This window comes from Hydra vulgaris, chromosome 08, assembly GCF_038396675.1.
Source record: "Hydra vulgaris chromosome 08, alternate assembly HydraT2T_AEP".
Taxonomy (NCBI): domain Eukaryota; kingdom Metazoa; phylum Cnidaria; class Hydrozoa; order Anthoathecata; family Hydridae; genus Hydra; species Hydra vulgaris.
In genome coordinates, this window is record NC_088927.1 from 5,301,866 (window position 1) to 5,423,761 (window position 121,896).

General features: G+C 28.5%; 2 protein-coding genes across 3 annotated transcripts; both read right to left on the reverse strand.

Moving 5' to 3' along the window:
* Window positions 1-14,882: 14,882 nt before the first annotated feature.
* On the reverse strand, window positions 14,883-24,426 carry LOC100197540 (putative agmatine deiminase). Its single transcript, XM_065802507.1, has 3 exons — window positions 24,294-24,426; window positions 20,072-20,215; window positions 14,883-16,093 (listed from the first exon to the last, which is right to left on the reverse strand). Exons 2-3 carry the CDS (start codon window positions 20,181-20,183, stop codon window positions 15,042-15,044), a joined length of 1,164 nt encoding a protein of 387 aa, XP_065658579.1. The 5' UTR covers window positions 20,184-20,215; window positions 24,294-24,426; the 3' UTR covers window positions 14,883-15,041.
* Window positions 24,427-45,859: 21,433 nt separating this feature from the next.
* LOC100211796 (L-threonine ammonia-lyase) lies at window positions 45,860-117,793 on the reverse strand. Of its 2 annotated transcripts, XM_065802537.1 has the most exons (12): window positions 117,658-117,793; window positions 102,481-102,670; window positions 86,857-86,930; window positions 74,928-74,973; window positions 74,603-74,844; window positions 74,266-74,428; window positions 61,814-61,910; window positions 61,660-61,735; window positions 56,969-57,094; window positions 56,637-56,804; window positions 55,845-55,902; window positions 45,860-46,059 (listed from the first exon to the last, which is right to left on the reverse strand). In XM_065802537.1, exons 2-12 carry the CDS (start codon window positions 102,664-102,666, stop codon window positions 45,937-45,939), a joined length of 1,359 nt encoding a protein of 452 aa, XP_065658609.1. In that variant the 5' UTR covers window positions 102,667-102,670; window positions 117,658-117,793; the 3' UTR covers window positions 45,860-45,936. The 2 variants fall into 2 exon arrangements, with proteins under 2 accessions (XP_065658609.1, XP_065658610.1); XM_065802538.1 differs by lacking the exons at window positions 45,860-46,059; window positions 55,845-55,902 and adding an exon at window positions 56,060-56,214 and having other exon boundaries at window positions 117,658-117,762.
* Between the last annotated feature and the right edge of the window lie 4,103 nt (window positions 117,794-121,896).

The window sequence follows — 121,896 nt, forward strand, 5'->3', positions numbered from 1 at the left end:
AGGACGTATGGTAGCCTATGTCAAAAAAATTAATATTTCTCTGAGAGGAAGTTCTAATTTAATCTAATCTAAATTCTAAGATAAAGTTTAGTATATTTATTATTTTATCGAGTCGAAATTTATAATTATCAATCTATTATTAAATCAATCAAAAAGATATCAAAATAGTTTAATTGTGAACGATATTATACAAAGTAATCCTAAAGTAGCAAACAAAAATACGAGCCATAATTCAAATTATCCAACAAACAAGAAGAAAAGAAGCAAGAAGAAAAGTGTAACAAATAAAAAATGAGAAGAAAAACCGAAAAAAAATAGCACGAATCTATTGGAAAGCAAAAGATTTAAAGATACTTAAACTTCCTAATTTTTTTCTTTTTAATGATTATTGGTTAGCCGCATTTGTTTATTATTTTTCTGGACAATTTATCAATATTTGTAGGTTATTTATTCTCATTACTTTATAGAATTATGATTGTGTCTATATAGCTAATATATCTATAATAACATATAATTTCTTCATATATGTAAATATATTACTATATACCTATATAACTATCTATATATATATCTTTAGCTTATATTAGTGATCATATAAATAATATATAATTTAATCTTTCAATTTTATTGTTTCAACCGTATATCTAAAAATCTATATATATCTTTAGCTTATATTAGTGATAATATAAATAATATATAATTTAACCTTTCAATTTTATTGTTTCAACCGTATATCTAAAAACATGCCATTTGGTCTGCTTACTGATAATGAGCTCTTAACAACATTTTCATGCAAAAATCCACAAAATGTATCATCAAATTTTATTGTATCTCCAATTCATTCAAGAAACGTACTTAAAGAACTTAATACAATCTCTGGTTCTGCTATGAATTGTAAATTCTATGATGTTATTGACTTTAATAAAGCAATCAAATCTAATTCAGATCTATATCTTCACCTCAACATTGCATCACTTTCCTATCACATTGATGACCTGTGCAATCTTATCAGCACATTAAATATTATACCTATGACAATAGGGATAACTGAATCCAACTTCAACATTAATGATACCAATATTACAGACATAACTATTAATGGATTCAATATTGAGCAAAACCCAACTGAGGCCAAAAAAGGTGGTGCTCTTTTATATCTGCAGTCTAATTTAAATTATGTAGTTCGTCATGACTTAAAGATTTACTTACCAAATTTACTTGAGTCTGTTTTTGTTGAAATCATTAAGCCCCACAAAACAAATGTCCTGATTGGTTGTATATATCGTCATCCATCAATGAATCAAAATAATTTAAATACAACATTTTTAACTCCACTTCTTGAAAAGTTAAGCAAAGAACAAAAGTTGATCTTTTTAATGGGTGATTTTAATGCAGATCTACTGAGCTACAGTAAATCTAATCCTATTTCCAACTACCTTGATACCTTATGTTCTTACTCGTTTAATCCTTCCATAATCCTACCTACTCGTATAACACCTAAATCTCAAACACTCATTATTAACATCTTTATGAGCTTCTACTCTTCTGATAATTTCTCAGGTTACCTAACTATTTCTATCTTGGATCACATAGCACAATTTGTCTGTGTTCCTGGCATATCCAACCAACTAAATAAAGTTAAATTTTCTAAACGATGTCTAAAAAAATTTGACTCTAACAAACTTATTCTAGAAATTTCTAAAATCAATTGGGAGCTTATGAGTAAAAAAGATGGCAATATTAATTAATCCATCAATCAATTTTTAATATCGTTTAATAGAGTTTTAGACCAACATCCCCCATATAAAACTTTGACTAAAAATCAAATCAAACTTAAATCTAAACCATGGATCTCTAAAGGCTTACTTAAATCTATTTCTGTAAAAAACAAACTCTATAAAAAATTTGCAAGATGTAAAAGCATTAATACTAAAAATGAACTTATCACAAAATTTAAATTCTATAGAAATAAAATTAGCAACTTATTAAAAAGTAGTAAAAGATCATACGACAAAACTTATTTTTATAACAACATAAACAACATAAAAAATACATAGAAAGACATAAAAGATATCATAAATATTAAAGCATCATTACATAAAACACCTACTCAGCTAAATCTGAATGAAAATATCATCAAAGACCATGCCACTGTTTCAAATATATTTAATAACTACTTTGTCTCTATTCGTGAAATACTACTCAATGAATTCGTGAAAAACTACTCAATGAAGTCATGCCATCAAAACGTACATATAGTAACTTTCTTAATTTGCCTAATGCTAATTCTTTCTTTATTGACCCTGTGAGTGAAGCTAAGGTATCTAGTCTTATTAATAATGCTCTTAAAAGTGATAAAACTTATGAACCTAACAGCATACCTACATATTTTCTTAAACTTACTTCTCACATAACCTTTAAACCTCTTAGCACTATGATAAATTATTCTTTTAAAATTGGCAATTTCCCTTAAGTTTTTAAATTAGCTAAAGTCATTCCAATTTATAAAAAAGGCTCCTTACTAGATTTTCTAACTATCGACCCATTTCCCTTCTTTTCAACTTAGACAAACTTTTTGAGTAGGCCATGTATAACAGACTATACAAGTTTCTAGGAAAACTTAAATGCTTGAACCAACATCAATATGGATTTCGAAGTAAACATTCCACAATCCTCGCACTTATTGAAATTACTGAGAAGATTAGAAGAGCTCTAGATAATAAGCACTTTGCGTGTGGGGTGTTTATAGATTTGCAAGAAGCTTTTGATACAGTGGATCACTCCATCCTTCTCACCGAATTGGAATACTATTGAATCAGAGACATCCAACTAAAATAGTTTACTTCATATCTCCAAAACAGAACACAGTTTGTTTCCATTAATGGCACTAAATCTGATTTACAGAATTGCTCAAATGGCGTCCCACAAGGTTCAGTTTAGGGACCACTTCTTCTTTTTATTAATGACTTAAATACTTCTTTTAAATTTGCAACTGCTTACCATTTTGCTGATGATACTAACATGCTACTGGCTGACAAATCACTTAAAAGAATCAACGAATATATTAATCATGATCTTGGAAATCTTTTTCAGTGGCTTCGTTCTAATAAACTTTCTCTAAATTCTAACAAAACAGAGCTGATCATCTTTAAATCCAATTTGGCACCAATTAATTAGTACATAAATTTCAGACTAAGTGGACAAAAAATTTATCCTTTAGACTCTATTAAATACCTTGGGATTAAAATTGATTCTAATCTTTCTTTTTAAGGCTAAAATCTACAAAAACCTTAATAAAGCAAAATCATTTTGCATAAGCTTACCCGAACTTGTTTGAAAAACTTATTTGAATGAAAAAAAAAAGCGTACTTCATAAGTCGAGAACCAAAAAAACTATACGCACATTTTTTGTTGTTGAATAAATGCAACTTTTTTACTTTTTCTGATAACTTATCTAAACTTTTTTAAATTTTATTTATTAAAATATTTTAGTATATTTTGAGGCAAAAAATTCATAAATGAGTTCAGCGGTTGTTGTTAATCTGCTTGACGCATTCTTTTCTGTTTGGATCTTCGGAGCTAGAAAAAAAAAGATACAATATAAAAAGGACATATATAATAATTGTGTAAAAACATATATAATAAATAATATAAAAAATAAAATATTAAGCAAAAATAAAACAGTATAAAAAATAAAACAATAAAAACATAAATAACTTTAAAAACCAAGGATAAATTATAAAAACTAAAATACATTTTTATTTAAAAATTAATTATTTCTTTAAAATAAAAAAATTTGATTGTTGGCTCTAAAACATAAACTAAGCCAAACTTGTGGCAATAAAAGTTAGTTACTATTACAGATTATACGGTAATCATAATAATTAAATACTAAAAAAATATATTAAAACAATAATACAAATACTAGACTAAAGTTAAAAAAAAAAAAAAGATCAGACGAAAATGACAAGCCAGTTGAAATTGAAAAATCCAATTATTAATTTTTTTTTTCAATAAAATAAAATTAAGACATAATAGTCTTAAAAAAATTATGCTAATCAGAGCATTAAAATATAATACCTGCTTTAAAACAAGCTCTGTGCTCGTCATTAATTTTTCACAGAGCACAACACTGACATTATTTTTTGAAAAGTTTGGAAGCTTTCATATTGTAAGTTCTGTAAAAATTGCAGATTAGCAGACTCTCGAATTGAATTGATACTGGAATTCCAGAGAATAAATGTTTAAGTTTAATATTTTTCTTACCTGTTATTAAATGCAACACAGCCGGACCAAGGCCAACTTTTTTTGGAACAGAAAACTTTGAAGAGCCTTTTTTTCCTGATAGCAAAGCATTCATAAACTTATTCTTTCATAAAAATGGCCTAATAACTGTTTGACCAGCTTTTTTCCTGTGGGTGCTGTTAAGATCCTTTAGGAATCATGTTTCCAGTGACTTCTTTGTCATTGCATATATAACCTGTTGGCTGTGTTGTATGGGAAACGAAGGAATGTGCTGGTACTAGTTCTGATAGTTGTAATTGCATTGATAGTGGAAGGTGTGAACTTGTTAGCGATGTCGGTTGTGAATGCAACAATGGTGGTGGCGTTTGTGGAACAGAATATTGCTGTGCTAGTAGTGAAGAAGATGAAGAAGGCATTTGAAATGAATTTGAAGTTGATTGAATGTTTTCTGATTGAAGTCAATCGAATTGAACAGATTTTCTTGAAACAATTTTTAATTGTTATAAAAAAGGAGAGGAATCAGGATGATCACAAATGGAGTCATTAGTTGAAAAAGACTGGAATTCTTTGGACTGGGATTGGGTTGAGAAAGAGGAAGTTTCTCGTAATATTTGTAATAAAAGAGGTAGTGTTTGTGAATTTGTTGGTTGTAAACAGGGCCGGTGCAAGGGTTTTGCGAATTATGCGGTCGCATAGGGCGCCGGCTTTTCTGGGGCGCCGCGATGGTGTAGCTAACGTTTTTTTTTTCGTTTTTTTTTTTAAGTTTTAATTTGGATTTAAAAAAGTAAAAGTTAAAAATAATATTTGGCGTCTTTAATGTGTACAAGTAGTGAGTTGTTTACATATTAGGGGCGCCAAAGTTGATATGCTAGACTATTGATTTTGTAAATATTTGCGCAGCACTTCAATGAAAAAGATAATTAAATCAAAAAGTAGTAGTTAGGTGATTGTTTGAAAGAATAAGTTTGTTAGTTTATTGTTTATTTAAATCGTGTTTTTGTGTGTTAAATGTTTATTGTAACTGTATATTTACATATTAGGATCGCCAAAGTTTATATTTTAAACTATTCATTTTGTAAGTATTTGCTCAGCACTTCAATGAAAAAACAATTATACCTAAAAGTGATCGTTAGTTAAATATTTGAAAAAATAAGTGGGTGAGTTATTAGGGCGGAAAAAAAGAAATCTTTGGGTTTCTTTTATAGAAAACGCAAATAAGATATTGAAAGAGAAGACAAAAAACAAGCAAAGGCATTGAGTAAATTTTTATTAGAAAAAAAAGATGCAAACAATATTAAGCATCAATTTCAGGTAAGAAATAATACAAGAGTACATTTATTATTATCAAGTTAGTTAGTAAATACAATAATAATAATTTAGAGTGATAATAGACCTTTATTTAAGCCTTAATAAGCATTGTGTGCTTTTTTCACAACACTTTTTTTATTGATATTTGGTGTTAGGTGTACTTTCAACCATATTTATAAGTCATAACAAAAAAAATAGCAAAATAACTTCACTCTAGGAGCAGAAGATGTCAGAAGAAAATCCACAGTCTCAAGTTTTAAAAGACATTCTTGTAGAAGCAGTTGAATTTTTTTCTCTAAGAGAACGCTTACATTACCAACCAAGTACGAGTACGTCAAGTTCACCATCTTCATTTAAGGTTTGTGCTTGATTTTGAATTTGTTAGTTTATATGCATTTTGTTGAAAAAAAAATTATATACAGATACAGTCAAAGGCCTATTAATGTACCAAGTCTTGTTTTAAAATAAAAACAAAAATTTAGTTAAAAAAATCTGCCGCAAATTTAAAATTTTTTTTAAAATATAAGTAAATAATGCCAAGGTATCTTTTCTTTTCTTCCATTTATTTATATTTATCGCTTAAACAAGCGTAAATTGTATAAGATTACAAAGAACTTAAGCGGACTCTTCCACCACGTTAGTCTTTATTTATTTAAAAACTTTATTTTTAGTTGAATTTTTACAATAGTTTTATAAAATATATAAACTAAATAAAATCATCAAATTAAACTCTTCACACAAACAAGTGAGTTAAAAAAAACTAAATCAAAATACAGTTGTATATTTGTATGCATATAAATATATATTACAATTCTGGAAATTAGTAAACAAAATAAAATAAATGATAATAATAAATGATAAATACGGCAAATTAATTTTTTTTGGTTTAAAAATAAAAAACAAACAAAAATACAAAAATAAAAAATAAATATAAAAAAATACATTTAACAAATTTTACAAACAAAAGATTTCTATGCCATTTTAAAAAAGTGAAAAAAGTAGGGTTACGTAAGTTGGAATAAATCAACTAAAAGCCTTTGTAATAATCAGCCTTCATCCACTATTAAAAATGAAATTTAAAAATAATGTTGTTTTTGTATAAAACCTCATTTAGTAAAATAATCATCGTTATTGTTTCAGAACTCTGGTGCCGAGGAAAATGCGGTCACTTCGTCACTATCATGAGACTCGCTTGAAGACTGCGGAATATGGCCAGCCAGAATCACAGATGACATTCGTTAAGTGCTTGTTTTAAAAGGACCAGTGCAGGTTAAAAATATAAGCTTTCTTATTGACAGTAGTTCAGGCAGACGGTTCACAGTTGTCAGTTACAAAACTATGTCGCCAAATGGAGAAGACATTGACGTATGATTCAAGTTAAAACTGACCATTGGTATGCAGTTTTAAAACAACTTGTTTGTATTGTGCAATTCAAGGATTAGCTTTTCGTGGAACAAGTGAAACAGTTTTCAAAGAAAACAATGGAAACTTTTTAAAACTTGTTGAACACATTTCAAAATTTGACACTGTCCTTTCTGAACATCTCCGTCGGATAACTGCCAAAGAAACCCACGTGCATTATTTAAACAAACAAATTCAAAATGAGTTTATGGTTCTTCTTTCCTGTAAAGTTACAGAGCATATCGTGTGTGAACTTAAAAAAGCTTTATATTATTCTATAATTCTTGATTACACTCCTGGCGTAAGTCGTAAAGAACAAATGACTCTTGTAGTTCGGTTTGTCTATGCATTTCCATGAGAAGAAGTAAACGTAAGGAAACATTTTCTTGGATTTGTTTAGGTCTCAGATACATCTGGGCAAGGGTTGACAGCTTGCTTGTTAGACGAGCTTTCAAAAAAAGGAATATCTTTACAAAATATGCGTGGCCAAGGTTATGATAATGGATCAAATATAAAGGAAAGAATGTAGGAGTACAAAAAAGGATCGTTGACCTTAACCCACAAGCTTTTTTTGTTCCTTGTGGAAGTCATTCATTAAACCTTGTTGTCAATGATGCAGCACTTTCCTGCACTTTAGCTGTTAACTTTTTCAACAATATACAGGAACTTTATAACTTTTTTTCTGGATCAAACCATTGATGGAATATATTAACAAACAATGTAACTAACTTGACTGTAAAACCTTTAAGTGAAACCCGTTGTGAGAGCAGGATAGACGCCCTCGAACCTTTGCGATACCACATTGATGAGATTTATGACGCTGTCTATGAATCAACGTTAGATTCTAAGATTGATGCTTTTGGAAAATGTACCGCTATGGGAATTGCCAAAAAAATTACTGATTTCAAATTTCTATGATGTTTGGTCACTTGGTATAATGTTTTGTTCAAAATTAATTTAGTAGGCAAAACACTTCAGATGAAAACTGTTGATTTGCAAAGCGCTTTGAAACTAATTGAAAGCGTTAAGTATTTTTGGAGAACTTGAGATCAGAAAATGGAATGATAACGTTATTACAGATACAAAAATAACTAGCCGAAAAACTAGACATCGATCCAAATTTCTCTGATGAAGTAGTGGTTAGGCCAAGAAAGATCAAAAGACAATTTTCCTATGAAAGCAAAGATGAACCTGTTAAATTGGCAAAAGAGTCTTTCAAAGTAAATTTCTTTTTTGTAGTTTTAGACACTGCAATTAATTCATTGTCAGAAAGATTTGAACTGATGGAAAATCACAGCAAACATTTCAAATTCCTCAAAAAAAATAGACAAATGTGAAACATATGCAATTAAAGAAAAGTGCAAAAACCTGCAATCCATTTTGACAGCTGATGGCAAGAGTGATATCAATGGGAATGAAATGTTTTTTGAAATTGTAATTTTAGCTCCAATGTTGCCAAACGATAGCTACCCCAAAACAACATTGTCTTATATTACAAAAAAACGCTTGATTGACATCTTTCCCAATGTGTATGTAGCACTGTGAATTTTGCTTACCCTCCCCGTATTAGTGGAGAAAGAAGTTTTTCTAAATTGAAAATTATCAAAAATTACCTTCGATTGACTCTTTCTCAGGACTGCCTTAGTGGGATGGCCAAATTAGCAATTGAACACCAGGTTCTGAGTACAATTGAAACCGATTCATTTCTAAAAGACTTTGCTAAAGTTAAGGCAGGAAAAGTTTGTTTCTAAAAGTTTCTAAAAGCATTGTGTTTGTTAAAGGCTTTACAACTTTTTAAAATTATTATTCAATACAATGTTAGATTTGCTATTTACATTTTCTATAAAAGTTATTTTACGATGTTTATTATTTTATGTCACTTTGTATTATTAGTCTGCATAAAAAAATATACTGTTAGGATTATTTATTTGTTCACAAAAAGTATGATATTTACTATTCCATCGGATAGTTTTATTGACAACATGTTTATATATATATATATTTTTTAATATATCTTTTTGTTAATTTCTTTGTTTAAAAATAAATTTTACGGCGCTTTCAATTATGCATTCAGTTTTTAAGTAATGTACGGTAAACATTTAATAGGATATTATGTTTGTAATGTATTCTAGGGGTTTTAATAAGTATGTGCATTTTGCCGAAAACACATTTTATGATAAGTTAATGATACGCATACCATTGTATTTTGATTTTTTTATTACAAGTGTCGTGAAAAATTATTGATTTATTTATATACCTACTCTACTAAAATATATTTGATTATTCATTTAATTTTTAAGAAACAATAACATACAAATATACTCATCTTATTATTTAAAAACTTAAAAAAATATTAAACCCTAAAAATACTTTTTAGAGTTTTAAATGACTACACTTTTTTTTATAATAAGGGGAGCCAAACTTTGATCTCACATAAACAAAACAAAATCCTTAAACCGGCTCTGGTTGTAAATATAATGAAATTGGTTTTGAATGTGTTGTAAGTGGTTGGGAAATCAACAATTTTTTGCCTTTTTAATTGGAAACTCTTCGCTTAAGTCACTTTCTTTTACTTTGCTAACAAGCCCTGAAAGTAAAATAAAATCCATACAAATGGCATTATAAAACTGAAGGTATTTTAAACAGAGGGTATTATAAAACAGAAGATATTATAAAAATTAGGGCAAAATAAAAGTGTTAAAATAGAATATATATTTAAAAGTTGGGCATTTAAATCTACTGAATAGTCAAACACAAGCAGGGAATGTCTAAAAGAAAAATGAAGTACATAAAGTCATAAAACAGCTGATGAAGTAAATCGCAAATGTTTAGCTATTATAATTCCATTTAAAATTTTTAAAACATTTTAAAATAAAGTTTTTATTATTGTAAAAAAAACTAGAATTGCCGAAATTGATCTCAACTATGTCATTATTTTATTTGGAATACAAATGACTGTTTACTTACTTTCTATTTTTTTGTACAACATTAGCTTCTTAGCAAAATCTTCTTTTAATGCTATAGTATAAGTATTCTAGATATTGTAATAATATATGACACGAAATTATATGTTATGAATAAATAGGATAGGTTAATCAATTTTTGTTTATGCTAAATGTCTACTTTTCCAAAATTGTATGATTTTAATGAGTTTCCATTATTGAAGAGTTAAAGCCATTTTTATAAATGGAACTATTAGTAAAATAAACTTACCAACAATAACTCCATATGCTGAACTGTTATATATTCAACTCTAACATTATCCTAAAAAGTAAACAAAGTTTTATCCAGAGTTTGAACAGATCTTGTTCAATTTTATAATAAATAAACCTCAATTTCATTTGTTATGTTTAGCAACTTCTTATCTTTTTTTTCTAGAGAAGTGAGCCTTTTTTCCATAATGCTTCTTCCAAACGGTCAAAATATAATTACTATTTTGTAAATATTAAATATATCTTTAAAAACAGATGTTTGTAATACGACAAACATAAAAGACTACTAACAATGTCATTATATAAAATTCTGGAAACATGCGCAATTGAAATAACAACTTTTAATATAAAATATCAAAAAAAACTTAAAAAATTTTCAAATTTGAAGCTTACCAACCACATATATAACTTTACCCTTCTCAATGGGGCCTTCATCTCGATTAGTCTTATATCACCATCTTTGTTATTTACAAGAAAAGTCCTTTTAAGTACAGATGTATCCCATTCAACAGAGACGGTTCTGTTGCGAGAACATTGTACAACAGCAAACTTAAACATTATGAATACTAAGACTTACATAAATTTAAAGATTACAAATGAATACATAATTTTGAAAAAATTTTGAAAAAAATTATAAGTTGCTATTAAATTTTATACCTCATTAGCAACGTATAGTTATAGATGTGTATTACATAAATTTATAGATGTATATTAATAAGACTTTAAGTATTAAAAAACTGTCACAACATATAAGCAGTTAAGTATATTGTAACGGAAATTGCAACGGTCTTGGGATAAAGTAAATAAAATGAAAACTATCCGATTCCAACCTGTACCATGCTTCTGAATTAACATCACTCTAATTGTTACTATGTAGAAAATTGAATAAAATGAACTAGATAAATTAAAAAAAAAATAGTAACCCAGTAGTTATAGAAAATGTAAATATCAATTTAATAAAATAAAAAAACAATTCTAAAGAAAAACAATATTTTTAAACCAAAAGTTTTTACAAAATTGACGAGCTGACATAAACTGTTGAAGGTTACATATAATTCTTTATCACAAATATATTATGTAACAGTTCACCTAAAAAAAAAAATAATTCACCGAAAAAAATTGCAGTTCACCAAAAAGGATTTGGTAAACAGCTCACAAAAAAAAGAAAAAAAAAAAATTACAATGTTATAAACAAATCATCATGCAAAGATAAAAAGCAATAATAATATAAATAATATAATTATTCAAAGAATAATTATAGAAGAGTTAAAAAGGCATAAATCAGGAATAACTAACAACACAATCTTTAACCAAAAGAGCTTTTTGTATAATTTGCTCTGCAAAAATTATAGATATACATTTTGCATAAGTATACATAAAATATTCTTAGCTGCTTTTGAACTTGTTTTTAAAAATTTAACACAATCAAAAACATTCATCTCAAACATAAAGTAATATTCAATACTACAAAATGATTTAACAAGTACAAAAAGTTTAACAAGTGAGTCACAATGACGAACATTCTTATGACAAATATGGTACAAGTTTTTGGCAATAGAAACTTTGTAATATTTTTGAATTTCAAAAATATGCTTACCTAAATAAAGCACAAAAAACAGTTTTTCACAATAAGGAATATTATAATTACAACCTTTACCTAAAACTTTAATAGAGTCAATAATAACTCCTTAAAAATTAAAATTATGAGAACATAACATGTCATTCAAAAAGTCAATGCAATCTTTGTCTATGATATTAGAATTAGAAGCTTAAATATCACGTGTAGTTAAATATGAAAATTGATCTATTACTTGAGTAGATATATCTTGTGTACCATTTTGTGCACATAATTAGACATATTCTCTCTACCATACAAAACAGGAAATTTGTAAACATATCTTTGGTATATTTGGTTTTTTAAAACCCGATAAACAAAATATTAGCAACTTGCAATGAATATTGAAAATTAAAAATGGATGCTAACGAAGGTCACAAGTGCCATTTTGATTATTTAAAAATGGGAACTCCATCAGTATTAACAACAAGTCTAATTGTTATTTGCCCATTTTCTTCAAGATCTGCTAAATGTACCCAATTGTTATCACAAGTGTTTATGTTTAAAATAAAAGCTGTTTGTTTATGTTTAAAATATGAAAATAATTGCATTTCTTATAAAGATAGAATGATGTAAAAAATTTCAAACATTTTGTACACTGCCTATTAGGACTTAAAGCAACTTCACAAACATCACAAAAAAATTTTTTTCATATTACTCTTTTTCCTTCTTAAAAAACTTCAAAAACAAATATTCAGATGTTGGCAAAACACTGTGTGGCAATAAAATAGTTAAGAGTGTTAACAACGCCTCTATGGCTTTGTAGGACAAATTAAAACGCAAAACAAAAGTTATTATGCATAAACACGCATTAGGAACATTTATTTTTGAGCCAGAATATAGAGATGGACTCTCTGAACTTTCATTTTCTTCGAACTCATATATATATATATATATATATATATATATATATATATATATATATATATATATATATATATATATATATATATATATATATATATATATATACATATGCATTGAAAAATCAATCATTATCTATTATGTTCAATAATCTACAATAAAGGCATTTATAATAATAAATTTTTGTGAAATTATAAAGTTGATTATAAAGTATTTGCTTTAACAAAGTGAACATACTGAACAACATACCTGAGGTTTTGGAGCTTGAGTAGAGCTTAAAATAATAGAAACTGAAACTGTAGATACAAAAAAACAAATTTACTTTATTGCAAAAATTGGAAAAATAATTTCAAGAAATTATATCTTATATCTTAGAAATTTATAACTGTTAGCAATAGTTATAACAATATTTAGTTATAAAACCAGCGACGTTTTTAATTATTGGAAAAACAGCACTAAATTTCTATTAAAGTTTTAGATCACTAGAAATAAAATGACGTTTTTCGTTTAACTATAAGTGAACTTTTAGCAAAGTCGCAAAATTTGCGGAAAACCCAGTGAACTTCTAATGATCTTTTACATTTCTAATGATCTTACTGAATTTATAATAATCTTTTACGTTTCCAGTGAACTTTCATTGGAAGTTCGCTGGGTGTTTTTGTAAGGGATATTTCTGAATTGTTTTAAATGTTTGCTTGCAGTTTGCAATGATTTGGTTGCAGTCATAAGATCTAAACTTTTTGCTTGTAACAATTTTGATGGTAAATTTACTTTAATCAGAATCTTTGAATATATAACGCATAGAAATACAAATTCATTGTTTTCTGAAGCCTTGACAAGCCTAGCTTTTATCAATTTTTTCATTTTGCTTTTATTCAATATATATATATATATATATATATATATATATATATATATATATATATATATATATATATATATATATATATATACACAACATGGTTTCATATGATGCTAACTTTTTCCGTGTTCTTTTAATGTTTTTGTAAGTTATCATAGAGTTTTGAAAATGACGAACAAGGTTTGCAAAGTACACGTCTAGTTTAGGAGAACAACATAGCAACGTTCCGAAACCTCTATTTTATAAATCTTTTTTGCAAATTTTGGGCCCCCTACAGCTCAGACACCCCTACCTCGGATTGTCGAGTTTTTGTTGACAGGAGGGTGAATCAAGTTTTGAAATATTTGAAAAAGAAACGATGGTATATGTGAGTACCAACAAGTACCATGTTGACTAGAACCAAAAAAGACCACACAAACGCCAACATGACAAATTAGCATTTATGAGGCATCATACTTTACAGGGAAAGCAATTATGATTGTTGTGGTTAATGGCATTGTGAATCAACTTTTAGCTGACCTTTTTTAAATATTTAAAAAAAAAAACTTAGCAAATTTTAAAATACAAAGATATGATTATTTTTTTACTTTAAAGTAAAAAAAATAATCAGATCTTTGTATGTTTTAAATATTAAAAAAAAACTCAGCAAATTTTAAAATACAAAGATCTGATTATTTTTTTACTTTAAAGTAAAAAAATAATCAGATCTTTGAAGATTCAACTTTTTGTGTTTACGACATTATTTGCTGTTTGTGCTTTGTTCAATTTTAATGAACGCACAGCGTAATAGTTTTGTAATAAGTGTTTATTTGGTTAATTCAGTATTTTTTATAATTGAATAGCTAGCAATTAAGTATCAATCATTTTTAAATATACTAGGATTTAATTTTAATGTTAAATTTTCGAATTGTAGACTTTAATCATTTTTTTTAAATGATTAAAATCTAAAATCTGAGAAATTATTTTAAAAAATTTGTCGAACATTTTAGAAGTTTTGAGGATTTGAGTAGTTATAGAGCTTGTAACGACTTAACAGGCCAATTAATTTTTACGCATTTCAACTTCTGTATTTTGGAAAGAATGAACGACGTTAAAGACCATGTAAGACACTGCGACAAGTTTCTAAGGCGCGACAAATTTTACTTTCTTCATTTCAATGCCCGGCATCACATTGAAAAATTGACGCAGAAAAAATTATTGGAGCTTAACTGGGTTGCCTCATTTGACTAACTTATCGCCGATAGTGTTCTGATGACATCAATAGCTTGCACAATGAAAGATTTGACGATTAAGAGGCACTCCGGTAACACTTCAATTACTTCTTTGGTTTAAAACGTAAAACCAAAAATGAAAAAAAAAACAAAAAAAAAAATGATTATGCAAAATAAATTTGAATAAAATAAAATTAATAACAGCAACAATCGTAATAATATAAAAAGTTAAATAAAATTTAAATATATATATATATATATATATATATATATGAAAAAACAGTTATTTTCCGATGATGTTGTTTGTTAAGTTGAGTTAAATCTTACAATGGATATGCTGGTTGTTGCTGCGTTACACAATGAATCATTCCACCATTTTTATATAAATTTCTTATATCGATACCAATTACTTGTCTCTCAGGATACAGCCTTTGAATAATCTCATTTGCATCGTCGTCATTGGGATCTTCATAGTTAGGAACTAAGACTACTCCATTAGCAATATAGTAATTGATATAGCTGCCTTTGTACCCAAGACTCACTCCGTCAGTAGTATTCACATTATATTTTGATAACGGCAAGTAAACTTTATCATATACTTTGTTATCTGCATTTGAGGCAGAATATAAAGTGTTGATATCTTTATTGGAAACTCCCCATTCAAGTAAATTATTCATATTCATTGTTACTAATTTGTTTCCTGGTGCAAACTTGGCAATCCCATCAATGTGCATGTCGGTGATATCCCCTTGCGGAAATCCTCCATCTAACCAAATGAATTTTGAAGCACCGTAATAATGAGAAAAGTAAATCTCTGCTTGCGATTGGGTTATTCCGGGATTTCTAACTGAATTCACAGGTTTTTGGCTTATTATGGCACTTCGAGTTGCTAGTAAAACTCCTTTTCCATCAAGCTCAACAGCTCCTCCTTCGTTCGCCATTCCAACGTTAATAACTTTCATGTTAATGTCTTTTCCTATTAATGTAGGAATTACATCGTCTTCCTTATAATTTGTTTTTCCACCCCATCCATTAAATTTCCAATTTTGAATAACTAAATTTCCCAAACTATCTTTTGCAAATATTGGCCCGTTGTCTCTTACCCAAACATCATTTGTTTTATATGTTTTAAAGTCCACATTAGTCAATACTACTCTTTTAATATGAAGCAATTCTTTTATTCTTTCAACTTCCTCATTGTCATAAGCAATTATATGAACTTTTTCATTTACACAAAGTGCTTTTGTCATTTGCACCCATATATCATCCAAACTCTCTCTATACTCGATTCCATATTCGAATTCATGTGGCCATTGTAGCCACGTTCCTTCGTGTTCTTCACTCTCATCTGGAAACGTAAATGTACCAAAGTCACCTAAAATACACAAATGCACAGTAATTATTAACAAAAAACAGTATTGTATAACGGTACTAAACAAGGTTTATTGATAAGTTTTAACCAATATCTAGTTGAACGTTTTAATATAAATAAAAAGATAAAATATTTAATTTTAATATACCGTCACACAATTTTTTTCAGGAAGACATTTAGATTTAACTTTTTTGCAAACGTTTTATTATTTGGATATTTTTTTTTTTTTTTAAAGGACACGTTCGACGATATAAATAAAAAGTTCAATTATAAGACATCAAATTTCCACAAATATTATGTAGAGTATATTATGAAATCAGGGTTAAGGCAGCATAGGACAAATTTTTTTTAAACGTACTTTTTTTTATATTTTCTAAACTGCCCCATTACCCTACAAGAATGGGTAGTTTTGGACAATGACGAACTTCGTATATATATATATATATATATATATATATATATATATATATATATATATATATATATATATATATATATATATATATATATATATATATATATATAATATATATATATATATATATATATATATTTATATATATATATATATATATATATATATATATATATATATATATATATATATTATATATGTAGTGCTAATATTACCCAGAGTACTTGGTAATATGAGCACTTTAAATTAGCTCAAAAAAATAACATTAGTTAAGTAAAAAATACAGTGACCAAACACTTAGAGCTAATTTGTGGAATATAACAATTCGTTGTTAAAAAAACTTATCATTAAAAGATCAAATTTTAGGCCACTTTTTCATGAAACAATTCTTCATTGTTTTGGGCAAAAAAAAATACTTCGTTATTTTTTCAATTTTATTAACTCAAACAACTAAACAATTAAATTACAATTTTTTTGAGTTTAAGTTACATAAAGATATTTGGTATTGCTAAAATATTAAAATTATTTACTAAGTTTTTTTTTTATTCAAAAAGCAAATAAAACCACTTCAATTTTAAGACTTTAAACTAGATAATTTTAATGAAAAACATGGGTAATTTGAGCATGCTTTTATTACACAAAAATAGTATCTTTAAAAAACTCAAAAATAAATGTTTCTATGCATTTTTTTTCAAACAAAAATAAAATGGATTTCTAGCTAATATATTTTTCTTTATGAAAAATTTAATTTTTTTATTTCAGCATCAAAATTTTGCGCCTCAGATTAATTCATGCTTGATAATATTATTTTACCAACGCAAAAAATTTTGAATTGTTTTAATTAAACGAGAGCCACTAATTACTGCATATAAATTTACGCTAGTTATACTGAATTCCGTTTATCGCCACATAAAGTCGATTTAAAAAATACAAAACAACTTTAACTTCACAGCTTACATCTTAAAATTTTTTAGTATGCTCATATTAGCAAGGTGCATATATATATATATTCTAAATAATATTTTGGAATGCAAGATGCTGCTTGTTTGACTAAAATTAATTACTTTTACATAATTTAAAATAAGTGCAAAACTTAAATACATTTAAAACAAAACTTTGCATACATCTCTCCTTCTTTTTCTAAAACGGTGCAAATGTAGTGTTAAACATCAAATATTTTTCAGACTTCATCGGTTTTTGTCAAATTAAACTAGCTTTTTATATTTTTATAATATAGTTAAGCTTTTTTGTTATTGTTTCCTTGAACTATATTTGTAAGCTTCAATATTCAAAAATGTTTTTTTTTTTTGTAATTTAATTATATAAAAGTATAAAAAAATTTATACTTATACAAAATTAATTATCAGTTATACAATTAAATATCAATTATAGGTAAAAAATAAAAGCTGCTAGGGATGCTAGGGATTTTTCTTGTAACGTTTTCCTCCATCAAGTTTCAAATTATCGGTCATTGTTCCTTTAAATTCCATAGAAATTTTCCATGGTTGTTTACCTCATAGTTGGAGTGTTTCTTTTAAAATTACCGCAATATTGGTCTATAATACTTGCTTAGGTCGAGCAATTCCAATTTTGTTACCATCTATCATATATTGAACCACGTTTACACCAAATTGCTTACATATTTTCAATACCTCGCCCTCAAATTATCTTTGAATATTTATTAATTTGTTTCGAAAAAGAACGTTTAACACAGAATCTACTTCAAAAAAAGAACCAAGTCGATTTTTACTATGCATAGAGATAATAGAAAATGATTTTCAGACAGATCGTTCAACTATATCAATATTCCAAAGAAACTTATTGTTGCAATCACCAACTTCTAATCCGTAAAATAACATTGGAATTGCAACGTTGGAATAGCAACGTCGGAACAACAACGTTGGAATAGCAACGTTAGAATAGCAACGTTGGAATAGCAACGTTGGAATAGCAAGGTAATTAAATAAATGAATAATCGCACCAGGCTGGCGAAAGCAAATTCATTTTTTTATAAGAGTTTTTGCAACAGATAGAAATTGCGTTCATTTATACGTTCATTTATAATTGTTTTGCGGAGTGTTGTCATCATACTTTTGTTCTTATTATCCCAAATTGGAACTTCACGACCTAAGGAAATATTGGAGGCTAATGTTGTGGTAATTTTAAAACAATTATTCCAACTATTAGGTAAACAACCATGAAACATTTCAACTATGGAAACACTTCTCATTGCATCCTATTCATAATCAGTTGCACATGCTTGCACATTTAACTGTACTTTTGTTACAAAATTAAGAGACTTTGGCATAGGATTTTTTTTTTTGTAATTTTTAGTTTAACTTTATTTATTTACCGGCTGCTGACATCTATTATTTAATTTTATGCAAGAAAATTTTTGTTTTGGCTAAAAATTACGATTTACCGTCAGAAACCTTCAATTAGTAAAATGCTACAGCATTTTACATAAACCTGTTGTAAAATATCTTTATACCGTAAAATATATATTTATCGTGAAATATATGTTTATCATAACTTATGATTCATTAAATAAATTAAAAATTAAATGCTATAACATTTTACTATCTGATATTTTTCAAATGGCAAATAAATATTTTTATTAATGTGATCACTTTAGTTTCAACAAAACTAGAGTAAAATTGAAAAGTTTATTTTATTGGATATAACGTTTTTTTATTTGGGTATCGCGCTTTTGTTATTATTGGATATTACGTATTTTTTATTGTCACGTGATAGTAGTATGTTGCAATATTTTTAAGTAGCTGACCAGACCCGTAAAAAAATGGTTCTTTGTGAGTCTGTTTCACACTGGACCTTTCTATACTTCTGCTTTATATATAAATCCTAGCGGTCCAGACCCATAAAATACGGGTTTTTACTAAACCGACCACTTCTTTACTTATCTATTCCACACCGGTCATTTTTATACCTATGCTTTATTTACTTGAATATTTTTAAGTAAAGTAATTTATTCTAAAAAGTTGCTTTAAAAGCAAAATAAATCCGCCCCTTAATACAACTCCGTTTCAATTTTTTAATCTGGCTGTATATATTTACAGCAAAAAAATAAATTTGGTTGTATATATTTACAAAAAAGCCTTTTATTGTTAAAACTAAGTGCTTTTTATTGCCTCCCCAGTATCATCTACTGGAGTAGCAGAACGGGCTTTTAAGAATTTGAGAGCTTTTACACTGAAACATCATAGAAAATTTGGCAGACTTTAAAACGGCGCACCCAAAACTCGTTTATTGTTTATTTATCAGCCATTTTGCTTTTAGTTGTTGTTAAGAAATGAAACTTGAAAATGTGCTTAAGTCTTATTTAATTATTCTTCGCCAAAAATATTGACCTTTCAGCAGTAAAACTTTTCGTTATTTACCGAGTTACGCGTACGACGTTTTAATATCCGCAAAAAAAAATTATTATTTTTGTGAAAAATTATGGAATATCTGATCGGTGAAGAGATTTACTGGCTTGCTTAGCCCCAACCTAACCTAAACTAAAGCCCAACCATAAACTTAATAAAACATAAAATTACGTTTCTTACATTCTGATGATCTTTTTTTGTTTGTTATCTTTGAATTTTTTCGAAACGAATGCGTAGCTGTTAAAATAATCAGCGCAATGAACAGTTGCTGAATCTTCGAAACAGAAACCATTTTTTTTTTAATTTTCAACAGAAATCTTTTTTCTGAAAATATTGTCAGATCAAAATTTAATAACAATTAAGAATTATTAAAAACAAATTAATGTAAAGAAATTAATGTAAAATAGTTAGCAGAAGCCTAGAAGCAATCTTTAGAAGTAGAAGTCTCGAGGCTAAATTAAGAAATAGTATATATAGTATAATGTAGTATAATAGTATAAATAGTATAATAGTATAAATAGTATAAATATATATAATAGTATAAATAGTATAAATAGTATAAATAGTATAATAGTATAAATAGTGTAATATAGCTAAATTAAGAAATAGTCTAATAAAAAATAAGTCTGAAAGCTAAACCTTTATCTTCTTTTTTAAGATATGATCCATTGAAACATTTTCACAAATACAGAATATTCGCAAGAGTTATTAATTGATAGTTATTATAAATCAATATACAATACCAGCAATATAATAAAATAATTAATTAATATAACCAGATAATAAAATATTTTATAAAATGCATACGTACTTACTCTTGTATAAGTTGAAATTAAAAAGTTAAATTATTATTAGGTTAAATTAAAAAGTTTTTTCAGCAAAACTGCATTATTGATATAATAATATACGTAAGTAAATACAGTAAATAAAATATGTCTAATAAAAGAAACATCATATTATCATCTATTCTTTACAATAGTTATTCTTATTCAATTAAAAAAAAAATGTACTCAATTAAAAAACGCACTATTTTTTGGTCATGAAACAAAAAACATTTAAAATTATTTATTAAAAACAGTAGTATAGATATTGTTTAAACAAATAAATTATCTTAAGGAACAACAGATTTTTATAAACAAACTTAACTTACAATACTAAAGTATACTTAATAAAGTTTACTTTAAAATTGAAATAAAATATTAAACAATTTAAGTATCGCGGTAAATGTATATAGGCCTGTAAATCGAGCCGAACGAGCCAAGCTTGCCAGGGCTCGGCTTGGCTCGTTTACATATTACGAGTGTTCAGGCTCGGCTCGAGCTCGTTTCGAACATGAGATTCTTTGTTCGAGCTCGGCTCGTTAAGGATTAGTATTGTTTGGGCTCGGCTCGTTTTACATGTTGCTCGAGCTCGACTGGTTTAAAACTCGAGATTATTATTGTAACCTTTTAGTTTAAAGCTCGTTTAGTAAAAAAAAATTGTTCGTTAAAGGCTCGTCTGTAAATAATGCAAGTCCAAATCAACAAACAACATATTATAACATCTATTAAACATGCAAATAAACAACATAATGAAATAAGATCCCACAAATCTAATAGTTCAAAATAAAAGTTAAAACTAATAGTTCAATGTTCAAACTTAATGTTCAAAGTTCAAACATAATGTAAACTCTCACAAACATAATAATTCCTATTAAACACTGCACTCTAATAGTTCAAACTACATTTTCACAAATATAAGTCTTGCTCTCATTGCATTGGATAAATAAATAAATATATATATATATATATATATATATATATATATATATATATATATATATATATATATATATATATTCGAGCTTTAATCGAGCCTATATGAATGAGCCTATGATGTTCAAGCTCGGCTCGTTTAATAAACGAGCCTAATTTTCTGTTCAAGCCCGGCTCGTTTACCATTCGAGCCGAACATGAACGAGCTCTTGTCAAGCCGATCACCGAGCCGTTCACGAACACGAGCCAGGATTTACAGCCCTAAATGTATATTAATTATCGGGAATATATAGGTTTAATGTACGCACATATTTTGACAAAATTTGTTGCATTTAAGCACATGTTCAATAAGTGTAGAGTAAAACCGGGTAAAACCGCACACTAATCGATAAAAATTAAATAACTTTTTTATTTTTAATTCTATTTAACTTTTTTTATTATTATTAAATAGGTAATAAAAAACTACATAAGATGATATAAAAATATACTAAAAAAAAAATTATCGAAATCGTAAAACAAAAATTGTTCTTTTTTAAGCCATATTCTGATAAAACCGCACACTAAAAAAATCATTGAATTTTTTTAAATTTTAACTTTTTTGCATTATTAATTTCATTGCAACTTATATTTAAGAAACTATATTTAAGTTGTATATTTTTTGCAACAAAAAAATTCAGTATAAACTACATATTTATTTGGTAAACAAGTTTATTTTCACAAACATTCCCGACACATCGAGTTCTCACATAGCATCATTTCTGTGTGTAATAGTACTCACGAACACTTTTTACATTTTGCAATTTATAATCGTTTGGCTGCATGCAGCCAAACAATTAAAAATTGCAAAATGTAATTGCATGCAGATGCTTGTTGTTCATTATTGTTTTTCTGTGATTACTCAGCATTGTTTTGCTCAGACATTTCCTCATCTTTTGTTCAGACTTTTCTTCATCTTTTTGTTTGAGGAACTCGATCACATTATCTTTGGTAATACATTTTACGCCAATTTTATATGTTGCACTGCTTTGATTTTTCAACATGCAATTGATTTCTGGCTTGAAAAAATTTCAAACTTCGATACTGCTTTTGCAACGCTCAACACATGCTCGATACCTATCAAAGCTCGAAGCTGGCAAAGTTGATAAAGATGGTAATTGGTGTGTAGTTGAAGTAGGTACTGCAGCGGCTGTCGAAAATGATGACGCTGAGACTCAGAAAAATGGGTATAGGTGCTACGTAAGCTGCTAAAAATAATAATGGTGGTTTAATTGCTTGTGTGATTGCCACTAGTGATTGGAACGCATCATACTTTTTGTTTCATTTGAGAATACTGTTGTTGTACCTGTACCTGAGTTGCGGAAATTTTTGTTGTTGTTATTTTTGCAATCTTTGAGTATTGAGAGTAGAACGCCGTATTTAAATGCAGCTTTTCTCAGTAACCGATTGTTTTCTTTCATATCAGTTAATGCGGCTAGTATATCATCCTCCTTGTACACTTATTCGGTTAATAAAAGCTTTAACATGTATCATAACGCCTGTGCTTACTAATTACAACGCCATGTAAGCTTTGACGTGCTTTCATTGAAAAGCATACGAGTTATGTTGTTTATTTCATTTTACTTTTACTTCATACGAGTTATGTTGCTTATTTAATTTTATTATTATTCCATGCAAATTATGTTGCTTATTTCATTTTACAATTAGTGATCGTCCATAAATTACTCAAGGCAAAACTTATTTTAAAAAAATTATTAGGAGATCATTTTGCTCTTTTGCGCGGTGGTTTTCGCTAGACTTAACAGGTTGTTTATATACTTAGTTTAATTATGACTCTGCGATCGAAAACTTTTAATCCTTTGTCTTTTGTCTATAAGATTAATTTCGCGTTACGTAATTTATGGGCGTACTTTATGGACATAATTTACGTAATTTATTACGCAATTTATGGACGATCCCTAAGGGATCGTCTATAAATTGCGTAATAAATCCTTTACGTATTATTACGTTGCGTAAAAAATCCCTTACGTAATACATTACGCAATTTATAAATAATCCCTAAGGGATCGTCCATAAATTACGAAATACGAAATTAAACTTGTAGACAAAAGACAAAGGATTAAAAATTTTCCATCACAGAGCCTTTAATTAAACTAAGTATGTAAACTACCTGTTATGGTAAACAAAAATCACCTCGCAAAGAGCAAAATCATTCCAACTTATTTTTTTAAATAAGTTAGCTTGCGTAATTTATGGACGATCCCTTATATCAAGCGAGTTAAGTTGTTTATTTCATTTTCGACGCTTTTAATCTTCTTATTTGAACTTTTATTGTTTTTCAATTTTTTGTGTTTGGTTATTATTCTCTTTGGAAGAAAAAAGTTCAAAATAGGATATTATTGTCTAAAAGTTAGTATTCTCTAAAAGTTAAAATGAATCTGAAAATTTGTCTAAAAAATTATACTAACTAAATATACTATACTCCGTTTTGTTAATTTATGATTTGATACATTTTGATTAAATTTAGTTAAAAACTTTTTTTTTTAAATTAAAAAAAAAATTCCAAAAATAAAAAAAATTATTATATCTGTAATAAATTATCATATATCAGTAAGAATAATTTGATTTAAAAAAAAAAAAAACTGAATTACTTGACTTTTTTTTATGTACTACTACTTGATTTCTTTTTCTTTCTAGAATGAGTTTAAAATTGTTAGTCGTTTTTCCTTTTAAATACGCCGAGGTATGAGCTCTAAGTCTGATTGAGACTTTAATTGGATATATATTTAGCGTATTCAGTGGTTTGAATGGTAGTTTTACTTGAGTACATTTACCTTTATGAAATGGTATCTAATTTAATATTTGACGTAAGTAAAGAGTATCCGATTAAAATTTATTATTTTGTTTTGCTTCAAGTCATACTGCGCGGTATATCAGATTATTGAAGATCAATGGGTAATTCAAAGCAACAACAAAAATTCAAAACAACAACAAAAATTCAAAACAACAACAAAAATTCAAAAAAATAACCCACTATCTCTAAATGACTTAATTTTTGCAACAAAGATACTTAACTACGCTAAAAAGAATTCCCCAAAGTTGTTTTAAACTAATTGGAATATTTTAGAAGTTATGCTAGTTTGAAATTCAAAACTTAGTAACATTTTTAATTATTATGCTCTCTTAGCAACGTCCTTAGTAACAAGTAAATGTCGAAACATACGTTGTTACCTTGACTTTATTATTTCATAATTTGAAATTTTCCACATATTATTAGATACTAAACCATAAAATTTTACTAAGCAATAATATCTTTTTTATATTTATTAATAAATCAATAAGAGTAAATTGGCGTTTTTAACAAAATTTAAAAGTAAACATATTTATTTGGTAAACAAGTTTATTTTCACAAACATTCCCGACACATCGAGTTCTCACATAGCATCATTTCTGTGTGTAATAGTACTCACGAACACTTTTTACATTTTGCAATTTTTAATCGTTTGGCTGCATGCAGCCAAACAATTAAAAATTGCAAAATGTAATTGCATGCAGATGCTTGTTGTTCATTATTGTTTTTCTGTGATTACTCAGCATTGTTTTGCTCAGACATTTCCTCATCTTTTGTTCAGACTTTTCTTCATCTTTTTGTTTGAGGAACTCGATCACATTATCTTTGGTAATACATTTTACGCCAATTTTATATGTTGCACTGCTTTGATTTTTCAACATGCAATTGATTTCTGGCTTGAAAAAATTTCAAACTTCGATACTGCTTTTGCAACGCTCAACACATGCTCGATACCTATCAAAGCTCGAAGCTGGCAAAGTTGATAAAGATGGTAATTGGTGTGTAGTTGAAGTAGGTACTGCAGCGGCTGTCGAAAATGATGACGCTGAGACTCAGAAAAATGGGTATAGGTGCTACGTAAGCTGCTAAAAATAATAATGGTGGTTTAATTGCTTGTGTGATTGCCACTAGTGATTGGAACGCATCATACTTTTTGTTTCATTTGAGAATACTGTTGTTGTACCTGTACCTGAGTTGCGGAAATTTTTGTTGTTGTTATTTTTGCAATCTTTGAGTATTGAGAGTAGAACGCCGTATTTAAATGCAGCTTTTCTCAGTAACCGATTGTTTTCTTTCATATCAGTTAATGCGGCTAGTATATCATCCTCCTTGTACACTTATTCGGTTAATAAAAGCTTTAACATGTATCATAACGCCTGTGCTTACTAATTACAACGCCATGTAAGCTTTGACGTGCTTTCATTGAAAAGCATACGAGTTATGTTGTTTATTTCATTTTACTTTTACTTCATACGAGTTATGTTGCTTATTTAATTTTATTATTATTCCATGCAAATTATGTTGCTTATTTCATTTTACAATTAGTGATCGTCCATAAATTACTCAAGGCAAAACTTATTTTAAAAAAATTATTAGGAGATCATTTTGCTCTTTTGCGCGGTGGTTTTCGCTAGACTTAACAGGTTGTTTATATACTTAGTTTAATTATGACTCTGCGATCGAAAACTTTTAATCCTTTGTCTTTTGTCTATAAGATTAATTTCGCGTTACGTAATTTATGGGCGTACTTTATGGACATAATTTACGTAATTTATTACGCAATTTATGGACGATCCCTAAGGGATCGTCTATAAATTGCGTAATAAATCCTTTACGTATTATTACGTTGCGTAAAAAATCCCTTACGTAATACATTACGCAATTTATAAATAATCCCTAAGGGATCGTCCATAAATTACGAAATACGAAATTAAACTTGTAGACAAAAGACAAAGGATTAAAAATTTTCCATCACAGAGCCTTTAATTAAACTAAGTATGTAAACTACCTGTTATGGTAAACAAAAATCACCTCGCAAAGAGCAAAATCATTCCAACTTATTTTTTTAAATAAGTTAGCTTGCGTAATTTATGGACGATCCCTTATATCAAGCGAGTTAAGTTGTTTATTTCATTTTCGACGCTTTTAATCTTCTTATTTGAACTTTTATTGTTTTTCAATTTTTTGTGTTTGGTTATTATTCTCTTTGGAAGAAAAAAGTTCAAAATAGGATATTATTGTCTAAAAGTTAGTATTCTCTAAAAGTTAAAATGAATCTGAAAATTTGTCTAAAAAATTATACTAACTAAATATACTATACTCCGTTTTGTTAATTTATGATTTGATACATTTTGATTAAATTTAGTTAAAAACTTTTTTTTTTAAATTAAAAAAAAAATTCCAAAAATAAAAAAAATTATTATATCTGTAATAAATTATCATATATCAGTAAGAATAATTTGATTTAAAAAAAAAAAAAAACTGAATTACTTGACTTTTTTTTATGTACTACTACTTGATTTCTTTTTCTTTCTAGAATGAGTTTAAAATTGTTAGTCGTTTTTCCTTTTAAATACGCCGACGTATGAGCTCTAAGTCTGATTGAGACTTTAATTGGATATATATTTAGCGTATTCAGTGGTTTGAATGGTAGTTTTACTTGAGTACATTTACCTTTATGAAATGGTATCTAATTTAATATTTGACGTAAGTAAAGAGTATCCGATTAAAATTTATTATTTTGTTTTGCTTCAAGTCATACTGCGCGGTATATCAGATTATTGAAGATCAATGGGTAATTCAAAGCAACAACAAAAATTCAAAACAACAACAAAAATTCAAAACAACAACAAAAATTCAAAAAAATAACCCACTATCTCTAAATGACTTAATTTTTGCAACAAAGATACTTAACTACGCTAAAAAGAATTCCCCAAAGTTGTTTTAAACTAATTGGAATATTTTAGAAGTTATGCTAGTTTGAAATTCAAAACTTAGTAACATTTTTAATTATTATGCTCTCTTAGCAACGTCCTTAGTAACAAGTAAATGTCGAAACATACGTTGTTACCTTGACTTTATTATTTCATAATTTGAAATTTTCCACATATTATTAGATACTAAACCATAAAATTTTACTAAGCAATAATATCTTTTTTATATTTATTAATAAATCAATAAGAGTAAATTGGCGTTTTTAACAAAATTTAAAAGTAAACATGCTTACTATAAGAAGAATTACAGAAAAGGTTTTGATCTATATATTTACAAACTTCATTTTCTTAAGTATGTATAAACATCTAAAAAAAAAACTTTTTTTGACAAATCTAAAAAATTTGATTTTTATTTTTGATTGAAAATATATTGAGATTGAGACAGAAGACTAATAGGTACTTATGTTTAGGCCCAACCAGAAAGTAAGAGTTCTTACTTATGTGTAAAACTGCAATATGCCTATTTGATAAACTCAATTAAAAATATTCAAATATTAAAAACAGATATTTTCACTCAGGGCTAGTCAAAAAATAAGAGATATTTTCACTTAGGTGTAAAATTGCAGTATCCATGACATGCATGTCCATAAATAAACTCAACTTTAAATATCAAAACATGTTAATTCTTTGAACTCCATGTTTTTATGAATTGACAAATTTTTATACAAGTTAGTGAACTTCAAATATTCTTTTGTTTATCTTTGAACGGTGAAATATATCATAAATCATACGCAAACTGTCGATTCTACATAATATTTGATAAAAGGAAGCAAGCAAATGTCTTTTAAGATTCAAGGACCATGTTGGTGCATAAATTTAAATTCCACATCAACTTTGCACATCACCTTGCATCTCACAATTTTTAAACTTGTAAGTCAAACTAGGCATAGTGTCATCACTGCAGTATTTCATCTTAACTTCTGACATACAGTAATAAATTCATCAAAGTGTCTTGTTCCTGGTATTGTTTATATATTTTTAAATCGTTCAGATTTTAATAATCTTGTTTCTACCAAACTTTCACTTGAAATAAAAATATAGTTTATATCTTTGATTTTCTTAGTACAATATATAAACATATTACGTGAGTTTAATATTTTAGTTGTAGAAGTTCTCTGCAAACTAGTATTATCTATAAGCCGTTTAACTGTTCCTCCTATACCATCACAAGGTTGCTTTCCATGGCTGGTTGCAAAGAAAACCCATTTTGCATCAATTCCCAAGTCTGACTTATGCTGACATTGGTTAAAAATATTTTTTCAGTTTTTATATTGAGAAGAACAGCTATCAGAAAAGTAGATCACCTTTACAATGCTAGGTATCTTTTGCTTTAGATTGTTGATAATTAATTTTTGTACCTCGTAAACCATTGTAAACCATTGTAAACCTCGTAAACCATTGGCACATCATGATTGTTTTCATATGATATAGTGCAATATGAAGTGGAAGACAACACTTAATTTTTTTTATAGTACACAACTACTACATGAAGTGTGCACTAAAGATTTTTCCAATGAAAACCTTGTACTTCATCCTGCCCAACAAAACTATAGTTTTCTGCAAAATCTCCTAGAATTATTGCGCTATTTGATGGCAGTTCTACTTTAAGATTTTCTAATATTTATATTGGCATTTAGAAATATATGAATGCGCTGTTAGTTTGACTAGTTTTTCCATCACCATATTTACATAATTTGGTATGCTTATAAGCTTTATAACTAAGTCTGATCTATCAGTAGTAACCCATTGGTTAAATTCGATAGTATTTTCTTCCTCAAACTGCCCTATTAGTTCGAATAGCTTTTCTTCTAATTCTAATTTAGATGTATTTTTTTGACATTGTGTAGATCCATGTAACATGCATTCTTTGTTTTGCATATCACAAACAATAAATTTATTTAGTTCATGGTAATCAATTTTAATGGGTAGGAGAATTAACTTCATGTTTTGATGGTAGATACAAACGCAAACAGACGCATTCTGTTTGCGTTTGTATACTAATGAGTTTGGTAAAACACACCATTTAGGTCTTAAAACACAAAACTTGGAGAAACCTAACTTTACATGTGAATATAGAATTTTAAATGAGACAAATAACTCTTTTAAGCGTGATAAAAGTAGTCGCTTTTGCATTCGGACTTTCCAACTAGCATTTACAAAATCCTTTTGACCAGGCATCTGGCGAGAGTTTTCACCATCTTTATAAAAATTTTTCACTAAAGCATTTACTTGGTCGGCAGCATTTTACTTGGCTTTGTTTGTGAAAGCACTTTACCTGGTTGTGTTGTGGAACTGCAAGAACTCCTTCCTTCTTTACTAAAGATTTAGATTTTATTATTAGGTACTTTGAAACACCAAAATACTCACTAGCTGCTTCAATTGACCATTCTTGTGGGCACAAAGTCAATACTTGAATTTTGCCCACAAGAATGGCCAAATGAACAGCATTTTTCAAGTTTATCTTTTATCAAAACTAACATTTTTTCGAACTGAACAACTTTTTTTTAATCAAGAATATATTCATTATCGAAAACTTCAACTTTTGTCAATGGAATTTTTAAAGAACTTGAAAACTTTTCTTTGAAAACTGTTGTAATAGTTTTAGATTTTTTTCCCCAATACTCATACGATTTGCAAATGGCTTTCCGTGAAGCTTAACTGGCGGCAAGCTAATTATACTGAGACAATCAGAAAGTTCTTGTCTGTTTCTATTTATATCAGCTTCTTGTTAAACGTTAAATACGTTTTCTTTATTTACACTTTCATTTGTGTAATCATCACCAATACCAATGTTATCAGTATTAATTTCAGTGGAAGCTTTTAATTTGACTAAGCAATTTGTACAAATTTTTAGACCGGTACAATATTGAACCTGTCGTTTAAAGCTGTTGTTTTTAACGTGACTTCTCTGAGAGATACTAAATTAAAAAATATAACCTAATAAAATAAAATGTGCCTAGTATTAAAAAACATGAAGAACTTAAAATTATGACAAAGTAGCATTTATAAAAAACTTTACTACAAGCTTTACTAACCTATACACAGTCTTTTGTGAACTAATAGCGGATCACAGTATTTATTCTGAAACACAGGGAACTACTTAAGATAGAACTTCTGATGATGAAAACATAAGTCAATAATCAAAACAGGAGAAACACCAAACCTCAGCGCAACTAAATTTTGCTCATCTGGAGCTAAATCTTGAAAAAAGTTTATTCCAATATGGTTTGTAGACGTTAACTTGTGAAAATTTAATTTTAAGATCAATCCAACTGAGCATTGTGATGTTTCAGGCATTATAAAAATATTTAATTTCAATATTTTATTTTTTTAAAACCAACATTAAATAAGTAATAATTTCTCGCATGAGTATTATAATCAAAACTCGAATGTTATAACCAATTGCTCCAATTAATTAATCAAAGAAGAAACCAGAAATTCATTTTTATTAACTAAATAAATGTAATCATAGCTATAGCTATGATTACATTTATTTAGTTTGAAATAAAAATGTATTTCTGGTTTCTTGTTTAATTAATTAAATGGAGCAATTAGTTTTAACATTTGAGTATTAATAATAATGCTTATGTAAGAAATTATTTATTTTTTTGTGAGAAATTATTTTAGTTATAATCTCTATATGGAGATTATAACCAAAACGGTAAATAAAAATGCAAAAATAAAAATGCAAAAATAAAATTGCTAAAATAAAACAATAATAAAATAGATATGTGCATTAAAAATCAGTGAAATAATTTTTGCCTCTTACAGGTATTTATATTAAACTATTATTGTAAAGATATAAAATGAATAGATCGATACCTTTTCTGCAATTAATCTTAAACTAGACATGTTTACTGAAAAATTATTCTTAAAAACCCGGTTTGCATTTCAAAGTTTTTAATAAAATATATGAGATAATAACTTTAAGTAACAATTTTTGATTTCTTTCTTCAAAAGTTTCTATACCTATTAAATTTTGTAAACGCATGATTAATGTAACTGTGTATACTTAAATATTTTAGTGTTGCTATAGACGTTGCTAAGAGCGCGGAGAATAAAAAAATGTAAAAAATCTCAAACTTTATTGACCCATAACTCTTAAAATAATGAAATTGGCTCCAAATTATTATTGATTATTCCTAACGACACTATAAACTGCATTTTTGCCAAAAATCAAGTATTTCTAAAGTGGTGGGTTATCTCGACATGCTGTTTTGACATGGACATAACCCAATTTGATTGATAAATTTGAAGCTTTTATTTTTTACCGTTTATATTAAAGATTTTTACTCATTTGCTTTCGCGCCTTTTAGAAATAAGATATATTTCCACTAGAATACTGCGAATTGATCACGTCATTCTACCCAGTATTTCTAACTCGTGATTTAACACTTCTCCGCTACACAAAGCGTCGCACTCCGACTAAAATAGATAATAGGTTAATAATCTGAGAACCATTATATATTTTGATATAATTTTTACACAAGACATTATAAATTTATTTTTTGTGTATGTGAAAAAAAAAAAAAAAAATTAGAAAACCAGATTTTTTTTTTTTCTTCCAGAAAAATTTAATTTACCGGTATTAAAGAGTTGTAAACCGTCGGCACCCACCATCGCATTGGTTATAATATTTCCCTTAAATAAAAAATGAGAACCGGATGTTGAGATTGGAGGTAATTTTTTGACCTGACCTTCTAAAAAACATTTTAAACAAGTTTCATTTTTAAAGTATATATCAGTAGCTCTATTTATAGTTTCTTTAAGTGGAATATTAGTAAATAAGCTTTCAACATCATAGGAAACTATATATTTTTTAGTTATATCAACTTGTTTTAACTCCTCAACAAAAGAAAAAAAGTCACAGGCGGAATAAGATTTTGGTATATGAGGACACAATAAATCAGAAAGATGTTTGGCAAGTATATAATTATATGCCCCAATTGATGAAATTTTTGTCCCGTTGTTTGATTAATAGAACATGTAAAATCAACTTCGTATGGGTTGGATTTGATAAGGACATGAAAAATCTATCTTTTGTTTTAAAAAATAACCAATATTCACCAAAATATAATTGACACTGAAATTAAATGACTTGACATTAAGTGACATGACAAACCAAATATAGATGACAGTGAAATTAAATGACTTGTTGATAAAGAGTGAAATCCATGTGTTATAAGTAGTATTGATAATCCTAATATAAGATATTATATACTTCCATTTATTGAACTTTACTCAAATTTTATTAAATCTAAAATAAATAAAATCATTTAAAAATATTGTAAAGATGCCATAATTAATTTAGTTTTCACTAGCAACTAATTACAAAATAGCTGCTTAAATTCAATGTTATTTACAAATTTTCTTATGCTGGCTTTAAATCCAGTTATTTGGAGAAACCTGCAGACACTTAACAACGAGGATTTATGAGCACCTTACAAGTGACAAACAATCTGATGTTTACAAGCTTATAATATCATCCGTTAAATGTAAAAATCTAACTCACTAAAACTGTTTTAAAATTTGGATTCTGCTCCTAACATAAACAAATTAAAAATTAAAGAAGCATTACAAATTAAATTGAAAAATCCATCTTTAAATAAACAAACTGCTTATCATATTATAAACTTTTCAATCTAGTTTACTTATTTACTTAATATTTTCTGCTATTTACCGTATCATAATTTGCATTATAATTTTTATTGGTTTGTAACAATTCTTTTTGTCTGTGAACATTTCTCTGTAATGTCTTCAAATTTTTATTTTATATTCCTGAGTTTAAGTTGTAATTTTATTTTTCGAAAATGTAGTATATAAACTAAGAAACAAGTCAAGATTGAAAAACATCGTGTTTTCTTAAAATATATATACATATATATATATATATATATATATATATATATATATATATATATATATATATATATATATATATATATATATATATATATATATATAAATATATATATATATAAATATATATATATATATATATATATATATATATATATATATATATATATATATATATATATATATATATATATATATATATATATGTATATATATATATAAACAAAAATTAATAAAATATATATATATATATATATATATATATATAAACAAAAATTTTGTTTATATAATATATATATATATATATATATATATATATATATATATATATATATATATATATATATATATATACAGTATTGGACAAAACATTTGCAACCAACATCGAACAATGCTAAAAAGTGTCACTAATTTTACATGTCTTAAAAACGAAACGAACTATACTTCCACAGCAAACAGTTCAGGAGTCTGGAGTCATAGCACGCCATGACATGAGCAATCAGCTGACAGGTGACAGCACACAGGCAGAATTTCGTTGACAAGTGCCATTTGGCAGCGGACAAAACAAGTGCAACTTTTTTGGTTTGTTTCATTTTCTTAAGTCTGGTCCGTGTCAACGTCACGGAAGTTTTTTAATAATTAAAGGAAGTAACCAGAAGTTTCCAGAAGTTTCCAGAAGCATGCAGAAGCTTCCAGAAGTTTCCAGAAGAACCATCTGGAAGCATCCAGAAATATCCAGAAGCTTCCAGAAGCATCGAAAAGAAGCATCTAGAATCTTCCAGAACAGATTCACACAGGTTCATTTTACTATATAAGAGACATGTAAATCGACATGTAATTCAGTCAGTATATGGAAGTCAATCAGTCAGTATTATCAAGACAGTTTATCGAAGTGAGTTTTATCAAAGTGTTTTATCGAAGAACATCAATACAAGAAGTGAAATACAACAAGTGTTTCATTACATTAATACAGTCCACATCCAACCAAGACGTTGTGTTCCACAGAGCATTATTGTATCATTACAAGGAAAATGTAACACGGTAAGCCTTGAGAAGCGTGATTATTTATTTTTATTATTTTTATGACTTCAAGTGCAAAAATGGCTCCCGACAGTCTTGGATCGGAACTAAAAAAGAAAATTATTGGCGATTACGTAAGTGGAATGTCACAAAAAAGTATTTGTGATAAATATCGCGTGAAAAAATGGACCGTATCAAGACTATGTTCCAAATATCTACGGGGAAGTTGGCAGCAGATAACAAAGGTGGAAGACCGCGTTCCACCACTTCTAGAGAGAATTCTATGATCGTCAGATCCGTCAAGAAGGATCCCTGGATATTATCAGTCGAGATACAAAAGCAATTAGAGCTGTCTGTATCGGACCGAACAATCAGACGACGTGCTGTTGAAGCCGGATTGTTTTCTCGACGCCCTGCAAAGAAACCGCTGATTTCACTAAAAAACCAGAAGAAAAGACTCCTGTTTGCTACATCTCATATTGACTGGAATGTGCAGAAATAGCGAACTGTCCTGTTCAGTGACGAATCGAAGTTCAACATTATTGGGAGCGATGGCATTTGCCGTGTAAGTCGACCGGTCGGAAAACGTCTCGATTTACGTTACTGCCATAAGACCGCGAAGCATGGCGGAGGCCGTGTAATGGTCTGGGGTTGTTTTTCTGTTAACGGTCTAGGTCCAATACAACGATGGAATAATGCACCGTTTCATGTATAAAAATATCCTAAAAGATGTTATGTTACCTCATGCTAAATGGAATATGTCAATAAAATGGGTTTTTCAGCAAGACAACGATCCAAAACACACTGCAAAAGTAGTCAAGCAGTGGTTTCAAGACAACCACCTATCGGTGATAGATTGGCTGCCTCAATCTCCGAATCTCAACCCTATCGAGAACCTGTGGGAGATCGTCAACCGCAGAATTAATCGTGAAGGTGTTCGTAATAAGGATCAACTGTTTGAACAAATCTAAAAGGCCTGGGCAGCGATTCCACAAATTTTCATTGATCACCTGATCGAATCTATGCCTTGAAGATGCAAGGCTGTGATCGACAACAAAGGATTCGCCACGAAATATTGATAAACAACAACAACAACAAAAAAATAGATAGGCAAATTTATATTATAATGAACAGTTTGTTTATTTAAAGTTGGGTTTTCCCATTTAATATGACTTAATATGAAAAATGACTTTGAAACCAAATAGTATAAGTATTAGGGTGGTTCAAAAAACAATATTTTTAAAAATATTTGCAGAGTGCACCTTAATTTGGTCTATATGATAAAATAACGCTAGGTTTAAAATTTTTTTTTAATGAAAAATATTTTAACGGGTGTCTTTAATTACAAACATTTAATTACAAACATTTAATTACAAACAATTATAAACAAACTGTTCATTATAGTATAAATTTGTCTATCTCGTTTTTTTTTTTTTTTTTTTTTTTTAATTTACTTGTATTTTATTTTTATATTTTCGCTATTTAGGGTATTATAATTTGTTTTATAATTTTTATTGGTTTATAACAATTCTATTTGTCTGTTAATATTTCTCTGTAATGTCTTCAAATTTTGATTTTATATTTTTATCCAGAGTTTTAAATTTGTAATTTTATCTTTGAAAATGTAACATGTTAACTACGAAGCATGTCAAGATTAAAAAATATCGTGTTTTTCTTTAATATATATATATATATATATATATATATATATATATATATATATATATATATATATATATATATATATATATATATATATATATATATATATATATATATATATATATATATATATATATATATATATATATATATATATAAACTATATACAATTTAAACCCCCCGAAATTAGTGGGGTTTTAAATTTTACAAAAATATAATTTGTAAACGCTCAGATAATTATTTCATGAAATTTAAAGGTTATCGATGAATATAAATTTAGTTAAAGTAAATAAAAAAATGTTTTATTAACTTGTTGCTTTCACATTTAAGTATTGCAAAAATTTTATGGTTTTTTGTTCCCAGTTTTGATAAATATTACCTGTTATAAAAGTATTAATAAATTTTTCCTAATGTTATGCTTTTTTCTTTTCTTTTTTTTCATAAATTAAGGTGTAGATGCATATAGTAGTTGTCATGGTTTAAGGATAAGTTATTATATTGGTTCAAGATTAAATTATTCTATTGGTTCAAGATTAAATTATTCTATTGGTTCAAGATTAAATGATTCTATTGGTTTAAGATTAAGTTTAGGTCAGCTATTTAATCCACAACATATCTAAAAATAGGCTGTTTAACAAGCTATGCAAATTACAGCGTGTTAAGGTTTATGAAATAGAATTTACAAATTGAATGAAAATAGAACATGTATAATAAATTAGTAGGACATTTTTAATTATTGATTTACATTTTGTGCTAATAACATCTTAACAACAAAGCAACGGCAAATGACAATAATTTAAAAATGACAATAATTTAAAAAAACAAATGTTTTAATTGCAACATTATAATTTCATAAAAAAGAATATTTTATTATGACAATAAAATTAACAGTTTTCAAATATAGTCTAACGCAACGTCAATTGTGTAATGGAAACATATCATTTATATGTTTATCATTGAAACATATTATTTATATGTATTCATGATAAACATAAATTTATATGCATCATAAAAGTGTCAACTTATGTTCAAAAAAAATGGATTACATCTTTTTTTACAATAGTATTTAAGCACATTAAGCAAAACTATTCTGACATAAAACGTAGATTTATTTTTTGCTTTTTAAACTAATCACAAATTCCTTTTCCATTGGGTCAATAAGAGATTGCGAAATTATATTCAAGGATTATTAAACCTCGTGAAACAAAGTTTCAGCATTGATCCATCTGTTTATGTGGCTTTCTATTACTATTCTGTAAACTGGCCAGTATTTCTGTAATATATTTTACAAAAATTCTGTTGTAGGGTCATTTCACAATCCAATTTCTCTCAGGAGTGTCTGTGGCAATCTTATATCTTCTTATTTCACTTTTTCCTTTTTTTTTATTTTTTATATTTCCAAGTTTTAAAAATTTTTTTGAAATTATTCCTTTATATACTATCTGTCATAATATACTTTTTGTACCACTATGCCATATGACATAAAGTTTTTGTACCACCATACAATTCTGAGAAAAATAAATTTTAGTAAGATACCAAATTTATTAATGGAAGGTCATAAAACATTTTGAAACATTCAAAATATAATCAATTAGTTCTAACTTTTGTTTGTCTAAAATTTTTGTAAAGTAACCTTTATTTCCAAAAAACAACAAAGTTCGTTATGAGATGTTGGAGATCTGGAATTATTTTACTGATACTTTTTGCTTTTAAAATAGTTCTATAGACTTAGTTCTTAAGGACTTGAGGCTTTTTGACAAATTCGCGGTTCACTACCCTCGTTGTGCAACTGGATTAAAATATTAAATTTACAATTAGTACGCGGTTTATACATATCACTTTTTACTATATTTTTTTATTACTAACTTTTCAACCACTATCAAATCAATCAAAATATTCAACATGTTTTTTAATAAACTTTAAAAAATTACACTTTTATCACTTTTGAACTGAAAAAAGTAAAAAAATCATTGCTGAAGAGAACTTCAATAAAAAGCTTTTTGTTATTTTTTTAATAAAAATATTTTGCAACCATTTGTTGTAGTTTCTTGCCCAATTGTTACCTATTTACCCTACAAGTAATTTTTATTAAATTATTTTTATGTTTAAAATAATAAACAATTTTCGAGTTGTTTCTGATGTAACATTGTTGAGTTGTTTGATACTTTAAAATTGCAGTTGTTTCATGCCTTTAATAACATTAAAATTACCCAATCAATTAAAGAACTTGATGGATTTAAATCCGTTTATAAATAACTATAATAAAATAGTTAATTATGAAGGCATTGTAGTTTTGTTGGTGACGCAATAAAAAGAAATCTACGTGCGGACATTCGTATCCAAAAGGCAATAAAAAGCATTGAATTGCTCAAAGTTAAGTCACTTAAATTTATCGTATTGTATTTTAATAAAATAGGTTAAACGGCTTTAGCACGATATCTAATACTTTTTTTCCAAAAACTTTTAATATAAATTGTTGGTATTGACAGGGCCGTAGACGGGCAAGACGGGCCCCGGAGTAAAAATTTTCGCAGGCTCTTTTTTTTTTTTTTTTACTGTAATATTCATATCCATATTGAAAACGTTACTTGGATTTATCAAAGTTAGTGTCTGTAACATGATGTGTCTTTAATTAGTTAGGTTGGCCAACGATTTCTTACATTCTTTTTAACAAGTTTAAGTTATTAGAAATTAGTTTATTTAGCAAATATTTTGTTATAAAAGCCTTAAATAAATCTAAATATTTTGTTATAAGTAAGTAGCCTTTTCTTTAATATTGATATTAGTAGTAATTTACTTGAAATATAAAAATGAAAAGAATTTATTTTAAAATAGAAAGTAATAATAATACCTCCATCTTTAAAAAAGTTTTACGAACAAAAATGTTTTTAGAAAACAAAAATAATCTCTGGTTTTTTTTTAAAAAAATTTATTATTTTGAATTTTAAATGTTCAAAATAAATAGCTGTATTTAAATGTCTTACAATTAAATTAGCTTTGGGAGTTTTTTTGCTTGCAAAAAGTTTGATAACTATATCAAAGTTTAATTTCCTTGCAAGTGGTGTCTCAATTGCCAAAAAATCTCAAAATCAATCTCAAAATCCTAAATTAGAAAGTTGATCTTGACACAACATCTAAAATTCGGTGAAGAACCTCTTTCTAGTGCGATGCTTGATTCTTAATGCTCTGCAGCAGCATGATATTGACAGTAGAATCGGAGTCAATACTTTTTTTCCAATTGCCACAATTTAATATAATAATATTTATGTTTGCTGCTGTTTTGATGCTCTGGAATTTGAAAATGAACAATGATTGTTTCATTTTGCCCCAAATAAGCTAATCACGGGGAACTGCTTCTCCTTTTTTAATACTTGTTTGTAATAAACAAACAGGAAATGAATGTCCTTTCATATTATTTGGAAATTGAGATATGGTCTTTTCTGGACCCCTACAAATTGCTTCCTCAATTTCAGAAGCATTTGCTATTTCATTCTTTAGACTACAAGCATCAAAGCCAAGCAGTTTTATTATAATAATATCATCAGCAATATCTGATTTATACTTCTCGGAGATATTAATAGGAATGAAACGATCGCCGCGCTCCACGTCAGCATTATTTTCTATGTTATCAGGATCTGGAATGTCGCCAGTCACATTAATTAAATCTGCAGCTTTTTCAACAACGTTGTCCTAATTGCTGAAATAAGCTTGTACATTATGATATTGATTGTCTGAATCTTTCTCTTTTGAAGACACTGAAAATCCATAACTTTGAAGTAGAGTTTGTTTTTCTTTAACATTTTTCAACCTCGATAATCTTTCTTTTCTTTTTTGAGATTTGTGATGACAATTCATTTTTTATTTGACTACTAAATAAGATTTTATATAACTTTGCATTAATTATCATTCCAGTAAATAAAACATTCTGTATATGATATATCAATAGTATGTATTAAAAAGCAATATGTGCAACAAATTTTCTTAAGCATTAGCGTAGCGAGGGGATACCATGGTGGAAATGATTTTTTACATGTTTTCTAAAATATGCATTATAAAACATTATGAAATTTCCGGTAATGCACTTTTTAAACGGGGAGGGAGGGGAAGGGGGGTTATGTAAATTGCACTTTTTTGTTTTTTAGTAATGGCCTTTTTGCGTTTTTTGTATTTACGATGTGTATTTTTCTACCAACTCACTTTGCTTTTACTTTTTAAATGTATCTCGCTTTTGCTTTTTTTAATGTATGCTAATAAAACTAGCCCAGTGTTCAGATCAGCCCCCTAGTTCACCGCTTTTATTATATTATATGTTATAAAAAAGAAGCAATATACTGTTAATGAACACACTTGAAAGCAATGTATGCTGCTTATTTTGATACAAAATTAGACGACTACTTGAGCTCAACAATATCGAGCTTAACAATATATAACTTGGGCGCAACAATATCGAGCTTAACAATATATAACTTGGGCGCAACAATATTGTTAAACTAGCTATTCTCCACGACAGTTGGTTGCTATGCTACCCTATGCTACCCTATGTTTTTTGGTAATCCAATGATCTTGCTTGAGCACAATCATAGGATTAGCAAACAGCATTATTCAAAGATTATTATTTATTTTCTGCCTTTAACTTTCTTTTACTGCCATTAGAACTGGAAGTATACCATATCTAAATGTTAAATCCACTTCTCGTTGAATACCACACTCAGATTCAATTCCAGTACCCAAGAAGCCTGATTATTTGCTTGAAGAAATAAACACGGACGCTAAAGACACATATGATGACCAATGCTTTGTATATGATCGTGACATCAATTGATGACAGATCATTTATTAATGACAGATCTCAATTGATTTTGCAAAAATTTAAGGTCTGTCATTAATAAAACAAGTTAAAACTATGATAAAGACATCTAAATTGCAAAAAAAAAACCAACAGAAAACAAAAACAAAAAAACATCCTTTATATGTAAGAGATGCGCCTCTTAAAACATGATGTAAGTTTTTTTTGACGGGATAAATAAAAACCGATCCGGTAAAATGTTTGATAATTTTAAAAACGGTTTGCCTATTATAATTTGGTAATAATTTAGAGTAAAAATTTAACTATGTTGTTTGCATTTTTATACCAACTTTTTTTTTTGAAGCAGCAACAAAATATTTGAGCTACCAAAAGATTTTGTTTTCACATTTAGATCGTCAAATACGCCAAAGCATATTCGACAATGTAAATACGCCAAAGCATATTCGACAATGTAAATTTAAAATACAATAGTTATCAGTTTTAATCTGCATTTCTTAATATTTAAACTACTGTGCGTGATTGTTGAGATATTAAAAAATACAGTTTCCGTGTATTTAAATGTTTATATAATGTTACTGACAACATATAATTATATTCAGCCGAATAAAATTTTATTATCAAGACGATTTTTAATTATTTTATTAATTTATTTTATTTTTTATTTTATATATATATATATCTTTAATGAACGAATAAATTTCCAATATACTTGTAAAAAATATATTCTTTAAATTGTGAATTAAGTATGTAAAATTAGATTTTATATATTTTAGAGTTAGACATGCACACACATATTAGTAAATACATAAAAGAACGAGTTAAAAGTACAAAAAAATGTTTTTATTGGTTAGATTTAAGTATTGTTTTTTAGCATTAATACATTTTTATTAGTAATTGTATTTTAAGTATAGGTGGTTCTTATACAATGAAAAGTCAATTTTTTTAAAAAATGAATTTTTTGCGAAAGAGATATTCTTATTTAAAATTCAATTTTCATTCACGTGGTAGTATTATTTTTTTACAGTTTATGTATACTTTTTAGAGTATTGACGATTTTGTACAGGTAGATTTAACTTTTTTGCCAAGCAACGGCCTTAGCGACCAATTTCTTTTTTTCCATGCTTTATATAAGGTTACTTTCTATATATATATATATATATATATATATATATATATATATATATATATATATATATATATATATATATATATATATATATATATATATATATATATATATGTTATACTATATATATATACTATATATATATATATATATATATATATATATATATATATATATATATATATATATATATATATATATATATATATATATATATATATATATATATATATATATATATATATATATATATATATATATATATATATATATATATATATATGTTTGTGTGCCACAAAATTTGAAATCAATTTTTGAAAGCTTTTTTCTCAACCAATTTTGCTCAAATTTTGCACACTAAATCATTTTCGATGACAATACAAGGAAATGGAAAAATTTGACCAAAAAAAGTTAATTAAGTTAACAAAAATTTAATTTGTATTTCCCCATACATTTTATTTATTTGATATGAATTGCGTATTACGTCACAAAAATCATTGATTTGCAAATTATTTGCAGTTTCGAAGACATTAAAGCGCAGCGATTCAAAACCTATTGTTTTTAGTTATTAAGTAATAAGTCTTAAGTTATTAAGTTAAAAACCGATTGTTTTAAGTTATTAAGTTAATAAGTCTTAAGTTATTAAGTTAAAAAAGAAAAATTTAGTAAAAACAGTAATTTTTAAATTTAAAAAAAAAAAAAGCAGTAATTTTTCCTTCTACAAAAGATAACAAAAAAAGAATTTCAAGGCCCAATAGAATTCTGCTTGCATAAAGCATGGATTTGAAAAAAGAATTTTTTTTTGATTTACTAGTTTTATTAGTCTCAAAGACCTTTTGCTTTTTTAAAGTTGCCTTATATGTCCATAATTTTTGGAGTTTAACTTAAACATGCCGTAAGATGTGCATCACGTTGAGCAGCCCGATCTAAAGCCACTTTTTCTGCTCCTTCTCTAAAATACACTGATTTTTAGGAAGATGAACTTTAAGGCGGATAATAGTACGTGACATTTGACCAATTGGATACTTGAATACTCGCCATAATGCTTCAGGTGCACTAACATAACGGCAATCTAAAAAAGTCTTTACTTTGTCATGACTAATTTGTTCGTTTATTAAAATATTTGTGCAGTCACGCCCCATGAATAAGTATTTGTAGAAATAATTAACAACCTTTACAGACATGCAACCTTCAACATTAATATGGATTTGATATTTCATTGATAACCATGGATTGAAAGGTACAACCCAACGGTTATCTACATTGTTGCTCTTAATATTGATAACCAGGCCATTGTCACGACGCCTGTAACGTGGATAACCATTATAAACTGCTACTGTGGCATTAAATTTTTTAGGACATTTTTTGCTGCATATTCCATCTTTCATCCAGGGAGAATTTGGATTAAATATTTCGCATGGACCAAGAATCATGCAAGTTTTTATAATGCCATAAAGTTCACTTTAACATGATAGACCTTTAGGTTACTTGAGTAACCAAAAGGTCTATCATTTGCAGTCTGTCTTTAATTTTATTACCAGGAGTATTACTACTACAGTCACAAATGAATGCAAAAGAAACTTAGGAATTTAATTTTTTCTTTAAAGTTACTTTAAAGAAAAGATTAAATTCCTACTCTAAAGTGAACGTAAGGAATAATCAATTAACTTTTATAAATCATTGTTATTTAAAATAAAATTAAAAAAAAAAAAAAACTAAATCAAATAATTAATGACAAATTTAAATAAAATAAAAATAAATACAATTTAAAATTATAAAAACATATTTTAAGAACATAACTGTAAAGAGACAAAAAACAAAAAAACAAAACAAATGGTAATATTCAATCTAAATAAAATTTAAAATAACAAAAGCCTACAATTTTAATAACAAAGAAGTATTGGTAATTTTGAAAATAAAAGAAAAACGCTATATTTAAAAGTTCCCTCAAAGGCTTGACAGATGCTTTTGCTAATATTCCCATACTAAAGTGGAATTTTTTAATGGTTGCATCAATTTGTTCTTTGAATTGGAGATATTGATCTATAGTGACCGGTAACAGCTTAACACGAGTTACTGGTTGAATCTCAATACTTCCGATTTTAAAGTGTAAGTTATTTGGAAGTTTTTTTCTTAGTGGTTTGAACACTATCAGTTGCGTTTTACTGGAGTTAATAGTGAAACCATAATCAACTCAGAACTTATTTGTATCTCCAAACGCTTTGATTAGTTTCTCAGTAACAACTTGTTGTGAGCTGTCTGCAGCTGATAGGGTAACGTTGTCTGCAAATGAATGAGACTCAGTTGTTAATGATTGTGGAAGATCTCTTATGTAGATTTTAAATAGTTCAGGGCTAAGGTCACCACCTTGAGGTATGCCTCTTGTTATCGACTTCCAATGAGTAATCTTATTACCATTTTTTCACCCTCTGAACCCTTCCTTCAAGCTAATTTTGAAAAAGTTTACCAGCTTTTTGGCTTAGTCCTATTTTAACAAGCTCATTTAGTAGATTTTGATGTGGAACACTATTAAATTTTTTTATTTTGTCATTAAAAAAAAGAATACAATGCCGTATTATATAAATAAAATCTACATGACCAGGGCTAAAAGAAGATATTTGCCTTATCACTACGCCCCGCGTAATAATTTTGTCAAATCTATTAATAAGGTGCCAACAAGTTTTCCTTCATTTAACGAGCTGTACCAGGAGTTAGTTGCTGTTATTAATGCAGTTTCACAGTTGGAATTCTTTCTGATTCCAAATTGCTGGGTGGGCATTAATTAAATTGGAATAAAATGGATTGGTATCAATTATAAAAAAATATTCAAATTCATTTACTTTAAAATATATATTATATAAAAAACCTTTAAAATTTAACTCATTAGTTTAACAACTGGATTACCATTAAGGTCAAAAACTAATAAATAAAAGTTAAACCAGTTATTTGTTCCTAAGATGAATTAGAACAATTTACGTATAAATTTGACAAATGTAAGTACTTTAATTTTGTTCTACAATGATTGAAATAGAAATGACTTTTTGAAAAATTTCGAAAAAAAAAATTAAAATACATTTTGAATTGGGGTTGACCACCTTTAAGATTTATTTTTGAAATAGGGCAGCCTCACAAAGTTTCTACATAGAATTGTTCCCGTGTTACACATATCTTAGATGGTTTCTAGTTCTACTCCTCAAAATCGGTGTTTTGGATTACTCCCATGTTTTCCTGATTTTCTATCTCATCCCCATGTTTTTCTCGACTCAAACATTCAACAATTTTTTAATATTTCGGTTAATCTCTTTATTTCTCTGTAATTCTATTTTCTTTTCTTCTGTTAACTCCAAAACTTTTATTAAATATGGTTGCTTACAGCCTTAAAATTACTTAAAAAAATATTTTACTTATATTTATACAAATTAACAGCGTCTTTCTTATAAATATTTTATATATATTTAAATACATGCTTCGAAATTTGTTTTGATTTTTTCAAACGAGCAAAAAATCACTTAGCGATTTTTTGCTCGTTTGATAAAATGCTAAGAATCTTGCAGTTTTGTTAGTTACTTAATTTTAAAATTAAAAAAAAAATAAAAACTACGACAACCGATGCTTACAATAAAAATATAGCTTGTTCGCTAATACATACTTCAAAATATACCAAAAAGGTAGTCAAGTTCTAAAGTCCAAATAATTTTTTTTCCTGCTAAAAACGTAAGCACATTGCGGAATTGAAAAAAATTTTTCTTTTAAAATGTAACACAATTATCTAACATGTGTTTAAAATGTTTAACAATTTTTGTTTAAAATTTTTTTTACAAAAGTTTATTTTTAAAAATGTAACACATGATACAGGTTATTTTGTTAAAAGTTTTGAAATAAATCATATCAACAATTAAACCTATATAAATAAAAATGTTAGAATTTACAAAAAAACACGTAAAAATTTTCGATTTTAAAAATATCTCAGGAGTTATTAATTTTCGGATTCATCATGTATAGCGTAAGACAACCATTTAACATCATCGTATTTGTTTTCTAATTTCTTTCGCAATTCACAACCATGTTCGTAATCGCGAACTTCACAAACCACTTTAATCTAAAATTATATTTATCAAAAACTAATTTTATATCGTAGTTATGGCGCACATTATGATATATATATATATATATATATATATATATATATATATATATATATATATATATATATATATATATATATATATTTAATGTTATTTCTTTGTTTACTCTTAAAACTTTCTAAAGCTTTTGTGTGTACAAAACTTAGCCAAGTGGCATTGATTAGCTGCTTATTATTAAAATAATGATTTCAGAAGCAAATGATTTTAAACATTCTTTGCGTAAATAGCAAATAAATTTAACAATTTGAAAGTAATTTGATGATATAAAGTTTAATATGTCTTAGACATAAGCACCTTGTTTAGTTATTAAATTCTAAAGGTTATCTAAGACTGCATCCACTACATCCAAATTCGAAACTAAAATAAAAGTGAATTTACAAGACCACCTCTTGAAAGTGTTTATAGATATAGACATGAATATATTGTTTGTATCCATATTCGTATAAGTGTTTTTATTAGTGTTGTTACAACTATTAAATAATTCGATTGTCGACTAAATCGACTAATATGTTTTCTAAAGGCAACTCAAATCGACTAATACATTTTTGAAGTCGACTAATAGTCGATTTAGTCGAAGTTTAAAAAAAATTTTTTTTTTTAAATAAATAGTAATAAAAATAACAAAGTAATTTATATTTCCTTTCTATTTTTTAACATAATATTTAACCATGAGCGAGATAGGTTTTTTCAAACCGAGACGAGACCGAGACGAGAAGTTAGTACTTCTCGTGAGACCGAGAACGAGACGAGAAATTTAACAATTTTTGAAAACAAATTTATTAAAATCCAAGTAAAAAAAAAAATGTAAAGATGGCTTTGACAAATAGACACAAATGACATTTGTCAAACGTAAACAACTTTTTTAAATATTAATTTAGAATTTTTTTGCCAAACTTTTCCAACAAGACAATGTTTTCTCTGATTAAGATGATTTGTTCTACTTTTTCTGGGTGTAAGTTGTGTCTGGATGATTGGACGACATTTCGACCTGAGCTAAAAACTCTCTCTGATTTAGTTGAACTTGCTGGAATAGCTAAAATTTGTCTAGCTAATGAAGAGAGTTCTGGCAATGTATTTGAATGCAATTTCCACTAATCAAGAGTCGGAAAGTCTTTTTTGGCATCAGGGAGATATTCATACTGGCACATTTCGCTCAAAATAGGATTCAGTTCAGATGTTGGCTCTTGTGTTTCAAGTCTGACGTTTAACTTGCGCTTCAGTTTTGAATTAGGGGATAAATCTGCTGAAAGGACTCTGGCAACAGGTTGGCACTCAACATTATCCTTAACCTGTGAGGCTAACCATTCTTTTGTTGTTTGAAATTTTTTGAAGAGCTTCAAGTGAAGTCCCTTTAAAGCAGGATTTAAGTAGTTTGCTGCAGCACTCAATAAGTTTCCAGTGTGACAAAGAGGAAATCTTTTCTCAATGCAGCTTTTCAAGTTTTTTGCATACAAGACACCGTAGCCATTTTTTCCATCCGTCTCAATAAATTGATCAATTATGTCATGGATTAAATAAAGAGAATCGGCGACAGTGTTAATTGTTGGAATAGACTCAGCCGACCACGTTTCTGTAGCTTCTTTAAGTGGTGCCAAAAATTCTACTGCTCCCTCGATTGATTTCCACTGTGATGCACTGATGGTCTTTGAAGAAAAAATATCTTCATTTGCGCATAAGCTGATAATTGCACTCTTTAAATGTAGGACAGAAGTCATGCAATCCAGTTCACTTTTCCAACTTGTGTCAACAGATTGGCGTAACTGTCTAAAATTGATTCATTGAGCGTCTGATTCTGATTCAAGCAGCTCAGCTGCAGCTGTTGACTGATGAGTTAAAGAAGCCAAATCTTTGCATGTTTGCAACCTATCATCCATTCCAGCAGTCATTCCAAATGAGTCTCGAACTGCACATTGCAAAATATGATTGTTGCACAAGTATTGGTCAAGGCGCATTGACAATTTGACTGCAAGTTTCATGTTTCTCGCCTGGTCGTTCACGCAGTACATTGGCAAATCACCAGGCAAATTTAGTTCTTCTAAGAAAAAATCCAGCTTTCCTTCAATTTAGATACCTGTGTCTGCCTGGGAACTGTTGGACATGGGGTGTCCAGTGATGTAGTCTCCAATTTTCGTCAATAGCATGAAAAGTCCAAGAGATGTAGCTGTCCTGAGCTCTAGAAGTCCAAAGGTCAGAAGTAAATGCAGCACTTTTTAGATTTGGCGTAATCTCCGTTATTATGCTCTTCATTCCAGCTTGAACTTCTCTTGACCGAATTGAAAGCTTTCTTGAATATGCTGTTCTGTAATGAAGGCTCAGTTTAGGGTTTGCAATGTCAAACAATTTCTTGAAACCTCTTCCTTCGACCGCTAAAAAGGATGCCAGATCAGTGCAAAAGTAATCCAGCATTGCAGAGTCAAACTGTTTTTGAATGGAATTGTCTTTGTCATATTTGGACTTTGTTTCAAGCATTTCGACCATGGTTCGTTGTTTCTTCTTAGGAGGAGGAAGAAGAGAGTCGTCAATTTTTTCAGAATACTCAACGTAATCTTGGCTGTGTTTTTTTTCGAGGTGGCGATGAAGTCCGCTTGTGTTTCCATCTTTTGTTTACAAAGACTTTTTGCACGCCTTGCATTCAGCACCGTCACTTGTTTTTTGAAAATATCTCCAGAATTTGTTTTTTCTTGGTGACATTTTTGATCGTTGAAATGAGGCAAAAATATTTCTTTTCAATATGAACAATATGTGTCAAGTTGAATTCCACTGGTAAACTAATGAAATTAAGTCGAAAGTGCACCATTTTATACAAAACGTTTTTGTATTTAAAATCTAATTAAAAATATTTAAAATCTAATTAAAATTTTACAATTAGATTTTTTTTTTAAATCTAATTAAAAATCTAATTAAAAATTTAATTTGTTTTTGTCAAAAACAAATTAAATTTTTAATTAGATTTATTAAATTCACGGAGTCAAAATATTAATTAATTAAAAAAAACAAATTATTAAGCATTTTGTAAATCATAATAATTTTTAATTTGGAAAATAATATAATATTTAAGTCTCGTTCTACTTCTCGCAAGAATTTTCTATTTCTCGTTTCTCACGAGAAGTCCCATTTCTCACGAGAAACGCGAACGAGACGAGATCTCGCTCATGGTTAATAATACTATTTCAATAATAATGGAGGAAACAATATGAGAGAAAGGCTGCAGCAACAACGGGACAATCTATCTCCAGACCCTAATGATTTAGAGACCGTCTTAAATACTTACTATCAGTGTCACAAAATGACTTTAATTCGAACCATTTTTTCCCGAAAAAAACCTTCGGGGGTATGACAGTACAAGTATGTAGGAGTACATTAGAGTTGATTCAGAAATCTTTTATCATCGCCGTGAAAGAAAAATCGATTAGTAAATTTTGATTTTTTGGCCTGTTGAAAAGATTATTTATCAAATGAAATAAAACATTTTTTACATCAAAATTGTAAATTTTTATCACATAAGTTACTAACAAAGATAAGCAACTTGTTTAAGTAAGAGTTCCTAGGCCCTTTATTGATTTTAAAATTCCAGAAAAGACCTGCAAACAGTTTCATTGTGTCTTTTGAGCAAAATACAAGTGCAAAACTATTTAAAATGCCGAATCAAGCAAAAACTCATAATGACAACAGAAAAACTGTCTGTTTTCTCTGTTTGAAAAAAGCTAACAGGAAACTGAATGACTCTATGGTTAAACGCTGTCAAGAAGTTTTTGGAAAAGCTACCAACTTTGAAGATCAAAGAATCCCAATTGGTATCTGCGAGACTGTCGACAGAGCCCTGCGGAATAACATTTAAAAGTCTTAAAAATGGTTTATTAACTCAAAGACAAGAAAAAATATCCAGATTAATACTAAAGATAAGATTAAACACACACATCCCGAAAAGTATGATGGCTAGCCATTACTTGCGCATAAAGAAAAAAATATTTAAAGACTTATGCAAAAAAATTAGGCTGACGCAGTTTGTCAATTTTTACCCTAACCCTAAAATTGAGGACCAAAAAAATGACAATATGTCGAGTAATCTAAAGACAACCATGGTTCATTTGTCATAAAAATTAAAATCTGGTTACACTGTACGAGATAAAAATTAAAATCTGGTTACAATGTTACGAGAGGAAAAATTGAATTTGAAGTTAGATGGTCTCTACAACATTTTCAACATAAAAAATATGCCGGTTGAATAAAATGATGGGTAAATACCTATCAATGTTCCATTAAATGATATAAATATGATTATTCATAGATTTTATTTCTTCTTGTTAAAAAAGAACCATTTTTGGTTGTTTTTTTTTGGCACTGTCAGTTTCCAAATGATACAAATAGCATCACAACTTTCAAAACTGTATAAGGATACTAAGTATTTAAAGGGCTTACAGTAGAAACAGGAATGGAGTAATTTCATTTCATTTGGCTAATTTATAGGGCTTCAAAGTGAGGCTACTAGAGGAACCGTTGTTACTGTTTTTGAAGAAATTTTCCTTAATTCTTTCAGCCTTTGATAATTTTTGTACCTGTTATTAAACAAAGCAGAATTTTAGACTTGATAAACAATTTTAGATGAAGTTTGGCAAAATGGCAACTCACCATTACTTAAAATTATTTTGAATGACTTTTTGGCATAACTTTTGTAAAATTAATCAATTTTAAAAAATTCAAAAAACCCAATACATTGAAATTTTACTGCAATTCTAATTGTCTAATAGGGTAAATTGATAGAAACATTTGATCACCTTTTTGGTTTAAGTTTGGAAGCTTTTACTTAATCATTTTAAACTAGAAGTAAGTTCTGATGAATTCTTATTAGTAGACTAAATTAAATCTAAATCAAGCAACTAGAATATGTGTAAGCATTTGTAGAAGGTTTAAAACTTTTGTAAGTCATGCGTCATGCGTCATATCAAGTCATTTTGTAAGTCATGCATCATGCGCACCAAGCAGCAGACCACTAAGCTCTAACCAGACTGAAGAAAAGCTGTACTCTCTTTGCCTGACAACAATCTTAAAGGGGTTGCCTCACCACTGCACTAAAGGTTCAAAATTTGAAATTTTGAAAAAGATGGTGCAGACTGACTCTAAAGTGGAAGGAAAAACTGACAGCATCCCTCATTGAAAAAAAATTGCCTCCCCTAAAAAAAAATTGCCTGCCCCACAGGGCAGAAGACCAATGCTCCTCACTCCTGGACCTTTCTGCCAAAACTCAAAAAAACCCTATTCTCTCAACAACCGACATGGTAAAGGTTCAAATCAACACTGGTCTATCCAACAACAAACAGAAGACTTGCATTAACTCTCAAAAAGTCATTTGGAGCAAGGTTGGAGGAATCAAACTTCAAGGATGAGTTTGCTAGTGTTGAAAAGAAGTGGGAGTCCTTTAACACATCAACTATTTATGATGCTTTAACACATCTTTATTATGAAGTCCTTTAACACATCAACTATTTATGATGCTTCAAAAAAAGAGATCTCCACAACCAAGGTCGTGCATTGCATCAGTCTGTCTGAATTTGTTGCCTTAATGTCTGAGGAAAGAAGAATTTTAATCAAGCATCATCACCAAAATTGGGATTGATGATGGTGGAAATTTTTTGACGTCAAGTATCAATCCAGTTCACATCCCTACTGCTGGTGTGACATCACATCAGCCAATTTGCAGTCAAAAGGAAAACCAAGAACAATTGAATCAATAAGAACTCAATACCAGCTCTATAATTCACATTCAAGAAGAAGCAAATAAAAAAAAGCAAAAAAAAAGCAAAAAGCAGGCAAAGAAGTACTTAAATGTGATTTGAGCCTCAAATAGGAACAAAACAATTTGAACAAAAACCACAAAAATGGTTCTATTTTTTTTTTTTTTTTTTTTTTGTTATTCACCTCCACAAGGCTGAGAAGGCCACAACAGATGAGGAGGCTACTTAATAGTGGTTTTAACCTTCTTTCAACTCTTTTACTCCGAAACACGAACCTTTGACGAACAAGGCCGCTGTGCGGAGAAACAATTTGAGTGCAGTTCCATTCCCACCACAGGAACGTGGTGGGAATGGAACTTGGAACCTCTCGCTTATGAAGCAAGCACTTTACCACTATACCACTACCGCATTTTAACAAGAACATATGAAAAGAACATATAGACAAAATTTATGAAAAATCACATTTATATCATTAAATGGAACATATTTAGTTACCATTTTATTTAACTGACATATTTTTTATGTAGAAAATGTTGCAGAGACCATCTAACTTCAAACTCAATTTTCTCTCTTGGACAGTCTAACCATTTTTAACTTTTATGCCAAATGAACTGTGAGTGTCTCAAGATTAGTAGACATATTGTCATTTTTTTGGTCCTCAATTTGAGGGTTAGGGCCAAAATTTGCAAACTATGCTGAATTTGGCTTTCTTGCGGAATTTGTGACTTAAGGTTTCATAAAAGAGTATTTAGATAAAATTATAACTTGTTGAGTTTTTTCCAAACTATGTGACAATATTTTTTAAAAACCTCATTTTTATAAATTTATGTTTTTTGTATCAGACATAGCTACTTTCATTGATTCATTGCATTTTTAAATCTTATTTTACTAAGTTGTACTAGAATCACACTAACATGACTTTAGCCCACCATTTGACCCCTGCCCCTCCCATCCTCCCAAAAAAACTTAAAGTCATTTTAGTCATTTTCTATTGTAAAACATTATTATTATTAATTACTAAAAAATAACATTTATATTCCAAGTTATATAATAAATACCTGGATACTTGTAGAGTATTGAGAAGCCTGTCTTTATTTTGTGTTCTCTTAATGAAATCTTGAATTAACTTGATGTGGTCATTTATAGTGGCAATCATTATAAGTGTTCTTACACAATTTGATAAGTATGTAAAAGATTTGGAAACATTTTCATTTTCACAAGCTTTGATGTCGTTTACTTTCCAGAGCAGACATTCCTCCTTAGAGACCTCCCACAGTAAAAACAAAAGGTAAGACTGTTGATTGAAAAAGTCTTTTAATTTTGATATATGAACAATTTAAATCTGACTTTCAAGCTTCTGTTTATCCAGATCTCTTAACTATGGGATATCATAACAATGCAGTTTAACATGTTGGTCTTAACTTCAGTTTTAGTTCTTTATCAACTAAAATAAAAACTACATGTTGGGGGAACAGATACAAAGTATGATGCATGAGGCTTTGGTAAAGAAACCCTTCTTATGGCTGCAAATTCTTTTCTACTGTTTGTTGCTAAAAAACAATATTGAATGCTATTAGAACATTTGAGGAGCATTAAAGATTTTTAGAAAGAATCCATGAAAAAGTACATTGTATTTGGTTGCAGCTTTCAGATGACTTGATGTGTTTTTGCTGTCTCGGGATTAACACGGTAGTACCTTTGAGTTATCTGAATAACCAACAAGTAGATACAATCAGCCATAAATCTCATTTCATGATGAGCTCTAGGTTTTTTAAATGAGACATTCGATAACTCAACTTGTATAAAAACGATAGAAGCTGATAAATATACCTAAATCACCTCTCAGGAAAGTAAACTTATGATGAACTGTAATACAATATACTTTAGTATCTGAGGCAAGTTTGAACAGTAATGAGCTGGGCCTAAAAGTAACTTGAGACTTAAGCATACTTAAAAGAATTGTGAAGTTTGAGATTCAAACTTCACAATTCTCTTAAGTATGCTTACATCTTTGTAAAGCTGAGGTCATAGTTTATAGAAGTTACTGTTATATTATATACTTGCTTGAATATTGTTGTTGAATATATCTTTTACAATGATATTATCAATCAAAGAAGTTGTTTGCATTGATTGGAAATGATCCCCACCACATCTCTGGTACTACCAGAGATGTGGTGGGGATCGAACTAGGAACTTCTTGTTTATGAAGCAAGCGCTCTACCACTACACTACTACCGCATATTTTGATGAATTTTGCAGTATGGCATAAAGCACTATAATGCATTAAGTTTTTTTTTTCACTATTAGGAATCCATTCTTTTATCTGTGAAACCAATGTAGTCTACAGGACATACTTGTACTGGGTCAATCTGCAAGAGTGGCAGTCGTAACATTTGACACTCTTTAAGCTATTTAAAATGAAGTGAATATGGAAATGATTGAAACTTTCCAGAAATGTGAAATACTATCATATAAATTAGTATGAAAAAGTTAAAGCAATAAAGTCTTAAACTTTTTTTAAAATTCATCTCTACATAGCGTGACAGTCGCAATGCTTACTTTTTACCACTTCTGAACAAAACAACTTTGGCAGACTTCATGCAGCAAACGGCATGGTAAAAAAAAACAACCATTTAGTGTGTGTATATAGCACATATTGATATTATTATATGCCGAGTTTTATAATTTTACTTGAAGCTTTACAAGCATTTTTACTTTTTTTTTGTTGTGACGGTCATAACCATGGTTGTAACGAAAAATCCAATATTAAAAAACAGCAAATAAAATAACGCAACCAATGATGTAAAAAAAAAAGTATAAATGATTTTTAAAAACCATGTAAAATATGTTAAAAAAATGTACTGTAACATTATCAAAGTTCTTAACTATGGTTTTACAATACGAATTTTAATGCTACACAGCAGGACTGTAAATAAACATTTAAAGTTTTGAAGGGTTGCATAAACACAAAACACGTTTATGCAACCCTTAAAACTTTAAAACCATGCTATGGAATGATAAAACGATTATTTTTAAATAATTTTTTTGCTTAAAAGTATTTTTAAAAAGTTAAAAAAAAGAGTTAACGAGTTTACTATGTGTTTTCATAACTTTTTTACTTTCTTGCAGAATTGCCCTATATATATATATATATATATATATATATATATATATATATATATATATATATATATATATATATATATATATATATATATATATATATATATATGGGGAGGGTGAAAATTTTAGTCCAGATCTAATGCATGGCACAGTGATCAGGAGTAACTTAAAATTATGCTAAAATTAATTTTTTTGAAAATATTTATTTAAAATTGCTGAAAATTCGCTCTATGATGTAAAAAAGGTAGACAAGAAAAGGAGACTAAAAATTTTTAAAATAGAATAAAATATGGTCAGGGGATCTTATAGAATAATTTTGTTTCTAAAAAATAAAAATAAAAAAGTAAATTTTGAAGTAATTTATTTCTATCAATCAAAATTCTGTCCTTAATAAAGAATAAGTTAAGTTAATTTTTTTTATAAAATAAGCTTTTTAAAACCACATTATTTCAAAATAGGGCAAGTTGGGGCAGCTAACTTTTTAAGTTTCTAATTGAACGATATTAGATATATTTAGAAAGTTCTGTAGAATTTGCTTTGCTTTTTATATCTAAAGAAGTTATCATGTTTATATTAAACTGTTTAAACCGATATAATTAAAACCGATATCCTGTGGTAATGTTCTAACGTTGCAGATGCAAATGTTCTAATGAGTAACAAATACAGTCCTATTTGTTGATATGTTTCGTAATAGGACATTCAATCTTTATAAAAAAAAAATGTATGAAATTGTTGTTAAATTATTTTTTCTAGTTTTTAGAATGCACTTAATTAATTTTTGCTCTTTCATAATAGACTTTAAATAACTTGTTTGCTTTTAAAACTAAAAACAATTTAGAAAGAACTTCACAGTATGAAAAATGGTAATAAAAGATACTACTTACTTCAACTTTAAATACTGTTGTTTGCAACCACGCTCTTTCATGGAAGATATCTTTAACACTAGGAACAAACATAAATACACAATAAACATAAAACAAGATAATAATAATAATATAATAATACAAATAATAGGCATAAATAATATCAAAAGAACTAGAAAGTTTGTTTAACTTTTATTTTAACAAATATTTCAATTTTTGATTTATAAAAATGAAGGAAAAAACTATTTGAAGCTATTACCATAAATTAATAAATAGTAAACTTTCCTTTGATGTAGTGATATAGTCACTTGTATGATGTAGTCACTTGATTGTTACTTGCTAACAAAATGGTGTACTTATAATGCTCTACAGTAGATAAACATGTTCTTGCCTATAAAAAACCTAACATTTCTGAAAAATATTTTTAAGCGTATACTTTTTTTTCTTTCCTTTTTTTTAAAAGCTAGAGACTGCTATGAATCATATTACTCTTTTTTTTTGTGGATCAATTTTATCATTTTTAGCAAAGTCTTTGTTAATCTTTAATCAACTTATCTTTGTTAAACTTTGCAATCTGGAACTATTATTGAAAACATACAGAAAAGTTTTTTTTAAATCTTGAACATGTGTTACAACATAACATCATAATATAACATTCTATAATCAGTGGATAAAAGATTTAAACTTGTATCAAATAAAACTCAAAACTTGTTCGCATTTTGACCCAACTGATACACAGTCCTTAATTGAACTATTATATGTACTGTGACATATTTGAAGTATACAATATTTTTAAAATAAAATTTTTAATACCTTGCACCATGTTCTGCTAGCAATTTAGTAAGCTCCACCAAACCACCCGGTCTGTCTGATATTACAGCAGAAAACCTGACTAAGCGACCATCAGCAGCCAACCCACGCTCAATAACTCTTCCAAGAACAGTTGAATCAATATTTCCACCACATAGTAGAAAAACAACTCTTTGAAAAAAAAATCAATTGATTTTTTAAACAACTAAATCTAAACTTTTTAAACAACTTAAAAACAGGTAATAATAATCTAATATAACTAAAAAGAAATAATATAAATAATTATTTAACAAAAAATAAAAATATTTAGTCAACCACAAATTATAATATTATACCTTTTTCCCTTTAAATGGGATAATTGACCAGAAAACGCAGCAGCTAATCCTGTTGCACCAGCACCTTCAACTACACATTTTTCATTCTCAACCAAGCGTAGAACTGCCATAGCAATGTATGACTCGCTACAAATAAAATGTAATTAAAATTACTAACTACTCTACAAAAAATTACCACACAAATATTTTAATTTTATTTACTATTTATATTGGGTTCTTGCTTACCAATATATCATCAAAACATAAATAAAATCAGCTTATCCATGAATTTATTATTCAAAATAAGAAGTTTAAATATTTAATAAGCTTTACAAAGTTGATTTCTGTTGATTTGTATATTTTTTCCATTATTTATTCAAATATTCATATTGATATTATTTTAAATTGTCTTTAAATGCATATTACAGTGATACTTTAACTTAAGTAACTTTTTCTCAATTACGTAACTATAATAGATAAAATGAACTTATATTAAATACTTGTATCTATTTATTCTTATTCATCATTTTTCATTTTCAAAAAATAACTACTTGTAGTTTTAGCAGATGATTGTGCATAAATTTAGGTAAACCTATTAAATTTAAGTTGTGAACAAATTTATATTATATCATAATTATTATTATATATTGCATTTTAATTACCAGCATGTGCACACATATTAAAATATAGTAAATTTTTCTTTAGAAAACAAAAAACTTTTCACTTGTTACTTGAAAAATTGAAGAGCGTTCTAGAGAAAACTTTTTTAGGACTACGATGGTAATCTTGTCTGAACCACAAGCTGTAGAAGAGTTTAACTGAGAATTAACTATAGCATTGGGAGCTTAAGTGATTTGGATGTCTAACAATGAATTAATCTGTTTATCTGGAATAGCAGGAAGAGTATGGCCATTAGATTAAAAAGTCAAACTAGAGGAAAAGTTCTTTGCAAATAACTCTGCCTTATTCTGATGAGAACTAATAAGATCAGATCCATGAATTAGAAATTAAATGTTAGACATATTTAGTTAATGAAACTGTTGAAGACTTTCCTAAAGTCTCTAGAACCTAACATCTGAGATAAGATGTTAGGTTCTAGAGAATAACAAAACTTAACATCAGACAGGACCTATTTGCATTGACTTCTTGCAATAATAAAAGACATTTGTTCTCAAGAGAGATGTTATTGTAAAAAAGATTAAAAACAAAAAACAAAAACTGTTTAATATAGCAACTGAGCAAGAAGGTAAAAAACGAGCTTCCAAACCTGCTTGGATCCAGGAAGTTAGGTAAGATGCACATTTATGCACACATAATTATAGATATATATGAATATAAACATATGTTTGCTATTTATTTAGATGCTAGCATACACTATCCTTACATATTTATATAAACTTTAGTATTTATATTGTGTACTATTTGCCGAAAGAGAAGATGATCAGATGGATGTGTGGTGTGACAAGACAGGAAAAAGAGGTGTAGTTAGATAAAGATAGAAAAAAACTTTTTATTGAACGTTTGTCTGAGAAGATTTAAGTGATTTGGGTATCAGCAAGTAGAGAGGTAGCAGCTTCAGGAGAAACTTGTAGTGATAAAAGTGAAAAATCTTGGAGAGAATGCGCTACATACTGTATGAACGAGCTTTAGTTAGGAAGTTAGCTTTAGGAAAGAAAATACTTGAGATTATAAGTTTATATTATAAAACGGCATAAAAGGGAAAGGCAAAAGATTGGTGAAGATTGATGAAGAATAAAGACACAATTGAAAATATTAACACAGTAGAAAAGTACAATAGCTATTACACATTTTATTTCATCAACATGACAGTCGTACACTGATAAGAAAGAACCTTGGAATTCTCCACAATTAAGAGAGGCAGTTAAACATAAACGCAGCCTTTGGGAAAAATACGAAGCCGCTGAGATTTTGACTTATAATTTAAATTATAAGAAAACTATAAGAGATATATTGCCAGAGGTTTCAAGTCTGATCCCAAAAGATTAAACAACCACGTGAAACATAAACATATCAAATACACAGTTAAATCAACAAAGTTGAAAATGGCCATATAACCACAGACAAAATGTTATTACCAAGTATTTTTAGCAATTACTTTCAATCTGTATTCGGTTTAAAACCCGTAAATGATAAACTGCCGGAGTTCAAAAAAAGAAATCACAACTTGTGACATGAAAGGTTACAATATTGAACTCAATAATGTCCAACGCAGGCTGAAGTGCCTTAAAGAATTCAAATCAATAGATTTTGATGGGCTTCATCCAAGAGTACTAGAATTATGCACAACTAACTTCATTACACCTTTTACACTAGTTTACCGTAAATAGGTTAAAAAAAGTATTGTTCCAGACCTCTGGAGAAGATCAAACATTACGCCTATTTTAAAGAAAGGGTCCAGAAAAAAAGTAACTACTATTCTATTTCACTTACATCTGTACCCTGTAAAGTCTTTGAAAGCTGTCCAAAAGTCCAAAAGAGGCTGGGTCACAAATCTACTTGAAGCGGAAGATATCTTAACCAATGGTGTTCACCAAGGTAATGCTATCTATGTAATTTACACTGACTTTAGTAAAACATTTGATAAGGTATCCTGTTGTGGACTCCTGTATGAACACAAAGCATACCGCATTAGTGGGTTATAACATGTTGATGATTGTAAATTTATGGGAGTTATCAAATCAAGAGAAGATGCTGTTCTCTTGCAAAATGCGTCAACAAAGCATTAGACTGGTCAAAAATATGGCTCTTGCTATTCAACACAGACAAGTGTAAAGTGATGCATGTAGGCAAAAAAGCAAACAAATCCACACAAAACTACACAATAGAAAAAGAAGTTAATACACATCATCAACTACAAATCACTACCGTTGAACATGACCTCGATGTGCTTGTTTCAGACAACATCAAAGTCAAACAATAGGTTCATTTGGCAAGATCAAAGCGAACGTAATGCTCGGAAAGCTCAAAAATTCGTTTAGAAGCGTGCTGCTTTGGAAAATACTCTACACTACTTATGTTTAATGTGGTCACCACATTTTAAATGTGATTAAGTGAGATTCAACAAATCCAACACACAGCAACTTATGTAATTACTGAACTCAAACATCTTTTTTACAAAGATAGACTCAACATTCTTAAAAAGCCACTCTGAAAACCAGAAGAAAACGTGGAGATCTTATACAACAGTGTAAAAGAATACATGGTGTCAAATAACTAATGCCGGCTGGACTAAAAATTTTCGTTTTTTTAACCTTATATAAAAAAAAAAAAAGCAAAAAAAAAAAAATGGTTATTACATATTCATACAAAATTGTCTGACAAGAGATAAAGCTGATAAACACCTAAGGCAATCTAAAAAAAATGTATTAGAAAAACCATGCAAAGAGAATTTTGTTGTTTCTTACAGATATTTTTAAACTGGAAAAACTATGATGTACTAAAAATTCAGCATCAGTTTAATAAACCAATATTTACTCAATCAGCATTGATATCAACTTTATTTTATTTATTTTCTGGCCAATTGCTTTTTTTTTTGGATATTCTAAAAACAATTATATAAACCAAACACATTAATTAGGAATTTGAAAAAAGTCTTAATCTGGTTTGGATGCAAGTATTTGTTTATTAAATTCTAATAATGCCCAATACATTATTAGTTTTGTACACTAATATATAAATGCTTTTTAATTTAGAGAAAGAACTTCAAATATTTTTTAAATATTTGATACATTTTGGATTCTAGTAATGCCCAATACATTATTAGTTTTGTGAAACTAATATATACATGCATTTTTATTTAGAGAAAAAAACTTCTAATATTATTTTAATATTTAATATTAATCTAACATTAAATCATGTTTCATATAATATTTAATATATTTTAATAGTCATTTAAATAATAAACGTCAGCCACAATTGTGTAATTAAAACATTGATTAATAAACATATGAGGTGATTGATAGACACTAAACAATATACCCTAACACAATACTTGACATTTTATAATATGGCAACCAGGGATGCGGAGTCCCAAAAAGACTCCGGCTTTATATCTCTACTTTTTCCAAGTCTGTAGTGTCCAGAAGCTCTAAACATGTTTATTGACTTATTATCTGCTATAGCAAAAAAATTCATGAGATTTAATGACTTGAAACTTATTGTTTTTAAGCCCGGAGTCCTGGAGTCCTTGCCGCCATTATACCTAAGGACTCCGGACTCAAAAAATGATTGTTCCTCTAACCTAAAAGTCTTAATTTTTTTCCTATTAGTAGTCCATAAACTTATTTATATTTTTAGAGCTCCTGGATACCAAAAACTAGGATAAAGTAATCTTTTTGTGACTTTCAAATCCGGAGTCCTTTTTGGGACTCCGCATCCCTGATGGTATAACTTTCTAACCAATCATAAGGGTATGATTGGTTAGAAAGTCAAAATAATTTTTAAATTCAGTTTTACTAAATTATTAAAATTGTGACTAGACACCACATCTAGTCATTGTGACTTGACTAAAGCATGATAATCTTCTTGACATAACTTATAAGCAAATAAATTCCCTGACTAAAAATCTGACAACTGACCTGACAAAAAAACTTGACAGGCTAATGTATTATAGCATCTTTTTTAATAAAAGTAATGAAAAAATTTTTTTAATGTAAAATTACATTTGCAATATTGCTTAATTTAAAACATACCTAACTGAAATGACTTTATCAACATATGGTCGAGCTGTAAAAAATGCATTTTCTCCAACTTTTGAAACACACAAACCTTTAAACAAAAAACAAATTCAACTTAATAACTTAAATGAAATAAAAACATTCTAAATAATTTATAAACAAATAATACCATCAGCTAAAGTCAATGATTGATCAGCATCTATTTTAACTGGTTTCCCCGCTTCTAAAGCAGCTTTAAAGCTTGCACACTTCTCGCTTTCAACACCCTAAAATAAATAAAAAAATTGTGTTTTGAAAATTTTTTTTGACACATCAATATTTCTACAGCAATTAAGATTTCCATATAATTTTTTTCCTTTAATAAGTTCAATCTCACAAAGAGAAATAAAAAGCAAAAGAACGAAAAAGAAAAAAACAAGTTTGTTGAAATTTGAAAGAGATAAGATTCCACAGATGAAAATCTACTTTAAAGACCATAAATATTTGTGAATGATATGTTTAAACATATGATTCATATGAAACATATGTTTAAACATATGAATCATAATGATTGTTTTTTTTTTATTAATATTTCAATCATGTTTTAAATTATTAGAGAACTGAATAAAATTTGACATTTGACAACCTTATCTTACCGACAGCTACATCAAAAATATAGGAACAAGCAATTCTTTGCTTTACAGGAACAAGCATTTCGCATCTTTCCTTAAGATAAATTAAAAAAAAATTTGAGTGGATATCCTCTCTGTTTAAAATGTAGTAGAATACTGTTAACTCTGACCCTGGATAAGTTGAACTCAATGATCTGCTACTTATAGAAAAATTGACATTTTGATCTCCTAATATTAAATCTGGTTGATCAAATTTGATCGGCAGTAATTGCTCGTCAAACTTTAATAATAACTAATAAAAAAACATTTGAAATACAGAAAGTTACAAATATTAAATTAACATCAAAATTATATTAAAATGAATTATATTTTAAATTTAATTCATTTTAATTTAATAACAAACAACTTATTTAAAGTAAAACAATTAAAAAAAACAAAAAAAAACAGCAAGTTTTATTTTAATTCTAAATAAAATAAAATTGGCAAACAAACGTTTTATTTATTTTCTAAATAAAATAATTAAAATAAAAACGGCAAAAACAAAAACTAATTTATATTTTATTTTAAACGAACATCTTTAATAAAATACTTTAAAAAAAAAAGGGAAAGTTTTATTTTAATTCTACAGATAAAATAATTTATTTATATTCTAAATAAAACAATTGTTAATTTAAATTCTAAATAAAATAATTAAAGTTAAAAAAGCAATATCAATTTGATTATGTAAGGTAAAAAATGCAAACTTTTAACTTTTAGTAAAATTTAATAAAAAATGATTGTCTAAAAAATGACTTGATCATTTGGTTTATAATTTTTTTTATTTCAGTCGATTAATGTTGATCGGCAACCATTGAATAATTATTTTGAGCGCTGCTATAAGAACTCAACAAAGGAGAATCATCTGTGCCTATAAAAAGTAAAAAACAAACAAACTGCGAGAATAATGAGGATGCGAGTCTCCTTTAATGAGGATTTGGATAAAGCATGTTATATTGATGGTTAGATAAATGGAAAAAAAACAACCATATATTGTTTAAAATAATATCAGGTTTTTTATCATTTTATTTTTTCATTGATATTTACATACTTTTCAGTCATTTGTCTAAAAAATAATAAGCGTGGAACTCTTGATTCCATTGTATTGCCCCCCAAAAAGTCTATCAATCCAATTATTTTGTTTTAACTTGTTTAAAGTCCAATTGAAAAGCATTTCCCAAAAAAAGTATGTATTTGAAAGGTGAAAAATGTAGTGGAGGTAAGAATTAGAAAAGAATAAAGAGTAAAGAATAAAGAGTAAAGAATTAAGAGTAGGAGTACCAGACAAAGAAAATGAATTCTTTCCTGCACGAAATTCAATTGATCAGTTATGTTGTCGTGATGATAATCTTGTTCTGGATGATTTTAGTTACAAAGATATGCTAAGGATTGATAATGACATTTCGGTTATTGGAGGAGTAATGACAGAAAAAGAAAATGAAGTTACTGATGAAACTGTGACAAAGCCAACAACTGAAGAAGTTTGTAAAGCACGTGTTGTATTGATAACTTTTTGATGACTCAGAGTGGTTAAATTAGAATAGTAGCTTCAAATGTTTTTATAGTTGTCTGAAAAAGAATTGTGCAACTCACTAAAACCAACATCAATTTTGGACTTATGACGCAATTGCTAATTTAAGAAATTTTAATTTAAAAAATTTAATATGTTTTAATACTTTTATACAAAAAACAAGAAAAGAAAGAAGTTAGTTTATATTAAATATTAAAAAAAATGTAATGTTTAATTTAGTTATTTAATATTAAAAAAAACATTCCATAGTATATTTACATAAAGTTAATTTTTCAATTGAACTCATTTTGTGTTAATTTATTATATTGCGGTAGTTTATAGAAATTAATGCCATTAAAAAAATAAAAAATAAATAGAATTTTATGATGTCAAATTAACAATAAGCTAAAGCATTTTTTTAAATTTTTTTTCCAGTTTTAACTTTTTAAAAAATATTTAAAAATTAAAATTGGAAAAATCTTTAAGAAAAATTATATTTCCGCTTAGTGACGCATTAGTGCACTACCTCAGCCTTATTCTGCGTAGTGTACTGCTTCATCCTTGTCAACTTCCTTTTCCCCTCAATCTGTCTACCTCAAGTTTCTATATACTGCTCGGCCCGCGTCTTATCTGATTATAAATAATAATAACTATTCATAAATATATTTTCTTGTATATTTTTATTAATAGTTCAAAGTAAGCATAAACCGATTCTTTGCATATCTATTAACTAGAAATATAAGGTTTCATTATACAATATCTCTATAACTTACAGCTATAGGTAATCAAGAGGAAAGAATGTCATATATCCACTTGTCATATATCTAACATTTTTGAGTCTGGTTTTTTTAAGTTTCACTATAAATATGGCGACCAACTGTTTGGCTTCTAAACCACTTATACTCAATTAATCAATATTATAATACAGTTTTGTAATAATGATTCTTTGTTTTTAAAGTGAGTAACAAATAAAATAAATAATTTATTGCAAAAATGAAACTCTATTTAATTACTTTACCAGGGATTTTGTTGTAAAAGCAAAGATTATTTTAGGTTTTTAAGTAGCATTTATTAAAAAAATTGCATTCATTTATTAAAAAATTGCAATCATTGCACTTTCACTTGCCTTATAAAATAAGCTTTAACGTACATTAAAAAAAGATTTAACCTACAGTAGGGTTATGACATTTTCACATTTTTTAAAATTTAACGTGGTCCCAGCACTAAACAACAAGCAATAGTGCCAATATATATAATATAGTACAATTTTACCTTTTCTTTTCAAAAACCTTCCCCAGGAAACAGATTTAAATATTTCATTAGACATGCGCCACTTCTTTGGAAACTATTAATTCTCCATGAATATTTGCTCTTTGGTGAATTATCTGTTTCCGCTTTCAGTTATTGGATGTTTTTTTCAGTTATGGGATTGTTTTCAGTGTGTTTACTATCAAGTTACCTTTTCTGGAAAATCTCATAAATGAAGAGCCGAGAAGATGTTGGAAAAAATTCTGGTACCTGAAGAAAAAACTTGACAGTATACCAAAAGAGTGTCTCACAAAGGAAATTGTTACCAACAAAGTTGAAGGCTTAACAAAGTTGAAGGCTTATCTAGAATGCCCAGTTGAAGGCTTATCTAGAATGCCAAAAGAAATTATTGGAAGGTATTAATTTCTTTCAAGAGATGTTAAATCAAGAAATGTTAGAATTGAAGTGATAGCTGATAAATTGAAGAAATTATGGGAAAAGTTGAAGTATAAATTTAAAAAAGATTTTATAAAATGCAGATTAAATCACAAGGAGAAGTTGGTTATGCAACAACAATACAAGTTAAAGTGCGCTCATCAAAAATTGACAGAGGAAACACCTAAAGCAGTAGTGCATGTAATCATCCTCCTTCAAATAAAAATGTAGAATCTGAAATTGCTTCCAATTTATCAGAATATCCAGAAAATTTTGATGATGATATTGGCCCCTCCCTTTCTAAAAAAAAAAAAGATCAAGCAATATTCCACTACAGAAACTGCAGTACAACTAGTGAAAAAGACTAATTCAAGTTCCTCTTAATCAGCAAGAGTTTGTGAACTATCTGACCAAGGTATTGATTTGATATTGCTCTGCACTTTGATGGCAAGAAAATTAACAAGCAAGAAATGTAAGTTAGTGTATCGAAAAAACCAGCACTGTGAAGTTTGTATATCAGCACTAATTCTTAGTGATGGAAAAGTATTAACAATATTTAATAGAATAATTGAGATGTTAGACCAATACCATTAAAGTTATAATCTGTCATATGACAAGTGTCAATACTGCAGTGAGAAATGGAGTTGTTGTACATACCCAACAGAAATATAAAGAAAATGGCATTCCTATACCTCAGTAAATAGGATGTCAACATCAAGATTTGGATTTAGTCCTAAAGCAATCAGTTAACCAAACTCTTAATGGAAACACGGCATCTCCCAATATATCATATAATTATGAGGAAGAACTCAGTGAGAACTTTGCAAGTCTTATAAATAACTTTCGACAAAGTGATGCAAAAATAAAATTAAAAAACATTTGATGGCACAATGTTAAGCAGTTTTTATATGAATTAGGAAATGCTTACAGATAATAGAAAGAACATGGGTTATTTCCTTTCTTTACTTTTAAAGCATTACCTTGTGTATGTAATGCAAGGTGGAAATCTAGAGCAATATATGCCTTACTTGCTTTTCTGCTACTTCCAGACTGTCGTGAACTGCTTGCTAATATTTGTGAATTATTTGGTGGAACTTGGTTTGAGGTTTGGTTCAGTGATCATTTTTATAAAGAAGACAATTATGAAAAATTGGACAACGGTTAAAGAAACACAAAGCACAAACAATTTTTAGGAAACATTGGAATAGAGACAATACAACAATTGAAACATAAATGAAGTAACATTTTTGCCACAAGAACAATTAAAATCATGCAAGAAATAACGTGTAAAAGTACTTTAAAAAATCAATTTAAAGTTTTTTTATCAACTAAGTGAATCTATTTTATGATATTAGTTAATTAATATTTCTGAATTGTGTTTTATATTATATTATAGTCATAAATAAAAACTTATCCAAATTTTACTATGTGGAAATATTTTCAAAACAGTTTTTTTAGATCCTAGGTAAGGTATTTAAAATAAAATCATAAATGAATGTTAATTTTAGTGTTTCTATACCAAAATTCATCTTACGGAACCATGGTCATATGAGGTTGCAAAAACTCTAATGTATAGTCTTAGAATAGGTATCTTTAGTCAAAAAAATTGAAAAAAAATTGTAATAAGCAAATCTTTTTTTTTTTAAAATAAAATTTTATTATTAAAAATATTTACAAATTTATTTTTATATTTTTTACTAATACTTTTTAATAAAATTGAACTAAATTGTCTTTTTTTTTTCTTTTTATCTCAATTTATTTCATTTGTAAATAGCACTTTATATGTTATGATTGTCATTCAAACTTCTGTGACAAATTTTTTTACATAACCGCCATTCAAACCTTTCAGTGGTTTTTATAACATAATTTGTTACTTTTATGTACACTAGGGTTATGATTTTTTTAATTTTTGTTACAGATAAACTGTCCATAGTTTAAAAACCTGAGAAATTGATAAGTAATATTATAATTTCATAGTAATTTCGAATTAACCCCCCCCCCTGATCACACACAATTAAGTTATGCTATTAAAATTATTGTGTTGTTTTTATGACTATTGTTGAAGTATTTGATTTTAAATAAAATATAGAGCATAAAAAACACCCAAGTATAACTATTTTTTGTGCTTGTGTAATATGTTGCTTAATATGAACTGAAATATTAAACAAATACAGAAAATAAGTAGTATTTATGAGTTTTATGTCTTAATCTTAGTTATGTATATTTTACATTTCATTGTCTTTTTAATTAATTTTATGTTAAATACAGTAACTTTTTAAGGAAAAATATTTATAAAAACTAATATTTAAGCATAGAATATTACTAACATATATAATCTATGCATTTTAAATTTTTCTAATATATCAAATAAATATAGCAAAACTGTTGTTGACAAATGATCAAGAATATGGACAAAAAATTTAGTTTTATTTAAAAAACATATAACACCAAGAACTTCTAGAAGAGGTAGAACTTGGTCAACCTTTCATTGAAAAACCATTAAATTCATTTAATAGAATGCTTAAAAAACCTTTTATTATTGGACGTTACAACTACCTGGCATCAATGGAAAAAAGCAGAAAAGAGTAAAGTTAGTTGCTATCGAAATATGTAGATCATGGAACAAAATCAACTTTCCAAGAATTTCTGAAAATTCTGTTGGAAGAAAAATTGCAAAGGTTATAGAAAAACATAACAAGTATCTTAAAAAGCCTGGCAAAAAGGAAGAATGCTCTGTTTTTAGAAATTTTTTTGATATAACCAATATTAAGGTCATGTGACTTAGTCTAGAAAATAAAAATTTTTACAACATACAATTTTTTTTTTTTTTGTTATTCACCTCCTCAAGGTCGATAAAGCCACTACAGATGAGGAAGCTACTTAATAGTGGTTATAACCCTCTCTCAACTCTCTAACTCCGAAACACGAACCTTGACGAACAAGGCCGCGGGGAAACAAGTTGAGCACGGCACTACCAGGGATGTGGTGGGGATCGAACTCAGAACCTCTCCCTTATGAAGCGAGCGCTTTACCACTACACCACTACCGCATTTATTAATTTCAATCACTACCGCATTATTAAGTTCAGGAGAAGTTGGTCATAGTACTAACACCCAAGTGTCATTACATCCTTCAAAAGTCAGAGTTTTAATGCAAAAGATAAAACTTCAACAAGCAAAGTAAATAATTTTCCAGTTAGCAGTTCAACTGCATCGGAAGAAACTGGTTCAGATTTGGATTCACAAGCCAATTACAAACCAATGGAAATTAAAAAATCAACAAAGAAAGTATACAATAGAACCAAGTTAGCATCTAATCTTATGATAACTAAATCTTTAAGTACAAATAAATCAGCTAGAATCTGTAAAAAGTTATATAAAAAAGGTATTGAAATAAAAACACAGACAAAAGGTATTGATATAGAAACTCAGAAAGTCATATGGAGATCAACTATAAGGCAAGGGGAACGAAAGAAGAAAACTATTACTAAAATAGTACAAGAAGAACATTTTGGAAAAAAAAATAAACAAGACTGAGTACCAAGTTGTGATACTTCAAAATGAGAATAATAAAATCACTTTAGGAACTGTTAAATGTGAAAGTGGAAAATCCCATGATATTTTTGAAGCATTAAAAAAAATTGCTAAATGATTTTGATGCATGGAAATGTATTACAATAATTATATGTGACACAACAGCAGTAAACACAGGAAAATTAAAAGGTATAGTTGTAAAAATACAAAATGAAATGGAAACAAGAAGCTTTACTAAACCACAATATTTAGAATGTCAGCATCATATACTGGATCTTATTTTAAAACACGTTTTGGATCATTTTGTAAATTATAAATTTGTAAAATATTTAACCAAAAATCATGAAAATCTTCAAAAAAAAATTATACATATGAAGCTGAGCCTAATTATTACATAAACCTAGGATGATGAGATGACTTCAAATTCCTTTATGAGTTATGTGAAGCTTTTAGTTACTTCAAGAAATAAAAAAGACTACCAAAAATTAAGTGATCTAAACTTCCTCCATTGCACAGTGCAAGATGGAACTCTAGAGCATCAGATGTTCTTATTGCCTATTTTCTTATACCAACATGGAGGTGTGAACTTGAAAGTACAGGAACCTGTATTGCAAATCCGTGGAAAAAACATTGGTTCAGCAAACAACTACTTGATGATAAATTGTATGACCATATGCTAGATGCATTGACTGAACTTAAGCGTACAGCTGCTTTAAAGTGCTTTATGAAACACTGGAGCAAAGTAGAGCAAAGTAGAGCAAATGTTTGTCCTTGGAATATGAAGTGCACTTCATATTCCAAGGACAAACATCATTGCTGAACGTGGTGTTAAATTGATAGATGACCTCCTTAAAAATTCAAAAAAAATGGGAATGTGCTAAGGTAAAACTTATTGGAAAGAATAACCTGTGAAGCATTTAACTAACTTGCAGAAAATAATAACTTTTATTGATCCACTTAGGTGACATGTAGTTTTTAAATACTAAATATAATTTACAGTTTTTTTTTTTTTTTTAAATACTAAATATAATTTACAGTTTGTTTATTTTTGTGGCTGTTTATAAATGTATGAGAAATGAGCTTTACATGTCCTTGTGTAATATATGAAAAATCATATTATTAACTAGAGGGATGGGGGGGGGGGGTTAATATTTGAATATTTTTGCAACAAGATAATCAGTAAAACCAGTTTATTTTTATCAATTACTCAACATTTCTCAGGTCGTAGAAGTATGGCCACAACAGATTCAAAAAATGTTATAACCCATAAAATGGGTTAAAAAATACATAAAATAGCTTAACGTGTTCGTAAATTGCGAGTAGCATAACGGTTTAAAACAAGACCTGAGTTCCTAATTAAAAGAAAATTATTTAAAATTTTTCAATTTTGAATTTCAGGGTCAAAAAAACATGTTTTAGATAATTTTATGAATACTCTACATCTGGTAAGAGACCTTAATTCATTTTTACAGGATGTGAACTGTATAGAAAACTGACTCATACTTTTCTAAAACATTTTTTATTTATTGTTATAAAAAATAAAATGATTAAATAAATAAACATGCTTTAATGTTCAATAAAGAAAACTATCAGTTTGCAACTCTTTATTACTGGTAAACTAAGTTACAGGATAGAAAAAAAACTCCTGTTTTCTACATTTAAAATTTTTTTTTTTTAAATGCAAAAAAATGAATAAATGATGTCTTGTGTAAAAATTATTCAAAATTATTCAATGGTTCTTGAATACATAACATATATACTTATTCATTAGGAGCGTGACACTTAGTGTAGGTGAGGATGGTGACTAACTTAATTGAAAGGTGGAGGAAAACCTATATTCTATATTTTGCAAGTAGCTCTTTGTGTTTTACATCTATAGTTTATTTAATAAACATTTTAAACTTTAGGGCTAAAAAGCAGGATTGGTTGTTTTATTCATAGTTTCTTTTTACAAAATCTTTTTCTTTGTTTCTAAAATCAAAGCGTAACTATTTAATATTATGATAAACAGTGTTTACAATTAAAGTTAATTTTTGGATGTTCATTTATCATTGGCTAGCCCCAACATATTAAATATCAAAATAGTTGCTTGTTGAATGGTCAGACTAATTTATTTTCCATTTACTTGTTAAATGGTCAGACTTACTTATTTTTGCAATGTTGAAAGATTACAAACTTATTATTAAGTATTGGCGCATCTGCATGATCCCATACGTATGATTCAGTTGCTTTAAATTTTCTTTAGTGTTATTCATGTTATTTACATTATTCAACTCTTGTTCATTAAATGACATTTTGAAGTACAGATCTGTAAAAAAGTATGTGGACAAAATCAAAAAACTTGTTTTTTTTACATAAAACTAGTTCAAATCACAGTCTTTTAAATTATAAATGACATTTAATACTTTCCAATACTTAATTGTACTGTTCATAGTTGCAAATTAATCTTAAAGAGTGCTAGATTAAGAACTTTTTCACTTATAATATCCTGTAGCTATCGTAGCATGTCCAAAATTAATATTTGGTTGCATAACTCTTCACAGCTATTAAACCAGAGATACGTCGAGGCATGCTTTCAACCGAAGTATGCAATGTCTCCAAGTTGACTGTGTGATGCCAGTCACGCATTATTGCCTCTATCAGAGTGACTCCGCCTGTTGGCTTGGTGTTGCTGATGTTCCTTTTCAAGACCCACCACAGATTTTCGATTGGGTTTATGTCTGGTAACTGGCCTGGCCAATCATGCATCTAAATCACGCTGTGTTGTTGAAGCCAGGCTTTTAACACCTTTGAGCGATGACAAGGGGCACCATCATCTTAAAATATGAAGTCACCAGTTGGATACAGAGCTGATGCACTGGGTAGCATGCGTGTATTCAATATTTCCAAATACCTTTTTGAGTAGACTGTAGTGCCCTTAAGAACCACGTAGAGACGCCCTGGTCCAAAGAATGAAAAACAACCTCAAATCATTATAGTTTTGGGGTAATTAACAGTTAGAGCGATGCAACTTGGAAGCAGTCTCTCGTTAGCCCAACATCTGACATAAGTCTTGCTAGCCTGGACGCTGAATGTGCTTCATCAGAAAAGATGACCTGCAGCCAATTGCATATAAAGCACATTTTGTACAAAAAGCAGTGTAAAAAAACAAAAACATTACTGTCAACCTAAACATTAGTCATAATACTGTACAGTACTGCAATAATAATAAAACCGAGAATAAAAATAAAAATAAGATATAAAAATGGATCATGGACAAAGATATTCACAACATACTCAATTAGTCATGTCTAAAAATAGCTTAGTAATACTGTAGATTATGCACCTTTTTCCAGTCATCCACAGTCTAGTGCTTGTGTGCTCTTGCAAAATCCAGACATCTTTTCCTCATTGCATTGGTTTCTGGACAATACGATTGGTTACTGCATTGGTTACATTGGTTTGGTTTGCGATTGGTTACATTGCATTGGTTACTGGACAATACGATTTTAGACCATCTGCGATCAACTATCTCCGTACTGTACCTGAGCAGGCTTTTGTTCCTGTTGCTTCAAACCAATCGCTGGGCAGTTTAGTCAAGCCCTTGAATCAACCCAGAGTTGTAAGGTGAGACAAACACAATCAGCGCAACCAGAACTTATTCTAGGACATCCAGGTTGCTTCTTCGGTGTGGTTTGACCAGTATTTGCAAACTGTTTAATCACATTCCCTATACCACTCATCTTTCCATGACCCTTTGACTTTCAAAAATATTTCTAGGATAAAAGATATCAAAATATTACACTTTTTTCATAGTGTCCACATATTTTTTTACAGATCTGTATATATGTAATGAATACCATTATTTATTTATAAAAACTTGTATAAGCATTGACACTTATGAAAAATTAACAAATAAACAGCACTTAATTGAATATTAATTAAACATTTTTGGTTCATAAAACATAATTAAATACATCTATAATAAGGTGTTTTATAAGTTCTTTTCCGAAAGTGACTGTTTCCAAGTTACTGTTGCAAAAGAATTTTTTTTGACATAAATTTTAATTTTTTATCATTATTTAGTAAATTTTTATAGTTTATATTTTGTGATTCTGAAAATAACATTTAATTACAAACATTTTGGTACATAAAATTGTTTAATTTTTACAATTCTATTCATTTAACGAACGAATTTCTAAATTAGACTTTGAAATGTCGTTTAGCCAAAGCACTTGTTTTACAAATGCTACATTAAAAAGCACAAATTTTGTATGTAGTAAGCTTCACTTTCGAATTCAACTTGTGAAATGCTATATTTGAGAATGAGTACTTGCAAAATGAACATTACATTACATTTGGTTTAATTCAGTACAAAAAAAGTTAATTTCTTGATATCAATATCCTTTCTAAATAATTTTTTTTACCGGAATTTTACAAAAGGTTTACAACTCTTAAAGATAGATTCAGTATAACAATAATTTATATAACTATAAATTATTGTTATACTGAATCTATCTTTAAGACAGTTACATTATTTTTCTGTGAAGAAAATAATTTTTATATTATATAATATATAATATAAAAATTATTTTCTTCACAGAAAAATAATGTAACTGTCTTAAAGATAGATTCAGTATAACAATAATTTATAGTCTATTCAAAAAGATACAAAAATAACCCCAAAAAATTTCTACTAGAGTTATATTTCATGATATTTAAAACAATAGTAGCAGATTTATGTTGTGTTACAATAAGTTTGTTCAATGAAAAAAACCAAAATGTTTGTAGAAATGTAAATTAAAAAACAAATTTTTAATAACTAAGGTAAACAAATACTTTATTTGAAACTCAAAAATCTTTATTATTTCATCTATCAAAAACTAATTATAGATGAAATAGTAAACGATATCACTCCTTAGAATACTCTTTACTATTAGTCCAAATAAACATTGTCCTTAAGTCCCTTTGACCAAATAAAGAGAAAAATCTCACTATGATCTAAACTTTTGATAACAGACTTTAAATAATTAAATAATTTTCGTTTAGATAATAGCTTTGTTTTCTATTGTCTAAACTTTGGTAGTGCTGTATAATAAAAGTAATTGGTCTTTTGGGAGCACTTTGATAAAAATAATAAATTGAACTGTTTCAGACATACCTTTTTAATTATTACTAAAGAAACACTTCAAATAAAAAGATCAGAGAATTAATTACAAAAAATAAAAAAATATTTTATTAAATAAAAAAATATCAATGTTTAAATTACTATGACTTCGATATCAGGCTGAAGATTTTTAATAGCAACTGCACATCCTGCAATCAACCCTCCTCCTCCAATAGGTATTACAACTGCATCAATTCCATTAACATCCTCAACAATCTCTATGCCACAGGTACCTTGACCAGCCAATATATCGGGATGGTCATATCTAAAACAATACATAGTTGAACTTTTCTAAATATTTAAAAAAAAGTTTTATAATACAATGTAGCATTATTTTACGAGACATTGATTTATTGTTTCCTAAAATAAGGACAAGATTTTAATTATTTTATCAAAATTTAATGAAACTGATTACCATGTGTTTTGAAAAACAACTTACCCATTAATGTAAACACACCCTTTTTCTTGAACTATCTTTAAAGCAAACTCTTTAGCCTCAATAATATCTGATCCCACAGTATGAACAGTGGCACCATATTTCTTACATCTACTGATTTTAGTAATTGGAGCATTAGTAGGCATACATACAGTAACTGGGATATGCAATTCTTTTCCATGATATGCTAATGCTAATGCATGATTACCAGCTGATGCAGCTATAACACCAACAGCCTTTTGTTGCTAAATATTAAAAAGAGCAAAACATTGCAATAAAAAAAAAATTAAAGATTTTTATAAATATCAATAAGAAATGGCCATTATACCTTGGTTAACATTAATAAAGTATTTCTTGCGCCTCTTTCTTTAAAACTGTAAAAATAAAATTAATAAAATTAGTTTAAGCTGATCAAAACTTTATTTAAAATAAAAACTTGAATTGTTAAACAAAAAACAACTTCTTCAAAAAGAGTGTGTGATTTAAAAAGACTAAGGCAGTGTACCAAGCCCGAAAATTAAATTAAACATTTGCTTTGCCTATACTTCAGCCTCTAATATTTTACTCTAACCAAACTAAATTTAAAGCCATGTGTATTTTAACTTTCATGCCTGTCTATTTTGTTATTACATTTTTTTAACATTTGTTAAAGTTTACATATTTATATATTAAATTTGTTTCCATTATTCAATTACAACCTGAACCTATTTACAACCTGCTTCATGAACAGCCTGCCTTGTTTACAACCTGCTTCATGCCCTGCTGCCTTAAACAATATACATTTCAAGGCAAAAGCTAAGAGAAACCAACTCTGACTTGAAACACTCCTTGCCTTGGGACTCTTGGTTGATTAAAGGCTAGATAGTGTCTTGATAAAAATTCTTGGTTGATTAAAGAAAAGAGAGTGTCTTGATAAAAATAATTACCTTAAGCAGACTTTAAACGCATCCGGCTACTGTCTTGTAGAAGGCCTCCTAAGCAAAGACTTAAGAAGTAAACAGATTTTACGTTGACCAGCCTTGCACCACTTATTCATCTATTAGGCTGGCACAGATGTACTTATAATATTGTTTCCGTATTGGGTTGTCGAATGCTGGATCTTTTTAAACCATTGCATGGGTTTTGCTTGTGTCTCTTTATATGACTAGGCAACTCATTCTATTATCTCCTAATGAGGATACAGCTCTAAAACTCAGTTTTATGATTCTGAGGCCAGCTAGTAGTCAAGTTTCCAGAACGCTATAGTAGCTTTCAGAGGCTAATTCCATCAACTACTGTAAAGTATAAGAGTTCTTAAAGTGCCCTGTTGCGCATGGATGATGCCCCTGTTCAAACTTTTGGTGTGCATTTTCTAGTCACATTTAGCCCTTTCTTTCGGCTTAGGGTTTATTATTAGTAAAAAGGCAATTACTTGGACTATTAAATAATAAACTAAGTATTATCTGTGCATTAAGTCAAGTTCCTTAACAAAATAAAAAATGACTGAAGTACCAAAAACTATATAACACAAAAAACCATCGTCATCACCAAGTTCTCTAAATCTATCATTCACTAATATTTGTGGTTTTCAAAGTACCTTTTCTTATTTAGAGTATTATCTCTTACAAAGTTCACAAGACCTACTTGTTCTTTGTGAGACTAATTTGAGTTCAGTTGTCTCATCTTGTGATCTTAGTGTTGATGGTTATTTTCTTTTAATTCATAAAGACTCCAAGAGTCATATGCTTGGCCTGGGCATTTACATTCATAAGAACTCACTCATTTGCCAGGAAACAAGGTTTGAATCCACAGACTATTCTTGCATATGCTTTTGTTTAGCACCACTTCACTCCATCACCTTCCTCTTTGTTCAAGATTGCTATCCTTCATCGCAAGACTGCACTCTTTTCGATGTTATTTCTGATTATTTTGACCAAGCGTTTTCTCTTTATCAATCAGGTAATATCGTTGTTGTTGGTGATTTGCTTAACACACTGAATAGCTTAGCTCTAGTATCAGTGACACTGCAGGCATTAAGGCCCACAACATTTGCCTTTCCAAAACTCCAACACAAATAGTCAACTTTCTAAATCGCTTTACAGACAACCCAACTTATTTACCTTCTCTACTCGAGATGTGTCTTGCTTCTGATCCTAGTCAGTGCTTTGCTTCTCTAAATTCACCCTTCTGATCATGGTTTAATCTCTCTAAAATTATTATCTCATTCTTCTTCATCATCCAAATCTCCCTACAATCATACATCTTAAAACTACCTTAAAACTTACTGGAACCCTTTCCATAATTTTCTTTGTAATGGCTCTTGGGCAGAAATCTTTCATTTTCCTGCTGACCAATGTGCTACTTACATAACTTCTTGAATTCAGGCTGGCATGAAAATTTGTATTCCCTTTTGACAATTTTAAGTAAAGCCTCACTCTTCTCCATAGTTTTTCTATCATTGTTTAGCTGCAATTTCCAATTATTACCATTACTTTCATTTATATCAGCAAAACAATTCTACATAAAACAAAAGTCAGTTTATGATTGCTAGAAGCCATTGTAAAAAAGTTTTGTCTAATGCCAAAGCACGCTTTTTTAACTCATGAAATCTTTCCTCTCCCTGTCGACAAATGTGCTTCTTACATAACTTCATGGATTCAGGCTGGAGTGGAATCTTTTGTTCCCTCTCAATGATTCCAGGTCAAGCCTCACTCTCCTCCATGATTTTCCTCACACTGAGCTGCTGCAATTGCTAATCAAAACCTTTACTTCTATATCTATTATAGTCAGGTCAGGTTATCCTGCTACTGGTAAGATGTAACCCAGTACAATCTGCTTCATGCCCTGCTGCCTTGTAGGATACGCTTTTTTAGGCAAAGGCTAGGAGATGCCAACTCCAATTTAAAACACCCCCTGCCTTGGGGCTCTTGGTTGAGTTAAGCTTAGAGATGGTGTCTTGATAAAAATACTCATCTTGGGCAGATGTTAAATGCATCTGGCTACTGTCTTGTAGAAGGCCTCCTAGGCAAAGACTTAAGGGGTAAACAGATTCTATCTGTTGACCAGCTTTACACCCCTTCTTCATCTATTAGGCTGGCGTAGATGTATTTTTAATACATTGTTTCCAGTTTAGGATGTTGAATGCTGAATCTTCTTGACTCAATGCATGGGTTTTCATTGTGTCTCTGTTTTTATGACTAGGCAACTCATTCTATTATCTCATGAGGGTACAGCTCTAAAACTCAGTTTTATGGTTCTGAGGCCGGCTGGTAGTCAGGTGTCCCGAACTCTGTGGTAGCAAGTTCTTCAATCTGATTTTTACAATGTGTAAAGTACGAATAAATGAATAAAACTATAAAACACAAAAAATCATCATCACCAAGTTCTCTAAACCTATCATTCACTAATATTTGTGGTCTTCGAAGCAACTTTTTCTTCTGTTGAGTCTTATCTCTTGCAAAGTTCACCAGACCTACTTGCTCTTTGTGAGACTAATTTGAGTTCATCTGTCTCATCTTGGGATCTTAGTGTTGATGGTTATCTTCCTTTAATTTGTAAAGACTCCAATAGCCACATGCTTGACCTGGGCATTTACATTCGTAAGAATTCACATTTGTCACGAAACTAGGTTTGAATCCACAGACTATTCTTTCATGTGCCTTTGTTTAGCACCACTTTACTCTATTGCCTTTCTATTTGTTCTATAACGCTCTCCTTTATCTCAAGAATGCACTCTTTTTGATGTTATTTCTGATCATATAGACCAAGCCCTCTCTCTTTATCCATCAGCCAATATAGTTGTTGTCGGTGACTTTAATGATCACCACTCTGAATGGCTTGGCTCTAGTGTCAGTGATTCTGCAGGCATTAAAGCCCACAACTTTTGCCTTTCACAATCCCTAACTCAAATAGTCAACTTTCCAAATCACTTTCCTGACAACCCGAATCATTTACCTTCTCTATTCGACTTATGTTTTGTTTCTGATCTTAGTCAGTGCTCAGTTTCTCCACATTCACCCTTGGGTGCTTCTGATCACAGTTTGATCTCTCTAAAACTAATATCTCATTCTTCTTCATCACCTGAATCCGCCTATTATCGTACCTCTTACAACTACAGTAAAGCTGACTAGGATTCTTTCCGTGATTTTCTTCGTGATGGCCCTTGGGTAGATATCTTTCGTCTTCCTGTCGACAAATGCGCATCTTACATAACTTCGTGGATTCAGGCTGGCATGGAATCTTTTGTTCCCTCTCGACGATTCCAGGTCAAGCCTCACTCTCCTCCATGGTTTTCCTCACACTGTGCTGCTGCGATTGCCAATTGAAACCGTTAGTTCCATATGTATGAGCAATTTCATATTTAAAACAATTCTCCAGAAAACAGACATCTGTTTATTACTGCTAGAAACCATTGAAAAAAGGTTCGACTTCTGGAGATTCTTTAATAGTATCAATAATAAAGGCAAATCTTTAATTTCACCTCTCTTGTGTATGTTTCAGACTTTGCCACCTCACCTAAAGACAAAGCTGAATTGTTTGCTAAAAACTTTTCATCAATATCATCTCTTGATTCCACTAGTTGCGTTCTACCTGATATTGCCAAATAACAGGTTGATCCATTTCTTGACATTCGTATCACTCTAGCTTCTGTATCTAAAGAGATTTCCTGCCTAGAATCTTCTACAGTTTGTGGCCTGGACAACATACCTGTTATTGTCTTGCAGAAGTGTTCTCCAGAGCTGTCGTCTATACTCTCAAAACAATTTAACAAGTGCTTATCAGAGTCTTATTTTCCAGCCTGCTGGAAAGCGGCATCCGTTATCCCTATCTTCAAAAATTCTGGAGAGCGATCTGATTTGTCTAACTACCGTCCCATTAGTCTTCTTCCTATCATAAGCAAGGTTTTTGAATCTTTAATTAACAAACACTTAATTTCTCATCTTGAATCTAATAACTTACTTTCTGACCATCAATATGGATTTCAATCTTCTCGTTCTACAGCTGATTTGCAAACAGTAATAACTGATAGGTTTTATTGTGCATTAGATAAAGATGAAGAGGTTAAGGCCATCGCTCTTGGCATTTCAAACTCTTTTGATAAAGTTTGGCATGCTGGTCTTCTCCATAAGCTTTCTTCTTATGGTGTATCTGGCAACATCTTTAAGATTATTGAATCCTTCGTTTCCAATCGTAGCATAAAAGTTGTCCTCGATGGACAGCACTCTTCTTCTTATTCTGTAACTTCAGGGGTTCCTCAAGGTTCTATCCTTGGCCCTATACTCTTTTTAATTTACATCACATCTAAGGTGGCATTGTTTGCTGATGATACTACCATTTATTCACATTTATACACATCTAAGAGCATTATTATTGTTGCAATGTTAGATTGCGAACTAGCTTGTATAAATAGCCCAAGTGCTTTTGCTTCTTTTCATTCAGTATAACATGTTGATAAAGCTAGTAAAATTGGTTTATAACTTTTGAACATAGCTAGACAAGCTTGTATGGATGCAACAAGTTACACTTGGACACACCGGAACAATGGCTTCTAGTTCTTTGTAGAACATTTTTGCAGCAAAAACATGGCTAGTGTGCATTATTTGAAAGACTTCGATAGATTAACCTTTTTGCTGCGCAGTAAGTTTTGAAATTTTGTGACCACTTTGCGCATATATATTTCTGTGGTTGCAAGTTTATTCGTGTGACCTGCAGTCATCTGAGCATGATGCATGATTAAGCCAATGACGTTGCAAAATATCAAATTTGCAGGTTTGTACACACACGTTCGTAGACTTCCATACGTATACAATAAATAACGTAATAGTCATGTTAAGCAGGAAACTAATTTAAAACATGATGCAAAAATACTCGCTTGGAGCGTATGAGACATATTTTTTTTGCGAGTTTATGTGTGGAGCAGCAAAAGGGTTAAGCATAAAGATATCTTCCTCCATAATTATAGAAAAGTCCTTTAAAATGTGTTTAATACATAACAATAGTTTAGGACCTGTACACCCAAAACAAACACACAGTGGCACACCACCCTCAATGTAGGCTTTTAAACCTTCTTTTATACCAAAACTGATGCTGATTGTGTCAACTCAGGCAAAGCAAGCATTTTTAAATGACACATTAGCTCAAAATTATGTTAATGTGTAAATATGCATAAGCATACTATAGCTTGTTATATGCATGTATTTATTATATGCATGTTTGACTGCACGGTGTTGCAGACAAACATGCATATAAGTTCAATAATATCTAAAAATTATGAGTTCATTCCCAGTTATTCATGATTAACAAATGCGGGACTTGAAAGAAAGTTTTAATAACAAAGCAAAAGTTACTTTTTATAAATGTTTATTTTGCAAGGTTTTCACACAGCATCACCCAGACATTTGAGTCTTGTTTAGACATTTCATCAAAAACTTGTTTACTTTTTAAAGCTATAGTATGCCTATGCATATTTACGCATTAACATATTAACAAGTCCGGAGGGATGACCTGCAAATTTATTAGGGTTCTCAATAAATGCACGATTACTTTTTAAGGGACAAACAATATGCAAACTTTAAAAAACCAAACTTGTTTTGATGACAAACAACCAGCTTAAAAAAATAAGAAATCGAAAGCAAGTGGTCAATTTGGCCAGCTAACACATGGAACTGGCGGTCAATAGTTTTTCTGGACAGTCAAAATTTTTATTTTTTACTTTGTTTTAATTTGAATCCTAATATAAGTTCTTGAGAATTTTGTTTTTTAAATTTTTCTATTAAAAAAAAAAGTTTGATCACATTTAAAAAATTTATCACTGATTTTTTTTAAAATATCAAAACAATTAAAAAAAAATATTTTTAAAATGTTGAACACTCAATACAAAGAGAGATCATTTTATGAAATGCCACTAGAACAATAAGTTATTATTAATTTATTATTATGTTACTTAAAATGAAGTTTTTACTAAAAATGTATTTTTAAATATATGCTTATAGAATTTATATTGTTTATTCTATTCTAATTCTATTCTAATCTAAGTCTAATTTTCTACTGAATTTGATAATTCCCTATTTTGCATAAAACTAGTATAATTTAATTTTTTTTTTCTCTAAATAATTTTATGCATAATTTTATGTTCAGAAAAAATAAATGAATTGTAGAATTTTTCTATTCAACAGGTGGTTTTATCTCTGATCCTGCATGTGTTAGAAATCAAAAAGCTAGAAAAATAAATGAAAACATGGAGAGAAAAAACAAAGTACAGTTGGAAGTCAGAAATATTCTTAGTAACATACAAAAATTAAAATAATAATAAAATAATAACTTCAAAGTTTAAAGTTAACGACATTAAAGAAAAAAAATGATTGTGCATTTTTATTTCTCTGCTTATTAAAGTCATTTTAAAAACTGCAAATGTTAAAAACTGCAAATGTTAAAAACTGCAAATGTTAAAAACTGCAAATGTTAAGTAGATAACATTAATGTTATTAACTCTTCTTCACAAATACTATTTAAACTGATTATTTAATTCTAAGAAGTCAATTGTTTTATGAAACACAATTACAAAAATTATTAATGTTACATAAAACAAGATTTTTACTAAATATATACATATGTATATATTTTTCAAGACTCCTATTACCGAAAAAAAAGCGCAAACACACAATTAGTAATTATAAATTTCCCTATAAATTATTCATTTATAAATTGCAATTAGTGGTAAAAACTAACAAGAAAATAAATGAAAATATTTAAAGGAAAAAAAAGAAGACAAAGTACAGTTTAAAGGAAAAATGTTCTTAGATAAGTACAGCAGACACTATACATGATTATATTATTATTAAAATAATGTAATAAACATTTATATTAAAATAATAACAAAAACAGAAATTCTATCGTTTATGAAAAAACGATTTTCACAACCAGTAAAATGAAAGTAATCTAAATAAGTAAAGCAAAAATATCAATAAATATCAAAAAGATCATTAGATATAGGCAACGGATATAGTCACATATAATATTCATCAACAAAGCATATTATAAACAATAAAGCTATTTTGAACACTTTTTCAAAACTTAAATGATTTTATGAAATTTTAGTATAGTGTTTTTCCAAACTACATCTTGATTATTTGTCAAACCTTTTTTTAAACTCTTTTTTTTATCAACCGGTCAACTATAACAGGCAAGAATTCATTTTAGGAGGTCAAAATAGCAATTTTAGTTTTATCAGGCCCTGGTTGACTCTTGACTGGCCATTATTTTCCACACTGCAAACAACAACAAAAAATTGGAAAATATCACCTCATACCTTTCTGTTGTTTTCAGTCAAGTTCATCTACATTTTTGAGTGGTATTTGTGCTTGTTTGATTATTTTTTTCTTTCAAGAACTGAAGTTCTTGAAGAAAGGAACTGCATATACATTATTTTCTCTTATTGCTGATATAGGCTAATGATGACTTTTGCTTACTAATGATATAAATTGATAAGGACTTTCGTTTACTTCTGATGTGGACTGATGAGGACTATCGCATACTACTGATGAACACTGATAAGGACTTTGGCTTACTACTGATATAGACTGATGAGGAATTTCAATTACTACTGATGTAGACCGATGAGTACTTTCACTTACTTCTGATCTGCATGGTTGATCATAGTTTTGCACACTTGATGTTTCTTGGGGTTTCTCAAATAATGAGACAATAATAATTTGATTTAGTTTGATTATATTTCTTTTTAAAATAGTATTTTCCATTATTAGACAGCATTTTGTTATTGCTTTTATATTATTGATTTGAATCTAAATTGTTAATAGAATGTCAAATTCTTTCAATAACATCAAGGTATTTCAATCAAAATGTTTTTTCAATAGAATAGAATTTTATTTGAATAGAATGTTAGTTAAAAAAGTTTTCGCAGCATCATAAGCTTAGCAAATCAAATAGAATGTCAAGCTCTTTTGAGTGACTTTTTTTTGAAAAGAATAAAATTTTCCTAGCAATTACAGCAAGGGGAGATTTGTTCACTGCACAATGGCAACGAGTAAATTAGGGGCAAACTTCGATGTGTTGTAACTTTTGCATTTGTAATTTACAAAAAAAAACAAAATTTTGATTTTTGTATTTGTAAATTAAATAAAAATTATACGTTTTCATTGCAAGCTTCATCTTTGATTTTTTTAATGTTGCTATTTTTGGTGCACTTTACTAGCAAATTTAGTTTCAAATTTCATTATTTTTCGGTGCACTTTACCAGGAAATTAAGTTAACCAGCAGTATTTTTATTACCTAATAATATATTTTCCTTTTTTTAAATTATGTTCAAAATGACATTTACCTTCACAAATATCATTTTAAAAATATATATTATGCTAAGACTTTTTTAACTTTCCTAACAGGTAAACAAATAAAAAGGAGAATATATCAAATCAGATTATATTAGATTATATCAGATATATTATATCAAATTAAACCAGATTATATCATGCCATATCAAACATTCCTTAAAATCAAATGGCAGTAAAAATGCAAATAAAAGATAAAAAAAATGAATAAAAAATAGCATTATAATAAGAGAATTGAAAAATCTAAACTAAGGAATTACTCAATTGAATATAGATGACTCAACCCTTGAAATTAGGAAAAAAGAGGTTGGTAATATTTTCTTGACCTCAATCATTTAGAGGTCGGCATCAGGTTGGCAAAAAAAAGTTTAATACAAAGGTCTTACCATAAAACATAGATACGAGGTCGGCAGTTTATTGCCAACCTCAAACACTTTTAGGACAGCAGTTAGGTCATCAATGCTGACCCTAATTCTGAGGGCTGATGACTATATTATAGTGAGATTTTTTTCCTTGTAAAGTAAGCAATTGGTCTTGGTTAACAAGTCTTGGTTGTCTTGGTTAACTTAATTCTTTTCTTTGTTGTGTTTAGTATATCTACGTGTCTAGCATAATACTATAATTTTAAGATTGTTATAGGTTGTTGAACTTTAAATATGATTTCTTGAACTTTTAGGAATTTTAAACTAATGGGAAATCCATGCTATACACAATTGTATCAGGCTGGCTAACACCATGTATGTATGTATGTATGTATGTATGTATGTATGTATGTATGTATGTATGTATGTATGTATGTATGTATGTATGCATGAATGCATGTATGCATGATGTATGTACATATGTATGTAAGTATCTATGTATGTATGTATTTATGTATGTATGTATGTATGTATGAATGCATGTATGCATGATGTATGTATCTTTTTTTTTTTTTTTTTTTTTTTAAACATCTTCGCTTCCAACAAGACTGCAAGCAGCCACTAATTAAAGTTGGAAGTTACTGTAAGAGAAAAGATGAAGATTGTAGAGCAAGATAACGATTGACGGACGATTTAAAAGATTGCAAATTATATGAATCAGGAAAGCAAGATGAAGGAAGCGAATTCCAAAGAGCTGATGTTCGAGGAAAAAAACTAGACGAATAAGCGTTTTTGGAGCACTTAGGAACAGTCACAGAAAAAGGATGACACTTAATTGAATGACGAGTAACACGAGAATGAATTTTAGTAGATGGCACAAGAGACACTAGCTCTTTAGAGCAGTGCCCATTATAGTATTTGTAGAAAAGAGAAAGAGAAGCAACATTACGACGATGTGATAATGGTTGGAGGTTGGCTGCAAGAGCAGGTCCAACTATATTTACAATGCGTTTTTGCACCTTGTCTAAAAGAGAAAGGGCATCATTAGAAGATCCGCCCCAGATATGGCAACAGTATTCCATACAAGGCCGGATTTGAGATTTATAGAGATAGAGAATAGAATCCAGAGTAAGAAAGTGGCGAGCTCGATAAAGAGATGCAACCTTAGCAGATGCTAATTTTGCAACCAATTTGATATATGGTTTCCAAGAAAGATTGGAAGTAAGAGTTAATCCTAGAAGATGAAGAGTAGGTGACTCATCGAGTACATCACCATTCATAAATATAGGAAGATCTAAATTATTGCGATAACGATTGGCTGAAAAAAATTGAGTTTTATCTGAATTAAAGTTCACCAGCCACTGTGAGCCCCATGCTGTAGCAGAAGTGAGATCCTTTTCAAGCTCAAATGCCCCCCCCCCCCCCCAAGCAATCAGAGGGTGTTGGTTTCTTATCACGACAAGAATAAATGGTAGTATCATCAGCAAACAATGCTACCTAAGATGTGAGAATATCTGGAAGATCGTTAATGTAAATTAAAAAGGGTATAGGGCCAAGGATAGAACCTTGAGGAACCCCTGAAGTTACAGAATAAGAAGAAGAGTGTTATCCATCGAGGACAACTTTTATGCTACGATTGGAAAGGAAGGATTCAATGATCTTAAATATGTTGCCGGATACACCATAAGAAGAAAGCTTATGGAGAAGACCAGCATGCCAAACTTTATCAAAAGAGTTTGAAATGTCAAGAGCGATGGTCTTGACCTCTCCACCTTCATTTAATGCACAATAAAACCTGTCAGTTATTACTGATAGCAAATCAGCTGTAGAACGAGAAGATCGAAATCCATATTGATGGTCAGAAAGTAAGTTATTAGATTCAAGATGAGAAATTAAGTGTTTGTTAATTAAAGATTCAATGTATGTCTATGTATGTCATCAATGTATGTATGTCTATGTATGTCTATGTATGTCATTTAATGTATGTCAATGTATGTCATGTATGTATGTATGTATGTATGTATGTATGTATGTATGTATATATGGCAACATACATACATACATACATACATACATACGTCATCCATACGTCATACATACATACATACGTCATACATACATACATATGTCATCAATGTATGTATGTCTATGTATGTCTATGTATGTCATTTAATGTATGTCAATGTATGTCATGTATGTATGTATGTATGTATGTATGTATGTATGTATGTATATATGGCAACATACATACATACATACATACATACATACATACATACATACATACATACATACATACATACATGCATACACACATAAAAGTGATAGAAAAGTTTTCAATCACTTAGAACAAGCAGTTGAAAAAAAACTTTTTGTCAAGACAGGAATATCAATTTAAGTCATCAGCAAAAAGAGGTAATTTAAATGCAAGATTATCAGAAAGATCATTGATGAAGATAAAAAATCAAGGTCCAAAGATTAAACTTTGAGGTACCCCAGAAGTTACTGAAAATAAAAAATAGTGTTGACTTTTAAAATAACATTAAACAACATTCAAAAACTGATTCTTTACCTGCCAGTTACTTGCATGTAATCTCTCTTTAGATAGACATCCATTTGAAGCAGATCTGATAATGCACAAGATTTCTATGAATACATAGATATTTTTATAACTATATATATATATATATATATAACTATATATATATATATATATATATATATATATATATATATATATATATATATATATATATATATATATATATATATATATATATATACATATATATAACTATATATATATATTTACTATATGGTTACAGGGTTATATTCTTTAATTAAATAACTTATACATTTTAATTATTCTTTTAACTTTAGTTATATTTTTATTTAAGTAGCTTGATAATGCAGTAAATGTTTGTTAATCACTGACATATTGCTATTTATCATGTTTGTTTTTTATTTTTTATATGCAACAGTACTATTTCAATTGCTAGTTTATCATGAAAAAAGAAATAAAATTTTAATTTGCAACAATGACATAATTTTATTATTTAACCTTATTTTATTTTTTTCAATATTGGTCACACTTTTAAAAGCTAGGATCTGCTACATCTTTTTTCACTTAAGTTACATCTCATTTGGTTTTCATTAGCATTTATAAAAAACCTTTAAAGTTGAATAGTCAACAACTATTATGTTTTCAACATAAAAACTTCTCAAAAGTTTTCATGAAATATATCATGTATGATTATTCAAAATTGCTTTAATTTTACTGTTTTTTAGTTTTTTCCTAATGCATTTAAGCTCTTTATGTATTTTTATTTTAATATATATTGACGTATATATGTGTCTTTCCAGAAAGCGCGTGTGGTCACACACTTTGTTTGTCCACATTAAAAGCAATTTTTTTAGACAACCTTACCACGTTTTTATATAGTAAACATTTTAATAATTTATAAAAGACGTAATGTTTTACCATTATATTACCCGTAATGTTAGTAGCATATAGTTTGTATCCTAAAAATAGATTTTTTTTCAGTAACATAAGGCATTGTGGGATTGGTATTCAGACAAACATTGCACAGAAAAAATATAATTTCTTTTTGACTTTTATCTTTTATATTAAGAAAATACTTTATTACTTGCACTAGAAATAATTTTAGATTTACAAAAATTTAAAATTTTAGAAATACGGAAATTTTCGAATTTGTTTTTCAAATGTTTTTGCTAAACTTTATTGTTTTAATAAATGCACAGGAAAGCGAGAGAACTAATTGCTATTTATTTGTAAATTTTTTTTAAAAGTTTTTTATGTAAAAAAATTATTAAAAGTTATTAATACTAATATTCAAATACAAAATATTTGGTTGTTTTCACTACCCTCATTGAAATAGCCTACACTTTCATTGTGCATTTAAACCCAATAGTTTATTTTCTGATGAATTAAATGTTATTGACGATGCTCAAAAAGCATGTGTGCTAGTGCGTTAATTTACTGAACTTATTCAACTAAATTTTTAGGAGCATAAAATTTAAAACTGTTTTTTAAGTTTTAAAATACATTTTCCAAACAGGGCAAATTTGTAAACACATTTATAAAAGAAACCATGCTATCCTTTAATTTAATTTCTTCTGTCATTACAAAACTTATTATTTAAATAATATATTTTACAAATAAATGGCAAATTATTTTCTTATTTGCCTATTTATAAGTATTGAGAAAAAACTTCAAATATAGCAAACACATTTTTAAAAAGGAACAGACATGAAAACGAATAAACCTAAGAAAAAAAATTAACAAAATTTCTCATAGTTCTAGCGTACATGGCAAATTAGTTTCTTAATATACAAGCTGAAAAATAAATTGCATATCAAAACTTTCAATTGTTGTTAAATTGTTATAAAATATATTTTTTTCCTTAACTTGTATTAAATTTGGTAACTAAAAATAAAAATCACCCTAAAAAAAGTAGTATAAAAATTTTGTAAGAAAATTTTTTTTTAATTTTCTTTATTAAATAAATTTAATTATAATTTGATATTTTGTTACAATTTTGTTTCCTTTTTTTATTATTGCTTTTTTCTTTCTAAGAAGATAAGTTTAGCTTTTTGCTGCAAATTATTCAAATGCTGTAATAGGTAAAAGATGTGAACTGCTGTGGTCAGTGTGCCTAAATTACTTTAAACGTGAACAAACGTGGTGTGCGACCACACACAAAACAAGTGCACAAAAATTATTAATTTTTTTTTAATTATTATGCTTTTTTATTAAAAATAGAAAAATTTCGGTTTTAAATGCAGTAGCATATAACTAATTTTCTGTTTGTTTTACTTTCTAATTTTTTATTCAGGATAATAAAATAATTAAAAATAAAGACAATAAAATGAATTAAAAAGTAATTACATGACGTACCTAATTTAATGTTCAAAACTGTTATTAGGTTACTAACTGAACATTAGATTTAAAAAAAAAAAATGTTGTTACAATACTAAATGAAAAACTTGTTACAAAACTTAAAGACATTGAAATATAAGATTTAGTTATTTTCAAACTTTAATCTCTTTGATTTCTTTAATGTCAATATCTTTAATGTTTAGAAAAATCCATAGTAAATGTAACTTATTTGTTAAACACAATTTTTTAAATCATACTTTATGATTAAAAAAATATATTATATTTTTAAAATCAAAAAAAATTTATTTTTTTTTAAAGCAAAAAAATATTATATACTTTTTTAATCATTAAGTTTACCATAATTAATTTAAAAGATCCTTTAAAATTATTAACTTTTTGAAAAAGTTAAATGAACAGAAATTTAAAATTATTAACTTTTTGAAAAAGTTAAATAAACAGAGTTGCTAATATTTTGATCGAAATTAAAATTAAAATAATAGTATATATATTTATCAAATGCTTGTATTTTGTATTCGAAAAGTTATTGTCTATATAATATAAATATTATATTATATAGACAATATATATATATATATATATATATATATATATATATATATATATATATATATATATATATATATATATATATATATATATACATATATGTAATCTATTAAAAAGCAAAAAAGTTATAAAACACATACTTAACTCCTAAACTCTTTTTTTAAACTATTTTAAAATACTTTTAAGCAAAAAAGTTATTAAAAAAATCATTTATCATACCATAGCATGGTTTTAAAGTTTTAAGGGTTGTATAAACGTGTTTTGACATTTATTTACAGACCTGTTGTGTAGCGTTAAAATTCATATTGAAAAACCTTAATTGAGAACTTTGAAAATGTTATAGTGCATTTTTTTAACATATTTTACATGGTTTTTAATAATCATTTATATTTTTTTTCTTACATCATTGATTGCATCATTTTTTTTTGTTTTTTAATATTGGATTTTTCGTTACAACCATCATGGTTATGACTGTCACAACAACAACAAAAAAGTAAAAATGCTTGTATAGCTTCAAGTAAAAATATGAAACTCTGCTTATAATAATATCAATGTGTGTTAAATACACACACTAAATATTTTTTGTTTTTTTTACCATGCCGTTTGCTGCATTGCAAAGTCTGCCAAAGTTGTTTTGTTCAGATGCATGCATGCAAAGTCTGCCAAAGTTGTTTTATTCAGATAAAAAGTAAGCTGTCACGCTACGTAGATATGAATTTTAAAAAAAGTTTAAGACCTTAATGCTTTAACTTGAAATTTAAATGAAATAAATACTTTAACTTTTGCAAACTAATTTATATGATAGTATTTCACATATCTGGAAAGTTTCAAGTCATTTGGTTTTTGGTTCATTTTTAATAACATAAAGAGTGTCAAATGTTACGCGTGGCTGGAAGCTAACACAACACCGCTTCACAAGAAAGGATCTAAACTTGATGCATCAAATTACAGACCGATTTCCCTAACTTCTGCCTGCTGCAAAATTCTTGAGCGTATTGTAAAAGATTGTTTAACCGAGTATCTAAGTGCAAATAATCTTTTATCTCAAAATCAGCACGGGTTTGTTCCAAAAAAATCATGCATTACCAATTTATTGGAAACTGTCGATCAGATCTCACACTCAATGGCAAAAGGCTATAGTGTAGATGTTTTATATTTAGATTATGAAAAAGTGTTTGACACACCTCCTCATGATCTTATGCTCCACAAACTTTCTGGTTATGGTATCTCTAATATGCTTCTTAATTGGACAAATTCTTTTCTTTCTAAAAGAACACAACGAGTTGTCATGGGTTCCACCATTTCAGATTCGTTACCAGTCACCAGTGGTGTCCCTCAAGGATCTGTTCTAGGACCACTTCTATTCATCTTATACATTAATGACATAACAGACCTAGTTAGCAATCCAATGAAGTTATACGCTGATGAGAGTAAAGTTATTTCAACAAATTCTACACCTGAGAGCCCAGCTCTGCTCCAGATGGATATAAATCACATTGTGTCTTGGACTCTAACCTGGCGCTTACGACTTAATTACAAAAAGTGCCTTATCTTACACTTTAACAAAAGCAAAAATCCTAACCACCAATACTATATCTTGACTCAGCAAGGGAAGCATCTTCTTGATTCCTCATACAGTGAAAGAGATCTTGGGATTTGCATTTCACACAACCTCAAATGGGATACACACGTTGAAATAATATCATCAAAAGCTAACTCTGTTCTCGGTCAACTAAAGAAATCATTTATTTATAAAAATGCACAAGTTTGGAAGAGTCTCTACACATCGCTGGTCAGACCTCACCTTGAGTATGCTGCTCCTGTGTGGAAATATCTTTCTGCACACAACGTTGAAAAAATTGAAAAAGTCCAAAACCGTGCCACCAAAGCAATTCCATCTCTCAAAGCTTTATCCAGTGAAGCCAGATTAGCACACCTTCATCTTACCTCACTAAATGAAAGACGCAATGGAGGTGATTTAATCTACAACTTCAAATTTATAAATAAGTTAGAAAACATTTATTGGATTAACCCACAAATCGGCTATCCATCTGTGCGAATAACTAGAGGACACTCTCATCGTCAATACAAAGAGTTTTTTAACGCTTCTGACCTCAATAACAACATGCCTGCTATTTCAACTAGACTCAATTTCTTCCCTAACAGAGTAGTAAACCGATGGAATTCACTCCTACAAACTGTGATTGACTCTCGTCATCTCAATGAATTTAAAAATCGTTTAGACAAACACTGTAGCCAACACTAGTATTAAAGTTAATGTACCGAATTGCTGCTACAGCTCATTGTCTACTGGCAAAGAGCTTAAGGGTTGCTACCCCTTTCAAGCAACATTTTATTGTTTGCCGCAGCCTATCATTATTATTATTATCATTATTATTATTATATATATATATATATATATATATATATATATATATATATATATATATATATACACACACACACCTATAGTAAAGGCATTAAATATACAATTTATGGTAAAACAGCTTGTAGTTTGTCTATGGTATCTAAATTGACAAAATTAAGATTAGATTATAACAAAATGCATTTAATTAAGGAAACTAGTTGAATTTAATATTTTTTATAAAAAAACCACTAAAATGCAAATTAAAAGACTAGAACTTTTATAAAAACATTCTGAATGTTTTTATCTTATTATTTTAAAAATAAAAAAATTCTGAATATTTTTATTTTAATTTTTTTAAATAAAAATATTCTGAATCTTCAATTTTTATTTTTTTTACTGCATAACATGCGTGGAGTGTTGCTACATTGACTATCTTATAGCCTGCTGCTACAAGGAAGTGTTACTACATTGACTATCATATATCAGGGTGTTAGCCAGAAAAAAAATTTATACAGCGTTTTAGCGAAATTGGGAATTTACGTGCAGCTAAAAAAAAAAGAAAGGTCATTCTTACATTAAAAAAAACAACAATTTTTTAGATACAATTAAGTTTCAATAAAAAATTTCTATTTTTGCTGAGTTATTCATAGGAATATTTTATTATTCATAGGAATATTTTTCCGTTTTATTTTTCAGGAATATTTTTATATTTTATAAATGTTTAATTATAATTATTCAACTTGTTTCGTTTTGAGCAATTTTCGTCAGTTTTCGTTTTTAAATTGCTTCTCTCCTTTGTTTAATATTGTTGAGAGAAAACTAGAACAAATGACTGAAAAAACAAATGAATGAACTAATAAATTTATTTATTGAAACTTTGATCTATTTTAATTGCGTAAATCGCTTTTAAATACAGTTTTAAAAGGTTTAAATTTTTGACATTTTTGACAATTTCCAAGATCCTCTTGTAACTTTTTAACTTGCTAAAACAACTTTTTAACGACAGTCAATAAAAAAAAACTATACATTATACTTAGGAATGCCAGAATTTTACGGCTTTTACGAAGGAAAACACTAAAAAAAAAATTATTACAGGTTTGTAAAATCTGAAAAATTGTAATTTTTGTAAAATCCAGACGTTTGACAACCCTAATTATATGGAAAGATTTCGAATATTTCAGATTTAAAATATTAAGTATTTTAAAATTAAAAATTTTAGAATAGTTAAAAATTTTTTTTAACTTTCTTACATAGGTAATCGTATTATTGTTCATCATATTTTTATATTACAATTTTTATCATAAGATAAATTCAAGTAGTGAAAAACTTATTTAAATCGATACCTTTTAAATGAAAACTAAATTAAAGTTTCCGAAATTTTAATAACCTTTTATTAAAAAATTGGTTGGCTTGCTAATTTCCGTTAAATATAATGCTACTTTTATTTAAATACTCGGTGTAGTTAAGGCGATTTACAAATTATTTGAATTTATTTATTTGAAATTGGCATGATTTTATAGGCTTATTATGTCCAAACAAAAGCTTTAGATGTTATATTTTTTTTCGCTTCAGGTTTTTTTAATATTTGAAGAATTTTTCTCTTTTTTATATAATTTTCTAATCCTTTTTACTACCCCTAATTGTAAATACAAAGAATACCATTTTGGAGCCTTTAGATCACTTTCGCTCATCAGCGTTAACATGAATTTAGTTAAAATCTTTTGAATAAGTGCCTTAATTTACTATAGATCCTAGTTCTAATCATTTTTGACCTATTAGCTTTATATAGTTGTCAAAATACAATATTTCTATCAATTTTTACAAAAAATACAAGAATTCCGACCAAAAAAGAACTTGCAATCAAGAAAAAGCGCCAATAAACATTAAAAGTTTTTAATCTATGATGTTCATTTTACCTAAAAATCGTACTTATTTAAAATCTTATACGAATTTGGACAAGCGAATTAGGATTTTGAGAAGATTTAAAAAAAAAAAAATCTACGGTCTGGCTTTTTTCGCTTCAAACATATTTTATGATACCGCAAAATTTATCATTTTATTTTTTCCGTCTTTTCATGATTCACAGACCTGATCATTTAACGTAAATATGAAGTAGTCAACAAAATATTATACAGACACTATAGTATTTTAAAATTGCATTAACTACACCGAGTAAGTAACAAAGACATTTAAGGAACAGATCGATTTTTTTCAATTTACAAATATACATTAAATATCTACGTAAATTTTGAATTTGTAAATTAAAAAAAAATTAATTATTGTAATTATTGTAAACATTGGTTAATAATTAATAATATTATAATATTATTTAATTATCTTCTTTTATGTTTTACGCAAATATAACATAAACAATACGTTTCATTGCAAGTTTTATTTTCGATTTTTTTGTTGTTGTTATTTTCGGTTTTGATGTTGTTACTTTACCAGCTAACTTATTTTACCGAAATTATTAATAAATCTTTTATTATAAAAACGTTATTAACTTATTTTATATTATAGTATTTATTAATATGCAAATTTTATTTGTAACTTTCCTAACTTAAGATAAAAAGCAAGAATGTAAATAAAGAGTGTTTGAATAACAAAAATAAATTAATAAAATAATTTATTAAACGTATTGAACAATTTTAACTGGAGAATAACTGACGTCAATTAAAAATTAAAAACATTTTTTTTTTTCAACTTTTGAATGAATGATCTTGCTTGTTAATGACGAAACTTTTTTTTTCACATTAAAAAATTGATCTTAATTCCTAAATGATTAACTTAATTCATTTCCTTGTCGCGCATACATAATTGCGTTTTTTACTAGTCTAGCTCAACAATTTAAATCTGAGACTGATTTAATTTTTTTTTTACCAATTGGAAAAAAGGTTTTCCATTTGGTTTAAAATTCCCAAAAACCTTTGGGAATTTTAAACCAATTAGAAAACCGGGTTATATGCGGTGCCATCAGGCTGGCTAACACCCTGTATATCCTGCTGCTACAAGGGAATGTTGATACATTGACTATTTTATAGCCTGCTGCTACAAGGAAATGCTACTATATCGATTGAGAGTTTGGATAGAGCAGGCAATCTATCAAACAATTTAAAAAAAAAACTTTTAAAAAATTTTTTTTTAATATTTTTTGACTTTTAAAACAATTTTTTTTAAAAAAAAAACATAAAACTGACCTGACAATGGTAAAATTAAAAATGACCAAGCTATAGTATATATATATACATATATATATATATATATACATACATATATATATATATATATATATATATATATATATATATATATATATATATATATATATATATATATATATATATATATATGTATACATATATATATATATATATATATATATATATATATATATATGTATACATACATATATATATATATATATATATATATATATATATATATATATATGTATACATATATATATATATGTATACATATATATATATATGTATACATATATATATATATATATATATATATATATATATATATATATATATATATATATATATATATATATATATATATATATATATATATATATATACAGCGTAGAAAATAACAGTCAATGATCACCCAAAATGAGTAAAATTGCTTTTTTGACCTCCCAAAATGAATTCTTGAAAAAAAATCTGTGTTTTAAACAGCAAGCTTTGATAAATAATCAGGATGTTATTTGGAACAAACTTTGATTATTTACCAGTTTAACAGTGCAAATATAATCAAATTAAAAAACTCAACCAAATAAAATGTTAAAAGACTAAGCTTGTATTCGTTTAACTTATAAACAAAAGAAATTTAATTTAAAACTGGTCTAGGGTGCTCAACATCGTTCAAGTTGTATAATATAAGTGTAATGTATAGATTTACTTCAAAAAACTATACTTGCTGATTTGCCATACATTATTCAAAAAACTTTAACAATTTTTAAGATCTTATTTAAATTATCTAAAATTTGAAATAAAAAAATTAAAATTAATTAAATAAAAAAAAAAGTTATATTATTTTATTTGTTATTTTATTTTTTTAGAAAATTTACAGGTGCTTCATAAAACCAATGTTTACAGTAACTAAATTTAAAAATGCTTATATTATATTTTTATTATTTTTATCAACTGCATATTTTTACTTACATTTTTAATATTTTTATTAACTTCATATTATTTTATCATAAGTAATAGAGCATTTTAATAAAAAAAAAAAGGCGCTATTTTGATGATGGATAATAACCATTTTTTAAATTGTGATAACAAAACTATAAGCAAAATATTATCTAATAAAGATAATAAAAATATTATCTAATGGACATTTAAAAAAAAAAAAAACTGTGGTTTTTGTTTTTTATTTATGTTATTTTATTTTTTCAGAAAATTTACAGGTGTTTCATAAAACCAATGTTTACAATAACCAAATTTACAAATACTTATTATATTTTTATTATTTTTATCTGCATATTTTTTCATCAAAGTAATTGAACATTTTGATAGGAAAAAAAAAGTGTTATTTTTAAAACCAAGGGTCCTCGGAATTAGCAATATGCTCTGCAATTTATCAAGCAGAATCCAACCAGCACTATGAATGCTTAAAAGTCACACTTCAGCATTAATGTTGCATCATTTAGTCAAAAATTGTAATTCTATGTATTGTAAGACAATTCATCAAATTTTTATATACTTAGGAACTGTTGATAATATTAAAACCATTTTTTTGTTAGCAATACAAAATAAATTAACTGTGAACTGTGTGACTAAAAACACCATGAAGTCGTTTAGAAAAATTTTTAATGAAGCTGTTCTACTTCCATATTTTTTCATTAAACCTTAAAGAAAATTGTTTCAATAAACTTTTGCAGCAAAATGTTGCAGTAATTTCAATAAACCTAGCAATGTTTAAGTAATTTCATTAAATCTAGTAACATATTGCAGGGCTTGTAATGAAGCAAGAGCGATCGCGCTACGCTCGTAAAACGCGCCCGTAAACGGTATTTTCATAAAATATTTAAAAAAGATTTTTATTAAAGATATTCTGTTATCAAACAACTGATATAAAATATAAAAAGCACAACGTCGTTCTCTTTTGCATTAACGTAATGAATGAGCAGTTTAAAGTCGTTATCGTCACTAATTTCAATAATGGAATGTGCACGTAGAAACACAATGTGAATACAAAAATGCGCAAATAAAATAAGAATAGAAAATTAGAAAACCATTATAAGAAAATTAAAACTGCGGAGTATTTTTAATCTTGTGAAAATATCAAGTAAAATTTATTTGATTTATTGTTTGTAATATTCCACACATCGTTTATAATAAAAATAAATATTAATAATAGAGTAACTTTTAAAATTAGTTTTTGTTCATAGTATAGATTTTTTATTAACTATTATTTATTTTAACTCAAATTTAAAACGATTCTGTTGTTTAGAATGTTCGCAATTAAGGACATTCGAAAAGAAAACTAAGTAATGATGTCAATATTTATTAAATGAAAAGTTATTATTCTTATTTATTATTATTTCAAATTATTCTTGTGTTATATTCTTAAGATAAAAAAACGTAATTTAAAAAAGAAATTTTAGAAAAAAATTAAATATTAATTTGAATAAAAAATATCAAGAAATATAAAAACCATTAACCGTTAATTAAGTTTACAGAGTAGCATTTTAAAATACATATATCAAAACAACGAAGCAAAACTAAGTCACTAATTTATACTTCAATACTAAATCAATAAGAAGTTGCGTTTTTGTTTGATATCATTTTTTTATAACATAAATAGTTTATAACATAAAATTTTTTTATAACATAAATAGTTTATAACATAAAATCGCAATCTGACAATATACAAGAAGTTTGGAAGTATAAAAATCTCTTTCGTTGAAGTAGTTTCATAACTGTGATACTAATTCAAACATTTTTTGACGAAAGAATTATGTAACAAATAAAAAAAGATATAAAAAAGAAAAAGCTTTTTATGAGTATCGCCTTTAGCAATTTTCATGATCGCGCTCGCCGACGTTATCTCGAGCGCACATAATCACGCCCGATGAAAACATATTCTAATTTTACGAGCGCGATATACACGCTTGACGATTTTCTTCATCGCAAGCCCTGATATTTTAAGTAAATTCTGATGAGATCAAGAATAGGATCATCACAATTATCTTCCCACTGATAACATGTAATTCAGAGCAACCTGCTGCAATATACATCTGCCTTGCAGAATATGCTTTTCGAATTGAAAGCTGCCAAAGTTAACTCTGACATAAAATAGTCCCCTATCTTGGTTAAGTAAAGGCTAGAGATGTTGTCTTGATAAAAATATTTATTTTTTTAAAACTTTTTTTTGTGATCTGATTCACTCCCAACAAGGCTGCAAGTAAACAATATTAAGTTGGGGGCTAATTAAAGAAAAAATAAAGTTATAGAGCAAGGAAATGGTTGACAGAAGACTTGAAGAGTTGTAGGTTGTAAGAGTCAGGAAAACATGAAGATAGGAGAAAGCTCTAAAGGGTTAAAGTGTGGGGAAAAAAACTAGACAAATTAAAGTTTTTAGAGCATGCAAGGACAGATAGAGTAAACGATTGAGACTTTGTTGAATGACAAGTCAAGCAAGAATGAGTTGATGGAACTAGAGATGAAAGCTCTTTTAAGCAGCAACCATGATAATACTTGTAGAAAAGAGAAAGAGATGCAATTTTACGACAATAGAAAGAGCGGCTCAAGCATGGCAGATATAATGGGTCCAACTAACGGGTGATGCGGAAGTTATCGGTCAAATCCTAATTTCATTGTTTGAGCATAATAATTAGTTTTTGTGGTTTTATGCGTAGGCATAAACGTTCTATAAAATATAAACTTTATTATTTGAAACACAATTATTTAAAATGAGGTTAAATGCAGCTGAACGAGAATCTTTTCGAAAGCAACTAAAAATGTTTTTTGTAAATAAACCTAACATATATAAAAAAAAAAATCGTAAATCATTTTGAAAAGGAAGGATTTGCTCAAAGTACAATATATGATAACCTAAAAAGACTTGAAACTGTTCAATCATTTTCTGATAGAAAGCACCCTGGTTGTCCGACATCCTGGGCTAGAGAAAAGAAAGTTGAATTAACGAGACTTGTCAACAATCAAAAAGAGGTCAGTCAGAAAAATAGGTATTAAATTCGGTGTAAATCAATCGACAATTGGTCGTCAGTTAAAAAAAAATGAATATTAAATATAGAATACGTGAAAAGACTCCAAAATACACTATAGAACAACAAATAAAGGCAAAGAAAAGAAGCAGGGAACTAGTTAACCAACTCTATAACACAAAATTGCTTCTAGTCATCGATGACGGAAAATACTTTTGTTTTGCAAGGGACAACATGCCTGGAAATTCTGTATACTACACAAACAAAAAAAGACATGCCCAGAAAGTGTTCGTTTTATAGGAAAAGAGAAATTTCCAAAAAAATTATTAATGTGGATAGCCATATCTGACCGTGGTATGTCCGAGCCATTGTTTCGCACTTCCAAGGCTGTAGCAATCAATTCATCAATCTATATTGATGAATGTTTAGAAAAACGACTTCTTCAATTTATTCACAAGTATCATGGAGACTTTAACTATTTATTTTGGCCAGATTTAGCAAGTTCTCATTATTCTAAAGATTCTCTAAATTGGATGGAACAATATGTCTATTACGTTGATAAAGAATCCAATCCCCCAAATGTGCCTCAAGCACAACCAATTGAAAATTTTTGGAGACATTTGGCACAGAAGGTTTACGAGGGAGATTGGCAAGCTTCAACAGAGCAAGTTTTGATTGATCGCATTAAACTAAAACTACAAGAAATTGATTTAAACTTTTTACAGTCACAAATGAAAGGCGTCAGAGCAAAATTGAGATCAATTGCAGATGGTGGTGCTTTATAAAAAATAATATATTTTTATTAAAAGATAAATGCTTTATTTAAAAAAAATATAATAGTAGTTTGTTTTTTTATTTATAAATAAGTTATTGACGTTTTTATTTTGTCCGATAACTTCCGCATCACCCGTTATGTTTATAATGTGTTTTTGGACCTTCTCTAAAAGAGAAAGAGCATCATTAAAAGTTCCACCTTAAATATGACAGCAATATAACATACAGACAAATAAGAGATTTGTAGAGATAAAGAATAGAACCAGAAGTAAGAAAATGGTGAGCATGTTAAAGAGAAGCAACTTTAGTGGATGCTAATTTAGCAATCAATTGTGAATATGGTTTCCATTAATAGGTCAGTAGTAAATGATAATCCAAGAAGACATAATAGAAAGACTTAGTAAGAGGGTTGCTATTCATATATAATATTAATACAAAAATATTGAAAGTATTGTGATAGTTGTTTGCAGTAAATAACTGAGTTTTGTTGGAATAAATATTTACAAGCTACTGTGAGCCCAGTGAAGCTACTGTAAAGCCAGATTCAAGATTGACTGCCTGTTCTAAGCAATTAAAAAGAGAAGACTTTATTTTAAGATAGGAGCATAAGGTTGAGTCATCAGCATAAAGATCTACTTTAGATGTAAGGTTGTCGAGAAGATCATTAATGTAAATAAGAAACAAAACAGGACCAAAGATAGAACTTTGAGGCACCCCAAAAGTCACAGAAATGAATTAGAGTGTTGGCCTTCAAAGATAACTTTAATAAAGTGGTTTGAAAGAAACAGTTTGATAATTTAAAAAACTTTCCTAGATACACCATATGAAACAAGTTTATGGAGAAGACCAGCATGTCAAACTTTTTTGAAAGCCTTAGATGTCAAGAGCAATAGCCCTAGCCTCTCCACTTCCATCTAATGCACAATAAAAATTTTCAGTCACAGCAGTTAGCAAGTAAGCCATAGAGCAAGATGATCGAAAACTGTATTGATTGTTTGAAATAAAGTTGTTTGAATCAAGATGGGATATAAGAAATTTGTTTATCAAAGACTCAAAGACTTTGCTAAAAACAGAAAGAAGACTGATCAGAATGTTCACCAGAGTTTTTGAAAATTGGAACAACAGATGTCATTTTCCAGCAGGCAGGAAAACAAGACTTAGTCAAGTACTTGCTAAAATGTTTAACGAGAAAATTAATGATAGTTCTGGAGAACAAGTCTGTAAGACTATGACAGGAAGGTTGTCTGGACCACAAGCCATAGAAGAGTTTAATCGAGATATGACTTAAGCAACAGAAGCTAGAGTGATTTGAAAGCCTGGCAATGGGAAAAGGTAATAAGATCAATCAAATTAGAAGAAAAATTCTTTGCAAATAGCACTTCCTTATCCTTGGAAGAAGTAATAAGATCAATCCCATGAATCAGAGACGGAATGTTAAACCTACCCTTGTTGAAGATTTTTTAAAAGACTTTGGAGCCTAACTTAAATAAAATGAGAATAACGGAGCTTAGCATCAGACAGCACCTTTTGACATCGATTTTATGTAATAATGAATAACTGCTCTCAAGAGTTGTTTTTTTGAAAAAGATGAATGAAATAGAATGAGGTATGACTTGGAACAGACGAGAAGGAATAAAAGCTTCCATTCCTGTATGAATTCAGGAGGTTACATAGGAGGCGCATTTATCAGCTGAAAGAGAAAAGACGTCAGCCCAAAGACCACAAAAAGACTTTTACTCAGCTTTAGTGTAGTATAAAGTAGTGTGATGATAGGGTGAGTCCTAAAAAGAAGTACAAGATAAAAGATTTATAGAGATTATTGCATGGTCAGAACCACCAAAGGGACAAATAGGAGACACTGAACACAAGCTAGGATCAGAAACAAGACATAAATTAAGGAGTGAAGGTAAATGTTTAGGCTGTCTCAAGGTAAATGATTAGATTGTCAGGAAAATGAGTCACAAAGTTAAAGATCTGAATAAGAGATCAAGAAATGGAAACATTATGGGCTTTAGTGCCAGCTGGGTCAGTGACAATACAGCCAAGCCATTCAGAGTAATGAGCATTAAAGTCACCAATAACAATTTTGGTAGAGGGGTAAAGAGAGAGGAGATGGTCTATTTGATCAGAAAATACATCTAAAAGAAGAAGTAGAGAAAATAATCTTAGGAAGGAGAATGATAAAGAACAAAGAGAAAGGTGATAGAGTAAAGAGGTGCTAGCAGAAGCACATAAAAGTATGGTCAAAAGATTTGAACCTGATTTCACGATAAATACTTGAATTAATGTGTATTTTTAGCAGATATCACTGCATCCTGCAACTGTCTTCTGGTAAACCTTTTACGCAAAATCTTTTGGGAAAAGCAGAAAATATTTCTGTTATAAAATAATTTACTTTACATACCTCACATATTGTCTTCCTTATTCCATTTTTTATTCTAAACGCAGCTGCACTCACATCTTCAAAAGTCACTTCAATTGGTTCATCACTTTCAACATGTTTGTGATTTTTTGCCTTATGATGTCTGTCTTCATCATGAGAATGTTTAACTACATCACAGTATTCAGCTTTATTGTGATCATATGACATTTTTCTAAAAGTATAAATTCAAAGTAAAAAACAACAAACAAAAATAATTTAAGTGATCTTAATGTAAAGATGGATTTATGATTAACATTTTATTTTATTTATTTAAGATAGATTTTTGTTTATTGTGCAGAATTTGACTAAGAATTTAATTATAAAACATCCCAGGTAAAATTTTGAAAGCAACTTGATAATGTAAGATAAATAGCATAGTTCCTGATTGACTTTTTCAGATTTTCATGATATATACACCTCCTATGTTTTATGGAAAAAGAGTTCCCTTAAAATTACAAATTGATAACTCTGAGAAATAATCCATAAAGTATGTCACGCTAAATGTAACTTTTAAATAGAAGTAGGAGATTATCAGCTCTCTTGCAAAAAGATTTTTAAATAAATCTCCATGCAAGAGTACAAATGATCTCTTATTTCTGTTAAAAAGTTAGAATTATTGTGACATTTTTAGCATTTTTAAGTTATAGCTATTAAATGGCAAACTTATTATCAATTTTAAAAGTATTTGATTTTTAAAGCTGTATAAATAAAAAACTACCCTGAATACTTAAAAATCAATATGATGGTAGTAATCTACCTTAGTATCTACCTTCTTAATACTTTTAGAAAAATAAAAGTTTATTAAAATAAAATACTTTTTTTTAGCCTTTTTTTTTTTAGATTTTAAATTTCAAAATTAAAAAAAAAAAAAGATAACACTTTGAAAATAATATTTTGATATTAATAAAGCGAATAAAGGTGGAATAAATAAGCAAAAGTTAAAATTTTATTATTTTGTGAAAATATTGGTTGTAGACATAATTTCTGATCAATTTTGCAACAATGGATTACCAATTATAGATGCTAGATTCTCCTAAGCAAGCTTTAAAAATTAAAACTAAGATCATTAGACTAAAAATTGATCATTTGTACAGCAAATTTAAAACTTGAAATTTTCTTTGAAAAATCTCAATTACAAAAAGAAAACATTAAAATAAGATCGCTGTTCTCAAAATAACAGTTTAATAATCCTTTTTGTTGAATATTTCCAAGTTTAGTGAAATATGTTTAGAAATTTGATAGGTTCTTGCTGATTGACAAACAGAGTATTTACTTTTGCTAAAATATTTTTAACAGGAAGTCAATATTAAGTCAGCCTACTTCATTAATAGTTGCATTACCAGTTGTAAAACATGTATCATCTGATATCTTTTATTTCTAGCTTCCCATCATTATATAGAACCCAAAAAAATTTGTCATTCTGATAAAAAGTTCTTAAACTCTCCAAAGGAAACTAAACCAAAAAAACTGAAAGCTTTCTTTAGAAGCCTTTAGTTTATTTACTTTTTTAACCATTGATTTCGGTACAGAAAAGTATTCTGTTGTTTGTTGGATTATCCAATTACTTAGAGTTTATGCTAATTGCTTTACTTTTTTATTTCTGTTTGATATGGCAATTTTTCCTTAATGACATCACAAAATAAATATTGGTCTTATGATTTTTTTAATACTAATTTCTTATTAAACAACTTCACTATTGAAAATTCCAAAATAATTTGAAACCGGTGTTTCTCGAGAACTTAAGACCACCTTTTTTTTACCATAACTGGGCCTGTCTCAAATAGAAACTGATTTAAATGATGAACAGCTTTAAATTCTGTATCTTCTATTGACAATTATGGAATAAATTGAAATGTTTGTTGTACTGGTGTCATCATCAGTGTTCTTGTTAATAGCAATTACCAATAACTTTAACTTTTTTACAACAAGAAACAGAGTTTTCAGCCTAGGCACAACTTCATTCTTAAAGCAGATTTTTTATTGATTATTCAAAGGGATTCTTAAAAAACAATATATATATATATATACATATATATATATATATATATATATATATATATATATATATATATATATATATATATATATATATATATATATATATATATATTTGTGATGAGGTAAGATTGTTAACTACTACTTACTCAATGCTTTAGTTTTATGCACTTGGGTCACAACGATCCTTGAGTGACTCATAACATGTTAGCAACATCTTTTTATAATAAAAACATGTAGAGCTATAGTAAAATATGTCATATCTTTAAGCAAGCAGCTTTTTCATTTTTCAGTGAAGCTTCAAACGACTTTATCACCAACCATTTGATTAAGCAAAGTTATATGACAATTAAGGTTTAGTGAAGCTCTATTATAATATTTTTAGTTGCTTATATTATTACTTTTTAATTTTAAGTATATGTTATTATTTTATCTGAGTATAAAAATATTTATAATTTATTTTTTTTTTTTTTTTTTTTTTTTTTAAACATCTTCGCTTTTAACAAGGCTGCAAGCAGCCACTAATTAAAGTTGGAAGTTACTGAAAGAGAAAAGATGAAGATTGTAGAGCAAGATAACGATTGACGGACGATTTAAAAGATTGCGAATTATATGAATCAGGAAAGCAAGATGAAGGAAGCGAATTCCAAAGAGCTGATGTTCGAGGAAAAAAACTAGACGAATAAGCGTTTTTGGAGCACTTAGGAACAGTCACAGAAAAAGGATGACACTTAATTGAATGACGAGTAACACGAGAATGAATTTTAGTAGATGGCACAAGAGACGCTAGCTCTTTAGAGCAGCGCCCGTTATAGTATTTGTAGAAAAGAGAAAGAGAAGCAACATTACGACGATGTGATAATGGTTAGAGGTTGGCTGCAAGAGCAGGTCCAACAATGTTTACAATGCGTTTTTGCACCTTGTCTAAAAGAGAAAGGGCATCATTAGAAGATCCGCCCCAGATATGGCAACAGTATTCCATACAAGGCCGGATTTGAGATTTATAGAGATAGAGAATAGAATCCGAAGTAAGAAAAAGACGAGCTCGATAAAGAGATGCAACCTTAGCAGATGCTAATATTGCAACTGATTTGATATATGGTTTCCAAGAAAGATTGGAAGTAAGAGTTAATCCTAGAAGATGAAGAGTAGGTGACTCATCGAGTACATCACTGTTCATAAATATAGGAAGATCTAAATTATTGCGATAACGATTGGCTGAAAAAAATTGAGTTTTATCTGAATTAAAGTTCACCAGCCACTGTGAGCCCTATGCTGTAGCAGAAGTGAGATCCTTTTCAAGCTCAAATGCCCCTCCAAGCAATCAGAAGGTGTTGGTTTCTTATCACGACAAGAATAAATGGTAGTATCATCAGCAAACAATGCTACCTTAGATGTGAGAATATCTGGAAGATCGTTAATGTAAATTAAAAAGAGTATAGGGCCAAGGATAGAACCTTGAGAAACCCCTGAAGTTACAGAATAAGAAGAAGAGTGTTGTCCATCGAGGACAACTTTTATGCTACGATTGGAAAGGAAGGATTCAATGATCTTAAAGATGTTGCCGGATACACCATAAGAAGAAAGCTTATGGAGAAGACCAGCATGCCAAACTTTATCAAAAGAGTTTGAAATATCAAGAGCGATGGCCTTAACCTCTCCACCTTTATCTAATGCACGATAAAACCTGTCAGTTATTACTGTTAGCAAATCAGCTGTAGAACGAGAAGATCGAAATCCATATTGATAGTCAGAAAGTAAGTTATTAGATTCAAGATGAGAAATTAAGTGTTTGTTAATTAAAGATTCAAAAACCTTGCTTATAATAGGAAGAAGACTTATGGGACGGTAGTTAGACGAATCGGATCGCTCTCCAGAATTTTTGAAGATAGGGATAACAGATGCCGCTTTCCAGCAGGCTGGAAAGCAAGACTCTGATAAGCACTTGTTGAATAGTTTTGAGAGTATAGACGACAGCTCCGGAGAACACTTCTGCAAGACAATAACAGGTATGTTGTCCAGGCCACAAGCTGTAGAAGAGTCTAAGCAGGAAATCACTTTAGATACAGATGATGGAGTGATATGAATTATAGATTTGCCCTTATTATTGATATTATTAAAGATTCTCCAGAAGTCACGAGAGCCTAATTATTGAGATGAGATACGAGATTTCATGAACTGAGAATAGCGGGTTTTGGCGTTAGACAAAACCTTTTTACAATTGTTTCTAGCAGTAATAAACAGACGTCTGTTTTCTGGAGAATTGTTTTGCTGATAAATATGGAAGTAACAGTTTTGATTGGCAATCGCAGCAGCACAGTGTGAAGAAAACCATGGAGGAGTGTGAGGCTTTACCTGGATTCGTCGAGAGGGAATAAAAGATTCCATGCCAGCCTGAATCCACGAAGTTATGTAAGAAGCACATTTGTCGACAGGAAGACGAAAGATATCTACCCAAGGGCCATCACGAAGAAAATCTCGGAAAGAATCCCAGTCAGCTTTACTGTAGTTGTAAGAGGTTCGATAATAGGGGGATTCAGGTGATGAAGAAGAACGAGATATTAGATTTTAGAGAGATCAAACTGTGATCAGAAGAACCTAAGGGTGAATGTGGAGAAACTGAGCACTAACTAGGATCAGAAACAAGACATAAGTCGAGTAGAGAAGGTAAATGATTCGGGTTGTCTGGAAAGCGAGTTGGAAAGTTGACTATTTGAGTTAGGGATTGAGAAAGGCAAAAGTTGTGGGCTTTAATGCCTGCTGAATCACTGACACTTGAGCCAAGCCATTCAGAGTGGTGAGCATTAAAGTCACCAACAACAACTATATTAGCTGATGGATAAAAAGAGAGGGCTTGGTCAATATGATCAGAAATCACGTCCAAAAGTCTGCAGTCTTGAGATGAAGGAGAGCGATATAGAACAAAGAGAAAGGCAATAGAGTGAAGTGGTGCTAAACGAAAGCACATAAAAGAATTGTCTGTGGATTCAAACCTAGTTTCACGATAAATGGTAGAATTCTTACGAATGTAAATGCCCAGGCCAAGCATGTGACTATTGGAGTCTTTGCGAATTAGAGGAAGATAACCATCAACACTAAGATCACAAGATGAGACACCCGAACTCAAATTAGTCTCATAAAGAGCAAGTAGGTCTGGTGAAATTTGCAAGAGATAAGACTCAACAGAAGAAAAGTTACTTCGAAGACCACGAATATTAGTGAATGATAGATTTAGAGAACTTGTGATGATGATGGTTTTTTGTGTTTTATAGTTTTTGGTACTTTATTCATTTTAAATTAGATTGAAGAACTTGACTCAAAGCATAGATAGTACTCAGAACACTGTTTAATAGCCCAAGCAATTGCCTCATTACTACTAATAAACCCTAAGCCGTAACAAAGGGCTCCAAAAGTGGCCTCCGCAATGCACACCAAAAGTACAAACAGGGACACCATCCATGCGCAACATGGCACTGTTAAATACTTTGATATTTTTCAGCTGTTGATGGAATCAGCCTCTCTGAGAGCTACCACAGAGTTCGGGAAACCTGACTTCTAGCCGGCCTCAGAACCATAAAACTGAGTTTTAGAGCTGTACCCTCATTAGGAGATAATAGAATAGGAGATAATAGAATGAGTTGCCTAGTCATAAAAACAGAGACACAAGCAAAACCCATGCATTGAGTCAAGAAGATCCAGCATTCAACATCCTTAACTAGAAACAATGTATTAATATACATCTGCGCCAGCCTAATAGATGAGGAAGGGGTGCGAGGCTGGTCAACAGATAGAATCTGTTTACCCCTTAAGTCTTTGCCTAGGAGGCCTTCTACAAGACAGTAGCTGGGTGCATTTAACATCAGACCAAGATGAGTATTTTTATCGAGACACCATCTCTAGCCTTTACTCAACCAAGAGCCCCAAAGCAGGGGGTGTTTTAAATCGGAGTTGGCATCTCCTAGCCTTTGCCTAAAAAGGCGTATCCTACAAGGCAGCAGGACATGAAGCAGATTGTACTGGGTTACATGTTACCAGTAGCAGGAAAACCTGATCTGACTTTGGCAGGAAAACCTGATCTGACTTTGGCAGGAAAACCTGATCTTTAGCAGGAAAACCTGACTTTAGCAGGAAAACCTGATCTGACTTTAAATTTATTAAAACTATAGAAATTTAGACATTTATTAAAACTATAGAAATGTATTTGCATTGTATTCAATAGTTAAAAATAAAGATTATATTATAAAATGAAATGATATTTCCCCACTACTTTTTCTAGCCACACATAAAAAAGATAAACTTTGAGTTTCATTTTATAATTCTTAATTTCAAGAAAAAAACAACTAACTTTTACTTTTAAATATCTGTTTTAGAGATACTGAGTATTAAGTAAAATCAAAATGGCAGATTTTGAGCTCCAAAATTATATTTTGATAGATAGATAATTTTTGCATTTCTTCTTCCTTATATTGATGATACATTCTTTAAAATTTACTGCGCAAATGGTCAATTTTTGGTCTTTAAATGAACCTAACTTTAATGTTTTAATGCCAGATGCTTACTTAGAAAAAGCTAACTTCTATAATTTTAAATCTATTGTTGTAAAATTGATCAGAAATGATGCCTGCAATTAATATTTTCTATGAACAACATGATTTTCACTTTCCCTTATGTCCTCATATATTCCACCTTTATTCCCATTATTAAAACACTATTTTTAAGTGCGTCTTTTTCATCTTGAAATCTAAAATGACTGTAAAAAAATTTTTTTTAATAAACTTTTATTTTTTTGAAAATTGAGGGAGAATACTACCATATTATTAATGGCAGTAATCGATTGGAATTCTTAAATTTTCAATTGCTATTACTCGAGACTGATTAGTGCTATTAAATTGACATTTTGAGTCACTAATGACCCTGTTGAAATAAGTCATAAGTCAAGCCATTAACCATATATATTTTTTTTGTTATTCACCTCCTCAAGGCCGAGAAGGCCACTACAGATGAGGAGGCTACTTAATAGTGGTTATAACCCTCTCTTAACTCTATAACTCCGAAACACGAACCTTGAGGAACAAGGCCGCTGCGCGGAGAAACAAGTTGAGACGGTACTACCAGGGACAAGGTGGGGATAGAACTCGGAATCTCTCGCTTATGAAGCGAGCGCTACACCACTACACCACTACCGATATATATATATATATATATATATATATATATATATATATATATATATATATATATATATAAATTGTTGCATTTGGGAGTACGGAAGGTAAAAAAGGATTCTTTTGCCAATAAATACGTCACTTTTAATTACTTATGACTTTCATCCAACATTTCCGTGTTGTCAGAAAGTTAAAACCATTAATTTAATTACAAATTATTTGTTCTTTAAAAAAAACCACAAAAACGCAAATTTAATTGACCAGAATGGTTTTAAAAACATTCTGAATGTTTTAATAATATAAACAAAGTTTTTATTTATATATTTTTTAATAAAATGTTTTTATTTTTATTTTTTTTTACTGTAAATCATGCACAGAGTGTTGCTACATCGACTATCTTACATCGACTATCTTACATCGACTATCTACATCGACTATCTTTTGTTGTTATTTTCGGTTTACTTTAACAGCTAATTTATTTTACCAAAATTATTAATAAATCTTTTATAATAAAAACGTTATTACTTATTTTAAGTTATAATATTTATTAATATGCAAATTTTATTTGTAACTTTAAGATAAACAGCAAGAATGTACATAAAGAGTTTTTGAATAACGAAAATAAATTAATAAAATAATTTATTAAACATATTGAACAATCTTAAATGGAGAATAACCGACGTCAATTAAAAATTTTAAAAAAAGTTTTTTTCAATTTTTGAATAAATGATCTTGCTTGTTAATGACGACACATTTTTTCACATTAAAAAATCGATCTTAATTCTTAATTCATTAACTTAATTAATTTCCTTGTCGTGCGTACTAATTGCATTTTTTACTAGTCTAGCGCAACACTTTAAATCTGAGACTGATTTAATTTTTTTTTTTTTTTACCATGATCTTAAGAACATTTGGGCATTTTAAACCAATTGGGAAACTGCGTTATACGCGGTGCCATCAGGCTGGCTAACACCCTGATATATTTAGAACTCTTAAATCTATATTTTAGACGTATTTTAACTAGGTCTCATATCTAGACTTTGTTACGTTACACGTTTTTTGGTCAATAATTCAAGCGCAATACTTCACAAGTTTGTATAAACCCACAAGCAAAAATGTATATAAAATTTCAAACTTTCTTATGATGTTCATTAAAATATTAGGTATGTCAAGTAGCTTAAGCCAATGATGTATATAGTTGCACTTTCAGTGCAATATATGCGTACACTGTCTGACTAAACTCCATGCTTTTCTCTTTCTTTATATATAGATCTTATCTCTATATATAGATCTATATACATGGTATTCTCTCTATACATATATTAATGTACATATAAAAAAAAAGATTATATGGATATAGGTTACAATGTTATATATCATTAGGTTTTTACGTAACACTTTTTATGTCGCATTACGTTATAATGTTACGTCTCAGTTACATAAAAATAACGGACATTTTGCACGTAATGTTACGATGTTACTTATTGTTACATAAAATGTTACGTCTCGGTTAAGTGAAAATAACTGACATTTTACACGTAACGTAACAAATCCTGTTTACGTTACAATACGTAACATAACTTTAAAATGTTATAGGAGTATATATGTATATATATATATATATACAGTATGTCAAAAAAGTCTATCACCCCCTGTTGTTTTTTCAATAAAAACAAAATTTAATATGCTTAAATTTAGATTTTTGACCTTAATTTTTTTTTTATATTGAATTTATATCAAAAAACATTTTTATAACAAGAAATTAATATTCCTATACTTAAAGCAAAAATTATCCACTAAATTAGAAAAAGAGTAAGTCAAAAAAGTGTATCACCCCCTTATGATTTTTTAACTTTTCTGTTGTTTAAATTAGTAAAATTGCAGAAAATAAGCCAAAAACAATCAAATTTGGTTGATAGAAGTTATTCTAACTAATTTTTTAGCAAAGTTTGTTTTCTTTTTAGGTTCTTAATAAGAAAATTATGGCGAAAAGATATGAAATTCATGAATCAGTAAAAAAACTGATCCTGAGACACTATAAAAGTGGAAAAGGATTATAGAATATAAAACTATTTCTAAAATAGTCCATATTAAGCCTAATAGTGTAGGAAATATCATTAGAAAATATAAAAAAATGAGTACTGTTAAAAATTTGCCAAGAAAAGGACGCCCAGCTAAGACTACCCAACGCATTGATAGAGAAATTATTCGAAAAGTTGAATAAGATCGAGGATTATCTGCACCAAAGCTTGCAAAAGATTTACAAACAGATCATGGTATAACTGTAAATCCTCAAACTGTTCGCAATCGCTTGAAAAATCGAGGTTTTGTAGGTAGAGTTGCTCCAAAAAAGCCTTTTTTGAGTAAAAAGAATCAAAAGAAAAGATTGGCTAAGAAACATTCAAATTGGACTAATGACCAATGGCAAAAAGTTTTATGGTCCGATGAAACAAAAATATGTTTGTTTGGTTCTGATGGTATCATACGCAAATGGAGAAAAAATGGTGAACGCCTAAATCCTAAATGTATGAGACCAACTGTCAAGCATGGGGGAGGTGACATTAAGCTTTATTATAAAATTTCAATATAATATATACTTCTAACTTATTTTTTCCTCTTATCATAGGTCAAATGATGGTTTGGGGTTCATTTGCTTGGAGTGGTGTTGGCAAACTCGAATTTATTGATGGAATAATGACAAAAGAGGTTTATACTGACATTCTGAAGCGAAAACTGAGATCAAGCGCCAGAAGTGCTGGCTTATCTCGTAATTTTATCTTTCAACAGGATGGAGATCCTAAACACACATCAAAGTTAGCTACTGAGTGGTTAAAGAAAAACAGTATTAAGATGTTAGATTAGGTTCCTCAGTCACCAGACCTAAATCCCATTGAAAATTTATGGAATCTTTTTAAAATTAAAGTAGCTGATCAAAAACCATCCAGTTTGTCGCAATTATAGGCAATTCTCATTGAGTGGGAAAAATTTGACACACAATGGCTTAAAAACTTAGTAAATTCAATGCCTAAAAGATGTCTTGCAGTCATCAAGGCAAAAGGCGCACAAATAGACTATTAATTTTATATTAGCAAAATAATTATTTAAGGGGACACTTTTTTGACTTACACTTTTTTTAATTTAGTGGATAATTTTTGTTTTAAGTATAAGAATATTAACTTCTTGTAATAAAAATGTTTTTTGATATAAATTCAATATTTAAAAAAAAAATTTGGGTCAAAAATCTATATTTAAGCATATAAAAATTTGTTTTTATTGAAAAACCATCAGGGGGTGATAGACTTTTTTGACATACTGTATATATGTGTATATATATATATATATATATATATATATATATATATATATATATATATATATATATATATATATATAATATATATATATATATATATATATATATATATGATTATATATATAGAGATATATAATAAGTACCAATTAGACTTTCTTACAATACACAATTGAAGTTGAAAATGAGACAAAAACGCCTAACCTTCTTGATATGACCAGTATAAATAACACAATAGGAAAATATGAGTACAAAGTATATCGAAAAAAGGAAATCACTAACATTCAAATAAAACTGCATTCAAATCACGATTTGAATATTTTAACCGCTATATTTGAAGATTTCTCCACAGAACTTACTCCATCTTTAGTAAACATTATTTGCAAACCAAAATGAATTTTTTAACTGTCATGTTTATTGAAAATGGGTATAATGAAAAGCTATTGAGGAATATTACACACCAGTTTTATCAAAAAAGACAAAATTTTTTCATTAAAAATGCAGGTAAATAGGTGAATGCATCAACATCAGAGGAGCATTAACGAAAATAAACCTAATCAATCTGCATTAGCATTTCATAAAATCTTTTGCAAAGAAGATATTATCTGGGAAAAAAGAAGAACATTAAAAGTAAAAAATAAAAAGTTTGAAAGAAAAAATAGGGGGCACTAGAAATACAAAATAAAATAAGCTCTGCGAAATGGCAGGATTAATCTTAATGAAGGTCAATATATCAAAACAATTTTTTAGACACCATTTTTTGAATTTAAAAACAAAAGAAGTCAATTAACCAGTGACATCAATAGTAACAATTTTATATAAACTATAATGGTTAAAATTTTTTGCAATATTTTACAAGCTGATGATGCTGATATCCATAAACCAGCGAAAATATCTTATATAATAAGATTATTATTACTGAGAAAAACCGTATTTCTTGATGTTTAAAAATAATACATGTATATATATATATATATATATATATATACATAATATATATATATATATATATATATATATATATATATATATATATATATATATATATATATATATATATCTTTATATCTTTATATTTATATATATATATATATATATATATTTATATAAATATATATATATATATATATATATATATATATATATATATATATATATATATATATATATATATATACATATTTATATACTACTTTAGCTGTTTACTATAACTGGGCCTGTCTCAAATAGAAACTGATTTATATGGTGAACAACCTAACATGTTGTTTAGCTAGTTTAGTAATGGTTACAACCCTCTCTCAACTCGCTAACTCTGAAACATGAACGTTAAACAAGGTCACCGCGCTGTACTACCAGGACCATGGTGGGGATCGAACTAGGAACTTCTCACTTATGAGGGGAGCGCTTTACCACTACACCACTACCGCAAATACAGGCTTGGACAGGAATGGTGTGCAATCGAGCACTATTGCTGACCATGCAAATAATTTTATTTTTTGACAACTGTTTAGATGATTTTTAAACATTTTAGAAATGCGCTGAAAAAAAAACCATTTATTTTTTAAATTTAAAACTAGTTTAAACTTAAACTGGTAAAAAAGTTTAAAAAAATATAATAAAAAAAAATGATTCCACACAAAAAAGAAAATATATAAGCACTAAAATAAAACTCAAAAAAACTCAAAGCAAAAATTTATTTTTGTTATGTTTGAATTGCATTTAAAATAAATTACTTTAAAACTTATCTTCTGAAACATTTTATTAAAGTTACACAACACGCTTTCACAAATTACTTTTAATGATTGTTTAATAAATAAACAAATTTTATTTAAGCTATTAAAAAGTGGAAATTATAGCCTTAGAAACATGATATAGTAGCCCCCCTTGATTTTCAAATGGTCAAAACAGACTACTTTACAGCTGTATAACTTTTTTCTCACTTTCAACAAGTGCCTCATTTTTTCTAGAACTATTTTCTGGATAGTTCTCTCTTTAAAAAAGTGGTTTTTATTAACTTGTGTTAAATTATAAAAAAATTATGACCTCCTTAACTTTGGAAAAAATCCTAAAATTGTTAAAATATGCCAAAATGAAACTAACTGTAGCATTATTCTGTTCATCCACAAGTCAATACAGATAAGTTTTCTGATTAGCCACTTCCGTCTACAATAAATGGGCAAAATATAGGCAGCTTGCTGCAGTTTAGAACTTAAATATATCTAAAAGCAACATGTCCACTTGCCCAATTTTCAGCCATTTTGAGATGCTTTTAAATTTTTCTAACACTTTGTTTTGATCTAAGATTAGTACCATATAAGACCAATAGACCCAACTATCTGAAAATGTAAACGTTATAAACGTGTCGAATCCACTCCAAAAATGCCATCATTTTTAAATAACCCTATTTTTCAATCATCAACGGTTGAATGTGCTACTAGAAACCAGTGCCCCTCTAATCTGCCAACTGGCCTATGTGAAGGGTGCAACTAATTATAAGTCATTTCTTAATAAAAAGAAAGATAAGGTTAGTTGTCCTCTTCTTGATCTGGTCTTTATAGTAGATAGGGGCACAAATAAAGGGGGCAGTAACTTTTTAGAAACCTTCATTATGGTTCAAATAAAGGCCTCTAAATTAATTTAGATATTTACATACTTAATATCTGAATATCAAAATTAATTTCAGAATAAAACCATTACTTTGTTTAATTCTATTTTATTATAGGTAATCAGTGGTCTGTTTGTGGTCCGGACCACCCCCTACCCCACTCACTAAGGTAAGGGAGAGGGGAGGAGGGGGTTTGGGGTGGCACCAATCAAGGGGAAGGGGGCAACCAACTTAAAAAGATACAAGCATTCATTTACTAGCATGAAAAATACATGATTTATTTTCTAATGAAAATACAGTTAAGGCCATTAGATCTTATCTCTCTCTCTCTCTCTCTCTCTCTCTCTCTCTCTCTCTCTCTCTCTCTCTCTCTCTCTCTCTCTCTCTCTCTCTCTAAACCATTCCATTTCAACGAAAGATTTAATTCAACTTATTCATATTTAACTTAAAAGTAACTTGAAAAATTATTTTTTAAAAGTTTTTTTAGAAAGACATGGAAAAATAGTTTCATTTCTAATTTCTAGAAAAATAAATTCTAGAAAAATAATTAATTTCTAATTTCTAGAAAAATAAAAACACGAATTGTAAGTGGTCCATATATTTGATGTTTTCATAACTTCACTTTAAACAATAAAGAAAACTATAAGAAAACAAAGTTGTAAAACAGGCGCTATATTTAATCAAATAAAAAAATAGTAAAACTATTAGATAGCAGTACATAATAAACTTTTTTAGTTTGCAACATTTATGATTGTTTTAGTTTGTAACATAAATGATTTTTTGAGTTTGTAACATATATGATTTAAAATGTAGCAAAGTATAATACTTTTAAAAAAATACTTAAGTAAAAGTACACATTAAAAATATTAACTTAAAAAATAGAAATACACAAAAAAAAAACTACTCAATTATTGTAACTTGAGTAAATGTAATTCATTACTAAATTAATTGGTAATTAATTTTGAAAACCTCCTGAATTCTTTTTAAATTGTTAAATAAATTTTTAATGTCAAATATTTAGATTTATTACTTTAATTATAATACATTATTTATTTAACAACAACTGTAATAAATCAATTTTTAAATCACTTATGTTTAATCATTAATGATTAATAAAACTTTAATTAATTATAATGTGTTTTTGAAATTTTTCTAGAATATAATGTAAGATAGAATAAATGGAAGATAAAGCATTGATAAACAATTAAGATTAAACAGAGTACATTTTATATATTTTACATAAATCTAAAAAAGAATAAAATATCAGTTTTAAATAATTCTAAAATTATTTTTTTATTTTATTACAATTAAATAAGGATAAATTAAAATTGAATTATACCAAACATAATCAACAAATCAAATAAATTATGTTTAATTTATTATTTATTTATTATTGTTTTATACTCCATATATTTTATCTAAACTGGTTATTTTGTTGATTGTATTGATTGATTAAATCAATATTGATTCAATCAACTCAATACAATCAAAACAAAATAACCAATAAATTATATCAATCAACAAATTGAATAAATCAATATTGATTCAATCAAATCAATACAATCAAAACAAAATAACCAATATTGATTTGTCAAATCAATATAGGTTATTCTATTTTGATTGTATTAAGTTGATTGAATCAATATTAATTTAATCAATTAACAGATTGATCAAATCAATATTGAATCAATCAATTCAATACAATCAAAACAAAATAACCAACATTATTGGTTATTTTGTTTTGATTGTATTGAATTGATGGAATCAATATTGATTTAATCAATCAACACAATCAACAAAATAACCAATATTTATTATGTTGACCAATACTTAATCATTTATATCGAATTGTAATAAAATTAAAAAATCATTAATTTAATCATTTGATGAACAATGATTAAAAAAATTAATATTGTCAATATTATCGATCCTATCAATTTTTATTATTGGTTGCATCAATTTTTACGACACAACTACTTTAATCTTTAAAATACCATTTATTTTATAAAAATAACTAAAATTCATAATATCGTATACTGAAGCATTAAATAGCTGGTGATTTTTAATGTTAAACACTTACTTACTTTTAAGGTGGACCTTTAATATGACTTTATGGACTTTGAAGGAATAACTGCACTAATGATAGTAATACGGCTAAAAATTAGTCGGTTGCACTGACTAATAATAATTCGGTTATAACAATTAATCTTTATAACCGACTAATAACTAGTCGGTTAATAACTACTAACTAATAATAAGCCGGTTGCAACAACCGTATGATAAAAATAACTGTTATTATATGGTTGTTGTACAATAATTATTATTGTTATCATACGGTTTATCAAACGAACACTTATTTGCTTAATTCTAATCTTAGAACATAAAACTTATACCCAGTACACAGCCGTCCCTAGGCATACCGACAACCATATAAAATATCTTTATCATTTAAAACCTTGGGCGCCCAACACGTTTAGTCATTGACTTAATGGTTATTTCAGGTTGTGTACGTACACAAAGACCTTAGGTGCCGAGAAAAAAGTTTATTTTTCACGTTTTAGTGTTGCTTTTTTAAAAATCTCTTTAAATATATAATATATTTATTTACTTTTTTAGTCCATATAAAAAATGCTTTTTTTAAAAAATATTTTAATCGATGTATTTTTTAACGATTTCTATTATTTACACTAAACTAAAGTTTATTTTGAGAAGTTTATTTTAACAATTTCTTTTATTTACGCTAAAGTTTCTTTTTACGTTGTTTGTTTTTATTACTTTTTTTTAATAATTTCGATTATTAACATTAAACTCACATTTGCTTTGCGCGGAAAATAAAATAAATAAACTGAAAAGAAAGTAAGTTAATAAAATGTTGTGAAAAAAAGGGTTGCAAACTTTAATCAGAAGTGACCTTAATGATGAATAAAAAAATTTCATTATGAAGAGTTTATGTTTCCAGAAACGAAAACAAAGTTTTACAGTGTTAATTTGAATTTGAATATTTTTTTATTGAAAATGTTAAAAAACTGTCAGGTTCTCAGAGAAAAAAATTTGCCAAGGACTCTGAAGCAGCCTATAAGCTGATTTAAGTAAAGTGCCACCACTAACACATTCTTTACATTCTCCAAGTTCTTCATAGCCTTATGAATCAAACATTTTGTGTGATAGAAACTCCTTAAAAACATCTAGTGAGACCTCCACTCTGTCGCAATCTAACCAAAAGGAAGATAATGTGAGTAACCCTCTGTTGTATAGTTTAACTGCTTCAGCTAGTTATGCCACATGTAAATCAACTTCATCCTTGGACATTTGTAGCCAAAAATCTCAGGAAAGATCAAAGAAAAACAAAGAGCCTGAATGTAAATTAAAGCCTATAATAGTTGAAACAGATGTTTGTTTTACAATTACAAAAGATTTTTCGCACAGAAGTGACACTTGCAGAATCTTATCTAATGACACTTCCACTTGGGCGGAACGGCTGGCTGTAAGAGAGAGAAAGAGAATGCGTCAGCAAAATGAATCTAATAAACCCAACTTCAAAATCATATTTTGGGAATAAGGTTTCAACAAATGGATTGAAATAGTAATCAGGGTAAAAAATACATAAGCTGTCGATTAAGGTCTTATCCAACAAATTAACACAGAACGGTGTAGAAACATTTTTAAGAAAATAGTGTTAATGATTTTTTACTTCGCGGGCATAATATTGCATACCGTGAAGGTTCATCAAAGCTGTACACCAAAAGTAATAGGAGCTTCCTTGGTCTTATCCGATTACTAGGTCAATTTTGATCCAATTTTGATGGAGCATTTACGGCGAATTGAAGATGGAGAAACACGTTCACAAGTGCTAAGTGTCAATGTTAAAAATGAGGTCATTAACCTCTTTGCTTCGCATGTAAAAGAAGCTGTTGTGAACAAGGTAAAGTGTCGAAAGTATTTTTTAGTTATTATGGATTGAAATCCAGACCTTAATCAAAAAGGCCAAGCTTCTCCAACCATCCACTATTTTCATGAGGAAATTGAAGTAATAGTCATTGTCCAAGAAAGTTTTATAGGATATGCAGTGTGTGAGTTGACTGGAAAAGCTCATTCTAACCTTCTAATTGAAAAAATAAAGTCTTGTAGACTAGACCTAAACAACTGGAATGGTCAAGACTATGACAACGGGTCTAATACGGTTGCAATTCGAAAAGGTATTCAAGCTCGAATTTCAGCAGAATACCCACAAGGTTTAGTTACACTTTTTGGTTGCCACAGCTTGAACGTCGTTATATCATAGAATCTATACAACTTTTCTGCATCAATCAAGCGTTGGCCACTTCCCTAGCACAAAAGAGTCTTTCAAAAATAATGTTTTCTTGCCCCTAATTGACACAATTGAATCATTGAATCACAATATAATCAAACACTCCGACAAAAAAAGACCTTTTTACAAGTCTGTGGGCAGCACTTCGCATATTGCTGACAGTTTCAATGACAGTACCTAGCAGCGTACGTAGTTTCAGCAAGTTGATTGACATTGCTTGAATGTGTGTGTATATATATATATATATATATATATATATATATATATATATATATATATATATATATATATATATATATATATATATATATATATATCTTTATTGTAGAATGGTAGGTGGTGTAAGTATTAAAGTATTGGTTGCAGCACAAAAAGTTTATACACGTATTTAACGTCATAGTAAAAAAATAGTTCATATTTTAACCGGTAAACAGTAAGATTTATCATAAAAGTTGATTAAACAAAAGTTTTAAATCATGAAATTATCTACAAACTGAGTTTATCAAAACATCTAACAGCGAAAAACCGTTGATAAATCTTTGATAAACACCGCGATCAGTGGCGCACTTAGGGTAAATGGCGCCCTTGGCAAACACCGATCTTGCGCCCCCTTCCGACGATAAACTGAGAGAAGAAAACATAAAGTACATTGATGGATCAGAAAAAATTTGTCACCATTACTTCTTCTTAGGCCGCATGGAGGCCTACCAAATGAAGTGAATGATTATCACAATTCACAAATAATGCAATGTTCATTTTGTTCAGACTTCTTTGGTGAATGCCAGTCTTGCGTCTAGTTATAACAGCAGCATTATCATAGCAGTGTGACCTACAATCTTGTAAATTGCTTCAATATTTTTTGAACCAAGCTTACAGCGTTCTTATTTGAATAATTTTTTGCTTTTTTGCATAAAAGTTATAGCAAGTCTGCTACTTCTTTAGACGTAGTAAACTTTCTATAACTTTAAATCTTTTATTCAAAAGAAGTCGTGTTTGTGCTTGATTTTTGAAAAAATATCTAAAAAAGTTTGTTAGTTTTTTTCTACTTTTGTTGCCTTAAACAAGCTTCTTTTTTTGACTTGCAGCTCCACTTTCTTTCGTTTATAATGAACGTTTTATAGTTCTCAATTTTCAAATAATATTTCCTAAAGTATAAAAAACAATTATATATAACTTGCGTAAAAAATATTGTATTAACTCTTTTTTATGAGAATATGCTTTCCAAGACTTATATAATTTGAAAGTCCGCCTGTCTATTTTTCTATTGTTATACAGTTTGTAGCGAAAATTTTTTTGTCAAAACGGCTTGTAGCAAAAGAGTAGCAAAAATAATTAATCAGGAACCTTGATCAGCTTTTTTAAAAATCACGAAGTAAAATTTGATAACCATACGATTAAATAAATTTCATTTCAAAACTCATATATTATAAATTTCACTTCAATAAATTCATTATAAAATACTTAACATGTTTATTAACTTTACTTTGGGCGTTTGGATATTTCTTACTTCTATGTCTTTAATCCCCATATTTATATCTATGATAAAAAATTTTATTTTCATTTTCGCTTTTTTGCGCCCTTTCTCAGTTGGCGCCTATGGCGTGTGCCATGCTTGCCATACCCTAGTTTCGCCACTGACTAAGATTCATCAAATTCTTTAATTGTAGCATATACTGCAAATGCATTTGCTCAGACTTAGCATAAAGTAAATTTCTTATTGAGTAGAAATAAGAAACCATTTCTTAAATGCTGTTTAAATAAGCTTGCTGATCTTCCATGCGTTCAGCTCTTATAGACTCCTTTGCAATTAGACCATACTAGTTATGGTTTAATTGCAAAACATATATCACATGCAAACATTTTGCAGTGTTATCCTTTAGTTCTAATAAATATATATAATTACAATCTGACAGGACCAGGTAGAAAACAAAATGTCTTATCATCAAGCCCCTTCGTGAAATAGAGAAAAATAAAATAAAATTTTACAAGTTAAAATATTATACAAAAGAGTGAA

What these genes read in the sequence shown, in the direction of transcription:
- LOC100197540 (XM_065802507.1), bottom strand. Translation starts at nt 20,183, where the DNA reads ATGGTTTCTGTTTCGAAGATTCAGCAACTGTTCATTGCGCTGATTATT. An exon ending in CAAAAAAAGATCATCAGAAT is followed by an intron (nt 16,094 to 20,071) that starts GTAAGAAACGTA and finishes TGTGTATTTTAG; the next exon opens with GTGACTTTGGTACATTTACG.
- LOC100211796 (XM_065802537.1), bottom strand. Translation starts at nt 102,666, where the DNA reads ATGTCATATGATCACAATAAAGCTGAATACTGTGATGTAGTTAAACAT. An exon ending in CTAGCAGAACATGGTGCAAG is followed by an intron (nt 55,903 to 56,636) that starts GTATTAAAAATT and finishes GTTTGTTCCTAG; the next exon opens with TGTTAAAGATATCTTCCATG. An exon ending in CAACAGTATTTAAAGTTGAA is followed by an intron (nt 46,060 to 55,844) that starts GTAAGTAGTATC and finishes ATATAATTTTAG; the next exon opens with ATTAAAGTGGTTTGTGAAGT.